Genomic DNA, 144,179 nt, shown 5'->3' with positions numbered 1-144,179 from the left:
GGCTGCCTGCTGTTTGTTGGGGGTTCAGAGACACAGACAAAAGGAAACATTATGCAGTATTAGCAGCGGAGCGGAGATGAAGAGAAAAACATAACAAAGCTTTCTTACCAACTCTCCCCTCCCTGCCCGCCGCCTCCCCGAATGCACAAAAATAAATACGATTCAAAAACCGAACTAAAAATACAAGCGTGAAGTTTATTTTTTCGCGGGGGCATCTTTGATGTTTTCGTCTCATCTTTCTTTGGCTGCCGGAGCGTTTGGCAAAATTCACTCCGTTACAAAGCGACCGTGTTAAAAAATAATAATGCGTGCAATGCCTCACACGCAATCCTCTCCGAGGTCGAATGTCAAATTAGGGGTGAAATTATGCGTTGATTCATGGATTAATATGGATTCTTCAGCTCGTGGGCTTGGGCAATGATCCGCGCGTGTCAAAATCAATGTTTTTCTCACTGTGTGTAAGGGTGCTTGTAACGTGGTCCCATGTATGCGTGTACGTTCATGGGACATCCTTTGCCAGTACCAAAATATGAGAATAGGTTTAATATTCTTAGGTTTTTTTTTTCGGTAAAGTCACGTAGGTAAAAATTTTAATTAATAAAAGTAAAATAAAATAAAAATCACGACGTTTCGGAGGCAACACAAGCTTCCGTCTTGTGTTGTGTTGCCTCCGAAACGTCGTGATTTTTATTTTATTTTTTATTTTACATTTATTAATTTTTTTTTAATTTTTTTTACCTACGTGACTTTACCGACAAAACCCCTAAGAATATGAATCCTTGCAGTCACGAAAGCTTCAAATCTAGAGAGAATAGGTTTTCCCGAAAAAAGGGGAAAACCTACGTTAAACTTCTTTTGCACCCTACGTAGCCCACCATGCTAATCGGAGGTGCGCCTAGATCTCGCCACATTGATTACAACGTCCCCAATTCAGCCCTGCGGCATAATAACACTTCCAGTGATAATCGACTGATGTGGCCATTGCAAGCCTCTCATCGTACACGCAGCGGTGACGTCACAGCACACGCTCTCTTTGTGCAGTGACGTCACAGCACACGCTCTCTTTGTGCAGTGACGTCGAGCACACGCTCTCTGTGTGTGCAGACGCTCTCACACACGCTCTCTGTGTGTGCAGTGACGTCACAGCACACGCTCTCTGTGTGTGCAGTGACGTCACAGCACACGCTCTCTGTGTGTGCAGTGACGTCACCGCACACGCTCTCTTTGTGCAGTGACGTCACAGAACACGCTCTCTTTGTGCAGTGACGTCACAGCACACGCTCTCTTTGTGCAGTGACGTCGAGCACACGCTCTCTGTGTGTGCAGACGCTCTCACACACGCTCTCTGTGTGTGCAGTACGTCACAGCACACGTTCTCTTTGTGCAGTGACGTCACAGCACACGCTCTCTGTGTCTGCAGTGACGTCACAGCACACGCGTTCTGTGTGTGCAGTCACGTCACTTTATGATGGCTGTGGGGGGGTGCCCCTGCTGCAACGTTGATCTCAACCCCAATCTAAATTCTCACAATCAAGTAAAACATTGTTTGGTAGTATATTCCTTGTTGTTAGATTACCTTTCATATACGTTGCACTCCCATCGTGTTTTTTTTTTGCATTGTTTTATCGTTGGGACGTTTTATCGCGACCCTACTGAAGCATCCGTGGGGGGAAACAAGAGCTTTACAGCTCATCGGATTCCACCAGAATATAAATAAATATTCTGATTGTCAACATCGGTGGCAAATGGGAGGAGGTGGGGGGGGGATGGTGGCAGCCATTCCTCGAAGACGTTGCGGCGCTAGCGATAGGCGACAGCAGATGGCATCGTGACTTCTCGTTGGCGTTTAACATTTATTGGGAGTCTGTTGTGTCATTGATGTTATCGTGCTCACGTCTGGGTTAGTGTGTGTACCCCCCACCCCACCCACCCCACCCACCCCACCCACCACTAAACAAGGTCACGCTGCAGGGATGCCCTCAATCACGATCATTCATTGATTCGTAAAGGAGGAAGAATCACGGCACTCCTAATATGTGGCTGTCGTTCTCTATATGTGCAGGTAGTCCTCTACTTACGACGGAGATGCGTTACCACGACCCCATCGTAAGATCGAAATATCGTTAAGTCGGACCGTCGTAACTCGGGGACGACCTGTATACACACACACACGGTCGTTTTGTAGCGATAGACTTTACTGTGTAAAAAGAAAAAAGTGTAATTAGATGCACATGCCGTTTATAGGATCATCTGCTACGGCGAATATTGTTGTTGCCTTAAACCGGAGCGTTCGTTATTCTAGTACAGGGGTCGGCAACCAAAATAACAAGAAGAGCCATTTCTTTCCAATTCGGTACAAAATTCAGTATTTCAAGAGCCGCAATGCATCTGAGTACATACTGTACATACGTACATATCGTCAAGAAGCAGCCCGTAAAGAGCCGCATGCGGCTCCGGAGCCGCAGGTTGCCGACCCCTGGTCTAGTCCATCGGCAGGTCACTTGTAGAAAAACGTGCATTGAGATTTAGAGAATGTTTCTGCTATTAATGTCCAAATGATAAGCCAATTTGTTGAGCTATCATTTGTGGCCAGGTCGCTTCTGAACAAACAGGACCCTGCGGGGTGGGCTGGTAGGAACGAATAACCAAAGAATATAAACATAATGTATTATTACACTTGTTAAGCCAGGAAAGCCCCACTGAGTCAAAAGGTTTTTGTAGGGTCCTGCCAAGTGTTTGCAGGGGGGCTCTAGTAGGTATATTAATTAGCGCTGCTTTCACTGCACTTCTTTTTGTATGAATCTCCACTGTTACATCAGAGAAAAAGAGAGAGAAAGCAAAAACATATCTCATTAAAATGTATCCTAACATGCTTTGTTCCGTTTGGTATTGATACATTTGAAGGAAATGCGGCATCACGATTTATTTGCGTAAAGCGCCTATTTATTTATTTCAATGGAATCATTTGAATTTTAATGAATTCTAAGAACACAAACGATGAGAGGTCCTGCTTCATTTCGCACGACGACGTTGTTTTTTTCTTCTTTCCGGCAGAATCTTTTATCGGATAAACACGGTGCGAGTTTTGGGAAGAAAACAAAAAAACGCACATCGCCTCTGTGTGTGGTTTATCATCAGAATGTCGGCGGACGTACAATACACGTGATCAGGATTGCTGCTCATCGCTGTCAAATTATTCAGTTGGGATCACATCGAGCAACCATCGCCTCCTACTGGTGGACTAATTCTAAACAACGCTACGTTTCATTTGACCAGACGAGGCCCACTGAGCCTATGCAGAAGCGACCTGGCCACAAATGATCGCTCAACGATAGTGGCTCATCACGTGTAAATGTACAGCAGCCAAATACTCTGAAAACATACTCTTAGTTCTTTCGGTAAAGTCACGTAGGTAAAAAATGAAATAAAATTTTATAAAAATAAAACAATGAAAATCACGACGTTTCGGAGGCAACACAAGTCTCCGTCATCAGGTGGGACCGTCACAGCCAAATTTGCTGCATCGCAGCAGCTAATTTGGCTGATGACGGAGACTTGTGTTGTCTCCGAAACGTCGTGATTTTCATCGTTTTATTTTTATTAATTTTTATTTCATTTTTTGCCTACGTGACTTTACCGAAAGAACTAAGAGTATGAATCCTTGCAGTCACGAAAGCTTCAAATCTAGAACTCTGAAAACAGCGTGTTGATTCTACTAAATGTGGAGGGAAAATCCCGGGAGGAAAATTCACACGACCACGGAAAGTACACGCAAACCCCAAATATACCGGCAGGCGTCAGGGTCGGGATCGAACCCAGGACCTCCTGCATACCAGGCGAGGTAGTTAACATCCGTAATTAATGCTCGCTTGCAGGCCAGGTGCTGAGAGTCACCTTGTGCCACACAGAGACAGCTGCCACTGGGGGGCTTTAAAATGTGTCGAGATGAAATGAGATGTAGGTTTTCTCATCGCGTGTAAAGCTCTCTGTCAAACACAAGTCATTATTTCCATTATCAAGTCTTTACTGAAGATTGCTTAGGACTTTTTAAATGCCTGTTAGATCTTCTTGGTTCTTTCGGTAAAGTCACGTAGAATGGAAATAATAAAATAATAAAATAAAACATAATACAATAATTCTCACGACGTTTCGGCCACAACGCAAGCAGTCGTCCTCAGATGAAGACCAGGTCTGTCGGGGAGACAGCGTTTATTTTATTATTTTATTATTTCCATTCTACGTGACTTTACCGAAAGAACCAAGAAGATAAATCCCTGCAGTCACGAAAGCTTTAAATCGAAATTCAACTGCCTGTTAGATATTACATTTAGCAACAAAACCTGATCATGGATTTTTGCAAGCCATTTCCAAGATGCATTGCCCACCATCATCATTGTCATCATCGGCCATGCTCTATCAACTGCTGAATAAAGTAATCCTCAGGTCGTCGCGATCCCTCAACAATCTAGCTTCTGCGCAAGAGCTGACCTCATCGCTCCATCTCCATGATGGTCGTCCCCTCGGGCATATTGCGTCCTTTGACTGCCACTCCATCGCACTTATTGTATTGACCCCGGAGGAATGGAGGGGCCGAGTCGAATCTTTCGCTTGCAGGCCGCACGCTCGACTCTTACCAACACCTGGCGGGATAGTAATGTCTCCATGTGTAGAGTGTGAGATACGTAATTCGCGGCATCATACTTCACCACGTTGACCCGGGTTGGTGCAGGACCGGTTTAGATGTCAATCGCCACTGACGTTGACCGTGGCCGGGTATCGAACTCAGACCGCCGTGGTTTGCAGCAAAGCAAATGCGCCATGATATTTAAAAAAATGTTGACACTTCTTTGGGATGTGAAATTGTGAGGATGAAGGAGCTGGAGGCCACGTGACGACATGCGGAGGCCGTTGGCCAAGGCATCCGGCGCCGTCGCTGCGCGCGGCAAAAGACAAAGACAAAGATCCCCCGTTTAGCCTGTAACAGACTGTAGGGGCAAGTGCTGTTAGCGAGCACCCATGCAGGCCGGCACGGCACACGATGGGGGTGTGCTGTGGCTAACACCACGCCCGACCGCCTTTGTCTCCCCAGTGGCGATGTTTACACGCCGCACCAGGTACTCATTTGAGGCTGAGCCGATCTAGGGGAGACCCAGGACCTGTTCGGATAATCTTCACTGGTGTTGGCCATGAGCAGGAATTGAACTCGAGCCGTTGGGTCCGTAGCGCAGCGACGCTACACTACCGCACCTTTAGTCACACACGCACGAGAAACAACCTCCCACTCCCAGTGCGTCTCGCCTTCGGTCTCTCTCCCCAATTAAAGTTTCGGGGAAAAAAACCCCCAGGAAATTGCGCGTTAATTCGGCGCAAATGAAAGTTCATAATGGGCTTGAAGATTGATTTACGTGGGCAGAGGCAATGAGAGAGTCGCTTGGGGTTAAAGTCGTCGACATCTGCTCCGCTGTTACAACACCCCGAGCAGCTCCCGTCTCGCATTGTGATTTTGTTTAAACGAGGATTGAGCATAGTAATTAGTACGAGGATTGGTCCTGACGCCGATCTTATTAAAATATACCTGGGCCCCAATCTCACAAGCGCAACGTTTTGTATTTATTTACTTATTTTCAAAGGATACTTACAGATTTGTCAAGAGCCATGTAATAGTTTCCCCGACATTTCTTGTCTAGTTTACATGGGGGACGTGGTTGTAATGACATTGGTTAGCATGCCCGTCACTGTTAGATTCTCTGAGACTTACATATTTCATTTATAAGCAGAGACTTCGCAGCATAGTAGTAAACATTACGTTAACAATATGAGTGTGTGTGTGTGTTTAAACAATTTCATTATTTTATGAAGATCCTGATATAACGAACTTAAAAAGGATTGGTAGCGTCGTCACATTCATTGGTTTTCATTGTCACGCGTATTTTTTTAAGTCAGCGCACAAATTATTTGTCATATGAATTCTCAAAGGAGGTTTTTAGCGTCACATTTATCGAATTTACATCACTCATAAGGTGGGCTTGGGTTCATCACTAAAATAAAAATCAGTATGGGCAAGGATGATTCCAGAATATGTCGTAATTATGTCCTCTATTTAAAGAGGAAAGCCTCGATACAGTAGCATCCTGTATTGGTAATGTTTGTGCCAATTACATTTCAGAGTGTTTGGCAAAAAAATACTTCATGCCATGGTTGGAATGGACCACCATGAATTTTGCAGGTAGAGCGGTGAAGAGTTAAACTGCTGCACACTGGCCCAACTTAAATAATATGATGGCTCTTCTTGGTTTTTTCGGTAAAGTCACGTAGAATCGAAATAATAAAATAATAAAAAATAAAACATAATAAAATAAAGACAGCGTCTTTCCGACAGACCTGTTCTTCACCTGAGGACGGCTGCGTGCGTTGTGGCCGAAACGTCGTGAGAATTATTTTATTATGTTTTATTTTTTATTATTTTATTATGTTTTATTTGTATTACTTTATTATTTTCATTCTACGTGACTTTACCGAAAGAACCAAGAAGATGAATCCCTGCAGTCACGAAAGCCTTAAATCGAAATATGATGGCTGTTCAGAGTTGAGATTTAGGTTTTGCCCAGAGTGTGTGGAAGACCCAGCTCTGGACCAGCTGCTTGGGTACATTTCAAGTTGCGTGGTGTTCAAGTCGAATCCTATTTTAAAAAGTGCACGGCTGCCTCGGTTTGACAACAACAAGAAACAGGCACACAACGTGTACATTGGTCAGATTTTATTTTAAGTTTCACATGTTTTTAGTACTGTCGTAGGAAATAGTATTTGCTATGCTATCAAGGCAAAGTCTGTTTTGCAATGGTCAACTGACAAATTCACAGCGCGAACAGAGGACACTAATAGCTAATTTGCTTATCCGCTAAAATAAGATGTTTCGAATTATAATGCAAAGGTTTCAACACTTCAGGTGAAGGTTATTGTTAGGGGTTAATGTTAGGGTTAGAGTTGGTGTTGAGGTTAGGTTATAATTGGGTAAATGTATAGTTAGGGTTAAAGGTAGTTTAAAAAGTACTGAGAAAGCCCAACCCTGCATACAATCAGATAATCAAACGTATTTCATATTATAAACTAGCAGGGAATTAAAATGATGCAGAGGGTATGATACACAGGTGTAGATCATTTAGGCAGAAAGACCTTCATTGAAGTCAGGTTAAGGCGTAGTGCTGATTAATCCTGTCACTCAAAACATTCATTCTGCTTTCTCTTCTCATTTAATTATTTACTTTGGTTTAATTATCGATTGTGCAATGTTGTCATCTGGAGAAAAAAAAACAGTGCAATGCCTGACACTGAAGTCGTGGAGCCAACACAAATCAAGAGATCGTGAAGAAGGGCACAATTGGACGACTCCTGTGAATGACATCGTAGTGATGTGGTCAATTTCTACATCGTCAGATGACCGCATCATTCTCGGATGAGGGTACCCGTCTCAGTTTAGAGATCGCTACACCACGTCGTAACCTGGGCTCGAACCAGTGGCCTGTGAACCTGGGGGGAGAGGGGGGGGCAAGAGACAAGAGGGCAGAATCTTTGGTCCAACCCTAAAATCCCATGGCCAGCAAAGACAGAGACAACGATTCCCCGTATAGCCTTTTTTACAGACACTTTGGGAAAGTGCTGTTAGCGAGCACCTATGAAGGGCCCCGGGGGGGGGGGGGGGGTGGGTGGCCAGCACCACGCCCGGCCGCCTTTGTCTCTCTAAATCACGATGTTTACACACCGACCTCGGGGAGGCTTTGGACCGGTCAAGACAATCGTCACTGGGCGTTGACCGCGAACGGTCACTCGGCTCGCCGGCTTCGCCGCGCAGTGCGCTCACCGCACCCCGCGGCACATCGCCACCCGCGTACGAGAGCCCGTTCAGCGAGAGAGTGTGCGCAGGCGACGATGCTTTTGTCCTCCAGCGGTTGCCTTACCCCCCCCACCACCACCACCACGATTTACCACGACGTGGGAGGGAGCGTGCCCGCACCACCGTCCCAACGCATTGGCCCGCGTCACGGGAACACCGTTCATCTGTTCCTCCGCCGCGCTCGCTGCCGAGAGGTTTGCGAATTAGGGCCATCTCGACCGTAAGTGCCTCTGGGCCTGATTTAAAATTCCTCGCTAATTGATAACCTTGCTTCCCCTGGGGTCTCACCCCCCCCTTCTCCACCCACCCACCTCCATTTCGAGCTGGGTTCATTTGTCGTTAGCAATGTTGTTATCTTTGTGTTTGTGGCTCAGTCGACCTCGCAGTGTGTTTCATAACCAGCCAGTTTAGCCCCACCGCGAGTGTGTACTTCTAACCCCAGCATGCGTACACCGCGTGCACAGCAATAACCGCCATTCTACTCTGAGTGGCCAGGTAGGTGCACTTTGAGACCAGGTTGTTATGGGTTACCTCACTTTGACGTTGTAAAGCATCATCATCATGGTTTATGATTTATACTGCACACCTCCCTCCCCAAACCATGCAGTGCATCACATATACACGCACATACAACATACATGACAGCCCAGAGAGAGGGAAAGAGAGAACAAGGGATGTCAGAGCTGCATGTGTGGGAATAAATAAACATGGATGTCAAGAGAGCTTCCTGCACTGGACGGTGACATTGAAATCCACGCGGCTTCCTCAGAGAAGTGACCCTGGGGTCATCGGCGCAGCGTTCTCGCTACACGTTGCCTCTTGAGTTAAACTCTCTCGATGAGACCGTCCGTGCGCGTCGCAAAAAACATGCAGAAAGTGGAGTTTGTTACTCCACGAGCCGGAGTCGTGAGCCGTGGCTAAGTGTACACGATCGGTGGCGTTGGAAGCTATTTCTGTGCATTACGCTTTCATCTGAGGCCCAACAATTCAATCCAATTTCAAGTAGCAGGGCCCCCTCATCGTAAATTGGTTGAAGTCAGAACCTGTTCCGTTTCACCACAAGGGCCGCGCTTCAGACTGCCGAACTGAAGGTGATGCTTTTAATTCCTTTCTCTTTGGACATTTGCCACGGCAGGTTGCAGGTGCTGATTTAAAACTTTTTAAACAAAGGCAGCATTTTGTTACGGAAATTGCCCAGCGGCTGCCTAACTCTTTTGAGGGCTTTTACTAGCCCTGGAGGGCATCACTCTGCATGAAGCATTAGGCCGGTCGTACGTTGTGACCAATGCAGAGACGCGGCTAAGTAACTCACACGGGTGCAGCCACTGTTCGTGAGCCTGCCCATGCAATTGAGGGCGGCTGATGTGTGAAGCGTATAACAGTAGTTTTTAAGCAAACTGTGTATTTATACTGCGGTAAACTTTGAAAATGTGTTTTTTTTTACTGCAATCGGCGAGGTGGCTCAGCGGTAGAGCAAGTGGGTTCGCCAGTTGAAGTTTTCGTGCTCAAATGCTGGTGGAGGGGGGGGGGATAACTCGGCCCCATTATCCCTCCAGCGTCGATAAAATGTGTCCCAATCTGTCGGCGGAGGTCAACGGCGATTTCCCCGTGGGAGCATCGCCCCCGCCAATTAGGACCGCGGAATTTCCCCCAGCTTGGCTCAGAGGGCATAAACGAGAGATGCGCACCGATGCCTCAATGCTCATCCAGGCAGAATATCAGCGTGACTTGTTTGAATGGTCGTCATCCTCCGCGTTATTCTCCAAACTTTCAGATGTGAAGAGAGAGCCCTCGTGTATCCATAAAGCACGAAGATATTGAAAATACTAAGTGGTGACAGAGTAAAGACATCAATGCTGGGCCAACATTGGTACTTGGCTTGAACAGTTGGACCAACGTTAGCCCAACGTTCCACGTTGGCTGGGAACATCTGACGGCTTCCTGTGTAAAGCGCAAAGGCGTCTGGGTATTTCGAATACGGTGGTAAATGGCGCGTCATGTGCTGCGGGGTAGCAGTGTTGCGTAGTGAAGTTTCTGGTGAAGGCAAAAAAATATGAAAACAGCTGACATCCATAGGAAGGGGGGGGGGGGGCTCTGTAGTTGGGTGGTGTGTGTCTCTCATGCCGTGGTGCAAAAAAGTTCAATGATGGACTTGAGTTGGTAATAAACGTGGAACGTTGGCATGTGTACTGCGAACATAAAACTCGATGTCCTGAAATAGCTGTGGACATGTCCTAGAGAATCCTGTCCATCTGGCTTTTTTGGAATAACACAATACCATTGGTTGCAAACGCGTATGAATGGCAGGCATGGCCTGAAACGTCACGTATTGTATATATATTTGTTTTATTTTGAGGCCACAGTGTTGTTGATGAGTGTGTTGATTTTTAATTTTATTTTTTGTACTGGTAGGAACCTCCTGGTTACACCAGCCCACATGTGATTATTGTGTCCGTCCGTCGTGCATCCAAAAATGGAAGGGTGGGGCTGGGTGGAGAGGAGAGGGTGGGGAGGGGCTGGGTGGGGAGGGGCTGGGTGGGGAGGGGAGTGTGGGGAGGGGTTGGGTGGGGAGGGTGGGGCTGGGTGGGGGCTGGGAGGGTGGGGCTGGGTGGGGAGGGGCTGGTCACCCCGTGGTGCCCTTATAAAACTCAACGTTTAACCTACTCACGCCGGCTTGTGCCCACCCTTACAGTCGGGCATATTTGCGGAATACACCACGTCGCCGATGGCCCTGGCCATTGACCGAGCAACCCAACGTTCCTACCAGCTCCCTCCGCAGAAATGTGTTGCTTATGCACCACTGCCAACGCAGCAGCATCACCAACATAATTTGTAAGTTTGCAAGTTTAATCCCCATTCAGAGTGACCTTCGCCCCATTATCATTCTTCCATGGGTAGATAATATCGGTACCATCTGGTGGTGAGTAGTCAGAACTGAGTGCAGTGTCACAGATAGACTGGCCTCGGCCATAGGAATGTGGAATTCTCCATTATTGGCTCAGAACCTACTGGCATAATCACCGTCAAGTTTATCTGCTTTACTTTTATATTCTTGGTTCTTTCGGTAAAGTCACGAGGACTTTACCGAAAGAACCAAGAATATGAATCCCTGCAGTCACGAAAGCTTTAAATCGAGAAATTCGCTTTACTTTTGTCAACAACTCCGTGTCACGCCACAGCGTCTGTACATTGTGCGCCAAGGGTAGATGCTCGATCCAGGGGTTGTTCCTTCAGTCACGTCGCACCTCGTTTACATTTCACGGCTCTTCCCTCTCCGATGGTTTAACGCGATTAGACTGGACTCACTGTTTGGGCAATCTGAATGTAAATTATTTTCATCATCGTATGCATGTTGAACTTCTTTCACACTGTGCGTAGCCAGCCATGCTAATCGGAGGTGCGGGGAGAGGACAACAAACTAAACACAAAAAGCAGTTCTAAAGAAATTAGTTTTCAATCTGCATTTTAAAGTGCATAGCTCCAGTGGCTTTCTAATATTGAAAGGAAGAGCGTTCCAGACAGCTGCAGAAGCGCTTTTGAAAGCACGTGACCCTCTCTTGCCTTAATTTGTATAAGGTTAATGTACAGCCCTGAAATTTCTTGTCAGTGCCACTGCTGGAAATCTTGCCTAGATGAAGCTCTAGAAAGCCCCATCGAGAGGGCATTTTGGCCGACTCTTAGATGCTGACCAGACGTCTTTGAAGGGTTGTGAGTACCCACACTTTACCCCACCACAACACGATCTGCCAATTGACTGACTGTGGTGTACAAATTGATACTGCTGGCTGGGCAGAGGTGGGGGGGGGGATTTGAGAAACATTTTACAATTGCCGTTGTCCAATGCCAAACGGATTTCTCCTCGAATTTAACGATGAGCTTCTATTCCGTTTCCGTTGTATTTCTAGTATTATTCTGGGGATTTTTTTTTGAGACCAAGTTCTCCATTTGAAAAGGACACGCGTGTCTCAAAGAGCCCTGCACCCGGCTGTATGGAACAACAAAAAATCATCATGCCAGGCTGGTTAAGCGCAAACGGGCGCTCTGTGTCTTGCCGTGCACTCCGTGGTAGCGTCAAAGCATTGGTCGCGTGTACAGGGATTGGGTAAAGTGGCAGTCAGGACCGGTGGCGAGATGCTCTTTGATAGCGGAGGTCAGAGCCAACAGTGATTGTCCAGTCGAGGGACATCTCGAAGGGGGCTCGGGACGCGTGCACCAGAGAGCGAGCGCAGGCATCGCAGCCGCCCAAGATTCAGGAGGAGTAGCGTCGCCCCTTGGTTTAGAGTTGAGTGAATAATGCGTTGTAAGTAAGCACGACGTAAATAAATGACGGTAAAGAAAAACAATCTCAACGCACACAACCCCCTTGCCAGGCTACCCCATCTCTTAAAAAAACAAAGTCAACAAAAGTAATCCGAGTGCTGTTGTGAGAGTAATGGGTTTTAAGGGGCCACCTCCGACGACGGATTGCGACGGGGCATTTGCAGGCGCTTAATAAAAAAAAACTGTTCAACACCAGCGGTTAGTGGCAGCATTCTGCAGGTGGAGATATCTCCCCTCCATGCGCTGCCCATCCGCCACTGCCCGCGGTCGTGAGTGGCAGTTTGGGGGCTCGGCAAACGTACGGCGCGGGTCTACCGCGCACGGTGCTTGTGCCAGGCTGGGTGCACCTTGAGGCGACGTGAATGTGTCGAGGCTCGCCGCTGGCATAATGTCACGGGACATGCCCAGGTGCACTGACTTGAGATGAGCGAAAGAATCACCACGTGTACTCACCAGCGTGCCAACTCGCTGCTATTTTAGCGGATTTTGGTGGAGGGCTCACTGCCTCCAACTGCCCAGGAGCATCCTTCAAGAGCCTCCACCTCCGCAGAAGATGTTCTCGATGACACCGCTGGTACCAATCATCTCCACATCCTGCTGTAACGCATAAGCCCAGCTCTTTTCCAGCCCTTGCCACTCACACGAAGATCCCCCGCATAGCCTTAACAGATTGTTGGGGCAAGTGTTGTGAGCGAGCACCTATCAAAGTCGGCACGGCACACGGGGGGTGGGTGGGTGGCCAGCACCACGCCCGGCCGCCTTTGTCTCCCCAGTGGCGATGTGTACACACCGCACCAGTTACTCATTTGAGGCTGAGTCGACCTAGGGGAGGCCCAGGACCGGCTCACCCCACTCACTGACTCACACATCAGTCGATCTTTTCTCTAACCCATGCCGTGCCCGCTTAGCCCCCCATCTCTCTATATTGCCGCACAAGAAGATGGTATAAAGCTCCATGGATACACGGCCACTTTCATCTCTGAGTTTAGGGCACTCCGATAGAGAGAGAGAGATAAAAAAAAGCGAGCACTGTATTGTTGAGAGTGGGTCTTTAGTGGACTGGCAGGCCATGACTTCAGTCCAATGCAATTATCCCCCAGGCCAGATCAAAACGCGCAAAGCGAACTTGCCGTGCCCGGGTCGCGCACGCGAATGGAGGAGGAGACGGATAATTAGTTGGGCGCCGATGCCTCTCCGACTGCACGTGGTTAATGATTGCCACCTGTCTGTTGGTGTAAAGATTCTGTGATGGGTCCGCGATTCAGTTTTCTCGCCTTTCGTCAACACTGCGGTCAACGTGGATACACGCCCGAGCCGTTTCTCTCAAACGTTTGCCACGCTCAACAGCGTCGTATGCGAAGTTAATGCGTGTGAAGATAAAAAAAAAACACACACTTAAATGTCCATTTAGGAACATGTAAAGATCAGCTCATATACCTATATTTAGAAACACGCCACTAAAATCGTAATAATATTAAACTAAAAACAAGATAAATTATTGGACGTAACTCCTTCTTCCCATAATTGTGTCTCCATATATACAAAAAATAATAATATGATTTATGGATCCCATCACCCACACAGCCTTCTCGAAGTGCACAAGGAGCATAAACCATCATCACGCGAACTACCGGTCATCCTCGCAGCGGCTTTTGGCTGAACCGTCGAACAAAGACGGTCACTGCATCGCGCGCTTTCAGATGCGCTTCTGCGGCCGTCTGGAACGCTCTTCTTTCCTATATTAGGAAGCCACTGGAGCTATGCACCTTTAAATCTAAATAGAAAACTAATTCTCTTTAGAACTGCTTTTTGTGTTTAGTTTGCTGTCCTTCCCCCACACCTCTGATTAGCATCACTGCTTCATTGCTATCACTGTTTCATTGCTTTCATGGCTTTATTTTGGTGATTTTCGAAAGTTTTTTGGTTTGGCCATGTTTGTTTGTTGTAGTACGGAGTTAGACTGATGGCCTTAATCTAAGTTGTCTTGTGGTTGTTGTTGTTGTTGTTTGACTTGCATCCCACTGGGATTTTTGCACACAGCGTTGGTGTACGGTGATTTTTCTGCAATATTTTGCTGTCTTTTCTAATATTTTCTGTTTGCACATAGTCACAGAGTCACTTTAAGATGTTTTCTTGTTCATGTTTTTGTTTTTTGTTTGTTGCGGTTGCACCCGATTCAAGAGCCGAATGGCTCACAGGGCTATACCTAATAAATGAACTTGAACTTGAGCATGGCTGGCTACATGCGGTGCGAAAGAATTTCAACATACAGTATATACATATAGACAACAGGGCAGTCCTATTGAAACCCCATTGTAAACAGGACTGTCTTGTTACATTGTTTGCGGCTCTGCTGCTGCTGCTGCTGATTAACTCTCCGATGTGTTTTCAGGCTGTAGCCCGTGTCGCTAGGCATGACGTCCGACGTTTCGCTCCGCGTTTTTTTAATCCACTTCGGAAACCGAATTTAACTCCTCACTTCCGCGTAATACACAACTGCTGTGCAATCGAGGGACAGAGCGAGCAACACGATTCAGTTCCCGAAGAAGCTGCAAGCACGTGGAGCTAACCCGAGGGACATCATGCCGAGCAACGCGCAGTGCGACCCGCGAACGCATCAGAGACTTACGCAACATCGCAACTGCAACACAAATGCAAGTAGCCCGTGGACTCGAAAAGCAGCAGTGTTTGGTGTATCGTCTGATATTATCGATCTATTTCTTCATTAAAGTGGAATTTTAAAACAGGCAATGTTATCATCATGACCGTTCGTATGCTCCACTTTAGCTGTTACTGCTTTTCATCATCATGGCGCTGCTCACCCCGAGCTCTCAATGTCCTGATAGTCAGTTGTCTTTGTGCTGTTCGCCTTTTGGCGTCCTCTGGTCTAACGCCGTTTGAGACGAGGCTCTAAAGAAAGCTGTCTCTGGTGTGGACCGATCAGTTTCAATGCTCGTCCTGTCAGAGCATGTTTTGTTTTGTTTGCATGTTCACCACAAGTACATGTGGTTTATGCAGACACGATTCCTTGCAAAGGTTTCAGTTTGGTGTTTTATTGCCAGAAAAGGGAAAACATATTAGCATGCTTTTCTTCGGTTTCATGATTACTACTGCCATGAATACTGCTGCGCTCATTACTTCATGGCCCGTTATCAATATCGTACAATCGCGACATAACTGCATTTTTCTAATAATTACGTAATTTAAGCAGCAATAGAAATATCCATTTAAGTATTGATGCTGATGTTTCCCTATGATGTGGGCTTTGAAGCCCTTCATAACTTAGTGGAGGTTGACTGCAGTGATGGAGTACCATTGGGATGCGCGTGTGAAAACAAATAATACAGTCATTAGAACTGGGGGAGAGGTAGAGTGATTTTTGTGCATTAATCTTCCGAAGCCTCCACCAGATTCATATTAATTTTGCATGAAATTGATGCTAATGAATTATGGCCCCTGACCTTTGCGTCTTGCGCTGACCCAATTAGCACAGGTTTGAATAATTGAACTTATAATTGTAATTCCAGTTGTTCGCCAAAAGATTGATTCGAACGCGGCGCTCTGTCGTATCGATGTTCTTGATCACTCTCCATTCCTCTCTCGTTGATGCACTTTATCTTGATGTTACCCTCATCACAAAAAGCCACCCGAGTTCACGTGGTTAATGGTGCCATGCCCCGTGCCACGTGGTCCTCCAGGGACCCACACCCGACTCTGCGTTTAGCAATCCTGGGACACTTGAGGGAGGAGGCAGACAGGCAGATCGCAAACATCCGTGGCAACCTGCGGAAGGTGTGATCTACACCAGCCGAGCGTATGTCTCTGGGAACTTTTACAGTCCTCCTGGGTAAATACAAGAACAACCATCTCAAGTGATGGGTGACTAATAGTATGGCAAGGAGTGGCATTGATTGGTGGAAAAAAAATACGAGCGCCGTAGCATCGACCAAATTACTCATTCTCACCTCTAACACGAGTGCGTGGCTGTTAAGCGTTACGCAATGCGTGTTGGATGATGGCGATGTCCAATATCGGCAGGCACATTGGAGAAACACGGGAACACAACACTCGTGGTGTTGAAATTTAAATACGGAACTGTGCCTTTAGTGAGGCGAGTATATTTTCTGTGACCATATGTGTGTGTGTGCGTCTCAGTCGTTGTGTTTCTACGTGTGGGTCAATGTCTGTGTGTAAGTCCATGTGTGTGTGTGTTGTCTTTTTCGCCCGAGCAACGCCGGGTACTTACCGCTAGTTATTCTATAAGAGTTCACAATCATTTAGCGACGCGAGTATTTTGAGGGCGGTGGCGGTGAGTTGTGCACGTGGTGAGCATTTTATTTGGGTGAAGGTCTTCATCCAGCAGTGGAGCTTGTCGCGTGTGAGGTATTTTGTGGGTTAATTGTCTTACGTGAGGTGAGTAGTGTGGCGAGATGTGGGTTCGTGCTATCAGACGTTTCGTGTCACAACTCTGTGGCAGGTGAGATTTTGTACGGGGATGTACGCACTCGCGTGAGGTGAGTATATTGTTCGGAACGTATTTTGAAAGAAAAAAAAAAAATCTCCCAATCTTTGTGTTTCACGAAACAGGAATCTGTCACGATTGTACTTAATAACTTTGCAATGTTTTTTTTTTATGTATGTCAGGACCTATTTTAATTTTAAATGAGACACCATGGGGTTTTTCCAACTTTCTTTGGACGTTTGCAAAAAAACTAGGCTTTTTATATAATCGTGCACGCAGATGCCTGTGGAAGTGTAAAACTGGCTCACCTTTAGACCAACATCTCACAATGCTCAGTTCACGGAAGAGGAAAAGCCCAACAGCAGAAACAGAGAACATTGCAGCTGAAGCATTTGGCTCAAAACAGAATTACGTGTGGCCTCTTAACCCTGCCCTGGGCAGGGTATTTCATTTAAACAGATGCCCTTACTGGAAAATGACTGATTTGCTGCCAATTGATCTGGATTCCGAAAAAAAAAACGGAATAACAACACTGCATTTGAGGAGTGGCAAAATAGGAGGAGAAAGAGATGTAGGGCTGCCAGAGACAAACTTTACCGCCGCCGTATGCCATGAAGCATTGCGCATTAACCCCACGCGGTCAATATCTGGCTTGGGAAGAGTAAAAAATGTACTGGTTCCTCAGCCGATCCACAGGTGATGTAACGATCAGCACACCACACCCATAACAATAATTTGTTCACCCAAGAGGGCCCTGAATGGGATGTTTGGATAGTGGTCTGTGGCGTATTTGTGTGCTCAGAGAAACCACACGCTTAAGAGGGAAGAGCGTTCAAACTCCACATAAACATACACCAGCAGTGACCTACTTGATGTACTGTCTCTTCCTGACATCTCGCTGTGCTTACACCCGTGGGTCCCTTGGACATATCTCAGTGGAAATCCACCAAAGGTGCCACATTTTCCACAGAATAACCCGGACACATTTCTAAGTCATACTGGATCTATCAAGCCTATTCAGTATACAGTACTTTAATAAAGTTCAACAAAATACGGGTACCAGATTCCAATACAAATCAATTCCTGCCGGGTAAACATGGTTGCCAATTCTTGCACTATCCAGGTAAATGCTGGTGTGTGCCACCATGCCCAGCCGGCACATTACCATGTACTATACAGATAATGTCAAGGACAGACCACATGTAAGGTTGCCAATTCTTTTGGTGTTCCCAGGATCCCCCTCTTTTTGAGGTAGCTGCAATCATGGGAAATCTGTAAGTCTTCCTGGGACATTAAACGTCCTGGATGGTCAGTTGCTCATAGTTATTCCCTTGGTCTTCCCGTGACATATCCGTGTTTTCCTGTCCCTCGGAGAGGTGGCACAACCATAAGTCAGGATCAAACCCATAAATCTTTGTGCCACGACGCGGAAAAACCTCAAGGGGGTGCGCACCGTCAGCGCTGCCGAAGGTGCGCACGAGGAATGCCTTCGACGTAAATTGCCGGCTGTGAAATTCAGTGAAGGGCTCTGCGCGTGCTCAGCATACAGTGTCAATTAAACGTATTTATGAGCGGTCGCCGCGTCTCCGCGTGCCGCGTGCCACGTGCGTGCCTCATTGCACGTGGCACGCACATTGCACGTGGCACGCACATTGCACGCTGCCCGGACGCGTGCCACGTGCGTGAGCCACAAGTGTCGCGAAAGGGCTTTTAAATATGACACCCATTACACGGCACGCCGGTGGGTGATTTAAGATCACAACCCCAATTTGCTCGTCGTAGGGTCAGTTGTAACGGCGCACTGCAGACATCGCGCGGTTATGGGATGAGACTTATGAGGGCGAGGCTCAATAAGGCGCTCGCCGCACCATCTCCGATTGCTTTCCTCGTGAGAGCCGGAGATGGTGAGTGAGAGCGATTGGAGGTTGCATGAAGCTCCAGGGAAGCACACATTAATGAGGGCGGGCAGGCGGGCGGGTGGCCGAGCGTGCAACAAGGCCTGTGCACTTTCATTACTGTGAAATTTTGGGTTGTCGTTTTGCCGAGCCATTGACATTAACAAAAAAAGAGATTCCTACGAGACCTCATTTTCATCTTGCGAGGGCCGCTGTGTGTGTGCTTGAGCCTCAGGCCCAGTCCTGTGGCTTAATCCAGTCTCTAACTTCCCGCCCACCACTCCTCGCCTAACCTTTAACACATTCACACTCATGAACGTCATGTTCCCATTTTACATACGCATTAAATGTCTCGTTTGCGCTTTTGCTCAAATGTATGTGCAACTGTTTTCACAGCATTACAGGGTTACTACATTCAGAGGTGGTAAATGTAGTGGCATTTACATTGTTTATTTTTTTTATTTACCAGTTATAGCCCACTGAGTTATGAGCTCTGTCTCAGAGGTTACCTGGCCACACATGATAGCTCATTGAAGTGACTGATACCATCACAAGTGGTGAATTCGCAGTAGCCAAATAATCTTAACGCGTGTTTCTGAATGCGTAGGGTAAAACCGGAGAAAAATCCAGGCTTTTGCCGCGGCTTCATCCTCCATTGCGGGGTACCCCCGCGGGCGCAAGGGTTAAGCGGTCCACGTCTCTGCGCTAAATGCCAGCGAGCCGCATGTGTAATGGAGGAATCATTAGCACCGCCGTGCGTCTCGTGACCCTTGGCTCGCTCCGCTTCTGAGCGCGGCTTCCGCGTGGCACCGCCACGGTTCTTGTTTCTCAGCGGCCACCGCCAGCGCCGTGAGATACGCCGGCGCATCCCTTTGAAATGGGTGCCAGCGAAAGGGCCTTCCAAGATGGGGCTTCGCTACGGCGAGGCCCTTTATGTGGTAGGAGACTGAGAACGCCTTGATCAGCCGGTGTGGGCTTCAGGATGTATTTTTTTACGGGTTTTTGAGATTGCCACGTAATGTCGCTTAACGCTGAAATCCACTGATCGCCGACCGCGTCTCTGCCTGCAACGACGATAATGTTGACAACTGCGGTGATTATGATGGCATTACCACAGTCATAATCACCGCTGTCTTCACCGTCATCATTATTATTGTTGTAAGCAGAGCCACCGATTGTCGATCAGAGCCACCGGTTGTCGATCAGTGGCTCTGTTTGTAATCATTATGACTGATGGTGATAAATACTGCGGTGCTAATGATGACAATGACAATGGTATATTTTTTTTATAGTTAAGCCCATTGTACTTGCATGTGTATCTATAAGCTGATATCTCTGCATGCAGCTGGATGGCACAGAGATTGGCACATTGGTTAGTGCACCGCATGATGAAAGCAGCAATCTGAGTTTTAATCCCTAAAGTATTGCCATTTATCCATCTCCCTCCAATGCACACATACGCATTGTTATTGGACGCTCTATCCGCACGGATGGCACAACAGTAGCGTGTACAGCTTGCCATTGTAAGGACTTTGAAATTCAAATCCCAGTTGAGGCCCACTGAGCTATATAGCTCTTTTTCAGAAGCGACCTGACCTCAAATGATAACTCAGCGAAGCAGCCACATGCTCTGAACGCGTGTTTCTAAATGCGGAGGGGAAAATCGGAGGATCTGGAGAAAAATATACAGCGGGCGTCAGGGTCGGGTTCGTACCCACGACCTCCTGTATACCAGGCGAGGTCGTTAACATCTCGCCACCGTGGCGCCCTACTTGGGTTGATAACATGAGTACCAATTTTCAGGGAAGTCAAAGGTGATTGTCCAATGAAAAGACTTGCCCCCACCATAACAATGTAGAATTTCCATCACTGGATCAGGGCCGTAAAGGGGAATATGAATGACACCCCATGCTTATTTGAGCGAGAAGCCACTCTGGCTTCAATTGGACCTGCAAATGGATAGCAATAAAGTAGCAGGCATTGCTCTCACTGCGGCGACAATGTGAGATAAGATCTTTATTAATATATGTATATAGTTCTTCTCCATTAAGGCTTTTATTTTGAAGCGCAATACGGTAGTAGCAGTAGTAATAATGTGTGCGCAATTCATAATTGAAACCCAAATAAGGCCATTTAATCGAAAATATTAGTAAGAGGCATTTCAGGACAATGACACCATGGCCAACTTCCTTGAATTCTCAAAAAAAAAGCCCAGTTGTGTCACAATAGGTCAGAACATCATTTCTACCATCTTAGAGGTGACTCCTCATGCTGTGCTGGAGCCACGCTTTCCCAGCCGGCGTTGTGAGAAATAATTGGGATATCAGACAACTGTTTTTCCTGACACGGCACAGAATAAATGTTATCATACGTGTGTTTGTGTGCCTATATGTGTGCAGCGGTAGCTACGGGGAGTGGTGGGGCAGTGGCTAGAGCACTGTGGTCGGAACCCAGCGACCCGAGTTCATTTCACTTTCTCGACCAATTGCAGTGGGGCATATTTGAACCAGACCTAGGCATCCCCGAAATTGACTCTGCTTTCAATGAGTACCTGATGCAGTAAATAAACATCAGTACTGGGAAGACAAAGGTGGTCGGGCATGGTGCTGGCTCTCCACTTCCTCGTGTATGTATGTTTATACTCTTTGGTTCTTTCGGTAAAGTCACGTAGGTAGAAAAATAATAGATCACGACGTTTCGATCGCAACACAAGCAATCGTCATCAGAGTATGGATTCCTGCAGTCACGAAAGCTTCAAATCAAGTATGTATGTTTGTTTGAACTGCTTTCGTAATTGGAGGTGTGGGGGAAGGACAAGAAACTAAACACAAAAATCTGTTCTTAAGAAATTATTTTCAATCTAGATTTAAAAGTGCATAACTCCAGTGGCTTCCGAATATCGGAAGGAAGAGCGTTCCAGACGGCTGCCGGAGCGTGGAATGTGCCATGTCGGCCTTCTATAGGTGCTTGCTAACAGCACTTTCCCCAACAGTCTACCGAAGGCTATATGGGTGATCTTTGTCTTTGTGCGTGTGTTGATGTTGATGATCAGCCTCGACTGATTTACTTGAACCTTGACCTCACCCCTGACCTGGGTCCACGAGGAAACTCAAGTCATAGTGACCGGTGCTTCCATTGAAAATAAATTACATTAACAGCACAATTTTCCCAGCATGTGTCATGTGTTGCTGCCCTGGTGACCTTTTGTTTGTGGATATTAAAGCCATGCAAAGGTGACATATTTTTTGAGCCGCCACCTAGCAATTCATTCACGCAATGGTTAAATTATTCATTGAGATTATGGGTTGTGATATCAGAGATAATTTTTCGTCCCGTTTCTAAGAGCTCATTTGTATCACAACAGAAATCCAATGGTCAACATTGATGGGGCGGCGGGAGGGAGGGCAGGGGGGCGGTCGTTCCGCGGATCCTGAAATCTGCAGCATACCAGAGGAAAAATATGAATCCGTGGAAAATGCACGGGCACACGACGAGTGGCTAGATTTATCCGCAATACATTTGCAGATGATGAGGTTACGATATTTTCTTGAACCCGAAGGCAGCAACATTTTCGTATTCGCGATGTATTTATACAGCCAATACCAGCGGATTACTTCTTAGCCCCACTTGATTCGCACGGTTATCACATCATTGTTATTGGTCAGGTAACAAAAACATTTTGAACGATTAACGTCATGCCACCACAGGTGCAACTGACAAGGGAGTTTTTTTTCTCTCTCTCATGAGGGTTTCATGGACTAATAATGAGCTTTTCGATGTAAAGCTTTCGTGACTGCAGGGATTCATCTTCTTGGTTCTTTCGGTAAAGTCACGTAGAAGGGAAATAATAAAATAATAAAAATAAAACATAATATTGTATTTTATTATGTTTTTATTTTATTATTTTATTATTTCCCTTCTACGTGACTTTACCGAAATATTGTATTTTATGATGTTTTTATTTTATTATTTTATTACTTCCCTTCTACGTGACTTTACCGAAAGAACCAAGAAGATATTAATGAGCTTTTTAGGGTGTTAAAACACACACTTCTGCCAAACGCATGTAAACGCAGAGACGTAGAGTAGTAGAGTTGATGGCTGATGATCATTTCACGTGGAGAATGACACCGTGAATTGCAAGGGACGCTCCATGGAAGGTTTCCATAGATCTTGCCAGGGGATTTAGTTGGGTTCCCCGTGTGGGGCTGCCGTGACACTACAATACAATGTACAAAGGTCCACGATAATCGTATCGTTCGTTTTGCAAAATATCGTTATATCGTTGATATTTTTCGTTAACGAATATTTGCTCACTGAATGTTAACGAAGAACATTAGCACGGATAAAAATAATAATGTAAATGTACACTAAACCATATTTGTGGGGGCTACATTCCCAGAGAACGACGTGAATATTAAATCCCAGAAAATTAATTCTGTACTTAAAAGCTTATAAGGAAAATACGGTTACGGTGCATTAACATACATTACGTTTAAACATAAACAAATGAGCTGTATTCATATATTAATTAATACATATATTCTATCGTTTTAATTTGTTACTTAACTTACCATTAATAATGACGATCATCAACATATTTGAAGTGCAAATATCAATTAATAAATTAGCATATAAATTTATATTAAACATTACGTAATTCAAAACAATTGTAACGGAAAGCATTTACGCACTTTCAGATGCGCTTCTGCGGCCGTCTTGAACGCTCTTCCGTTCGATATTAGGAAGCCACTGGAGCTGTGCACTTTAAAATCATCTAAATTGACTAAATAATTTACTTAGAACCGCTTTTTTGTGCACGTATACCGTACGTACGTAAAGAGTACAGCGGACTGAGAGGAAGGGCGGAGTGGTGTGGGAAACTTTGGCGCTCTCTCCATCCACACCGATCCCATGCCTCACGACTTCTTGTCGGATAGTCGCGAGCGCGGAAACAATACGATGAACAGGGTCACATACAAGACCGCTTGCCTCTGCCACCATGCCTTCACATCCGCCTGCCCGCCGTACCTTTCTTCATTATTGACAACTTGCAGCGCAGCACACGGCAGATGCCTGCGCAGCGCGACTCACGACCTCCTCTTGATACCAAGATCCAGGATGGTCACCGTGTCTATGCGCCGCTTCTCGGTGGCAGCCCCAACAGTCTGGAACGATATCCCTCTGCACATTCGCAGCATCACCTCAATCGCCTCCTTCAAGAGAAACTTGAAAAACTCACCTCCACAATCACGTGCTTTCGAGCGACTCTGAGCTTGGCTCCGCGCCTCTGAGTTGCGGCCACTACGTCTGCAAATTTGCGCGCGTTACAAATTGAACTATTATTATTATTATTAACATGATTTAAAATAGCGCTGCGGCACAATAAATCGGTCGCGAATAATCAAATCCGTGATTGCAAGCCCCGCGAATATTAAAGGTTCACTGTGGCAGATATGGTGTCTGTGGCATTTCTGCATTGCGAGGCTATCACTAATGAAGGCACTGTGGTTCTCAAACATTGTCTGCAGTATTTCAGAGCATTGGGCGATGTTGCTACATGTCAAAATTGAGCGATGTGATGACGATTATGTCTTGGCAAATTTGAACCATGACGCTGGCACATAATGGCTGACCTGTTTAAAAAAATCTGTCAGGGATCTTAACATCCACTGTGAAGCAGACTGTGCATATTGTCTGGTTAATACCCCTACAGTTATAACCAGGGTGCCCTGCCGGGTCGAACCGCAAATTTCTGCAAAAAATTGGCAAACACAATACATCTGGGCCAATAAATAGCAATGATAGCTATTAAACTTGCGAGCTTTCGTGCATCGTAACTTAAAGTAAGCCTAAACTAATCGTTTCATGTTTTAAGATCTTGTATACCTGACACCATGTGCGTTATCGTCGTTACAGATTCTAAAGTTACACTGATTAGCAGACTTAAGGCAGGCTTACATTGAGCGAACCTCAGTTTAAAAAAAAACGTGTACAGTACTCTCACTGGAACTACAGCAAAGCACATAAACAATACGATAAACATTAAATTCAATTACAAAACTATGCAAAACTGTTGTGATTATCGTCAGATGGTGACAAATTTGACATGGTATCTTCTTTAACGGGGAACACTGCCTTGACGTGGCAAATACGATTGTGAGCCTTGTATCGTGAGCAATGGTTATCTGGGAAAGCCTCTGACTTTGAGTTGTCTCTGTGTGTGTGTGTCACTGTGTGTGTGTGTGTCACTGTGTGTGTGTGCGCGGTGGTATAGCGGTTAGCACGCTGCGCTATGAACCCGGCGATCCGGGTTCGATTCCCGCTCACGGCCAACACCAGTGACGATTATCTGAACCGGTTCTGGGCCTCCCCTAGGTCGACTCAGTCTGAAATGAGTACCTGATGCGGTGAGTAAACATCGCCACTGGGGAGACAAAGACGGTCGGGCGTGGTGCTGGCCACACCCACCCCCTCGTGTACCGTTCCGGCCTTCGTAGGTGCTCGCTAACAGCACTTGCCCCCACAGTCTGTTAAGGCTACACGGGGGATCTTTGTCTTTGTCTAGCCATCCCTAGTGACAATGGCACCTGGCTCCCATCTCCCGTCGCAGGGTAGCACGACATCTCCAGATGGCACCGGTGAAGTCCACCTTCGAGGGATGGGCCTTCCTCAGAGAGGGGCCTCTTCCCAGGGGCCGCAAGGCAAACGCTACTCATATCCTCTCCCTCCTCCTCCTCTCGCTGCTGAGGATATGTCCCACATTACGTTTGACTTTACATGAAATACATTTTTTTGGATGTAAAAATGGACGGATCTTCGTCGTTGGACGAAGACCCCCTTTTCGTGCTTTTTCGACTGTGGTTAGCTGTTTGACCATACTTCACCACGCTGGTTGAGCTGGGCTTGGTGAAGGTTGGGGGGGGGCGGGGCGGGGCGGGGGGGGGCTCTGGATTGTATCAGATATCGCTCGTCACCGATATCAGACGCGGCCAGTAATTAAACTCAAGGAGCTGGGTTCATAGCACAGTGTGCAAACCATTATTTTTTTTGTCCAGATGACTTTACTTCAATATCATACGTTCCTCCAATAATATGTCATAGAACTTGGCATATGATTATATATGCAAAAACGATGGCAATAATCTAAATGCAACCCAGCTTATATGTAAGTTCCTAGCTTGAAGTGTCTAATTCTTCACCTGAGGACGGCTGCTTGCGTTGTGGCCGAAACGTCGTGAGAATTGTTTCATTTTATTATGTTTTATTTTTATTATTTTATTACTTCCCTTCTACGTGACTTTACCGAAAAAACCAAGAAGATCTAAATGCATTGTTTTCATGTTAATATAATCTCCCGCGGCTATGCTCCCCACCTCCGCCAAAAAGCATTGACCGGTCGGGTGAAATGTTGTCAAAAACCCCCACGACCCACGCTGCACAGAGAAGGAGGCCCTCATCCAGCAATGGATTGACAAAAAAAAAGGTCCGTACATGTGCAGTGATAGCGGGCACTGAAGGGTAAAATGTTTTCCGTTATACCACTTGCACTTAATTTACAATTCCATTAACTCGCACGTGCCACGGCGAACATTTCGTGAGCGCGTGACGGAGGGCATCGGACGACTGCCTCGCAGACTCGCCGCATGGCTGCGGCGAACGCACCGCCGACTTGAAGAGTATTCTTAGGTTTTTTCGGTAAAGTCACGTAGGTAAAAAATTAAAATTAAAATTAATAAAAGTAAAATAAAAATAAAATAAAAATAAAAATCACGACGTTTCGGAGGCAACACAAGCTTCCGTCTTCAGGTGGAACCGTCACAGCACGACAGCTGATTTTTATTTTTATTTTATTTTTATTTTACTTTCATTAATTTTAATTTTTTACCTACGTGACTTTACCGAAGAAACCTAAGAATATGAATCCTTGCATTCACGAAAGCTTCAAATCTTGACTTGAAGAGTGTGCAAGCTCCCATCCTCATCCCCCTTACCTTGTCAACAGTGCACGGTTAGCTGCATTGGCTTCCGTTTGCCGAACGAATACATAATGAGATCGCACTCGTTTACACGCAGAGCGTTTGCCACAAGTGAACCGCAATACCTCGCTGATCTCGTCAAAGAGCATAAAACATTCTAGATTTGAAGTTTTCGTGACTGCAAGGATTCATATTCTTAGGTTTTTTCGGTAAAGTCACGTAGGTAAAAAATTAAAATTAATAAAAGTAACACAAGCTTCCGTCTTCAGGTGGAACCGTCACAGCCCGACAGCTGTATCAAGTAAAGGAGAGATTACAGGAGATACCACTCCATAAAACATCATCACGCGAACTCCGGTCATCCTCGTCGAACAAAGATGGCCACTGCGTCGCGCGCTTTCAAATGCGCTTCTGCGGCCGTCTGGAACGCTCTTCCTTCTGATATTAGGAAGCCACTGGAGCTGTGCACTTTTAAATCATCATCTAGATTGAAAAGTCACGTAGTTAGAAATAAAATAGAATAAAACAAATCACGACGTTTCGATCGCTCCTTTACCTGATGACGACCGCTTGTGTTGCGATCGAAAGTCGTGATTTGTTTTATTTTGTTGTATTTCTAACTACGTGACTTTCCCGAAAGAACCAAAGAGTACAAAAAAGCAGTTCTAAAGAAGTGAGTCACGAAAGCTTCAAATCAAGATTGCTTTTTTGTGTTTAGTTTGTTGTCCTTCCCCCGCACCTCCAATTAGCATGGTTGGCTATGTACGGTGCGAAAGAAGTTCAACATCCATATTTTTTTTGCTTTACCAATCATCAGGTACGTACAATGCGTAACGGCCTAATCTGTATTTGATTAGGCCGTTACACGGTGCCGCAGTGGAAGCGTTGGGCGACCTGCAATCGGAACGCTGAGAATCAAAATCGTGATAAAGTGAGTAACGCTTTGTGTGGAAGTGGAGATTAGGTTGTCCTATCAAAAGACTCGCCCAACGGAATAGGAATGTGGAATTTCCACCACTGGCTGAGGGTCGTTAACAGGAGATGAGAGTCGCCCCATGCTCAATAGAGCATGAAACCGCTTTTGAATTGTATTTGATATATTTGATTGTTAAAAATAGAAACCTCTACTTTTTCTTGATGGGGGCGGCTATATGAGAAATTGAGTTTGGGAAATGCTGCCCAGCAACACCATTCAGGCTTGCGCGTCATTATCATGAGGAATGTAATGGGCACAGATTGCATTTCTGGATACGCTTTGGCAGAAGGCTCCACTGGCAGAGTAATGACAGAGGCCGGTGGCTCCAAGAGAAATTAGCAACAAAAAAATGATCGGGCACCACTTGTATTCCTTTAGTCGAGAGAAACTGCAGTCAAGACATTAATATCGAGGCTAATTTTAAACTACAGGTGGCATTTCCGTTCCCTTGGGTGAACTGGCACCCAACTTTATTTTTCACAATGCCACGGGGCTCTGTGGGTGAACGTTTTTAATCAATCGCATTGTCGACTCAACTTGATTAAGAATTTTTCAAATGTAATTACGTTTTTAGCCCCACTACAATCAGCGTGCCCTCGCCTGCTAATGAACTTGTTGGTTCTCGTTGGTGACACGGTGTCATGCTGCAACGTCCCCGTGGAGAAACATTACCGACGGATTTTTTTCTTGTTGTAATACAAATGAAATGAAAGCAATGGCCGGAAGAATAAAACACATTAACAGTTAACTTTCCCACAGCATTAGCAATTTGTCAGTCTCGACAAACTGCACTTGTTTTATCGCACTTTGCTTGGTATTATTTCATTTCCGTCAGATAATAATGTTTCTTTTTGTGTAAATTCTCATGCACATTCCTCTTCTCCTCCGTCTTTGATTAGGTTTCTCTGCACCCTTGCTCGTCTATATATTTTTACATTAACTCTACACTTTGCACGGGCATAATATGACTTTGAAACTCCTCCTACGCATTTCTCATAAATATGCTAAATTCCTCTTGATATGCAAATTCTTTTGTCAAGACGCTCTTCTTCCACCCCTCCAACCCAGCTTAAATATACGCTCCAAGCTTGGTGGTGTTTCATTCTTCACCTTAGGACGGCTGCTTGCGTTGCGGCCGAAACGTCGTGAAAATTATTTTATTATGTTTTATTTTTATTATTTTATAACTTCCCTTCTACGTGACTTTACCGAAAGAACCAAGAAGATTTACACTTCCCATTCCCGGTACATTGTTGTCACATTTGTCACGTGTGATATGCATGCCTGCAATCCAGCTCTGTGGAGGCAAGGGATTGGTGGATCGAAACAAATGTGAGACTACGTCCACGTAAAGGTGTCATTCCCTAGCCTGCCGCCAGGAGAAGGTTGGACAGGAAAGTGCGGACCTCACCTGTTCCATCTGCATGGGATAGAATGTTGCTCCATCCCACATGTGGATTGTATATGCCCCCCCCCCCTCCCCTCTAAACATGGTCACGCTACAGTATTGCTTCCATAACCTCCTCTGTTCATGGAGAATCCCTGCTGTAGGATCACATCTATATGCCAATTAAACTAAGCATCGTATCGCAACTGCATGGCGATTTGTGGTTCGCTTGTAAACCATGCGCGCGCAAGATGCAAATCGCTTCGCCTTCTGTTCCCCGCTGCTACAAATTGCAAGCCGACTTGACCTCACCTCCTGGTGAACTGGAGTCGGCCTGGGTTCATGTGCAAGGTCACCCGGGTTTATCGCGGCTCAGACGCGAGTGGATTTATTCCTCCGAGGAGAGGGGACGCTGCCGTGACAGCACGGAGCGTGAGGACCGACGGCATCGCTGTGCGGAAAGCTTCAGCGTCTGTTTGTTGGCGCAGGAAACAAACGTGATTTAATGAACTGATGTTTCAGTGAAGGATGATTAGACCGCCCCCCCCACCGTGATGTATGCCCCCCCCCCAGTCCCCAGCAGCTCGACATCCACTAACCGTGGCATCGGTCAGGATGGCAAAGGAGTGGAGGCTGCTACAAAGAGCTGACAACACACCAGTGGGCCTCAAGAAGACAGCGTTTAATCATTGCGAGCAACCTGCTATGGCATGTGGGTCCGAAACAGCACAAAAGGCTGAAATGTACTCAAGGAAGCGCCTTTCACCCGGAGGCGCCGTACAAAACAAACACGCACACACACATGCAAGCTCACACCAATAAAATCCAAGCCCAAAACTAAGGATTCAAGGAATAGAAAAGGCCCTTAGAAATGAGTGCGTCTTAAGGCGCGATTCGAATAAACGAGGGGGGATGTCAGCATAGCGAACGTCACGGTGGCTATGAGATGTTAACTACCTCCCCTGGTATACAGGAGGTCGTGGGTTCGATTCCGACCCTGGCGCCTGCTGCTGTATATTTGGACTTTGCGTGTTTCTCTGTCTCCGTGGTCGCGTGGATTTTTCAACAGGTCCTCCTGTTTTTAATAGACATTTAGCAACATGCGGTTGGAGTATCTGTCGGCTTTAAATCCCACGTGATAAGCCACTTCGTTGAGCTATCATTTGTGGCCAAGTCGCTTCTAAACGTAGTTTAGTTTTAAGTGAATTCCACAGCCTTGGGGCTACATGGTCAAAGGAGGTTCTGCATATATGAGCGGGGCAGTATTGTCGGTGAGGAGAAGAAACGTTGACTCTGCTGGAAACCAAACAATGGAGAGATGCTAGCATGGGAGAAATGTGTTCAGCCAAAGAGGCGTGCGCGTACGAATTCTGGCAGCCGCATTCTGCACGTGTTACAAGCGAATTATCAGTTTAAGGGGGATGCCAGCAAAGGCTGAATTACAAAAAAAAGTCAATAGCAGAGAAAACGAACGCATGAGCCAGCTTCTCAGTGTCCGACAGTGAAAGTATGGGGCGCAGCCTGGCTACATTTCTATGCTAAAGTCACGATGAGAGGCACAAAGAGGAACACGTTGATTAGAGAACACACGTAGGTCAATGACATCATTCAAACTGTGAAAAAAAAATGTAAGTGAGCTTTGGCAGGACACGTCATGGCCAGAATGGATGATGGCCGATGGTTAAGAAATGATCGCGTCAGCCGAGGAATGGACCGTGTCTGAGAGGGTGTCCTCCGAAGAGATGGAGCAATGTAATCAGCTCATGTGGAGGTGCTGGGTGAATTAATGCATTGCAGGATCTTGAAAGACTTGGGGGGTGGGTGGGGCGGAATTTCATCCTGCTCACGTGACCGTCCGCTTATAAGTTTTTTTTCTTTTTACGCTGGATATCGTCACTCCACACCCAGCCAGATGCACCAGGTGCTGGCCAAATATGAAACGTACTGCGCATTCAAATGATCGCTTTTCCATTGACCCGGGCCAGATATTTCCACTTTGCCATCCGTTTGCCTTTATGGATGGCCCTTTTACTCAGGGCTGATATCCGTGGTGCTGTGAGGGAGGAACACTTAATCACCACTCGCGAATGTTTCAAACAGCCCTCCACGGGTCAGGCTTCAACACGGGGCCTAAATAGGCACCCAGAGAGGGACTTTAATGTCGGACGTTAGCTCAGTCACCGAGGCAGCCGCTCAATCAGCTGCGAGGCTGCTGAACAAACAACTAAAGAATGAATTTAATAGGTTCAATACGTATGCACGTTGAGGTTCTTTTTCGCATCGTACGTAGCCAACCGCACGAATCAACTGGGATGGGTTTGTCCTTGTCGGATATCGGAAGCTAAGTCTGAATGGAGCCTGGATGGTGGGTGCCACCGGGGCATAACAGGTGTTATAGGCTGTGTGGGGCTGCGTTTTAAACAGCAGAGGGCAAGTTGCGGCAACATCATTTGTTGTACTGTACCCCTGTGTTCCCCGCTTTCAACAACCTGCGCGGGCAATCGTGGAGAATTATTTTATTATGTTTTATTTTATTATTTTATTATTTCCATTCTACGTGACTTTACCGAAAGAACCAAGAAGATGAATCGTGGAGAAGTATGGTCAGTGAACCCTCACGACCCTAAACGTGTGGGGGTTCTTTGACCTCCAGGCACAATGCGATGGGGGCCTTTGTAGAGAAGTGGATTGGTCAACGTTGTTGTACACTCGTGTCCACCGATGACATAATCTTCAAAAGAAAAGTTTGACCCTGCAACAATTTTGCTCACAATGTCACTCAAAGTAAAAAAAAGAACACCACACACACACACACATAGTGTGATACCCAAGCTGACTTTCAGCATTTGACACGACGGTTTTCTGATGCTTGACGATGCCTGTGATTCCGTTTGGCAATCAAACCAAGCAGTAAACGGTCGCAAGGAATCCAAGGGAGCCACCGAATTCATGAAATGAAAAAAAAAATCAAGGTTGAAGGAAAATTTCAGCTCTGATTGAAATCCTACTAAACACATGCAAGCTATTTTGCATCAAATGTGAACTCGAAAAGATGAGTGATTTCTCCCACGATTCTTAATTGATTTGTTTTCGTAAAATGTCGTGTCGTAAACCCTCCTCCACCCAGCACAGCAAATTAATAATGTTGTCACGTGAACAAATATGCCAATTTATTACTGCCAGATTTCTGGCGATTGCCTGATGATGCTAGTCGTAACTACCAGTGAAATTTCTCGTACCCAATTGTTAACTGTTATACGTTGATCTACAACACAGCGGCGTGCTGGGGCAGAAATTGGAACCTGTTGTTCAAGTGACAACGTTAGGGGCCGTCCATAAATGACGTCACGCACCTAGAGGGGGGGGGGTCAGACATTTGTGACAATGTGTGACGAGGGGGGGGGGGGTTGAGAAATGTGAGGTCACATCAAAATGCGCAACTTTAAATAAATATAGAATTGTTATAACAACACTAATTGTTATAACAATACTCCTACAACATCAGAGTGCAGCGCCACATTAAATAAGCACTACAATGACAAAAAAATTTAAGCGATTTGAAGCATGTTTTATTTTCAAAATGTAAATATGGTTTGGGGGGGGGGGGCAGAGCTTTGTGACGTCATATTTGAGGGGAGTCTGACTTTTTGTGACGCCGTGTGACGAGGGGGGGGGGGGAGTCAAAAATCGTCCAAAATCGCGCGACGTCATTTATGGACGCCCCCTTATAGGCTGTCTTGGGTATAGAGGAAAGTTTATCACGCGACATTTTACTCACGCAATCTGACCCGTACATAAATTCGGAGTCAATATCGCTCGCGAAAGCTTACATGTTCAATTTCTCCCATCCCTATCGTATGCATCGCCCTTCTCTAACTCCAATCCATGTGTTCTCTTGGCAACGTCTCCGTCTCACCCGTGTTTCCACTTCCCGCTTTTCACTGCACGTCTCCGATTTCAAACATTCTCTACATTTATCTGCATGTATGTGCGTTGAATTTCTATCTGTTGAACTCTTTCGCACCGCACGTAGACAAAGCGCCGATCGCACCACATCTCTACCTCTCGCTTGTAGCTCTTCTGTCATCTCGCTATGAGTTTATACATCGTAATGGAAGCCCTCTCCCCGAATTTGTATTATTATTATTTCTGCTTAGGGACTCCAATTGGCCAGCACCACCGCTTTTCACACGATCAATAAGTGACGAATACGTTGGGGTAGGGGGTAGGGGGTGGGGTCAGAGGCTTGCTGGCTTGGAAGTCGATGCACTGGCTACAGTCTCAAGCAATCAAGTCCTCTTCCATTCTCTCTCTCTCTCTCTCACATGCACACAGAGACATGATAAAGGACCGAGACACCCCCCCCCCTATATAAACATCGAGACTACCTGGAGAAAATGCTGTTAGCGAGCATCTATAAAGCAATAGTGGTCCGGACAGGATGCTGGTGGAGCCAGGGCCTTTGGCTCCCCCAGTGCTGATGTTAATGCAGCGCAAACAGGACTTACATTTTTAAGGCTGTGTTGACCGGGACACTAATGTTACCTAAGGCCAGGAATCAAACTCGAGTTGACAGAACCATTGCACAATGCGCTAACCGCTACGCCATCGCTCTGGTCTCTCGGTGTCACGCTTTCCTCTCTCTCTCTCTCGCACACACACGCACACGCGCGTACAAAGACAGAAATCCACAATTTTTTTCAAGCAACTGTTGGGGCGAGTGCGGTTGGCGAGATCACAATAAGGCTGGCATGTATACATATATACACACGCAAGGCCACCTTTGTTTTTCTTAGAACTACATTTTGACCAATCCGCTGAATCCGGTTCCCATTTGAGGTCCAAGTTAATTCAACGGAAACGCAGATCATGTTCCGATATCGGCCAAGTGCAGTTTCATGGTTATGACCCAAAATTATTGGCGCTTCTAGCACCTGCTGGGACTGTGGAAGACAAAAGGTTAGTGCCCTGTAGTCCAATTAGAGCCACCGCTTGCTATATCACCCATCACCTTCACCGTACACCCGTGATGAGAGATGAAAAGGAATAAATTAAGGACAAAAGGAACACGTACGTACACACACTGCGTTTAATGTATATACGTTCAGCAAAACAAGATCGCTGGAGATGGCCAACGCGTGGTTCATTATCCGCTGCCCGAGCCAAACGTAACGCCGAAATAATGAGCACAATCACATATTTAGCGGATTACGGCGCTCGATTTGCAAACACAATTTTTTTTTTAATTGGAGATGGTGGTCGCTATTGCTTTCATTCTCGAACGATGGCTCCGCTTCGCCGTTTCAATCACTGCGGGGGTGTGTGGGGGGGGGGGAGAAACGGCTGCGTCGTTTCGTTTATTTCGCCAAAGCTGTCGCTCCTCGCACTCCACGACGCGTTCAGCACCGATCCCACTGCTTTCCATTTGACTGCCAAGAGATTGTTAATGGGCCAGGAACCTGTCCATTATCCGCCTGTAAATATGCCAGGCTTCATTGCGAGAATTTTTTTGTAAATTGGCCCCCGCTCTTTAATGTCGCTCTTGGCAGTCAATCAAGGCCACACCGGAGCACTGAATTACATTTCACGGCATCGGAGCGCAAAACATGCCAATGCAATCATTGGATGCAACATTTGTTTTTTTTGTCCAATGGTACAGGTAGGTGCATGTAATTCATGCAGAATTGAAATGAACAAGTCGTCGTGTATAGCCCGCGTATATATGCATCCTTAATCTAAGGATCTAAGTTGTCTTGTGGTTGTTGTTGTTTGACTTGCATCCCACTGGGATTTTTGCACACAGCGTTGGTGTACGGTGCTTTTTCTGCAATATTTTGCTGTCTTTTCTTGGATTTTCTGTTTGCACTCAGTCACATAGTCACTTTAAGATGTTTTCTTGTTCATGTTTTTGTTTTTTTGTTAGTTGCGGTTGCACCCGATTCAAGAGCCTAATGGCTCACAGGGCTAAACCTAATAAATGAAACTTGAAACTTGTATGTAGTATTAACCCCTTCGGAATGAGCCTCATCTCGTTGAATCTCAGAAGTTAAGCAGGTTGGGGCCTGGTCTGCATTTAGACGGGAGACTGTCGACGAATACTTGCTGCTGTAGGTTTGGGCTGCGAAGAGACGAAGGAGATGGCAGTGCAGAAATGTATTTGTATTTAATCTGTGCGGAGATTCATCTTCTTGGTTCTTTCGATAAAGTCACGTAGAAGGGAAAGGAGAGATCCGAGTGTTATCCCCTTGTATCCATCGGTTTTTTCCGGAGATTTTTTTAAAATTCCCACGTGCCACACTCAAGGAATGCAATTTAGCCAAACATTAAAGTGCAGAAACCTCCATAAAAATAGCTTTGAGACTCATTAAAGGTCTCCAAGATGATAACGGACATCAAGATTATTATTATGATTTCACGAGTTGCTGTCATTATATTATTCAGCACACTGTAGTCACAGACTTGTTGGTCATGATGCACACCACTATAAGCAAGTCATATCTGAACCTGTTGAGTTCATCTAGGTTGACTCAGTCTTAAATGGGAGACTGGCATGGTGGTTTAGTAAGCGTAAGCAGTGGAGAGACATCGAACATGACCGCAACGTGGTTTTGGTCATTCCATCCCTTTTGCATGTGTGCCGGCACTCGCAACAATCACTTGCATCAGAACAGGGGATATTTTTCTCGCAATTTTTTTCCTCTCCCATGGAAACACACACGCACACACACGCTCTCGTACAAAACCGCCCGGACACATTAACGACAACGACGCAGAGTGACGAAGCGACCCATGACCGCTCGTCGAGTCGACCCCACCAGCACCTTGTCTTGCCGTGTTGATGCGCATCGCCCCCCCCCCCTCACCACCACCACCATCACCACCACATCTATTTTGCCATGGCAACGCCTGCAACCCTCCGAGAAGGCCGGCGATTCGGGGGGGGCCAAACGCCTCCCCATCCCACGTGGATCTCAATAATGTCCCTGGCCACCGATTAATGTCACGTGGGTCCCGTTGGAAGTCACGTGCTTGCATCATTAGACTTCTTCGAGTCTGATGATGACGATGCTCGCAAAGCCGATTTTGCCGTAAATAATAATAGTTGCGGCTTATATAGGGCCTTGAATAAAATCGCGAGATCTCGGGGCGCTTTACATCAATACACTATCAACCATTTATTTTATTTTATTCTACCAGCTAAGGCCCGCTGAGTTGTGCAGCTCTCTTTCGGAAGCGTCCTGGTCACAAATGATAGCCCAACGAGTTGGCGGGTCACGTGGGAATCTGTGGCAGCCAGAGAGTTGCTGTGTTGCTGTATTGTTGCTGTATAGTTGCTGTATAGTTGCTGTATTGTTGATCTTCTTGGTTCTTTCGGTAAAGTAACGTAGAAGGGAAATAATAAAATAATAAAAATAATAAAATACAATTCTCACGACGTTTCGGCCACAACGCAAGCAGCCGTCCTCAGGTGAAGAACAGGTCTGTCGGAAAGACAGCGTCTGAATGGGCACCACCAAGCTTGGCAGCGAATTTTTAAGCTGGGTTCGGGGAGGAAGGGCGCATTGACAAAGGAATTTGCATATCAACAGAGGAATTTAGCATATTTATGGCAAATGCAGATATCGGATTAGTCACTACTTGTGGAATGCGTAGGTGGAGGGGGGGGCTCAAAGTAATATTATGCCCGTGCATTATGTAGGATTAGCAGCAACAAAGGGAGGAGGTAGGGTTAGCTGTAATAAAGGGAAGGAATTTTAATAGTAAGGAGCTGCAGCTCCTTACTGTATTGTTGCTGTATTGTTGTTGTTGTATTGTTGTTGTTGCTGTATTGTTGTTGCTGTATTGTTGTTGTTGTATTGTTGTTGTTGCTGTATTGTTGCTGTATTGTTGTTGTTGTATTGTTGTTGTTGCTGTATTGTTGCTGTATTGTTGTTGTTGCTGTATTGTTGTTGCTGTATTGTTGTTGTTGTATTGTTGTTGTTGCTGTATTGTTGCTGTATTGTTGTTGTTGTATTGTTGTTGTTGCTGTATTGTTGTTGTATTGTTGTTGTTGCTGTATTGTTGTTGCTGTTGCTGTATTGTTGCTGTATAGTTGCTGTAGTTGCTGTATTGTTGCTGTATAGTTGCTGTATTGTTGCTGTATAGTTGCTGTTGCTGTATTGTTGCTGTATAGTTGCTGTATTGTTGCTGTATTGTTGCTGTTGCTGTATTGTTGCTGTATAGTTGCTGTATTGTTGCTGTATTGTTGCTGTTGCTGTATTGTTGCTGTATAGTTGCTGTATTGTTGCTGTATTGTTGCTGTTGCTGTATTGTTGCTGTATAGTTGCTGTATTGTTGCTGTATTGTTGCTGTATAGTTGCTGTATTGTTTCTGTAGTTGCTGTATTGTTGCTGTATTGTTGCTGTATTGTTGCTGTATAGTTGCTGTATAGTTGCTGTATTGTTGTTGCTGTTGCTGTTTTGTTGCTGTATAGTTGTTGTTGCTGTATTGTTTCTGTAGTTGCTGTATTGTTGCTGTATTGTTGCTGTATAGTTGCTGTATAGTTGCTGTATTGTTGTTGCTGTTGCTGTTTTGTTGCTGTATAGTTGTTGTTGCTGTATTGTTTCTGTAGTTGCTGTATTGTTGCTGTATTGTTGCTGTATAGTTGCTGTATTGTTGCTGTATTGTTGTTGCTGTTGCTGTATTGTTGCTGTATAGTTGTTGTTGCTGTATTGTTTCTGTAGTTGCTGTAGTTGCTGTATAGTTGCTGTATTGTTGCTGTATTGTTGTTGCTGTTGCTGTATTGTTGCTGTATAGTTGTTGTTGCTGTATTGTTTCTGTAGTTGCTGTAGTTGCTGTATTGTTGCTGTATTGTAGTTGTTTCTGTATTGTTGATGCTGTATTGTTGTTGTTGCTGTATTGTTGTTGTTGCTGTATTGTTGTAGTGTTGCTGTTGCTGCTGTATTGTTGCTGTATTGTTGTTGTTGCTGCTGTATTGTTGTTGTTGTTGCTGTATTGTTGTTGTTGTTGCTGTATTGTTGTTGTTGTTGCTGTATTGTTGTTGTTGCTGTTGCTGCTGTATTGTTGTTGTTGCTGCTGTATTGTTGTTGTTGCTGTTGCTGCTGTATTGTTGTTGTTGTTGCTGTATTGTTGTTGTTGCTGTATTGTTGTTGTTGCTGTTGCTGCTGTATTGTTGTTGTTGCTATATTGTTGTTGTTGTTGCTGCTGTATTGTTGTTGTTGCTGCTGTATTGTTGTTGTTGCTGCTGTATTGTTGTTGTTGCTGCTGTATTGTTGTTGTTGCTGCTGTATTGTTGTTGTTGCTGCTGTATTGTTGTTGTGTTGCTGTTGCTGCTGTATTGTTGCTGTATTGTTGCTGTTGTTGCTCTCTTGTCAATGTTGCCGCTGGTGTTTCCGTGGCGCGTGTCAGGACGGCAGGCGAGCAAGGCCGCAGTAAAAGTTATCGAATGAAACAATCTAAAACCATTTGTTAAAATAAACAATAAAGAACAAATGAATAAAAAATATGTTTAACTCCAGATATATAAAAATAAACTCTTGTACTCAACAAAAGGAAATACAAAAAAAACGTTAAACGCGAGTGAAGTCACACAAAAAAACACCTCGTGAAAGACTCGACACGGAAGATCCCTGGCTTCAATCTCCTACAAAGCTTTTGTATGTAACACGGTGAACTTCTTTCGCACCGTACGTAGCCAACCGTGCTAATTCGAGGAGGACAACGAAGCGAACACAAACAGCAGTTCCAAATCAAAGTGTGTTCAACCAAGATTCGATCTGGAATGGCCGCAAGCCTAACCCACGTCCTGACAAGCCATGGCGACAGATGCGGAGACTTGGTGTCGACATGGAAACGATTTAAATCTCTCCGGCGGTGTGCGACTGTGGCCACCAAGAACCAGAGGTCGCAAACGGGTTTTGATTCCTTACCCGTACCCGTACCCGGCCGCACCAGGGTCGCAAACGGGTACCCGTACCCGGCCGTACCCGTACCCTACCCCCGTACCCAGCCGGGTACGGGTATCGGGTACCTGATTGCGACCTCTGGGATGAAGCCATGTTGCAGGCGCGGGTGGGTTGATTCTAGGAACTTGAATTGTGAGAAGAGACAAGACGTTGGGAATTGAGTGACAAACGGTTACTCACCAGTGACTCACGGCCTACCCGTACCCGGCCGCACCAGGGTCGCAAACGGGTACCCGTCAGAGGTCGCAACCGGGTACCCGATACCCGTACCCTACCCGATACCCGGCTACCCGTACCCGGCCAGGTACGGGTACGGGTACCCGTTTGCGACCCTGGTGCGGCCGGGTACGGGTAGGCCGTGAGTCACTGGTGAGTAACTGTTTGTCACTCATTTCGGGTAGGGTACGGGTACAGGTAGGGAATCAAAACCCGTTTGCGACCTCTGGTACCCGTACCCGGCTGGGTACGGGTAGCCGGGTATCGGGTAGGGTACGGGTATCGGGTACCCGGTTGCGACCTCTGCCAAGAACGTAACCGTGGAACACATAACGACTGAATGTATCCGGTTGACAAATACGAAGGGGGCATTATCACAGCACCTCCGATTAGCAGCACGGTTGGCTACGCACAGGGTGTGAAAGAAGTTCAACATACACCACCCTCCTCCTGATTACGATTTAATCTTGCTAAGCCACCTCAACGTAAAATTATAGTTGTTACTTTTCATCAGCGTTTCTCAAACTTTTGTTTTGGCCTGCGGGCCACTCAGCCGATGCAAGCATTTCCACGGACCACCTAGCCCTTCCACGCCTGGTGTCAAAACGCATTCACTTCTCTCTCTAAATACCACGATTACAAAATTATTTATGATTTTTTTTTCTTCTAACGCTGCTATAACGTTTTTTTAGGGAGGTGGCATTTAGCTCTTAGGGTTATGGTAGTTTAATCAGGGTAGTTTACCTGACTTCATTTTAAAATGTAACATAAGTAAAATATAAATTCACGGAGGAAACCAAAAGGTATAAACAACATTGATCATTGATAATTGTTTTTTTACCCTTTTATCTGGCAACAAAACTGACTTTTTTTTTACAAGGAGTCATGTTTGCATAGACCACAATACCTGCAGTCGTAATGCAAACAAAAAACATAACTCTGATAATGTTTGCACTGTCCTTGAAGTTGCTTGGTCCACACTAGGCTCTAAGAAAAGCTGTCTCGGGTGTGGACCAATCAACTTCAAGGACAGTGCATACATTATCAGAGTTATGTTTTTTGTTTGCATTATGACTGCAGGTTTTGTGGTCTATGCAAACATGACTCCTTGTAAAAAGGTGTCAGTTTTGTTGCCAGATAAAAGGGTAAAAAAAACAATTATAATTTTTTTTTCTTCTGGCAAATGAGGTTCCAATGGTGTAAACATTGATCTTTGTTGTCGGGATCAACCCACATTTGCATCACAGCCTCAGCGGACCCCCTGGAGGACCGTCAGGGCCCACCCCCAATGGTCCGGGGAACCGCGCTCTGAGAACCACTGCTCCTCGTCAACATCAGTATCCGTACAAAGAAAAGACGAAGGCTGCTCAATAAGTTATCACCGCTGAGAAAACAATCCGCGTCGCTCGCACACCACGATAGAAACAGCCGTGTGCACAATCAAATTGTAAAACTTGACATTTATTAAACAACGCTGGAATACAGGAACCAAGCAAGGTACAGGCAACAACAGCGATTATCGTGCAGAGAAAATATTTCTTAGACGAACGGTGTCACGCTCGCTAATTGCCTTGATTTACATACATTTTGACAAAATAATTAGTTTTGCGAAATTATTTCACACGCGGTACGTTCTGTGTACATAATTATCAAATTAATCTGCATATCTTTCATTTTCCCACAGCACATTTTAACGCGAGCGTGTCGTTTGTTTTCCCAGGCCACATCTTCGCACGATGGAGGATCTCGACGTTCGTCTGTGTGACTGATTAAACATGCGACCCAGTGACCTCAATTACTTAATTGCGCGACAATAAGTTTACAAACACAAAGTTTACTCCGCTGCACGAGCCAGAAAGCTGCCCGTCTCGATTTCACTCCTCCGTATTCCCTCCTGGCTCAGCGATGTTCCGCGTGAATGCTAAGGTTCTGTTGACGACACGAAGGTTCTTCACGATGTGTCAAGCACTCTACCGCCGTGTCGCGCATGATATGTGTCATCACTGGCATTGGCGTCGTCCTAAGTGTCATTTCAACTACAGCGCTTGGTCCCTGAGTGGTCCTTAAGAGGACAAGCAGCCCTCCTCCAGCGGTCCCCCGTGGCCAAGGATTGCTCTTCGAGAGACGAAAACTGTGGCAGTAGGGTTTTGGTGTGTGCATCACTTTCACTGACGGAACATTCTTTTGCTATCACCAAATGTGGTGAGTGCACTGTTTTACACGGTGAGCTGAGCTCAATTCCCGGCCACTGCCAACATCATTGGCAATTGGTATCTGAATCAGTGCTTTCTTCCACCCCGCAAGCCTTCACTAATTTACACTGATCAACAATATTAAATATGGACAAACAACTCCATTTTTGGCCATGGTGTTGACAGGCTTTCATCCTTCCGTGAATTGACAAAGGGATGTAAGTTGCTAATATGATAAGTCACGTACGTGAACACAGCAGCGAGCAAGCACCCAGAGTCAACAACAACAACAAAAACAATTGTGATAATTCTAAAGGAAACGAAAATTACTGAACACATCGTTGGACCGGACAGTGCGCATTAACGCAACCGCCTATTTTGATGGCACCAAAATTGCGCACGCGCTCCGGCAAAGGCATCACTTAGTGGAGTCCTCCTGACCGCTCGTTAAATGGGGAGCGGCGAGTGCGCGCACATTAATGAATAACCCCTTGCGCGTTGCCCTCGCGAGGCTTCGTGCCACTCGGCCGCTCCTCCACAATCAAATACGTCACAGAAGATGCAGCAGCAGCACGCGGAGAGCCATGCCGTGTGCTCACGGTCCTCAAAAGAGGCCGGTGCCACAAACACAACATGGGGGGAGGGTGGGGGGCATTTCTGACAGACGCTTCCAACACGGCCAGGGGTATGCAGGGGGGCTTTTTTGCTCTCCCGCTTATTTCAAAGTGGATACAATGTTTTCGTTGTTGTTATCATTACCACCGTGGCCAAGCGGTACCGTTCGCCGTGTCGAATGGTCACGGGCATGCATCATCATGATCATCATCAACATCACCATCATCATCGATACCATTTATTTACTTTCTACATGCTGAATTCATTGTTATCAACCGTGGTCAATCCACTGCTGGATGAAGGCCTCCCCAATCAGCTGCCATCTTTCATGATCCCGGGATATCATAGTCCACCCCAGCACCAGCACACGAGCTTATTTCATCGCGCCTCGATTTCATGTCCTGTCGGACGCGTTTCATTCCTCGGCTTTTCACTCATTGTTGTTGGCTATTTGTCATCATTCCTTCTGGCAACGTATCCCTGCCCACGCCCGCTCGATTTTCTTAACAGCTTGCATTGCGTCATGAGCTTGCGTATGGTCTCTAATCTGAAGTTTAATCTATTAAAATAAATTATAGTGTATTATAGATTCAGACGCTGTCTCCCCGACAGACCTGGTCTTCACCTGAGGATGGCTGCTTGCGTTGTGGCCGAAACGTCGTGAGAATTATTTTATTATGTTTTATTTTTATTATTTTATTATTTCCCTTCTACGTGACTTTTACCGAAAGAACCAAGAAGATGAATCCCTGCAGTCACGAAAGCTTTTAATCGAAAAAAATGATAGTGTGTTTCCACTGTATTTAACATGTTCTTGTTAAGAAATACACACACAGGCTACAAATGTATATTTTTTCAAAAGGGTAAATGGTACAAAGATACGATAGTATGCACGTATCTTCACATGCCAATGCGTAAGCTGGATAGGGTCACCGTCACGAGACTTTAGGCAAGCCGACTTACCCAGTGCCAAAATATAACTGGACCCATACATTTTATACTTCTAATTTGTAATGTTCAATGTGACAAATTCATTGGACTGTACTTGTCTTAGCAGGTTTGTCATTTCCGTAAACTTGAAACCAATACAAAAAAAACATATTTCTATGGTTAATCCTCTACTTTTTTTGGGTAGCCACCATTTTCGTAAAAAAAAACACACAATTCACTGCAGGGGCTATGCGTGTGATAGAATTTGCTTTTTTGTGTCTCCAGGATAATACTGCAAGTCTAAAACCTGGCACCACTATCTACACACCACGGCCTGGCTGAGGGGCATTTTTAATGATTTGTTTTGTGCATTTTCCCCAGTTTATTTTAATTGTGCTGTAGCAATTATGTCACGAGACACAATATCCACTCAGAACTCTCACAGAGGGGGTACATCCTTGTGTGTTGGAGAATGGCTTTGCTGAAGGAGATGCCTCAGAACTGCTTTTGCAATTAATTTGGCTGACTTTCTCACTCACACAGCAACAAATAAATATCCTGTCGCATGCTGGTGTAAAGGAAAACCGACACAAGGTTGTAAGGGGTTCGTCTTGCATTCCTTCCTTCAGTCCACACTCGTGCCCAGCCTTCTCAATCTCTTCGTATATGGGGTGGTGCCTAACCTGGCTAACAAGCGCCATGACCTCGCCAACTTCGCCTGTGCTCAGGCGAAGATGGCAGTGTACAGAACGTGAAAAAAGATGCTGGAATGTGACACTGACGGCTGCTCTGTGCTTCCAGTGTTCAGAGGCCTGCTTAAGGCGCGGCTCCGGCTGGAGCACGCGTACCACACACATGTCGGTGATGTGCAGCGCGTCTTCTTCAAACGCTAGGGAGCCAGAAAAGCCCTCTGTACCAGCGTGGACGCCACCCTCGTGTTCACCTTCTGAAGCGCTCGCTCGTCACCGTGGCGTGCGCGATGACCACCACCACGTGACTTTTCTTTCGTGGTGTGCGCGGTGCTTTTAGCGCCACAGCGCGTGGATTTGGAGCGTTTAATTTCATTTGTTTGCTGGTGACTTTGTGTATTTCATATCGAAATCGCCTCCAGTGCTGTTGCTGCTGGCGGCAATAAAAGTCGTTTAAAAGTCAAAAGTGTCAATCTCGTTCCTGCCAAGATCTCCCTTCTTCCTGCCCGTTTTCTCTCTTCTCTCTCCTCGCTTGCTCCTTCCTACCCCTCCCTCTGTCACCGTCCCACTCCCTTTCCTTTTGGTGGGAATCCTTCCCTTGACATCCCTTACATTAGTATAGCCCACACAAAAAAATAGCGTAGCTTGAGTTTAGACAATTTAAGTCAAAATAATAATTAAATGTGAGTTTTGTCGTCACTGGTGGCTGGACTGAGACTATCAACTAGATACACTTGAGAAGCCGGTTTAAATTTAGATTTAAAGCTTTCGTGACTGCAGGGATTGATATTCTTGGTTCTTTCGGTAAAGTCACGTAGAAGGGAAATAATAAAATAAAAAATACAATTCTCACGACGTTTCGATTGCAACACAAGCAATCATCATCAGGTGTGAAACCCACAGCAAGAATGGGTTGCCACTTGGATTCAAACTCGGGTTCTCAACAGCGTCAGCTCAGTGCTCTGACCACAGGATCACCGCAGCTTTGAGCTCTTTAATTTCACACTCGACAGAAATCCCGGGATGATCACCGTGGAGATTGAGTAACGAGACCGCGCCATGCTCCAGGGCTGACGTGGATTGTGGCATCGCCGGGGCACGGGAGATGTTGACAATTTAGGGAGGCCTTTTCATCCAGAAGTCAAATTCCACTTTTTTGCAGCGGGGAAAGTCACACTCATAGGAAAACCACCGTTGAATCGACCCCAGAGAGATCATGGGCTAAGTCAACCCCCAAACAGAATTTGAATATCTTCGTTGACAGAGGGAGGTGGGCTTTCTTTGCGGCTGGAGTGCTGCCAATGCTTCAGGTGTGAGTGAGAAACATGCTTGCTCTGAGCGTTTCATGCCGTCACGCAAAAATACACCACTCACGCCTAACTATGAGCAAAAGCAACTGCTTATTTAACCGCAGTCGCAGTTGACTCACATTGTTAGGAGCAGAGAACCCCTCCGCCCTGCTCACAGGAGCATGGGCTCCTTGCCAAGGTATACATTATATATTTAAATTGTTAAAATTGCTATTATTTCGAACAAGCTTTGTATGTTCAATCAAACCACTCGTACCTCGGATAATAAATATACGAATTACTCCAGGTGATCTGCATTGATTTATTTATCATTTAAAAGCAAATCTTCATCATTGAATCTCTCTGCAACGGCAAAACAATTTCTCATTTTAAATCGTTGAATCTCGACAAAAACGTTTGCAGAGCCTCTCGCTTATCATGTTAACGGTCTACTTAGCCACCTGATTGACAGTCTCCTGTGACTTTGCTGGAGATGTGCTGGACACATACCCAGCTCATTTGCATACAGTGCCACATTCACAATAATGAATTCACTGAAGTATAAAACTTGGGGGGGGGGGAGTGGATGACTTGCTGAAGTCGATTAATGTTCTATCTCTGATTAGCACGGTCGGCTACACACGGTGCGAAAGAAGTTAAACATATGATAATTGTTTTTTTTACCCTTCTATCTGGCAACAAAACTGACACCTTTTTTTACAAGGAGTAATGTTTACATAGACCACAATACCTGCAGTCATAATGCAAACAAAAAACATAACTCTGATAATGTGCACTGTCCTTGAAGTTGATTGGTCCACACCCGAGACAGCTTTCCTTAGAGCCTAGTCTCACATGGTGTTGGACCAGATGACGCCAAAAGGCGCACAACTCAAAGACAATGCACCATCAGAGTATGAGAGCTCGGGGTAAGCATTTACACCATTGGAACCTCATTTGCCAGTAAAAATATGATAATTGGTTTATCACCCTTCTATCTGGCAACAAAACTGACACCGTTCAACATACATACGTAATCAACGACTTTTTTGTGGTCAATTGCTCAGGCCCATTTAAAATGACCGGCGTCCTGGACATCCTTCTTCCCGAAGGCCGGAAACCCCCACAAGTCACGCCCGTCCTGGCAAGGCTGATGATGTCGATGACAACACCACACCACGCTCATCACCTCCCGTCCAGCGGCACACGTAGGAACAGAGGTGAGACTTGTGTTATCTGATTACTTTATACTCTTAGGTTTTTTCGGTAAAGTCACGTAGGTTAAAATAAATGATAAAAAATAATCGAAATAATAATAGAAATGAAATAATAAATCACGACGTTTCGGAGGCAACACACAAGTCTCCGTCATCAGGTGGGACCGTCACAGCTAAATTTTGATACAGTAAATTTTGATCCAGTAAATTTAGCTGTGACGGTCCCACCTGATGACGGAGACTTGTGTTGCCTCCGAAACGTCGTGATTTATTATTTTATTTCTATTATTATTTCTATTATTTTTATTACTTATTTTTACCTACGTGACTGTACCGAAAAAACCTAAGAGTATGAACCCTTGCAGTCACGAAAGCTTCAAATCTAGAACTGATTACTTTCGTCAAATCGATATTCTGTCGAGTAATCGATGACGTAATGAATCGGATGTCCCAGCTGGACTGAAGTCACATGTAAATCGCTGTGCTCAGGACCACCATAAATAAACGAGAAGAGGATGGGGTCACATGACTGATCGCCGTACAATTTCCTCAGAGCTTATTGTTTATAATACCCCAGCCGCTTTATGCAAAGAACCCAATTGCATATTTTACCTAAAGCACATCGTATAAATAAATGCACTCTGATTGAATTTAAGTAAAGCTTCTTTCAGCCAGTTGATCTGCAAGGAATATAATACGGCATATGCCGTAACACATTTTGGGGACCTTATGTTTTAAATTCTATTCTCAGAGAAAATGAGCTAACCAGTGTGGAGCACTAAGAGCGTGCAGTTATAAGCTGTGGTCACATTTTGATTCAATGTGTTTAATGAGACTCAGGGCCGCAATTCGATACAATCGCCATTTTTGTTGCCTCATTTCCACCGTCTAATTTGTATCAATGCTCATATGTTAACGTCTTTGTACAGTTCTGGTCGCTACATTCGCTTTGATGTAACATTAGCATGCACGTGCGCATGCAATTTTGCACCCATGTAACAAAAACTATGCCGATGTCCGCAGAAAAGAAAGTTTTCAGTCGGCGCATATGACCACATACGGATCAGAAACGTGGAAAAAAACATAAGGAGCAAAAAGTGCGGAAAAAACACGAAGTGCCTACTATAATTCTAGAGACATAAATAGGAACATATGAATTAGAGAACGTGTTCAAATTAGAATAGAAACATCATATTGCCCGTTTTAAAAGTGAGTGGGCTTGGGCAGGACGCGCCGCTATAAGGGATGATGGCCAATGGCCGTGATTGGTGACAAGATGGCAGCCAAATAACGGATCACAGCGAGGGGATGATCACCGTGGAGATTGAGTAACGAGACCGCGCCATGCTCCAGGGCTGACGTGGATTGTGGCATCGCCCGGGCAGGGGAGATGTTGACAATTTAGGGAGGCCTTTTCATCCAGAAGTCAAATTCCACTTTTTTGTAGCGGGGAAAGTCACACCCATAGGAAAATCACCGTTGAATCGACCCCAGCGAGATCATGGGCTAAGTCAACCTCCAAACAGAATTTGAGTTTGCAACCGTTCGATCGAGAGTCGCCTCACTCTGCCACTGAGCCGCTTGGTCAGTCATCCAGCAATGGACAGAACCTGGCATGTGGTGATAACATCGATAACGTTTTCTACAGGACCAGTGTTTGACTTTACACTCATTCTTTATCTCTACGTGTAACCACTAAGGAATTCACGATCTTAATCATCATAATTCTAATAATATTTTCTGCACGGACAAGCGTGATGAAGAATTGTTATACAAATCCCATCACTGAAAGGTGTGGGGAGGTTTTCATCCAGCAGTGGACCGAGAAAAAGCTGTACATTATTCTTAATAATAATTCGAATCACATTACATTAGAACCCCTCTAATCCAAATGAATTGGATTCAGTCTCTACGCTCATAAAATTGTCGATGCAGCCTCCTTCCATTCAACAGAAGAATAATGAATAGAGAATTTGCATTACAATTGCACATACAGTCACTAACTATACCGTATGTATATATATTCCACAGGCTGAATGGACCATAGCTTTGGCTGCATCGGAAGGGGGAGTCTTAAGGATATTCGTGCTAGTAATAGGTTTTTACCCTTTTAACTGGTACAAAATCTGACACCTTTATACAAGCCATCATGTTTGCAATAACCACAACACAAGCAGTAAAAATGCAAAGAAAAAGAAACAACTCTGATGATGATAATGATATGCACTGTCCTTGAAGTTGATTGGTCCACAACCGAGACACCTTTCTTTAGAGCATAGTCTCCACAGGTGTTGGACCAGATGACGCCAAAAGGCGTACAACTCAAAGACAGCGCACTATCAGAGTATTGAGAGCTCGGGGTAAGCATTTACACTATGAGATCTCCTTTACCAGTGGCAAAATATAGTAATAGGTTTTTACCTTAATTAACTGGTACAAAATCTGACACCTTTATACAAGGCATCATGTTTGCAATAACATCAACAGGTTATAGATATTGTAATAGATTTTTACCCTTTTAAAAATCTGACACCTTTATACAAGGCACCATGTTTGCAATAACCTTTTGAGGTTATAAAGGTGTCCGATTTTTAAAAGGGTAAAAACCTATTACTATATTTTGCCACTGGTAAAGGAGATCTCATAGTGATATTCGTGCTCTTTAGAAGTACAAAGCTCGCGATTTGGTTCCGCCCTCCTCAGCGCTGCGACTGCCGGGCAGCAGCCTGGCCACGTGGTCCGTGGCCCAGGGCGCACATCGCGCGGCGTGTTACGGAACCCCAGAAGGGCCCTCTCTCCCTCTCGGACCCATTTGTAACGGGCCGCTCTTGCGATCGCCAATTCCGCATAGCGGGGAACCTTTGTGCGCTTCGGCGGCACTCCGGATGTGGCGCGAGTGCCATTAGCAGACGCGTCGCGTTCATTTAGTTTTTGTTCAAAGCTCTTTATGCTCGTCGCCGGCACGACGGTACCGTGCGTGTGGCTTTTTTATTTTAATCAAAAAAATTATATATTTTTTTTTGTTAAAGGCTCTTCATGCGCGCCCCGGCACGGCAGTAGCATGCGCACGGCTTCTTGTAAAGGTGCCACGTGCGTTTGTCGCGTCGTAGGACCTGAATGGTTGATAACAATCTTCTTGGTTCTTTCGGTAAAGTCACGTAGAATGGAATTAATAAAATAATAAAAATAAAACATAATAAAATAATTCTCAAGACGTTTCGGCCACAACGCAAGCAGCCGTCTTCAGGTGGAGAACAGGTCTGTCGAGAAGACAGAGTCTGAAATGGTTGATAACAAATTGGGGGAGGAGGGAGAGGTGGAGGAGTCCTTGATCCAGCAGTGGATTGATCACGGCTGACGATGATGATGTATACGCGCATGCACACACGAATCAGTACCTTCAAGACTTCTTCCCTAAGCTGACTGAGGCAAAGGTCCAAGCCGGTGTCTTCGTCGGACCACAGATAAAGAAGATCCTGGAGTGCAATGAATTCCCCAAGACGCTCACTAGTAAGGAGAAAGCGGCTTGGGACAGCTTTGTCGCAGTGGTTCGTGGCGTCCTGGGCAATCACAAGGTCGAAAACTATGTGGAGCTGGTTGAGACTCTGGTGAAGAACTACGGCACAATGGGCTGTAGGATGTCCCTCAAAGTCCATATCCTTGATGCTCATCTTGATACATTCAAGGAGAACATGGGAGCGTACTCGGAGGAGCAAGGCGAGCACTTACACCAGGATATACTGGACTTTGAACGCCACTACCAAGGACAGTATCACGAGAATATGATGGGAGACTACATTTGGGGGCTGATTCGTGAAAGTGATTTACAGTATAATCGTAAATCTCAAAAAACTACATCTTTTGCGGTAATTTTTGTATTACTTTAGTATAAATACATGTTAATTTTGATTAATATGTGTTTTTTTTCTGACTTCATGTGAACGAAAAGACACAAATTCGCCAGTTTTCTCATTGAAAATCGGTACATTTCAAAATATCACTGTCCTGGTCACAAAAGAAAAGTTTGTGGGGAATAATAGCCATTTTCTGTCATTTTTAGACATAAGCAATTACGAAATAACACTTACTACCCTGGAACAAAAATTGTGTTACACAGTGTTATCCACGGGAACTGTAGTGTCCACAAATCTCCTGTAACCTGCGGCCCTATTCCTCCAGTTATCCGCAATTATCACCACGGGAAAAGTAGAGTAATGTAACCCCGCGGATAATAGGATCCATAATATTGGTTCTTCATATCACCACGGACGTGAGGGGTCCTCCTGCAGTTGGCTGTCTGGCTTGCAACAGGCAACTTGTAGAAAGATCTGACACCCCGCACATGTCCACGCATGGTGGTCTCTTCAGCCATTGGCGTAAGTGCTGAACAAAATTTATTCAAGTATTTTTAATCCCCCTCTCGATTACAAATATACATGATATCAAGGTTACCAAGGTAGCTCTACGAACAACATAAAATTCCACGGAGAATACCGCAGTATGTTTGACCGAGAATATCGTTTGTGGGAAGCGCGTCTGTCCAACAGGCTGCGTGTACGCTACGCTCAGCTTTCTGCCGTGCTGGGTACTGCCCATGGTGGGATTCTGGCAGCATCCTCGCAGCCGCTTTTGGCGAACCATTGGACAAAAACGGTCACTGCAACGTGCGCTTTCAGATGCGCTTCTGCGGCTGTCTGGAACGGCCTTCCTTATAATATTAGTAAGCCACTGGAGCTGTGCACTTTAAAATGATCTAGATTGAAAACTCACTTTTTTAGAACTTATTTGTGTGCTTTGTTTGTTGTCCCTCCCCCGCACCTCCGATTAGCGCGGTTGGCTACGTACGGTGCCAAAGAAGTTCACCAAGAATATCAACAACAACAATATCATTTGCAACCCCCAAATGGTACCGACCCCGTTTGTCTCGTGGGCTCACAAGGCACATCCACCCGCAATTCTACAGGACTCGACGTTGCACGGCATCGCAGCAGATGCCACGGGGATAGTCCAGCCCCGCTTCAATCAAACTCGGGGAACCAAGGGAGGAGAGAGAGAGAGATCCGGCAAACGCACGCACCGCCGCCGCTAATGCTCCGGTCGGTGTGTGGCGGCTGATAAGGCACGCACCGCCTCAGTGGTTGGGTGGCCTCATCTTCTGGCGGAGTGCGACGGCCCATCTGTGGATGGGCCGATAGCGACGATTGCAGCGTTCGCGTTCGCACGGGCCTCATTTCACACACGCCGGGCAGGCGGGCGGGCGGGGTGGTGGCGGGCGGGGGGTGGTGGAGTTGGGGGGAGAGATGGCCATGCATAAACATTTCTGGGGGAAAAGGGACACGGTTGAGATTTTATTTAATAACCCGTTTGTGGGGTGGTGGGCTCGTGCAACTCGTTGCTTTGGTGGTCTATATATATATGAATAAGTGATGCTGCCGTCCAGTTGCCGAGATTCTCTTTGAAATAATCCAGCGAGGGCGATGAACAGCAGTTGCAGTGGCAGCAGCAGCAGCAGCGGCCTGTTACAAAGAGCCAAGCGGGATGAAAAATTCCCGAGATATGATGGGAAAGTGCTGCCGCAGTTGCGGTGCAAAATAGACATCGTCTCCGATTCTCGAAAATGTTCCTCGCTTTGCGTTTGGCCAGCAGGAACACAATGAACAATGCTTGGGCCACGATTACGTGCTGGTTAAGCAGAGATGCAGTATTTAGTGAACGGCCGGTGCTAGCGGGCGTTTGCAGGTATGAATGAATGAGCCGTACGTAGCCAAACGTGCTAATCGAAAGGGTTCGGGTGGAAGGACAACAAACTAAACACAAAAAAGCCGTTCTAAAGAAATGCGATTTTAATTTAGCATAGTAGTGTAGTGTGCGTAACGTATAGTGTAGTTTGTGTATATGTTGAACTTCTACTGGTAGGAACCTCTTGGTTATACCCGCCCACAGGGGATTATTATGTCCGTCGTGCAGGGAGGGGCTGGGTGGGGAGGGTGGGGAGGGGCTGGGTGGGGAGGGGCTGGTCACCCCGTGGTGCCCTTATAAAACTCAACGTTTAATCTACTCACGCCGGCTTGTGCCCGCCCTCACAGTCGGGTATATTTGCGGAATACACCACGCCGCCGTTGACCCTGGCCATTGACCGAGCAACCCAACGTTCCTACCAGCTCCCTCCGCAGGAATGTGTTAGCGCAGCGGTATGTAGCCAACCGCGCTTATCGATGGTTCGATACGTTGCAAAAAACAATCCCCTACCACAAACAATTAAAAATAAAATGTTACCAGGTAAGACCCACTGAGCTGTGTAGCTCTTTTTCAGAAGTGACCTGGCCACAATTGATAGCTCAACGAAGTGGATCATCATCATCATCGGAGGGAGCCGGGGATTGGGGAGTGAGAGCTTTGGGAGGGGGGCATCAAACACGGGTCTTCATCTCCCATTACAAATCCCTATGGACCAGAGGGTACAAGCAAATTCATATAATATGAACAGCCAAAATATATGCCCGTATTGGCATTATTGTAGGCTAGTACATCAAGCATGTAAGAGTCCGTTACGTTCACAATAGTCCCACTCGGCGCAGAAGAGACGTTGTAGCCGAGGGGTGAGTTACAAAAATAATAATTTATCTGTCGTATGCATGTGCATGTAAATTTCGATTTAAAGCTTTCGTGACTGCAGGGATTCATCTTCTTGGTTCTTTCGGTAAAGTCACGTAGAATGGAAATAATAAAATAATAAAAATAAAACATAATAAAATAATTCTCACGTCACACAATTCTCACTAGAGAATTATTTTATTATGTTTTATTTTTATTATTTTATTATTTCCATTCTACGTGACTTTACCGAAAGAACCAAGAACATTTGCATGTACGTTGAACTTCTTGCGCGCCGTGCGTAGCCAACGGAGGTGCGAGGGAGGTGGGCGGAATTCTATTTGGGGGCCGTCCATAAATGACGTCACGCGATTTTGGACGATTTTTGACCCCCCCCCCTCGTCACACGGCATCACAAAAAGTCAGACCCCCCCTCAAATATGACGTCACAAAGTTCTGCCCCCCCCCCAAAACCATATTTCCATCTTGAAAATAAAACACGCTTCAAATCGCTTTAAACTATTGCCATTGTAGTGCGTGTTTAATGTGGCGCTGCACTCTGATGTTGTAGGAGTGTTGTTATAACGATTAGTGTTGTTATAACAATTCTATATTTATTTAAAGTTGCGTATTTTGATTTGACGTCACATTTCTCAACCCCCCCCCCCCTCGTCACACATCGTTACAAATGTCTGACCCCCCCTCCCCTAGGTGCGTGACGTCATTTATGGACGGCCCCTTGCCGATGCAGTAGGTGCTGCTTTTACTGAAAGCAGCTCCCACCGCGTCCCCAGCCACTGATGCCACCACAACCCGCTCTGCTCGAGCAGAAATGCTCTTTGAATTTAATTGAACAACAGAAAAAAACATCGAGATTATGTTTTGTGCATTGTTTTGGCAAGTGCAGTACACGATGTATCTATGTAACCATTAGCTCAGGGTAAATATAAATCGAATTGGGTCAAGTGTTTTTTTTTACTGCGGCTTTCAATTAAAATGATTCGGCCCCAAATATACGTTTTACGCGTAACTTTTCGCGCGCAGAAGTGTTAATGGATCGCAATTAATTACAATTACTGAAATTTTCATGTCGCGGTGCCTAATTTGAATTAAGAAACAAATCACCCCGCACTCGATGTATGCGCGCTGCCAAAAGTTGTTTACGCCAGTGAAGCTTTTAAACATCAAACATCACTTCCAAGGCTTCAACAAAGTTCACATCAAATGGTGAACAAAAAAAAATGGCAGCAATGTTAGTGGGGAAACTGCCATTAATGATTAATATTTGGACCAACACAAATGAAACATTGTTTGAAAAAAATGTTAAGGGTTTCCATGAACAACCTCAGGCCTAGCCCTGATTTACTAGCACGATACAAGTTGGTCCAAGTCTGCACATTACAAGAAAAGCCAGTACAACAGAGTGATCAATGTCCACTGTTGCCACATGACTGTACTTTTCTGATGAGTCCTAATGAGGATGAAACGGGTCTAAAGTTGATCATTGGTTTTTTACCCTTCTATCTGGCAACAAAACTGACACCTTTTTTACAAGCAGTCATGTTTACATAGACCACAATACCTGCAGTCATAATGCAAACAAAAAAACATAACTCTGATAATGTGCACTGTCCTTGAAGTTGATTGGTCCACACCCGAGACAGCTTTTCTTAGAGCCTAGTCTCACATGGGTTGGACCAGATGACGCCAAAAGGCGCACAACTCAAAGACAATGCATAAGGAAAGCTGTCTCGAGTGTGGACCAATCAACTTCAAGGACAGTGCACATTATCAGAGTTATGTTTTTTGTTTGCATTATGACTGCAGGTATTGTGGTCTATGTAAACATGACTCCTTGTAAAAAAGGTGTCAGTTTTGTTGCTAGATAGAAGGGTAAAAAAACCAATTATCATATTTTTACTGGCAAATGAGGTTCCAAGGGTCTAAAATTGTGTCTTTGTTTCACTGCTGCCTGGTGGGACGGCCACGATTTCTAAACTCGTTGCCGGTGATTCTAAACGACAAAATGGTCGCACGTTCAGTTCTTTTGAACTTTGTGGTCTGGATAAGGCTAAAAGCAAATGCACCGATCTCTGCGTGTTGTTAAATATATTTATGCAGGTGTAGGAATCAATGTGTATTTCATGCTCAGGTCCTCTACCATTAAGCCAGCCACCAAAATGTATCACTAATTCACCTTCCAAAACCGCCAGCTACAATGCAACACACCCTATCAGGATATATGCACCAAAGATCAACTGGCAAAAACGTATTACACGTTTTTGTTCACGTAAGTAATGCGAATCACTGGTTTATTTGAGCAGAGCATGAACATATATAGATAACATAACATGCATATATTTGTACAAGACGTCGAGAACAAAAATACAGAGATCGCTTTGCATTCATTAAAACTAGATGAGATGAAACACAAATGACTTGCGAGGCCACGTGGCGTGCGCGCCAACGTGACAAATTGTCCTGCTCGTTTAAATATCAAAGCTTATTACAGCAACCGCACATCATCTGCCAACGACCCGGTTCAGAATAGTGAAGACGGGAAGGAAAACGAGCCGCGGATTAGCCCCCTATATGTGTGTAGTGAGTTCTCAGGGAGACAGACTTCGTAGTTCAGGCACACTCTTTTATTTAACCAAAAGGCGGTAACAACACTTGAAGGGGTAACGGCCCCTTCACCCGTGCTCAATGGGAAACACCCCTAGCACTATTCCCTGACTGTCCTATTCCCAGTCCTCCGCTATGAGTGCTAACGGAGGCTATCTGATCCGGCCCTGGTCAAGCACGGATCCCGGCACCCAGCTAACCCGGCCTTGCTCTTACAAGAGCAGCGGTCCTGGAGCTCTTGGGGCCGCGCCACTGGCTTGCCCTGCTCGGCCCTGACAAGGACAGCGAGCCAGGGGAGTCCCAGGGCCTATTCTGCCGGTCTTCAGTCTTCACTGGTAAGCTTCTAACACACTGGCCCCGAGCCCTCTGGCTCCCCGCCTTTTATAGGAATCCTCTCCAAAGGGTGGGGCTATGGGGGATCACAGCGCCCCCATGGCCCCCCAGTGGTTAACCGATGCGGACGTGGATGTAGACACCCGTGTGTGGGTGCAGACACCCTTGTGTTTCTGTCCGCCTTTCTCCCCGTAACAACCCCTACATATGTATAGTAGCACGTTACTCTACGTGTGTAGTGACTGTACGTGCATAGTTACTGCATCCCGAGGTGACAAGTAAAAGCGACGGGTCAAAACATTTTCTTGTTATCTAGAAATAAACTCCACGGTATCTGGCTGTGAAGACGTAACTCCCTCCCCTCCACTCCGGTGCGGAACATGTGGGCCAAATATTTAGACGGAATTTTTTTGTTTGTTGCTGAAATGGTTAAAAATAAAAACCTCATTTTTTTCCCCACCGCTTGATGCTATGGAACGAAAACCCCACATCAAATAATCGTCCCAGCTGCGTTCAAAGCTGGGTCATCATAAAGGAAAGACATGGAGCTCTTTCTCACCAACATTTGTACAGATGGGGAATTCATGCGAGAAGTGAGTTTTTTTTTTATCAGTTTCTATAAAATAATGTCCGTTTACTTACTTTGTGTCTCCCCATCTGTGGCACTGGCCACGCACGCACTCTCGCCTTGAAAATCCACCCGCTCGGCTTACGGAAATCAGGTATCGTGAACCGGAGAGACCTCAGACTAAGAGAGACAGGGATCGCTGGGGGGATGTACGGTGGGATTGGTTTTGCAATTTCCTGAAATATAAGCGGGGCAAAGTTGCGTCATGCCGCTGTGCCGTCCGCACGTAAGTGAATCACAACTGGAGCTTTTGCATGCTGGGTGTAGGTGACCGCGCGCTGTGCCATTGCCAGTGTAGAGCATCAATGTGAAGTAGGGTGTTACAGCTTCTCTAAACCACCCCCATATCATCAGGCCTTTCTAAAACAATCTCCGTGCGGATTCTTGTAGCTGCACTGCCTGAAAGTGCACAACGGATGTAAAGAGGGTGGCCTTGTAAACAACCTGTCATGAGAAGCAAATTCCCCGATGATGCTGGATGCAATTACCAGCGAAACGTCGTACTACTCAAATTGTAAATGTTGTGGTTTCACGCTTCAACACACCGGTGGGCTAAAGCAGTGAACTATTTGTCTTTTGTCAACGTGACACTTTTTAAATCCTTTATATTAAGTTCGCTTGCTTGCTTAGGACCGTGCAAATCTTTCGGTCGTTTTTTAACCCACTTCCCGTGACCCAATCGAGCTGACATTTTGCACACAGACTCGTTGTGCGTGACAATAAATTTTCGTGAAAATTTTTTTCCAAAATTTTACACTGTTTAGGGATTTTTTAAAAAATATTTATTTACCAATTGGTTAATGCTGGCACACAATCATCTGACCCATAGGTGGCAGCCATCTCAAGCCAGAGGACGAGAGGACTCTAACCGCCCCGATGCCACGCATATAAAGGATTTATAGTGAAAAACTTAGTTTTTACGGGTTAATTTTTTTACTGATTGGCCGTGTCGGGTGGTGGAGGGTTACGACACATTTATAAATAACGCGATCTAAACCCAAAAACGTTGATTATGAATAATATTGGTCGCGAAAGCCTACGTGTTAAACTGAAGATTATTTAGACTTCCTGGATTTTTATTCGAACATCTTGGATCATGTCCAGGACGATGTTTAACGTAGTTTCAAACGAAACTCCCCATCTGATTGCTGAAAAATCTAGTTTCTGAGAATTGTTCTTCAACTCACCGGTGAGCCGAAACAATAATGGGCCATTGTTAAACGAGTGCACACGTGACAATGTAATTGTTTGACTGTGTCGGGTGGTGTCGGGTCTCGACAACACAAATTTGGCTCGATGATTACGTAGCCTAACCCAAAAACAAATTCTGAGTTTCATATTGGCTGCACAAACCTGTTTGCTCATATTGTTAGCAGAATGACAAATGCAATATATTGTGTAACATTCTTTGCAATGCTTTCTCTTTTTTAAAACTAGGTGGCAACCCACTGGTATGGTGATCTATTTTGCATACAAGACCGAGAAAACCGGGTCATGTGGGAACACGAATTCTCATGCAGTTAATTTGGGGGGTGGTGGGGGGGTCATTGAAAACATTCGGAACTTTGGGCCGCATCACGAATACAGACATGGGCTCCTTTTGCATATCATCACACAGGCTCTTTGTCGTCCACGTCACAGTTACGATGCGTGCAGAAGGCAGATGCGGTGGCGGTCAAAGCCTCAAGCCATCATACTCTTAGTTCTTTCGGTAAAGTCACGGAGGTAAAAAATGAAATTAATAAAAATAAAACAATAAAAATCACGACGTTTCGGAGGCAACACAAGTCTCCGTCATCAGGTGGGACCGTCACAGCCAGATTTGCTGCATCAAGTGAGGCAAGGATTCAAGATGTAATCCCTTAAATGCAAGTTGAGGGGGGAGGAGAGTGGGGGGGGAGCTCATCAGAATGTGGTAGCCAATGAATGGAACGTACCGGGAGGGAGGGGGCGGGGCTCAAGCCCTTGCCGACTGGAGCGAGGCACGAGGCGAATAAAACCGTCCACAGGGCATGGGCAGCTATTCGCGATTGGTGAGTTTTAGGGTTTTACCGGCGTGTTGTTCGGCACGATGTCCGACGTTCCGTTGCACGCGCTGGGAAAAAAAATTTTCAGTTCCTCAAAAGAAGCGTTTGGCATGTGGGACGAAACGTTGGGCATCAATGTGAACGACCCAACAAACGCATTTGCAGATACTGTTGAGATGTGGTCGCGTTAAGATACTATATACATCTAAATCGTATTGTATCACAAATCTTATTGCATGCAACGTGATTGCAAGTGACAGCCTCAGCTGCCAATGCGTTTATCTGTGAAAATGTTTTGTGATGAAAGAACTCACATTCTGTAAATTATACATGCCAAAGAATTGTTTCTTTAAACGTTTTAGTGCATGAAGAGATAAAAAAAAATTGCATTTTAACATAACATGGGTCAATTCTCTTTTACATTTCTGATTCAAAAGCATTATTTTGTCAACAAAAGCATCATGTGCTGTTGTGGAGTGTTATAAATAATACAAATCAACAATGTTTTTGCGCTGAACAGAGCCTTGCAAAGTAGAGGGAGTGCTCTTGCTAATAACAGTCGACGACTCAGCAGCATTTGTTTAGCAAAGCCTGACTCGGCTCATGAGACCCAATAAGGTCGAGACCGGTCCAGAGTCTCGATGCTATGAAACAAAAACGCCCCTGCATGACATCAATCTGGAAGACGAATCTGCCAATCAGATTTTAAACAAATATTAAATTTTTGCATGTGGAGAGACAAACACAGTTTTCCTCATGTAGCCATTGTAAGTGCTCACGCGAACCCATTGCACACGACACGTACCAATCAGAAATACGTACACTATTACACGCGTGATTAGATGCTTAAGAAAGGATGTTATTTAAATGATTCGATGCATCGTTTAGCCCCTGTTACTTACCGCTACCACACGGTGGTGAAGAAAAATCATGCCAGGTGGCTCAGCCGTAAAGCGAGTGGCTCGCAATCGAAAAAATGTGCAAGTTTAAAAATGCCAGATGTGGGTTCACTCTGAGGATCAATAAAATTAGTACCAATTCGTGGGGAGGGTCATGTGGTTGTCCTTCGGAAAGAGACTCGCCCCTGCCATAGGAATGGGGAATCTCCACCACTGGAGATGAGCACCGCCTCAATGTTCGTTTGATTAAAAAATATATATATAATTGTTTTTTTATAAAAATTTGGCTGTGACGGTCCCACCCGAAGACGGAGACTTGTGTTGCCTCCGAAACGTCGTGATTTAATTGAGTTATTTTCATTTAATATTTTATTATTTTTTTACCTACGTGACTTTACCGAAAAAACCTAAGAGTATGAATCCTTGCAGTCACGGAAGCTTCAAATCTAGAACTATATATTTTTGCCTTTCGACTAAGAAAAAAAGCAGGTGCACAGAATGGTAGGAACAGGAGTGAGCGGGATGGAGGACCCCCATCCTGCAAGTGGCTTGATAATGGCTAAAGACAATTACTCTCACAGGAAGGGTAATCTTTACAACTCTGGATCATTGAAATTAAAACACCGTTGGAGTGACTGCCACACTATGACGTGGCCCATTGCCCAAAACAATCACCTGCCGTGTAGCTTGTGTTCTGAAACGATATTCGCGATGATGATGATGATAGCAGGTGTTTTTTTTTGGTATCTTGGCCAATTTTCGTCACATTGTAAAAGCGTGTGTTGCAACAAGCGAATGGAATGCCGCAAAGGTTAACGCACTCTGGCTGTACAAAGGGAATCCAACAAAAATTGGAATCGAATTTTTGCCAAAAATGGGGACCAGTCCCAATCATTATTTTCATCACCAGCCATGAGCAATCAACTGCTGGATGAAAGCTTCTCGAAGTCAACCTCTTATCTTACGATTCCGCGACGTTAGAGCTGGTCTAGCGCCTGCGTATGCGCCGCTTAACTCATCATTCAGCACTCCATCTCCATGGTGGACATTCTAACAGGCGCGGTCCGAGAGAACTGGCATTGTGGATATTCAGAGAATTGATGACAAAATTACATACATCATGTAAAAAATATAACAATATGAAAAATACTGACTTTTCAAAGCTAAAAAGTGTTTCATTATTAATGAAATCACCAACAAAAAACTCATTATTCTTTTAGTTGTTAACAGTGTAGTTTGGAAGTATATTTTTTACTTGGTGTGCTTTTGCCCAACTGTACAAACCGGCAGTCATCGCCCTCGGTGATTTGATTTCCCCGGAAACCTGATCAGAGCCGTTCTTTAATAACACTCGATCAAAAACATTGCATTGGCTCGATATCAGTGTGAATCAGTCAGTGAAAGGATCCGATTCCCTACGTGATTCTTATTCAGAACAAAACGCTTCTCAACACGCTTGCTACTGCTGCTGCCGGATCGTATGAGTTTGGCTCACAGTGAGGTTGCACCAGCAATGGATTGAGGCGTCATGAATAACTTTCACACCTTACACTTTTGCACCTACGCTCGTTCAATCGTCAAATTCAAAGTGATAATAAAGTATAGCTCCATTGTCAATCTGTTGCTGGATGAAAGCTTCCTCGTGCCATGTCAGTCATTCACATATAGTAGTTTCACCATACTTCCCCACACTAGTGAGGTGACGGTTGGTGAAGCTTAGGCCTAGGACTGGTTCAGATATCACTCACCACTGATATGAGCTGAAGTTGGAAATCGAACTCAGAATTCCAGTTTCATTATAGCAGAATGCCTCAACCACTGCGCCACCGTTCGCCCCAATATTAGACATTTCCAGCCGTGGCATTCACTTGTGATATGGCAGTTGCACGTTCTCCGCTCGTTTTAGAGGTGTGCGGTTGCAGCCCATCGGCCACCCTGATTAATACTGAGAGTGTATTAACCATAAATATGCTGTCGTCTCATCTTCTTGGTTCTTTTGGTAAAGTCACGTAGAAGGGAAGTAATAAAATATTAAAATAAAACAATACAATTATTCTCACCACGTTTTGGCCACAACGCAAGCAGCCGTCCTGAGTTGTGGCCGAAACGTCGTGAGAATTATTTTATTATATTTTATTTTAATATTTTATTACTTCCCTTCTACGTGACTTTACCGAAAGAACCAAGAAGATGAATCCCTGCAGTCACGAAAGCTTTAAATCGAAAAATGCTGTCGTCTGTTTCACAGCGAGACGTTAAAGCTCCCGTGATGCTGTTCTAAAAGTGTAGGCAAGAGTTATTTGCACACACACACACCAAGGAAAAACTACTCGGAGTGTACTTGACCTGATTAAAACCAAACACAGCAACATCCCCTCCTAACCGGCAAACTACACAGCGCCTTCTTCATATCCTTGCCCTATACGACTGCCGCGAAGACCAAAATGCCACTCAATTATAATCATAATTATTCTTCTTGGTTCTTTCGGTAAAGTCACGTAGAAGGGAAGTAATAAAATAATAAAAATAAAACATAATAAAATAATTCTCACGACGTTTCGGCCACAACGCAAGCAGCCGTCCTCAGGTGAAGAACAGGTCTGTCGGAAAGACAGCGTCTGAATTCGCAAGCAGCCGTCCTTAGGTGAAGAACAGGTCTGTCGGAAAGACAGCGTCTGAATTCAGACGCTGTCTTTCCGACAGACCTGTTCTGAGGACGGTTGCTTGCGTTGTGGCCGAAACGTCGTGAGAATTATTGTATTATGTTTTATTTTTATTATTTTATTATTTCCCTTCTACGTGACTTTACCGAAAGAACCAAGGAGATGAATCCCTGCAGTCACGAAAGCTTTCAATCGAAATCATAATTATTATTACGCATCGGAATGAAAGTGGCGAGCGAATTCAGGGCGGATTCGCCATGGCTTCTTTGCGAGGCGTGCCGCTGTAATTACACGACGAAACGTTATATTTACGTCTTGGAAATGAATAAAAGGGTTGGCACAGTCTCAGTAATTACCTGCCTCTGAGTGTGCCTCATAAATCCCACGGCTGAGCAGACATTTCACTTGTTTGCATACAATTAGGGTAGTGATATATAAAGATGGATTACGAGGGCCAATACGTGGAGAAAACTATAATATATATGCAAAGACAAACATCCTCCGTATATCCATTTAGACTGTTGGGAAAGTGCCGTTAACATACCCAGCTGCCTTTCTCTACCCCAGTAATAAAGTTTGCACATTGCAGGAGCTACTCAGTCACGGTTGAGGCAAGCAAGAGGAGGCCCGGGACGGGTTCTGATTTCACTCCCCAATGATGTTAGCTGTGGCCAGGAATGGCTAAACACCGTCCCACGACTCCTCATCATACATGTATATACACACACACACAGGGGCCCAGGGGCTGGGCTACATAGAGGGGGAAATTGAACATTGGGGCCTCAATTTAATTCCTTGCATCAATGACCATGCCAACCATGCTACACCACTGATCTTTAAATTACAATGGATACAGACCTCCCCATACCATGTCGGTCATGAGTTTGTTTTACAATACTCTTAGTTCTTTCGGTAAAGTCACGTAGGTAAAAAATGAAATTTAAATTAATTAAAAATAAAAAAAAATAATAAACGTGATTTCTTGGATTTTTTATTTATTTTTTATTAATTTTAATTTCATTTTTTACCTACGTGACTTTACCGAAAGAACTAAGAGTATGAATCCTTGCAGTCACGAAAGCTTCACATCTAGAATTGTTTTACCATACTTCACCACGCTGGTCAGTGCTGGTTGGTTACGTGGTGAAGGATAGGACCGGTTCCGCTATCACTAACCAATGATGTTGGTTGTGGCGAGAAATCGAATTCAAGCCGCGGGGTTCGTAGTGCAGTGCGCTAACCACTGCACCACTGATCAAGCCTGAGTTCCCAACAGCAATAAATACATACGGCGAATTGCCCCATATTGAATGTAGTTTTTTTCTTCTTCGAAATGGGAAACGGGATGTTCTCCTTCAGGATCCTTTCACTTGCACTCCATCCCGGCTGGGAATCACAAAGTGAGTGGGGACGGCACGGCGAGTTGAATATTTCATGCGCAGCACTGCACCGCACAATTACAGACAGGTGCTCTCCCAGGGCGCTGTGCACAGCAGGTCAAAGGAATTAATTATAAACAATAATAGGGAAATGTCACTCGGCAAAAAACGAACGCTCCGTCATAAACACGGCCTGGTGGTCAAAATGAAATAATAATCAAATTGTACATTTTAGAACGGGTCAGCGTGCTCACAAAGCAAAATGCATTTTTCAAATATTCTCTCAACACCGCTTCATCAGGTCCCTATTTAGTAATTTAATGTTTTTCCAAGAAAGAAAAAAAAACCCATATCAAAGAAATTCATTTCGCTGCCATGATTGTTGTATGCAACATTTAGGCTCAGAGTTTCTAACTGTGTTTTTGGTTTTGGGCTTTGCCACATTGGTGTAAAGTGGGCCCAAACTGTGTAAATACTGGACGATGCAAATGAATTTGGATTCAGACTCAGACTTGATTTCAGCCGTTAAGGCCCATGGAGCTAAACGGCTGTTTTATATAGTGTCTAAATAGTGATATTGATTATAGAATATAGATACAACTGAATCTCAAGATGCTGTCTAAAGGCAGTGCGACAATATGCGTTGTGCAGATGGTAACATATGGAACGTTTATGTTCTAAAGAAGAGACAGACATGGGCAGAACAGAAGACCATGAAGGTCTTGAGCCTGGACTCGAACAATGATAGGGAGTCGAGTGCACGGATGGCTGGAGGGAGGGCATTCCATATTACAGGTGCAGCAGAAGAGAAGAAGCAACCTCCCACCAAGTGGAGGGAGGTTAAGTGGGGGCGGGTGGCTCTCAAGTCAGAGAAGCCGGCACTGCTGAAATGCTGGGTTCGACGCCCGTGATATAAGCTGAGATCTCAAGTGCAGTGAGATGATTGGTTTCAGCCTGGTCACGAATGACTGCACAAAAACGGTCACTTTAAATTTCATTCTGCCTTCGTATGGGTAAACCCCAGCTTTGAGAATGAACCATGTAAGTGATTCGATAAACGTGAATCTGTAGAACGGTGGGTGCAAAAGTGCTGCCCCCCCCCCCCCTGATTCGTGGGCCAGAGGTCACGTGAGGGCATCTCAGACAAGGCTCTCGTCTGAGATGTTCTCGAAGACGAAGAGCTGCACTGCCCTGCGAGATGTTTCACGGGCACTTAGTTTCATGACGTGATGCCCATAGCGCGATAGGGGTGGAACTGGGTAGGGAACAAACGTACGAGGACCCACTTTTCTGGCTTTATCTGGCACCTGGTGCGCTGTGTAATTACCATAAAGCATGCACGAAAACATAATTACAAGAGAACGGCTGAAGCGAGGTTTTTAGGTGAACTGTCTGCTCCGGAGAAAAAAAAACTGCACATGAGCACATGATTTATTTACGAACATGCCCCATTTGTTTTTATTTTATCTACAGTATGTTTGGGTCGGCAAGGTGACTTTGAAAAAAAACGTACGCGGCAGACAACGCTCATGTATATCAAGAGACGGAATTCCCAAGCCACTGGCTTAGCTCTTTACTCTGCAACACGAGGACAACCGGTTTCGAAGTCCCGAAGGTATGCAACTCAATACATGCACACGCGCGCAGTCCATTTTTAAATCCTTTATATTAAGTTCGTTTGCTTGCTTGGGACCGTGCAAATCTTTCGGTTCCCATAGTGTAGATGCTTTCCCCGAGCTCTCATACTCTGATGGTGCATTGTCTTTGAGTTGTGCGCCTTTTGGCGTCATCTGGTCCAACCCATGTGAGACTAGGCTCTAAGGAAAGCTGTCTCGGGTGTGGACCAATCAACTTCAAGGACAGTGCACATTATCAGAGTTATGTTCTTTTGTTTGTATTATGACTGCAGGTATTGCGGTCTATGCAAACATGACTCCTTGTAAAAAAGGTGTCAGTTTTGTTGCCAGATAGAAGGGTAAAAAACCAATTATCATATTTTTACTGGCAAATGAGGTTCCCATAGAATCTTTCGGTCGTTTTTTAACCCACTTCCCGTGATCCAATCGAGCTGACATTTTGCACACAGACTCGTTGTGCGTGACAATGAATTTTCGTGAAAATGTTTTTCCAAAAGTTTACACTGTTTAGGGGGGAAAATTTAAATATTTATTTACCAATTGGTTAATGCTGGCACACAATCATCTGACCCATAGGTGGCAGCCATCTCAAGCCAGAGGACGAGAGGACTCTAGCCGCCCCGATGCCACGCATATAAAGGATTTATAGTGAAAAACTTTGTTTTTACGGGTTAATTTTTTTACTATTCCACTGCTGGATGAGCACCCCCCTCCACCCCTCCAACCCACGCCTTGCGGGCTGTGAGAATATACAGGGATTCATCTTCTTGGTTATTTCGGTAAAGTCACGTAGAATGGAAATAATAAAATAATAACATATAAATAATAAAATAATTCTCGCGACGTTTCGGCCACAACGCAAGCAGCCTTCCTCAGGTGGAGAACAGGTCTGTCGAGAAGACAGCGTCTGAATGACACACCCCAGAGAGAGATGCGTTACGACGACCCCATCGTAAGTCAAAAATATCTTAAGTCGAAGATGGCCTAGCCTATCCAGGAGTCTTAATGAATGGTGATAATTTAGCAAAACAGAGCAATTTACAGTAGCGTACTGTATAAACTATATACTGTATGTATTTATTAATTACAATACTGTATTGCACAGTAAAATGTAAAGTGAAAAAAAAAACAAGGTAAATTCTTAGCCTACCTATATGAACTGCAATTAAATAGAAAGTTTTTTTCAGGAAACAATCCTATCTGCTATAAAAAAAAAAGTTTAACATGCATTTTGTCGTATCGCCATCGTAAGATTGAAATATCTTAAGTCGGACCACCGTAACTCGGGGACTATCGTAACTCGGGGACTATTTGTATTTCGACCTAACCTCACCATGCTCGTCAGTGCAGGTTGGTGAAGGCTAGAGGAGTGCGGAACAGCGGATTTCGCTGCACTGCCCCCTGCAGCCCACAACGGCGATCACGCCCGTCTTTTGCTCATAGCGGTCGCCGATCCAAGCGCTATCCTGGCCCTCCTGTTGTTTGCTCTTTCAGTTTTCCCCTGCACCGGTTGGTTGCGTACGGTGCGAAAGAAGTTCAACGCACGAGCACGCTTGGGCTTCCGAAATCTGGGGAGATCTTTCGCAACCGCGGGTGATTTGGCGAGCTCAGCATTCCTTTTTTACAAAGGGCACCATTGCACGCAGCTCGTCATCTCCACACTCCATCGCGGGTCAGGATACACGGTGTGAAGTGAGTGGCCTTCCGCTCTCTGAAAATGGGAGAAACGCACTCAGTTTGCCACCACCCCCCCCCCGGCTCGGCCAAGCAGACAGATAATTATAGGTGCAGCATCCAATGTAACATAGGGCGGGGGTAGGGGTGGGAAGATCGAGCGAAGGGTTTGTGAGCCGAGATCATGACCTTATCAAATTCGACACGCTCCCGTCACCCAGTGACCTATGTTCATCCTCGGTCACGCTTTACCATCGTAAGCCATGTTCATTCCACTGCTAAATGAAGGTCGCTCACTGCTGCTGCTGTTGCTGCTGCTTTCACCGCTGTTCTTTTTCGTGAGCAGCTACAGTCAACCTCACACCCACACATGCCCTCCTGCTTTATTCCGTATTCTCTTCGTTTGCTTGCCATCCTGTCACTGTTTTGTCAGTTCTTATCACTTGCAGAGACATGTCCTGCCCTAGATATTATTTTTAAATAAATATAGTTTCTTGCTCTTTGTATTCAATTCTTGTTTGCTATACACCAGCATGCATTTGTGCAATTATTTATGCAGTGTGTGTTAACTCTTGAGAGAACGCACTGGCTTTTGGACTCCTTGCTAATGTGTCCCACTGCCCCTAATCTAAGGTAATATTAATGCCATTTATTTAGTCAGAAAAGCCTAGCTGAGACTGTAAACTCCTCTTTGAGAACAGTCCTGCAGTGGGATGTTTGGACAATTCTATTCATGAGTGTTTTTGCATGCGGGAACAAATCAAAAGATGATCTAAACAAAACCCAGGTGTGTGAGGTGACCTAGCATCCACTATGCGCACATATATTGAAGATTTCAATGCTCTACTGGTATCTGCTATTAGCCAGATGTATTCCCAGGCAGTTTCCCAGTCAGGTACTAAACCAGGCTCAAACCTGCCTAGCTTCTAATATCCAACAATATCAGGTGCAGTTCTACGTGCTGTGTATATTTATTGGGTTTCCATTAGGGCACGTTCAATTAAAATCCATATGGAATTTCAGCACCATTTGAAAAATAATCGTGTTAAACTGTTGCCCTGGGATAAACAATGCTCATAAAAAATTATTGCATTGGCATGTATAGCACTAAACCAGGCTCAAACCATCATAAGTATCCGCTAGAGACATGTACGCAGTGTCCCGTGCTCATCGTGGCAGCCAAAGGGCCTTGATGTACGTGCACGAGATGGGGGATCTGAACAGAGCGTACACAGCGAGGGAGATGTAAAGCCACACGAATCGAAAAATCTATCCCGCCTGGGATTGATCTCCGGAGAGAAATGGCAGGTTTATTTATACAACTGTCTATGCTACTTGCAATGTGGGTATGCACCTCCTCCTAAACCAACCAAAAATTGTAGGATGATTAGTCGTAACGGTATTGCCGGTAATTTACTCAGGACAACCTTACCAAGTCTCCTGACTCGTTTTTCGGGAGGGCCCTGCATGTGGATGTGGGAGGAAACTAGAATCTGGAGAAAACCCATTGCTTCAGGGAAAGAATCAGACTCATCTCTGCCATCTCATGGCCACCTCGCAGCCTCAAGCCTATAACACCTGGCAACCCTTTTGTGGTCACCCATACACATTTCTCAACCAAGTTTAACGCTGCTTTGCATTGATATCTGTCGAGATCAGGTGCATACTGGGTGATTCGGTGCCGTGGTGCCGACATGTTACTACCTCGCCTGGTTTTCAGGAGGTCATGGGTTTGGTCCTGACCCTGGTACCTGTATATTTGGAGTTTTCATGTTCTCCTCGTGGTCGCATGGATTTCTTTTTTCCAGGTCCTTCGGGTTTTCCCTCCACATTTAGAAACACGTGTTTAGATGATGTGGCTGCTTTAAATTTCCACGCAATAAGCCACTTCGTTGAGCTATCATTTGTGGCCAGGTCGCTCTTGAAAAGGAGCTTTATATAACTCAGCGGGCCTTACCTGGTAAAATAAAAGTTTAGTTTAGTTTAGATTCGGTGGTAAACTCCTTCTTTAAACCAGCTGTTGGTGATGCGCATGTCACATTCACACCGCATTTTTTGGGGGGGACAGAAAATAACCACGAAAAAAAAAGGACAAACAAACAGGAAATGAAATGAATCCGCTGCTCATTTAAGAGCCGCTTACATTTTGCCGAGGCTGTGACTCTTGCCAATCTCACGGGGAGTGACACAAGGCTGGGAGGGAAGTGAGTTTCTCGCAACCCTGGGCAAACGATCAACAGACATCAGTCGCTCACGTGAATGCGAAATTCACCCGCGCGCGCGACGAAACCACAAACGCGTAAGACGAAGACAGAAAGCATTTCCTATTGCAGGCGAATCGCTTCATAGTTATTGTAAACAAATTTTTTTTTATTTTACCAGCCAAGGCCCACACTGAGCTCTTTTTAAATCCTTTATATTAAGTTCGCTTGCTTGCTTGCTTGCGTGCTTGCGTGCTTGCGTGCTTGCTTGCTTGCTTACGACCGTGCAAATCTTTCGGTCGTTTTTTTAACCTACTTCCCGTGATCCAATCGAGCTGACATTTTCCACACAGACTCGTTGTGCGTGAAAATTAATTTTCGTGAAATAATATTTCCAAAATTTTATACTGTTTAGGGAAATGTTTTTAAATATTTAATTACCAATTGCTTAATGCTGGCAGACAATCATCTGACCCATAGGTGGCAGCCATCTCAAGCCAGAGAACGAGAGGACTCTAGCCGCCACGCATATAAAGGATTTATAGTGAAAACTTTGTTTTTACGGGTTAATTTTTTCAGAAGCGAAATGGCTATCACAAATGAGAGCTCATCGAAGTGGATTACCACGTGGACATTTATAGCAGCCAATTACTCTACAAGTACGTTGGTTCTAAGGGAGAACATTCGAACTTTAAATATACAGGCGTCAGGATCGGCATCGAACCCGCAACCTGTACCAGGCGAGGTAGTTAACATTTCGCCACCGCGGTTAAACGATTTACTTTTGTGATGTCTCGTATGGCCTGCCAAGGTTGGAAATGCTTTAGGTAATAAGTGCAAAAGTAATTAGCTTATGGAGGTTATTAATTACCTCATTGCATTATTAGTTACGGCTATGCACGTTTAAAAATTTGATGAAGCTAGCTTCATGCGTTTTTTTCTATCTAATTTACTTTCTTTTGTCACCAAACGTGATATTTGCTACGCAAATTAAAATGTAATTAGTCAGACAGGGAGACAAATAGCAGATTGTAGACCTTGGGATTAATTTAAATCACACAACGTGCAGAGTTTACCATTTCAAAACTTACCTCAGACTAGGCGGGTGAGCCATGAACAACTGCAATGAAGTTTATTCATTGAAAGCAGTCACCCGGTGTGTCACAAGCACACACAAACTACTCAATGCTCTATGATCCCGCAGTGGAATTGTCAAGTTTCAAGTTTTCAAGTTTCATTTATTAGGTAGAGCCCTGTGAGCCATTCGACTCTTCAATCGGGTGCAACCGCAACAAACAAAAAACAAAAACATGAACAAGAAAACATCTTAATGTGACTAAGTGCAAACAGAAAATCCAAGAAAAGACAGAAAAATATTGCAGAAAAAGCACCGTACACCAACACTGTGTGCAAAAATCCCAGTGGGATGCAAGTCAAACAACAACAACAACAACCACAAGACAACTTAGAATAAGGCCATCAGTCTAACTCCATACTACAAGAAACAAACATGGCCAAACCAAAAAACTTTTCGAAAATCACCAAATAAAGCCATAAAACCAATGAAACAGTGATCATAGAAACTGTGACCGAATTTTCACAATTAACGACATAAACAACATGTACCACCAAACCCTGTAGCTATAGCTGGCTGCATGAGTCACTCCACAACAGCAGGAGCATCAGTCGGAGTATCAACATTTTTCAATGCACCTTTAAGATCAGCACACTAAATCAAAACACAGATCATACTTTGCAGCGATCACCCGGAGCGAAACATTGTATGTTAGGCCACTGAATTGCAGTGGCAGCTAGGCACCGTTACTAATTGCTTATTCACCAACGTGAGACATCTTGATGGCCCCGTGTATGTTGTCAGCATAACAAATAATTTGTTTTGTGCATCGATGTTACATCAGCACGCCTTTTTAGGTATCAGATTGCGGACTTAATGTTATGACTAAATACAAGCGCATGGAAGCCTTGGTCAGGTGCCATTAGTGTGGGGTTTACTGTCCCCACCCATGTCCCGCGTTCGGTTCTACGCCACATCAGCTCACTGCTTCGGTCTGTCTTGATGGACGGACGGCGTTTGGTTCGGAAGGTTACATTGAGGTGTGTGTGCCATTTGTACAGCTCGTACGCGAATTCTAGGGCATACGTTTTATTTCATGGGATATTTGCACAGGGTTGGTGTACGGTGATTTTTCTGCAATATTTTGCTGTCTTTTCTTGGATTTTCTGTTTGCACATAGTCACTTTAAGATGTTTTCTTGTTCATGTTTTTGTTTTTTTGTTTGTTGCGGTTGCACCCGATTCAAGAGCCGAATGGCTTACAGGGCTATACCTAATAAATAAACTTTGAACTTTGAACTTAAATCGCCAGTTGCTGAGCACGGCCCCCCAAAAACTGCCGAGTAGGCCAGCAACAAATAGCACCGTTCAAGTTGAAATAGATACGAGTGGACATGCATCTCGAATCGAGCAAGATTGTAGGAACTTGCAGAAAGAGTCGACGGAATTCCAAAGCGGGAAGGAACGGTGCGAGGGAAGAATGAAATAGAACAAAAATTGTTGCGGCCTGCAGTGTGGTGGGCGAAAACAGGATGGATGAGACGAAACAGTCAGTCACGTGGACCGAGTCCTCAAAATCGATGAAGGAATCAATGAGAATCAATGTCTAAATCAAAGCGATACACGTGTGTGTGTATACAAATGTGTGTGTTTGTTGTTGGGGGAGTGGGGGAGCGGTGGTGCAGTGGTTTGCGTATTGTACTCTAACCTCGGTGACCTGAGTTCAATTCATGACAATGGGACTAGAACTAGAATTATTTCTCAACCGGTGATTTTTACACAGTGGATAAAGGGTAAGATTGAACGTGTAAATGAAACCTGTTTGGAGAGTACCGTTGTATCAACTGCGCTTCACCACCATCTCTTTGTCCATGTAAGACCCCTTTGTCTCACTTTAACCATCATCTTCTTGGAGAAAGCTTGTTGGCCAACATATCTAGGGTCTTCTTTCCTTCTCAGTGGAAGAGAAAAGAAATGCCATCCCATTTAAAATGTACTTAACCCGATACTGTATTTATATATTTTTTACGGACATATACTGTGTCTGTAAAAGTCATGATGAAAGCTACCTCTCAGTGGAGAGGACAGAGCCTGAATAGTGCCCTCACCCAGATGAAAGACATGAATTGCCTTTAAAGTAAAACCTGTTGGAGGGCCCTTTACAAACTGTGACCAGGAAAATGAAAAAAAAACAAAGCTCAAAGTGGCCTGTATGGCCATTATTATTCGTCACCAATGATTGCGTAAACTGTCAACGCACAACCGGACTCTGGCAAGAGACAAAATAAAAAAACAAATGGGAGCATAATCACACTCCTGTGAAGTCCTTTAGTTTTAAACAAAACAATCGTAGAACGTATCTCTCGAATATGGTTGTTTGGTATAATGTCTGACTATGATTGCTGGACTTGTATTCTTCTTGCAGGAGTCCTGAAGAATCTTGCCAGGACGTGCAAATATGCAGCACAACCGCAAAAAAGTGCACGGCAGTAAAGACAACGGCCGAATGTGCGTCAATGCACAAAGTGGCACGAGCAGTGGCAGTCACGAGCTCCAACACCTGACGTTCAAAGCCCACGGTGACATTGCTGCTGTATTTGCATGGTGTGGCTTTTCACGCTTCACTCTGAAAGCCACAACATTATTTTTTTTATTTTATTTTTTTAAATGGCGATATCTTTTACGACTCATCCATTGTCTGGACGAGTGGTATAAGTTGTACCTTCAACCCCTCCAAAACTGCTGTCACACTTTCATCTCTGACTCACTCGTCACCACGACAGTTCGGTCACCTGTTTTTTTTTCCGGCAGCTGTTGCACAAATTGGAGCATTGCTCCGCGAGAGAGAGAGAGAGGCGACGGCAACGGGAGGAATTACAAGCTCGTTCGGTTTGTTTTTTGCTCTGGATTTATTATTTTAATGATTGTTTTATTTTCCTTTCTTCGACGGCTCATGTTTCCCAATGCATCCACGCAGTTCGTGTAACTTGAAAACAGGCAATGCCGCTCGCAATCACTTTAGACGCCTCTATATAAATGCCCCAGTTCCTTACTTAAACATCTTTTTGATGAATAATTTTTTATGAAGGGTTTCCCACCAGGAAGGATTTTTCTGAATTTTCTGTGAAAAAAAAAAATCTGCTCCACGTGTTGTTCACTGGCACACAGTGGAATGAACTACTCCGCGATATTTCCGAACGGATTATCTTTCTCTATACACGACGGCAGGTGCCACACTTGGAATAAATTGTTGGAGGGGAACAAAAATAAGAAAAACATGCATGAGTGAAACTGCCTGAGACAAATGCCTGCCTAGTAGCACGTACACTACACATGCACATAATGCTGTCCCACGTCTGAGTGAATTCACACCGCATAATAGTGAATTTTGGGTAGAAATAGGTTAGCTGCAGAAATGCAAAAATATTGAGATTTTGCAGCAAAATCGCACAAACCGAACCTGCACAAAGAGAGGGTTCGGAGCGGGGTTGGGGGGCATAACTCCCGCAAGTGAAAGTGGCGGGGCATGGTGAAGAGAGGTGGATTGGGCTCACTGCTTCACCTAGAGACTTTTTTAAATGATGGGGGGAGGGGGGGGCTAGAAAGTTTTTAGCTATTTTTCTCCAACTTTGCCATACAATACTAAAAACGCAAGAGGCATTGTGTAATTTATTAAGATGGATTAATATTTAAACATTTTATAGTGGTACTGGTGTCACCGTTGGCCAATGCTTCCTTCAAGGGCAATTTTGTGAGCCCCATACAACAATCAATTTCTCTCTTTATAAAATAATGCAACTTTGGCTGAAAGTTTGGCACTGCTGCCGAAAAATGGCAGATTTCGCAAGAGAATGTGGATTTAACGTTTCCAAATGATATATTTCACAACTACACCGTTGTCCTTTGAGCAAACGATCAATTATTGTCGCTTCATTTTCGTATTAAAGAGACAAGGAGAACCTTAAAGATTTAGATTTCACGTGATAACCCAAAGAGGCAAAATGGGAAATAAAATGCAATTCCAAGATAAAACCGGAAATGCGTTTGCATGATTGTGGGTAAAATAGTTGAACAATGTTCTTTTTTTTTCAAAGGTTCTGAAAATCTGTAAGGTAATGTTCACTTAAATAACGTTTTAAATTACAAATGATGCTTCTGGCAAGTAAATTGTGATATCTTCGTTCCTAGGTAATGGCTTGCCATCATTCGTTTTTGTCCAAATTGTGTTTGTCGTAATAAAAGTTAATGGAAGTAATTATGTTGTTAAAACAGCCAGAGTTGAAGTACTCAGAGCTAATTGGATTAATGCTGCTGAAGCAGGGGACTCGCATTGTTCCATTTTTCCACTGCTGTGATAATTACACTCGCCCGGCTGGAAACGTTCCCTTTACCTGCCACGTAATATTACGAAGCAATTTCACGGCATCATCTGTTAAAAAAAACAAATACAGATGTGAGAATGACGATTATTATTATTATTATTGGAGCGATAACGCATGCTTCCATTGTTGTCATAACTGTGACACAAATCATAATTTTAACTTTGCAGAATAAAACACAGAAACGGTCACCTCATCGCGCGCTTTCAGGTGTGCTTCTGCGGCCGTCTGCAACGCTCTTCCATCCGATATTAGGAAGCCACTGAAACGATGAACTTTTGAATATGAATTGAAAACTCATTTCTTTAGAACTGCTTTTTGTGCCGAGTTTGTTGTCCTTCTCTCGCACCTCCGATAAGCACAGTTGGCTACGTACGGTGCGAAAGAAGTTCAACAAACATACAATGTTACGTACAGCAATTTATGGATTGAAGATATGTCTGAATTTGCGATCCTGATAATTAATTTATTCATTCATTTATTTGCACTTCATGTTTTTTTTTATTCGCTGCATTTTTTATGAACACCTGCATCTGCTGGCCACATGGCCAGAGCTAATTCATCAGACCATCGAAAACTCTGCCAATAAATTTAGAGTGACAAGTCATTCAGCTGTTTTGCTCGCCTGTTAAATTGTGAAAATTAATAGACAGGATGAATGCGACATCATGGGACCTCCTTTGCCAGTACCAATATATGAAAATAGATTTTTCCCTTTTTTCTGGCAACAAAACAGGTGCTAAGATGTTAAAACACCAAACTGAAACCTTTAACATCTTAACACCTGTTGTGTTGCCAGAAAAAAATGGGAAAACCTATTCTCATATTTGGTACTGGCAAAGGAGGTCCCATGATGTAGATGCTCACCCCGAGCTCTCATTACTCTGATAATGCTTGTCTTAGTGCTGTACGCCTTTTTCGTCCTCTGGTCTAACACCGTTTTGAGACTAGGCTCAAAAGAAAGCTGTCTCTGGTGTGGACCAATCAATGCATATATTATCACAGTACGTTTTTTGTTTGCATTCTGTCCACAAGTATTGTGGTTAATGCAGACATGATTCCTTGTAAAAGGTTTCAGTTTGGTGTTTTAACATCTTAACACCTTTTTTGTTGCCAGAAAAAAGGGGAAAACCTATTCTCAGGATGAATGCGACCTTTTTTTATGTCGACAACGTCCATTGACAGGCAAGGATATTATTAAAAACATTCAGGGTTTAATGGTAATATCTTCCCACTCATGTGAACAATATCCATAATTTTCCTCCGCACCTCCGATTAGCCCGATTCGCTCCGTACGGCGCAAAAAAAGTTCCACCTACATACATCAGTATGTTTTCCAGTTGTGGATATGTACATGTGTATATTGAAGGGATAGACAGCTGTTCAATAGGAATAAATGAATTAAGGGGGGTATGTTGCTAATAAGTATTCTTTGGGTCTTTCGGTAAAGTCACGTAGATAGGTTCAAATTAATAACAATTATAAATATAAAATAAACAAAAAAACTACGACGTTTCGATCACAACACAAGCGATCGTCATCAGGAGGAAAGAGGCGTTTTGTACTTATCTACGTGACTTGTTTATTATTTGATTAATTTGAACCTATCTACGTGACTTTACCGAAAGACCCAAAAAAATATGAATTCCTGTAGTCACGAAAGCCTTAAGTCAATGCTAAAAGTAGTTGTCTGAATTTATAACATCATCACTCTCTTCGTGAAATATATATTTTTAATCTGCAAATTGAGCAACTGAATCTGTTTCCTTTGTCACACTCTTCCACTCTTTGGACCTCAGTGGAAAGTTCATCATTCAAGATGCTTCAGCTTGACGGAAGGATTTGGTGTAAATCCGAGCTGGGATTTTTGATCATCAAAGCGATTGATGACTCTACCCGTTATCGGTTCGATTATTCGCCTCAATGGACAACGCGAATATAGATGGAAGAGCGTTTCACCTCTGTTCTCGTGTGTGCTCCTGGATGGTAGGTGATGGGTGGGGCTTTGTGACGTCATTGGCATCAGCTGCATTTCCCTGGGCGTGGCATGTAAGGGGGTTGCCTGCCTTCGGGAGGCCGGATGTGGGTGTGGCCGCCATTTCTAAAGGGCCCGGGTAATCGACATGTTTTTTTAGCAAATGAATCGACTAATCGTCACAGCTCTCGTCTAAAGTATGGTTTTTTTCCCTCACACCCTGTCCGTAAAACATGGCTGCTTAAGACAGATTAGCATAAACATTGGAAGATATATTTTTTAATACATGCATACCTCGGGCAATTGCTCAAGGTGGGATTGGGATCAAAATGGTCAAATATATGAAAAGCTTTTCAATCAGTGCACACTGCCGCCTACGATCTACGTTTGAAAAATTCATTAAGGTTTTTGTGTTAAATCGCGTAAGTATAAATGTGTCGTAACCCTCCACCACCCGACAAAGCCAATTAGTAAGGGATTTGTCACGTATACAAAACGCCAATTAGTTACTAATTCAGCCCACCGGTGTGTTGGAGAGCAAATCCACAACATTTAAATGGGCTTGGGTAGCACACACTGCTAGATGAAACGAAAGCCAAATATGTTGTATTTTAGCAGGTGCAGCCAAGTACTCTCAACGCATGTTTCTAAATGTGGAGAGGAAAAACCGGAGGATCCGGAGAAAAATCCACGCGACCACGGGAAGAACGACAAGCAAACACCAAATATACAGCAGGCTTCAGGGTCGGGATCGAAGCCACGATTTTCTCTATACCGGGCGAGGTAGTTAACATCTCAACACCGTGGCGCCCTGGCAGATGACTCTAACCAAAGCTGAGAATGCACCCATGAGGACAACCTCACTGTGGAAATGCAGCGATCGGTTCATGCGCAAGAGCTACATTGATTGTGGCATCGCAGGAACCTTGAGAGTTGGAGACCCAACGTGGACACCTTCATCATTATCATTGTGTGCGGTTTGTTTCTTACGTGTACAAACTCATGCCCTACATATTACACTACACTTTATGCCATTTTTATATTTGTATCAGTATGGGGGTGTGGTTTGAATGATCATTTTTGCGACCTGTCCATCATTTCTTCTGCATATACACGTACCCCACTGACGAATCCGCGTTCCTTCCACCGGAGGCGTTTGCCAGACGCCTCCTGCCGCATTCTTTTGCCGTCAACTGGCTAAAAACCGAGATACTCGTGATTGCAATTCTGATCAATGCTGCCCTGCCTTTGACCCAGGCCAACCTCACACAAGAAGCGGTGTATCTCAATGGGTTGTTCTTCAAGCGTGGCTCTAGATAAAGGGCTCGATTGATCTGTTAAGAATTTGGGGGGGGGGGGGGCGGGGAGAGGGGGGGCGGTAGCTAAGTGCCTTTCTACTGGACATCTGTGAAAAAGAGCTTCATAGCTCATCGGATTTCTCCAGGATAAATAAATATTGTGATTGTGGTGGCTGACAACCGCACCCCAACTGCTCCCAACATTGCGCTGCTAAACAACGCAGTTGCCCAAATTGGTGTCGGGCGCACGCCTGTGGACCAGCAGTGGATAGATCACGCAGACGTCATCATTATCATCATCGTGCATGAGTCTTGCTAGCCTGCAGGACTACCGTATGGCCAGACAATGACGGTACAGCAAGTAGGTTGTTCAACTAACCCCCCAAACCCTCCTTCCCTCCTCTGCTGTATTTGTGTGCTATGGCTTCCTTCCACGTGAAATAAACTTCAAGATGAAATGAGCCCAACATCCCATTGCAAGATCCTCCTGAATCAGAAGTCACGAGACTCAGCGATATTTACGTGGGCAAATAATAAAAGGTTACTTTTGCTATTGACACCAAAGGCTTTGTACATGGCTGACCAGATTGTTCATTTGTCCTGCAAGCAGCAGCACGGTGCTGTTGACCGCCCGGGCATTGAGACGGATGGATGCATCGTAGTGTCTGAGTGTTGGTGAATCAATAACTAATGACAATAAAAAAGATAAAGGCGTAGCTATACAATTGCTTTGTCTGCTCACATCATTACTGGTAGAAAGGGCCTCCACTACAGAGCCCTTCTAGATGGTGTTTTGGCCTAGAATCGCACGCTGGTAACATTTAAACTGTTCAACATCTTCTTGGTTCTTTCGGTAAAGTCACGTAGAAGGGACGTAATAAAATATTAAAAATAAACATAATAAAATAATTCTCAATAATATTACTTCCCTTCTACGTGACTTTACCGAAAGAACCAAGAAGATGAATCCCTGCAGTCACGAAAGCTTTAAATCGAAAATGTTCAACATGTTTAGTTTTTTTACCAGGTAAAGCCCACTTAGCTATACAGCTCTCTTTCAGAAGCAACCTGGCCACAAATGATAGCCCAGTGAAGTGGCTTATAACGTGGAGATTTATAGGAGCCAAATATTCTAAACGCTTGTTTCTAAATGTGAAGGGGAAAACCCGAAGGACCCGGAGAATAATCCACGCGACCACGAGGAGAGAGACCTGCAAACCACAAAAATACAGGCGCCAGGCTCGAGAATCGAACCCACGAACCTCTGTGGCATCCCAACTTATCCAAAATATGGGAGTACCAACACTTGAACTCGGCCGCACGTGGACCTGTACGATCGACTAACTGTGGTGCATCCATTTATACTGCTGGCGGGACAGAGGCATGGGACATAGGTGCCCCGTGTAGCAGGGACGTGCGGTCAGGGGAGGCAGGGGGAGGCAGAGCCTCACCTGTCATACTCCAATGAAAATAGCTGTTACGAAAAAAAAAGATTAATCAAATAAAATAAATATTAAGATTTTTCCACTGATCTCTGTTATAAATGTCATTTCTGTGCGATTCCAATCATTGTTATAGTCAAAATCGCCAAATTTGCGGAGCTCCGCTGCAAATACAGGAAGAGACGAGAGGTGAGGCAGCGACGAGCTCAGCCTCCCCTTCGATTGCACAACCCCTCAGTAACTGGATGGAGCGCGGGCAATAAGCGCGTGCCTGTTACTATCTCAGTATGTGACCAATGGAATGTTTGTAGACCCCTTCATTTCATGTCCTCGCCTTCCATACTCCAGGTAACTTATTTCACGTATGTGTATAAAGGTATTTAGGCTCTATTTAAAGCTTTCGTGACTGCAGGGATTCATCTTCTTGGTTCTTTCGGTAAAGTCACGTAGAAGGGAAGTAATAAAATAATAAAAATAAAACATAATAAAACAATTCTCACGACGTTTCGGCCACAACGCATGGCGAGGACGGCTGCTTGCGTTGTGGCCGAAACGTCGTGAGAATTGTTTTATTATGTTTTATTTTTATTATTTTATTACTTCCCTTCTACGTGACTTTACCGAAAGAACCAAGAAGAAGTATTTAGGCTCGCTGGTCTCGTCATGAAACAGCACCAGGGGAGGCAGCTATCACATCTGCCTCACCGAGGGGGGCGTGTCTAACACGCCCCTCTCAGTGAGGACACGCCCCCTCAGTGAGAACACGCCCCCCTCAGTGAGGACACGCCCCTCAGTGAGGACACGCCCCCTCAGCGAGGACACGCCCCCCTCCGTGCGTGAATCTGGCTCTGACACTAGCCAGTGCCTCCCCAGCCATTGAGCCGTGTAGCCTGTAACAGATCGTTGGGGCAAGTGGCGTTAGCGAGTAGCAGCACCTATCTAGTCCTGGCACGGCACACACGACGGGGTGGGTGGGCAGCACCACGCCCGGCCGCCTTTGTCTCGCCTTCTGTGTCAACTAGCACGCCCGGGATATGGAGCGGCCAACCTCTGGATTGCAAGTCAAGTTTCAAGTTTATCAAGTTTCATTTATTAGGTATAGCCCTGTGAGCCATTCGGCTCTTGAATCGGGTGCAACCTCTGTGTTGCTGGCCCATTGCAACAATGACAGAATCCGTAATGGCAATACGTTCAGACAAGAATGGACGGCAAGTGCTCGGAATTTTCAGCGCAAATGTTCGTTAAACGTGAATGAGAAACCACCGTTGTCACCGCTTGCAACAATGTGGTTTGCATGTATGTACGTACGTTGAACTTCTTTCACACCGTACGTAGCCAACCGTGCTGCGGGGCTGAGATGTTCGTACCACTTCGGTAAATAATCCATTCACCTCTGGCAATTCCATTTGCAGGATAATTCGTGGATTGAGGTATTTATTTGTTTTTATGCCACGAAATGTTGCGCCTGTAACTTCCTTGTCCCGCGCAAGCCCTGCAGTAACTGACTGCGCGATAAGCGAATACCTATTTCATGCAACGCCACCTGTTCAAGCTCGTAATTAACGGGCAATTCCGAAGCATCTGCGGCACATTTTTTTTAAATTTAACATTCATTTAGAATTCACCGTTAACCACAGCAAGCATTACAGCTGCCCACCGCCTCATCGGTTAAACCCAAGCGTTCTTATCCTGTTGTCCTCACGTTCCGATAAAGAGAATATCTCAACTTCATTCTCCACCAACGATTGAGATGTGGAATGGGGTATGGTGGCGCCATGATTAGCCCATGACACCACGAAGCTGGCGAGACGGAGTTTAATTCCCGTTCATGGTTAACGTCTGTGGCGAGTCACAATCTCAATTGGTCCCCATCCCCTTTGGGGCCGTCCATAAATGACGTCACGCACCTAGTCGGGGGGGGGGGTAGACATTTGTGACGATGTGTGACGAGGGGGGGGGGTTGAGAAATGTGACGTCACATCAAAATGCGCAACTTTAAATAAATACAGACAACACGTTCTACTTAATTAAATATACTTTTTAATAAATGTTTTCTTCTACAACATTAGAGTGCAGCGGCACATTAAATACGCACTACAATGACAATAGTTTAAAGCGATTATTTTAACTTTATACGCGACTTTACTGAAAGAACCAAATAATAATTCCTGCAGTCACGAAAGCTCCAAATTAAGTTTGAGCATGTTTAATTTTTTTTTCGGGGGGGGGGGGGGGCAGAGCTTTGTGACGCCATATCATATTTGAGGGGGGTCTGACTTTTTGTGACGCCGTGTGACGATGGGGGGGGGGGGGTCAAAAGTCGTCCAAAATCGCGTGACGTAATTTATGGACGGCCCCTTTGCTGACCAGCCTGGCAAGTGTACGGTCAAACAACAACACCGTTTCATCATGGGACCTCCTTTGTCAGTACCAAAATATACTAATAGGGTTTTTCCCCTTTTTTCTGGCAACAAAACTGACACCTTTTTGCAAGGAATCATGCTTACATTAACCACAATACTTGCAGTCAAATGCAAACAACACCGTTGACAAACATGGCACGTGGATGGACACAGAAGCTGCGAATCATCATTATTAATAACAATACTAACCTCCAATTAGCACGGTTGGCTACGTGCGGTGCGAAAGGAGTTCAGCATGCGCGCATACGTAAATCCTCTATTTGTTGGCTTCGGAGTTCACACACGTGTCTGGCGCACTCCACGCTAACGAGCAGATCGTCGTCTTGCAGTTGTTTGCGGAGCATCCTTGATTGGCGGCCAGTCTGCTGGCAAGTCGACTACCTGCAGGTGGCTGTGACTGCCACCCCCCCCCCCCCCGTTTTAATTTGTTCATTTATTCATGCACAGCCTGCAACTGTGCCACGATTATGGCAATTACTGACATTGCCAATGGTCTTGCGTCTTGCACTCACAGAGCAGAGAGCGTGTAGGAATTCTGGAGCACACGACCTCGCGCGCGCGTTAAACAACCGCGGCGAATGTGCTCGTGGTTTTAACAGTCGGCGTACGATGGAAAATGGAATGCAATCGGCGTAGCCGGTGAGTGTGAAGGCGGTGCGGCTGCATCGGGGTCTATGTGTCTAAGGGGCCCAAGCACCATCAAGAGAGGTTGGGGGGGGGTGGGTGGAAATTTGACAGAGGGCTCCGTTTAATTTCTAGAACGAGGGCCCATGACATCCGCAATACGCCAATGTCTAATACATATAGATAAATGGGTATTTGTTATTGAGTGACTATTATGTATTCCAAGGATGCGCTATTAGCTCGAGAAAGTTACCAATCAAAACTAATAGAGTTGATTAAGTTTAAGACTACCGTATAAAATTACAATGTTTTAATCTGGTCTTAAAAATTTGTGGTTAATTGTTTTTCTCATACAACAGTCAGATTAATCCTAACCTAAAACTATAATAAAAATATTTCAGGAAACACCAAAAAATAGATAGAATTATAATTATCAGTGAACCAAATAATTAGTCATGTGAAAGTGCGATACTAAAGCCGAAAAGTTAATGAAGCCCAAAACCGTTTACGAAGATGTAATATTGCCATGCAGTAATAGTGATCACACCTCACTGCTCGAGACCAAACCCACTGATATCCTGGGTTCCAATTCAAGTTTAAAGCGGGTAATCAAGTACAATTATGTTATGGTCACAGGCTTGATACGAAAGACTACACACAAACACAGACAATCACAAAGACATGATTTTTAGCTGGATTCAGTCCATCTCAGCTCTGCAGCATAATATATGGCTAAACGTATGTTGGCCAACTGATGCACTCGAAGGATCAGGTCTGTAAGCGTTTTTCATAAGTAGTTCCACGGTGCCAGTTTCTGGGATCGGTCCCTGGCCATCTGCTGGCTGCAGGATTACCTGAAGGATGTTTCTTCAACTGGAATAGCACAGAATTGGAACCTCATTTGCCAGTAAAAAATATGATAATTGTTTTTTTACCCTTCTATCTGGCAACAAGGTTCCAATGGTGTAAATGCTTAACCCGAGCTATCATACTCTGATGGTGCATTGTCTTTGAGTTGTGCGCCTTTTGGCGTCATCTGGTCCAACCAATGTGAGACTAGGCTCTAAGGAAAGCTGTCTCGGGTGTGGACCAATTAACCTCAAGGACAGTGCACATTATCAGAGTTATGTTTTTTGTTTGCATTATGACTGCAGGTATTGTGGTCTATGCAAACATGACTCCTTGTAAAAAGGTGTCAGTTTTGTTGCCAGATAGAAGGGTAAAAAAACAATTATCATATGGAATAGCACAATCAAGATATAACTAGCGATCAAAACTTTCCAACAATAGTCCAACATTAGCTCCATTACTGTAAAGGATGTAACGGTACAAAGCCATGGTGGAGCCATGAGAGATAGAGACGACTTGGGGAGGCCTTCATCCAGCAGTGGATTGATCATGCCTTGCAGATGATGATGAATTGATGACAAACTGCAGGTACACATATTTGAAGTCACAATTGTGAGTACAAACATTACTAGTGGTGTTGAATCGATAGCTTGCTGAAAGAAGAGTTTAAAATGTTGACATGACACATGCAGCACGTTTGTTCAATGCGATGTATTAAAAGAGATTACATAAAATGTAAAACATGATATAACATCTTCCGGAGGTACCAATTTCTTTACAATAATCGAGGGTGATGCCTTCAGATTATCATTGTGTTGTTTACCTCCAACACATATGCAAATGTAAGTTAATTGGGCTTATGCATTATCTGGCTTTGAGGCTGAGTAGTTGTGCAGGAGTTTATTTTGTATCGACGAATGGCTTCACTCGGGCGCTTTAAATGAGAACGCAGAGAACATCTTGAGAAAGCTCTCACATCACGCACCCCTACCACACTCTTATCAATGTGTCCCATTACGGAGCCTGAGTGTGGCTTGCAGTGCCTAAGGCAGTTCTGCTGTACTGGAATCTCACATTAAGAAGCCTTGGCCGTGGGGTTTAAAAAAACGGAAAATTCCGCACGAGTTTTTAAATAATGGCTTTGTGCATTTTTGTAATCAATATTTGAAATATGCACAATATATATTTTTCTGACATTTCATGTAGTTTCTTTTTTTAAATTATACATTTATGAAAACCTCGGTGGTCTCAGCCCAGTCACCAATGACTGCACAAAAAAACCCCATCACATTACATTTGGTTCTGCACTTACTTTATGCTAAATTCCATCCCCGATAATTAAATATCGGTTTGACCGTCATGCAATGAAGACTGCACTCGTGTGCAGAACGAGCTGGGAAAGAGGTTTCCTCCGTGTGGAGCCAGATGCCACCTGAAGGGTTTCTCAGAGGTAGCTCTGTGAAATATGCTTCTGTGGATCATTCTCTAGCACGGAGGGACACACGGCTTTCTGAAAGATCCGAATGGAACTCCGTCTCGTAGCATAGCACCAATAGCAAACATTTGAAGCAAAATTGTGAAAAATTACACAAAATCAAGCGTACAAAAAAATGTACGTAAGAATCGCAGGCCACACTACTCGTTCGGATTTCACATTTGCGCTTTGCTGTACAGCTTTTCGGCATGTCTTCCAGTCGTACCGCGTGTTGTTCGGCATGATGTCCGACGTTTTAGCCCCACGTGCCGGGAGGTTCTCCAGGAACTCCGTTAAACTGGAGAACAACGCACGGTCACGGAACGACCTTAAAACACATCGGAGAATTACGACAGCGCGGTGGAGGAGTTTTCATCAGCAGGAGAGCTACTTGTGGACAGTGGCAGGTTCCCAATGGGGGCCCAGCAGTTTTATGGTTTGGCCGGAGTCGCAGAGAAACAACAACAACAACAAGACCCGTGCGCCTTCACGGCACGGGCAATATAAAACAAAGAAATAAATAATACATCAATAAATCAATGATATTTACAGACAATAATGAATGTCTAAGCGAGCGTGGCTGTGAAATGCAAGCACACGAACTCGCGAGTGGACACGCGGCTGTGTACACATATCGAGTGCTATTTGAATGCATTATGGTGTTCGTTCATTCATTATTTGTTGACCTCAGATGCTTTTGGTTGGGATTTTTTGAGCGGTTGAGCTTTCAACTGCTGCCAAATCTTTTCACTAATTATATACATTCATTTAGGGACCGCAATATACACGTGCACAGTATTGTACACTGCGGTGTATGGCCAATTATGCAGTGAACTAAACTATGAACAGTTTTATTTTATTTTACCAGGTAGCGCCAGGTAACAGAATAGCAGTGCAGGACACCGAATCAGAATATGTATTTATCCTGGAGGAATCCGATGAGCTATGAAGCTCTTTTTCACAGATGTCCAGTAGGGGACACGTGGTAAGAACGTTACAACAAACAGTACAACAACAACATGATAGTAGTGAAAAGTGCAAGAAAGGTAAACATATCACCCAAACACATACACTTACATCTAAACCATCCCCATCCTACCAGGCAAAGCCCACACACACAAACGTAATAATGGCAACTTCTTACATCAGCATCGCTTGGACATTCGTTTTAGAAGTGTCCTTTACACGGCGAGTTGGCACAACACACAAGGGCCAACTGAATCGTATCTTAATACAACTGCAGCTTTATTGGAATCTCGTTTCCGCAGCATTCCGTCGTGTGAGCGAACGCGTTATACAACCCATTTGGCACTGACACTTCTACAGCTCACATTCGTATTAAATGTACCACCATCATCGTCGTTCGATCAGCCATTGTGTATTCACTGCCGGTTGAACGCCTCCCCACGCAGCTGCCGCCGTCTCTCTCATCCATCTCACCTCTGCACGTCAACCGATCTCATCATCGCTCCATCTCCGCGGCGATGGGGAGCCCTCTTTCACTAAAACCCTCATCTGTATCTCGTACAGACCTTAGACACCGTCGCTCTGCTTGAGTAGGGGCGGGGGAAATCATTGTCGGCAAATGCACAATAAACAAGTATAACCCGTAAAAACTAAGTTTTTCACTATAAATCTTTTATATGCGTGGCGGCTAGAGTCCTCTCGTCCTCTGGCTTGAGATGGCTGCCACCTATGGGTCAGATGATTGCATGGCACCATTAAGCAATTGGTAATTAAATATAATATTTTTGTCCTAAACAGTGTAACATTTTGGAAACATTTTTTCACGAACATTAATTGTCACGCACAACGAGTCTGTGTGGAAAATGTCAGCTCGATTGGATCACGGGAAGTGGGTTAAAAAACGACCGAAAGATTTGCACGGTCGTAAGCGCGCAAGCAAGCAAGCAAGTGAACTTAATATAAAGGATTTTTAAAAAACAACGTGAAGGCTTACACGCAGACGCGCGCACACACACACTTACAATTGTGCCCATGCTAATGCAGTTGTGGCTGTACGAGGGGCCATTGGCTGTGCGGTTTAAGCTGTAACAACAGAAGCCTTTGAAGTGCCAAGGTTGTCAACCCCGAACACACTAATGGCACCCCCAGGCCGATGAGTATTTTCAACGGGTACCTGTGCGCTTTCAGGGTGCCTGGGTCATGCTATATTGATCAAACGCTTGCACGGCAACGGTGAAGCTGGATGTGCCACACTGTACACGAGAGCTGGAATGTTAAATTGGGGAAGTGAAATAATGGAACTGTAATGATTTTTTTTTAAATAAGCAAGGAAGAGCATGTTATTATTTTGGGCCCTGTAACTTGTAAAGGACTCAATCTCGCCTAAGCCGGCTTTCTGAGCTAAAAAAAAAACCTCCCTTTTAATTTTGGCAGATTGGATCATCGCTGCAGATTCTGAGTGCTGGCATAATTTCATTGCCATATACGGTATTGCAATAAAAAGGGGATAATAGCACACCGGTGTAATGAATGGTCAGCATATGCTCAGCATATCAGACATGCAATGTATGTTGAACTTCTTTCGCCCCGTACGTAGCCAACCCTGCTAATCGGAGGTGCGGTGTATGTATGTTGAATTTCTTTCGCCCCGTACGTAGCCAACCCTGCTAATCGGAGGTGCGGTGTATGTATGTTGAACTTCTTTCGCCCCGTACGTAGCCAACCCTGCTAATCGGAGGTGCGGTGTATGTATGTTGAATTTCTTTCGCACCGTACGTAGCCAACCCTGCTAATCGGAGGTGCGGGGAAATTCAGCGGTCGCCGGCTGTCCATTCGATCTCCCCGTGCGGCAGTTTGAAAGGTCGCCAGGTTCGTAGCGCGGCGCGTGCTAACCGCTACACTACACATTCTCCGTCACACCCACACACACGTGCACCACCACCACCACCATCGTCATCGTCGTCGCAAATCCGTGAAGGCGCAGACGGATCCTGTCGCCTTTCCAAGTCGGCTGTACTAATCGCCTAAACATCGGCGTTGTGCGTGTGAGAGGCGCGTGAGAGGCGACACGAACTACAATGAAATAACGCGGCGAGGAAGTGGTGGGGGGGGAGATGACTCTGGGCAGAATTTGGGGTGTTGGGGGTGGGGCTTTAGGACCCCATTGGAAGGGCTTCCATTGACTGACCTTGGCAGCAGTGGGTGAGATGTCGAAACGCGGGTTAGCATGACCGCCCCCCCCCCCGTTCTATTCGTCAATAGTTTCATTGTTGCCTACGCGGAACTTTAGCAAAATCGAGCTCGAGATAGCCCGACCCGAGAGGACATTTGGCCTACTCTTTCATGCCGGCCAGATGTCTTGGAAGAGATGGGAGCACCTTCACTTTTATACCACTGCACGTGACCTGATTGTTGCAAGTGTAGCGACCACAATGAGGGAGGCACGGTGGCGAAATGTTAACTACCTCGCCTGGTATGCAGGAGGTCGTGGGTTCGATCTCGACCCTTGACGCCTGTTGTATATTTGGAGTCTGCATGTTCTCCCCGTGGTTGCGTTGATTTTTCTCTGGTCCTCCGTTTTTTTTTCTTTCCAGAATAAGAAACATGCGTTTCGAATATATTTGGCTGCTATAAATGTCCACTTGATATGCCATTTCGTTGAGCTATCATTTGTGGCCAGATCGCTTCTGAAAAAAAGCTATGTAGTTCAGTGGACTTTACCTGGTAAATAAAATAGTTTTGTTTAATAGTTTATATTGCTCGCAATTAGCAGAACAAAGACCGATCATGTATCCTACATTGCAGGCTACAATGTAGGTTACACTCGATGTCTTTGTTTTGTTAAAACAATACAGTTTTTTTTGGGTTAGAACGCGTAAATTTAAATGTGTCGCTAAACCCGCCACCCCCCGACACAGCCAACTAGTAAGGTTTGTCACGTAAACAAAACGTGCCAATTCGTTACTAGTACAGCACACCGGTGTGTTGGAGAGCAACCCCACAACATTTACATTCTGAGTACGACGTTTCGCCAGAAAGAACAACCAGCATCATCAGGCGACAGCCAGATATGTGGAGAAATCCTCATGTTTCGTTCATTAAATAGAATGATAGATGTGATATCATTACTTGTGAGCCCTTCTTGTGCGAAGGCCAAAACAAATGTTATTGCAACACAGAGAGACACGTTTGAAGCAATTCAAGCATGTCTCTCTCTCTCTCTTTGTGTTGTAAGAAATGGCTATACAGGGCTACAAAGTGACAAACGGTGACGCAGAGAGACACACGGAGATGCAAATAGACGAAAGTACCAAGCGACAAAATAAAAGACGCACAAATGTAAAGTGACACGCGGAGACAGACAAATTGAGATGTAAGTAAAACAAAAATTGAGATGCAAAGATACAAACGGAGACATCACGGCGGAGATGAAAAGAGACACTGGCTACGGGTAAAAATGGAATTTTTTTTTTTACGAAGCGGCCGATATCGCTAATTAGATCAAATTAATATTCTCGTATGCCATGGTAAAAAAAAAACAATTTTAAGTGGATAACTGTAGCTTTCTCTACAACATAATAATTAAAGTAGGGATTAAAGTATGTCTGACATTATTGCAACTGCTAAATGACATGCGTGTGCAATATTCAATGTACAATATTTGATCAACACTGTGCAATATTTATTGCTCTGTTTTATTATTTGATCACGTACGAATTATTGCGAGTGCGAAAGTACAGCACGTACAACGCAATCACGATACGCAATAAATCAAATAAATCAACATTGCACAGTATTTATCAAATTATCTTTAATCCCTAATTTAATGATTGTTGTATCCTGTAGATTACGTAACAGTTCGCCCTCTTAAAATTAAAATTTACCGTGGAATTAGAAAAAACATATTGGCTATTCGTAAAAGTGTTGAACTATATGTATGTAAATGTGCAGCCCTGCCATTGCTTGCAATGCGCCATTACTGGCAGGAGGGCCTCAATACTGTAGACACAACTCGAGTGTAAGAGGTCCTTCTGATGTTATTTGGTCAACTCTTACGCACTGGCCAAACGTCTTGGAAGAGGTGGAAGTAATAACCCACGTTACATCTGACCACATGCGACCTGTCGACCGACTTAACTGCGGTGCGTTCGCCAATGTTGCTGCGTGGTCAGAGGAGAGAGGATTTAAAAGATAGTTGCTTCTTTTTAAATCCTTTATATTAAGTTCGCTTGCTTGCTTAGGACCGTGCAAATCTTTCGGTCGTTTTTAACCCACTTCCCATGATCCAATCGAGCTGACATTTTGCACACAGACTCGTTGTGCGTGACAATGCATTTTTGTGAAAAAAAAATTCCAAAATGTTACACTGTTTAGGGAATTTTTTTTTTATATTTCATTACCAATTGTTTAATGCTGCCAGACAATCATCTGACCCATAGGTGGCAGCCATCTCAAGCCAGAGGACGAGAGGACTCTAGCCGCCCCGATGCCACGCATATAAAGGATTTATAGTGAAAAACTTTGTTTTTACGGGTTTACTTGTTCACAACTGCCCTCCAAGAGATGGCATCGAACCGGTGACCTCCGGGTGGCGAGTGTGACACACCAACCAGTTTGCGAGTGTGACACACCAACCAGTTTGCGAGTGTGACACACCAACCAGTTTGCGAGTGTGACACACCAACCAGTTTGCGAGTGTGACACACCAACCAGTTTGCGAGTGTGACACACCAACCAGTTTGCGAGTGTGACACACCAACCAGTTTGCGAGTGTGACACAACCAGTTTGCGAGTGTGACACACCAAGCAGTTTGCGAGTGTGACACACCAACCAGTTTGCGAGTGTGACACACCAACCAGTTTGCGAGTGTGACACACCAACCAGTTTGCGAGTGTGACACACCAACCGGTTTGCGAGTGTGACACACCAACCAGTTTGCGAGTGTGACACATCAACCGGTTTGCGAGTGTGACACACCAACCAGTTTGCGAGTGTGACACACCAACCAGTTTGCGAGTGTGACACACCAACCAGTTTGCGAGTGTGACACACCAACCAGTTTGCGAGTGTGACACACCAACCAGTTTGCGAGTGTGACACACCAACCAGTTTGCGAGTGTGACACACCAACCAGTTTGCGAGTGTGACACACCAACCAGTTTGCGAGTGTGACACACCAACCAGTTTGCGAGTGTGACACACCAACCAGTTTGCGAGTGTGACACACCAACCAGTTTGCGAGTGTGACACACCAACCAGTTTGCGAGTGTGACACACCAACCAGTTTGTGAGTGTGACACACCAACCAGTTTGCGAGTGTGACACACCAACCAGTTTGTGAGTGTGACGCACCAACCAGTTTGTGAGTGTGACACACCAACCAGTTTGCGAGTGTGACACACCAACCAGTTTGCGAGTGTGACACACCAACCAGTTTGCGAGTGTGACACACCAACCAGTTTGCGAGTGTGACACACCAACCAGTTTGCGAGTGTGACACACCAACCAGTTTGCGAGTGTGACACACCAACCAGTTTGCGAGTGTGACACACCAACCAGTTTGCGAGTGTGACACACCAACCAGTGTGCGAGTGTGACACACCAACCAGTTTACGAGTGTGACACACCAACCAGTTTGCGAGTGTGACACACCAACCAGTTTGCGAGTGTGACACACCAACCAGTTTACGAGTGTGACACACCAACCAGTTTGCGAGTGTGACACACCAACCAGTTTGCGAGTGTGACACACCAACCAGTTTGCGAGTGTGACACACCAACCAGTTTGCGAGTGTGACACACCAACCAGTTTACGAGTGTGACACACCAACCAGTTTGCGAGTGTGACACACCAACCAGTTTGCGAGTGTGACACACCAACCAGTTTGCGAGTGTGACACACCAACCGGTTTGCGAGTGTGACACACCAACCAGTTTGCGAGTGTGACACACCAACCGGTTTGCGAGTGTGACACACCAACCAGTTTGCGAGTGTGACACATCAACCAGTTTGCGAGTGTGACACACCAACCAGTTTGTGAGTGTGACACACCAACCAGTTTGCGAGTGTGACACACCAACCAGTTTACGAGTGTGACACACCAACCAGTTTGCGAGTGTGACACACCAACCAGTTTGCGAGTGTGACACACCAACCAGTTTGCGAGTGTGACACACCAACCGGTTTGCGAGTGTGACACACCAACCAGTTTGCGAGTGTGACACACCAACCGGTTTGCGAGTGTGACACACCAACCAGTTTGCGAGTGTGACACATCAACCGGTTTGCGAGTGTGACACACCAACCAGTTTGCGAGTGTGACACACCAACCAGTTTGCGAGTGTGACACACCAACCAGTTTGCGAGTGTGACACACCAACCAGTGTGCGAGTGTGACACACCAACCAGTTTGCGAGTGTGACACACCAACCAGTTTGCGAGTGTGACACACCAACCAGTTTGCGAGTGTGACACACCAACCAGTTTGCGAGTGTGACACACCAACCAGTGTGCGAGTGTGACACACCAACCAGTTTGCGAGTGTGACACACCAACCAGTTTACGAGTGTGACACATCAACCGGTTTGCGAGTGTGACACACCAACCAGTTTGCGAGTGTGACACACCAACCAGTTTGTGAGTGTGACACACCAACCAGTTTGCGAGTGTGACACACCAACCAGTTTACGAGTGTGACACATCAACCGGTTTGCGAGTGTGACACACCAACCAGTTTGCGAGTGTGACACACCAACCAGTTTGTGAGTGTGACACACCAACCAGTTTGCGAGTGTGACACACCAACCAGTTTGCGAGTGTGACACACCAACCAGTTTACGAGTGTGACACACCAACCAGTTTGCGAGTGTGACACACCAACCGGTTTGCGAGTGTGACACACCAACCGGTTTGCGAGTGTGACACACCAACCAGTTTGCGAGTGTGACACACCAACCAGTTTGCGAGTGTGACACACCAACCAGTTTACGAGTGTGACACACCAACCAGTTTGCGAGTGTGACACACCAACCAGTTTGCGAGTGTGACACACCAACCACGGGTGGCATTCTCTTTCTGCAATACAGAAATGAAATTACTTGAATGCTCATAATCCGCCGCAATGATCCAATCTGCTGGAGTAAAACGGTGTGGGGGTTTGCCCAAAAAATCAGCTTATGCCTGAACGCAAAAACGATTATAGGCATCGTCGACTCGAGCAATGCATTAGCAGCTTCCCAGTGCCCGAGAGCCATCACCACTCGCACTGGCTGCTGCATAACTTGTTGTGAAGGATGTGGTGGATACGAAGAGGTGAGCATCTATCGTCTTCTCTCCACCAGCTCTCCACAACACCCTTTCCCCCTCCCCCCCCCGCCGACTGTTAGGGGGCACGTGATGTGGCTCACGCACGGCACATGACAAGCTTACATTTGTCTCCACACACCACTGATGTTGACACACAGCGCGCCAGGCCCCGACACCGATCGCCACTGACGTTGGGTGCGATGAGGAGCGAGGGGCTGGCGTCAACAGGGCCACGGTGCTGTGGGAAATACCACCGCTGTCTGCCCCCCCCACCCCCCCACACACCAGTTTAACCAGAACGTGATCGGTTGTGACGTTAGCGGTGAATATTCTGTCGACAGCATCTGCCGGCGTGGCTAAAACAATTCATTCTAGATTTGAAGCTTTCGTGACTGCAATGATTCATATTCTTAAGTTTTGTCGGTAAAGTCACGTAGGTAAAACATCAAAATTAATAAAAAATAAAATAAAATAAAAAATCACGACGTTTCGGAGGCAACCCAAGTCTCCGTCATCAGGTGGGACGGAGACTTGGGTTGCCTCCGAAACGTCGTGATTTTTTATTTTATTTTATTTTTATTAATTTTGATGTTTTACCTACGTGACTTTACCGAAAAAACCTAAGAATATAAAACAATTCAGTTTTCGAGTCGTGTATGAACGTCGGCTGACGGGCCACGAAAGGGGCGATAGAGAGAGAGCCTCTTACATTCATTCCGTACATTCTCTCGAGCTTACGTTCTAATGACTCGGGTGCGTGGAACATCTCCGAAGCTTGTGATTCTTCCGCCCCCCCTTCCCCCCCAAAAACATAAAAAACATACACAAGTTAAGCCCCGACCCATTATCATCTGACAGGCTGATGGATCAGGTTTGCTCTAAGATTTACACATTATCCGTTCTTTTTCGATTGAAGCTTTCGTGGCTGCAGGGATTCATCTTCTTGGTTCTTTCGGTAAAGTCACGTAGAATGGAAATAATAAAATAATAATAATAATAAAACATAATAAAATAATTCTCACGACGTTTCGGCCACAACGCAAGCAGCCGTCCTCAGGTGGAGAACAGCTTAAATAGACGCTCCAAGCCTGGGGTGTGTCATTCAGACTCTGTCTTCTCGACAGACCTGTTCTCCACCTGAGGACGGCTGCTTGCGTTGTGGCCGAAACGTCGTGAGAAATATTTTATTATGTTTTATTTTTATTATTTTATTATTTCCATTCTACGTGACTTTACCGAAAGAACCAAGAAGATGATCCGTTCTGTTTAATGTGACGCAATAATTCATCAACCGCGCGCCCTTTAAACACTATAATTGTTCACTATTACAGACTGCTATTAATGACTCGTAAGTTTATATCCCTACAAAGAGGAATACAAAGCCAAGACAAGTTAATATGTGATTTGTTTTATAACTTGTGTGCTATCGCCGTGTGCGTGCGAGTTGCAGAATAAAATGATAAGCGGGCTTATAGGGGATTAATGAGGTTTTAGCATCTCTCCCTACACACATATATGTAAAAAAAAAACTCTGAGATTATCATCTCTATGCTGAGTTAGGCCTGCATAACCAAATTGGTGGTGCGCACCTAAGTGATTTGTCCTGCAGCGTAGTTCTGTCGTCATCGTTGTACTGGAGTAGCAATTCCCCTTGATGAGGGAATGATTCAGTCAGCCATGGCGAGCGCATGTCCATTTTTTTTGGGTTTGATCCACGGGTATAATGGAGCATATAATTGCAGGCGTACGAGACGGACTGCAGAAGGCAGCATAGCAAGAGGGCTTATCGCCACTGTGTGTGTGGATTTCGAATGTCCAGCCACTCATGTGCAGGGGTATGAGTCAATGGAATCATCTTTCTGCACACCAAACATTCGGAAATAAATTGTCCGAACAACCCCAAGCAGGACTGTCCTGGACCGTTTTGATACCCGATTGAAGCTTTCCCAGATAACATAAAAATACGTCTAACTCTAATCACATCTCAAATAACTGTAGGAGTTGGAGGACATGAAGGAATGAGATAATTTTAAGAGATTTGTGGGGGAGGGGGGGGGTACTGAAATGTGCAGCAAGGCTATCAGGGAGAGAACGAATGAAGACAAGACAGTAACGCCAAGAATTAAATATGGATGTTAAGCTTCTTTCGCCCCGTACGTAGCCAACCGTGCTAATCGGAGTTGCGGGGGAAGGACAACAAACTAAACACAAAAAAGCAGTTATAAAGAAATGAGCTTTCAATCTAGACTTAACAGTGCTTAGCTCCAGTGGCTTTCTAACGTCGGAGAGAAGAGCGTTCCAGACGGCCGCAGAAGTGCTAGCCAAAATCCGCTGCTGTGAGGATGACTGGAGTTCACGTGATGGTTTACACTGCTTGACGGGAGCTGCAAGGTATTGTGGTGCATTTGTGGCGCATTTGTGGCACGCACTTTGTGTGTGATAAGTGCGACCTTATAATGAAGAAATCGATGCACGGAGAGAGACACAGAGAGTGTGAGTCATGGGCACAAGACAAAGACCTTGACTCTGGACTTGAACATGTGTCAGGCCTCGGTGGTGCGGAAAACCACGCAGAGTTCGACGCAAAGCAGCGCAGGAGGAGTGACCTCTCATTGAGCAAATTCATAAAAAAAGGTTTGTTGGGTTAGATCGTGTCAAAATGTGTCGGTTAAACTCGCCACCACCCGACACAGCCAATTAGTAAGGTTTGTCACGTAAACGAAACATGCCAATTCGTTACTAATTCAGCACACCGGTGTGTTGGAGAGTAAACCCACAACATTGCCAATTCGAGTACGACGTTTCCCCGGTAATTACAACCAGCACTATCAGGCGACGGCCAGAGTTTCGTAGAAATCCTCGTCCTGTTTTCTGTATTAAATATTTAAATATTACATTGAGCAAATGTTGGTTTTGGCCTTGGGGTTGCTTCAGTGAGAAAGCACACGTGAAGGGGACCACCCCCATGGAGGATATTGGTGATCACGTGGACATTGACTCGATGGTTGACACGGGTTTGAACTGGGAGCCTACAGTGTGTTACAATGAGTTATGAGGCTTCAGGTGACAAAGTCTGGCAGCAGAAATCATTTAAAAAAGATTGTGGAGGCCGAGCAGCAACGTGCAGCAAATCCTCGCCCGGGGTTTGTCACTTTCGAATTTCCAAAAGAGCCTGGAGCTTCGAAAGCCCCCACATGCTTAGTCGTTTGTAACAGGGCAGAGTTAGAGTAGCGGTCTATCTAAACACCCCTCCGCAACGGATCGACGCCGTGAAATAAGGTGGCCTTGGTGGCTCAGAGGTCAGAGCCCTGGGCCGCCTAGGGTTCGAATCCAGGCAGCTGCCTGTGGTAAAAATCAGGTGCTCATGTGTAAGTGAGTTGACGTATGTACGAATGTTGAACTTGTTTCGTACCGTACGTAGCCAGTCACCAATAACCGCACATGAAACACATTAATTTTCACTTTGCACATAATTTGGCTAAATTCCAGCTCTAAAAATGAAACATCGGTTTGACATACGAGAGAGTCATGAACATACGTTGCATATATACATGACTCTTGTGTGTGAACAGGGAGTAGGCAAGCGGCTGCTATCTAACGGGCGAGAGCCAGAGGTGACTTGAAGGCATCTCAGAGGTAGATCTGTGATGTCCAGTTTCCGTGGACCATTCTCAGACTCGAAAAGGGTTGGACTGCTTTGTAAGATTGATATATATATTGTGTTTAGTTTGTTGTCCTTCCCCGCACCTCCGATTAGCACGGTTGGCCACGTACGGTGTGAAAGAAGTTCAACATACGTTGCATATATACATGACCCCGACGCCGATAGCACAATCCGTATAGATTTGGGAGAAATTCACAATAAGAACTGAATGTCAGCGATGAAAGGACTCAAGGACTAGTCCGGAGCCCAAGCCAAGTCCACAAGGTGGAAATTGTTTCTCAACATCGCCCCCGCGGCGTGATACGCGGCGCACAGAGCAATAATATGAACTCAAAGTGCCATCATGCGAGAACTTAAAGCTGCAGGCGTAATTATTGCAACGATTTATTAACGACCTCGATAGGCACGTGGGCACGTGCGCACACACCGCAGTCACGTGCTCGTTGCGGCAGCCGAAGGGGCATTGATCTTCATCCATGAAATGAAGAGGAACTGGATGGAGCGTACACAGCGAGACGTGAAGCCAGCTGGATTTGAAACTTCCTCCGAACTGGGTTTGATCCCTGTGAAGTCTAATTGTGTAAATGTGTATGATGCCTGCATGCAGGCGTGAGCCTCTGTTAAGGCAACTCAGTCATACGTCACAATACAGTAATATTATTATTGTTTACCTGGGAAAGCTTCACTTTAGGCATAAGACTTTTCAGCAGGACCCTGCATTGGGATGTAACAGGAAAATAATAGTGCCCAGCGAAAATTCACGACTCAACTCTGCTTATCCTCTTAGACATGACGTCTGGCTGGTGCATTTTGGGTGATTTGGTCATAGCAAAAAATGATCATGGTTTCGTATTATTCACTCATACGCTATGCCAATAGCAAGAGGCAATCTTCAACAGTACTAGTCCAATCATTCCATGTAAGGGGTGACATCACAAAGCATTTTCATTGGGTCTCAACTGTCTTAGACGTGAAATGTGATTAAAAACATAACCTTAGTTATACGCGTAGTGTAATGCCTCTAACATCAAGCTAAACACGACGAAAGTATAAGCAAGAAATATTTTAGTGAATTAACAGTATGATCTCTCTAACCAAGAAGGTGGATAGGACGTGGAAGTACAGCGATGAATTCTTGAATCGATCTGTGTGGAGATTTGAGTGTGGTGGGGGTTTTCTAGGTGCTTCGATTTCCTCTCCCATGATAAAAAAAAACAACAACTGCTTTGTAGGATTGTGCCAAACATCCCAGTGTCGCTGGATCCTCCAGGAAAAATGAGTCTCAAGGCTCACCGAGGCTTCAATTGACACATTAAAGGGCGTTGTGCGGAACCTGAACAAAAATCTCTGTACGCGAGGGCATCCTTCGCTTTGTCTGAGCAATTCGCGCGGAAAAGTTGGGCTCACACCAAACCCCGAGCTCACACAGATCGCCCGCCTGCCCTACACACGCGCACGCACGTGGAAAAAACAAGAGCGGTATTCGTGCTGGAAGCGGTCGTTCTCTCTCTCTCTTCGAGTGTGAGCGAGCACTGTGCAGCTCGTTACAAGTTGAAGTTATTATTACATAACTGTTGTTGTTGTTATTGTTATTATACATTTTGGTGACCAGTAAGTGGACTGAGACCATAAAACTCACTACGTTTTGGAACCCGGTTGAACCACAAGCAGCTTGCCTGGATTTTAACCCAGGATCGCAACCATGCCGGCTAGAGTCTCTGACCCCTGAGTCCTGGTGCCACGAGTCTCAACAAATGCGTCGTTACCGCTGCCATAGAGAGGAGAACGCACAGGGAGGTGGCGTTTTGGGAAATGGTCCTTCCTTGTCGCGTGCAGCGCCTTCCCCGCCGACTCATTGAATTCGTTTAATTTATTTAACAGCACTCGTGCCAAGTTTCCCGATGTGACCCCCCCGGATGAACCGTGAGCCAAATTCAGCGGCGAGGTGCCCCTTTGGCAGCGTGGACTTGCGGGGGCGAACGTGGAAAAGTACCGTTCTGAATCATGCTCTTGCGCGCTTGTGTGGAGAGCGCATTGCATCGGGAGGAAAGGACGACGGACAGACAGATTGAGAGAGAGAGGAACGAGGGCGGTGGAGGTGGGGGGGAGGAGATAAGGAGGGAGATGGAGGGAGATAAATGGAGGAGAGAGAGAGAGAGTTGTTAAATAAACGAAAAAACGAGCGCACGCGCATGCGCGCTGGAAATTTAATGATAATCCCATGGACTTTCTCTCGAATCTGAGCATTCAGGCAATCAGTCCAGGGAGGAATGCTTTAGGAAGCCTGCTTTTAAAAGTATATTAATTTATATACAGTAAAAAAAAGTTTAACTCTTTGACAAATCAGGAGACCCACGTACACATTAAATACCTCGAGGCAAAGGCGCTTGAAGCTTGATTTTCCATTTTAGTTTTAATTCAATCAGTCAAGCAATGAGCAAGCCCGAGTTGAAGGTCCTGCAGCAGGCTGAGATCACCGCATCTCAGTTCATCACCATCTGGAGCCACTATGACCACGACGGTAACGCGTGCGTGTGTGGACATAGCGACACGCGCACACTCGGCAGCGTGTCCACTCATCACTCCCCGTGTACACTCATCATCACTCCCCATGTCCACTCATCACTCCCCGTGTACACTCATCATCACTCCCCATGTCCACTCATCACTCCCCGTGTACACTCATCATCACTCCCCATGTCCACTCATCAGTCCCCGTGTACACTCATCATCACTCCCCATGTCCACTCATCACTCTCCGTGTGCACTCATCACTCCCCGTGTCCACTCATCACCACTCCCCGTGTCCACTCATCACTCCCCGTGTCCACACATCACCACTCCCCGTGTCCACACATCACCACTCCCCATGTCCACTCATCACTCCCCGTGTCCACTCATCACCACTCCCCGTGTCCACTCATCACTCCCCGTGTGCACTCATCACTCCCCGTGTCCACTCATCACCACTCCCCATGTCCACTCATCACTCCCCGTGTCCACACATCACTCCCCGTGTCCACACATCACCACTCTCCGTGTCCACTCATCACTCCCCGTGTCCACACATCACCACTCCCCGTGTCCACACATCACCACTCTCCGTGTCCACTCATCACTCCCCGTGTCCACTCATCACCACTCCCCGTGTCCACTCACCACTCTGCGTGTCCACTCATCACTCCTCGTGTCCACACATCATCACTCCTCGTGTCCACTCATCACTCCCCGTGTCCACTCATCACCACTCCCCGTGTCCACACATCATCATTCCCCGTGTCCACTCCCCGTGTCCACTCATCACCACTCCCCGTATCCACACATCACTCCCTGTGTCCACTCATCACTCCCCGTGTCCACTCATCACTCCCCGTGTCCACTCATCATCACTCCCCGTGTCCATTCATCACTCCCCGTGTCCACTCATCACTCCCCGTGTCCACTCATCATCACTCCCCGTGTCCATTCATCACTCCCCGTGTCCATTCATCACTCCCCGTGTCCACTCATCATCACTCTCCGTGTCCACTCATCATCACTCCCCGTGTCCACTCATCATCACTCCCCGTGTCCACTCATCACTCCCCGTGTCCACTCATCACTCCCCGTGTCCACACATCATCACTCCCCGTGTCCACTCATCACTCCCCACACACCGACACCTGGGTTCTTAACTGTGCACCTCGTGTTGACCTCGGTGTCTGGATCCCATCGCGCGTCGTCCCCCACACTTGACCCGGTGTCCACACACCACTCACGCGTGCACACACCGGGCGCGCCGTGTTCACAACAACACACGTGTTGTTGTTGTTGCACGCCTTGTTCATATCACTCCTCGTGTCTGGACTTGACCCCCGTGTCGAGACGACTCCGGGGTGTCAACAACAACAACCACATTGCTCTCGGTGTCCGTTACACTGCCGTGTTCACACCGCACGCACCGCACGCACCGCACGCACCGCACCGCACGCACCGCACGCACCGCACGCACGCACCGCACGCACGCACCGCACGCACGGCACGCACGCACCGCACGCACCGCACGCACGGCACGCACGCACCGTACGCACCGCACGCACGCACCGCACGCACGGCACGCACGCACCGCACGCACCGCACGCACGCACGCACCGCACGCACGCACCGCACGCACCGCACGCACGCACCGCACGCACGCACCGCACGCACGCACCGCACGCACCGCACGCACCGCACGCACGCACCATGCATCAGCACTTCGCATCGTGTCTACGCGGAGTCCCGTGTCCACGGGACAACGTTGCAACAATGTTTCCCGCATTGTAGTTGTTGTTGTCGAGACCTGGCCTCGTGTCTACAGCACTCTTTCGTGTTCACATCAAAGACAAAGGTCCCCTGTGTAGCCTTAAAAGACTGTCGGGGCAAGTGCACCTCTGAAGGCCGGCACGGCACACGAAGGGGTAGGTGGCCAACACCACGCCCGGCCGCCTTTGTCTCCCCAGTGCCGATATTTGCGCATCGCCCCAGGTATTAATTTGAGGCTGAGTCGACCTAGGGGATGCCCAGGACCGGTTAAGATAATCGTCACTGTTGGTGTTGGCCGTGATGCGGGAATCGAACCCGGGTCGCCGGATTTCGTAGCGCAGCGTAGCGCTAACCGCTGCACCACCGCTCCCCTCTATCACACACAAAGACAAAGATCCCCCGTATAGCCTTAAGTGCTGTTAGCGAGCACCTATGAAGGCCAGAACGGTACACGAGGGGGTGGGTAGCCAGCACCACGCCCGACCGCCTTTGTCTCCCCAGTGCACTACCGCTCCCCGCTCTACCACACGCACACACACTGCAACACACAACTTCAGCGCCTGATGGCGACTTTAGCGACACGTGTTTACGATTGGTAATTGCTCTCTTCCATGCGATCGCCATGTGTGTCCAATGGCAATGTCGCTTCGGCCACCTTACTCCACCCGACGCAGCCGAACAAATAAAAATGTGTGTTCGCGAACAAACAAATCCCCTCCAACTGCGGATTTGCTCTTGAGCGGAGCACGGCGAGCAACCCGCAACACATTCAGCCATTCGCCGCTGACGCTTCTCTGATGGTTGCTGTATTTAAACCACCACTGTAACCAGCATCCGGATTTCCGCAGCGGATGCGATCAATACAACAACAAAAACTAAACTGGCGGGGTTTGTATAACGTGCAGTTATTTTTTCGGCCGTGTCCGGGTGGAGGAGGGTGTACGACACACACATACACCACGCGATCTGCACGTAACAAAATCAATAATGAATGACACTTCACGCCATGCTCATGCATCATGCACCGTGCCTACACAGCGCACATTGTGCCCACAGAAGAATGACATTGCCCATAGACTGACATTGCCCAAAGACTAACATTGCCCATAGACTAACATTGTCCATAGACTAACATTGCCCATAGACTAACATTGCACGTAGACTAACATTGCCCATAGACTAACATTGCCCATAGACTAACATTACCCATAGACTGACATTGCACATAGACTAACATTACCCATAGACTAACATTGCCCATAGACTAACATTGCACATAGACTAACATTTCCCATAGACTAACATTGCCCATAGACTAACATTGCACATAGACTAACATTACCCATAGACTAACATTACCCATAGACCAACATTGCCCATAGACTAACATTGCACATAGACTAACATTGCCCATAGACTATCATTGCCCATAGACTAACACTGCACATAGACTAACATTACCCATAGACTAACATTGCACATAGACTAGCATTACCCATAGACTAACATTGCCCATAGACTAACATTGCACATAGACTAACATTACCCATAGACTAACATTGCCCATAGACTAACATTGCACATAGACTAACATTACCCATAGACTAACATGGCACATAGACTAACATTGCCCATAGACTAACATTGCACATAGACTAACATTGCCCATAGACTAACATTGTCCATAGACTAACATTGCCCATAGACTAACATTGCACGTAGACTAACATTGCCCATAGACTAACATTGCCCATAGACTAACATTACCCATAGACTGACATTGCACATAGACTAACATTACCCATAGACTAACATTGCCCATAGACTAACATTGCACATAGACTAACATTTCCCATAGACTAACATTGCCCATAGACTAACATTGCACATAGACTAACATTACCCATAGACTAACATTGCCCATAGACTAACATTGCCCATAGACTAACATTGCACATAGACTAACATTGCCCATAGACTATCATTGCCCATAGACTAACACTGCACATAGACTAACATTACCCATAGACTAACATTGCACATAGACTAACATTACCCATAGACTAACATTGCCCATAGACTAACATTGCACATAGACTAACATTACCCATAGACTAACATTGCCCATAGACTAACATTGCACATAGACTAACATTACCCATAGACTAACATGGCACATAGACTAACATTGCCCATAGACTAACATTGCACATAGACTAACATTACCCATAGACTAACATTACCCATAGACTAACATTGCACATAGACTAACATTACCCATAGACTAACATTGCCCATAGACTAACATTACCCATAGACTAACATTGCACATAGACTAACATTACCCATAGACTAACATTGCCCATAGACTAACATTACCCATAGACTAACATTACCCATAGACCAACATTGCCCATAGACTAACATTACCCATAGACTAACATTGCACATAGACTAGCATTACCCATAGACTAACATTGCCCATAGACTAACATTGCCCATAGACTAACATTGCACATAGACTAACATTACCCATAGACTAACATTGCCCATAGACTAACATTGCCCATAGACTAACATTGCACATAGACTAACATTACCCATAGACTAACATTGCCCATAGACTAACATTGCCCATAGACTAACATTGCACATAGACTAACATTACCCATAGACTAACATTGCCCATAGACAAACATTGCCCATAGACTAACATTATCCATAGACTAACATTGCACATAGACTAACATTGCCCATAGACTAACATTGCCCATAGACTAACATTGCACATAGACTAACATTACCTATAGACTAACATTGCCCATAGACTAACATTACCCATAGACTAACATTACCCATAGACTAACATTGCCCATAGACTAACATTGCCCATAGACTAACATTGCACATAGACTAACATTACCCATAGACCAACATTGCCCATAGACTAACATTACCCATAGACTAACATTACCCATAGACTAACATTACCCATAGACTAACATTGCACATAAACTAACATTACCCATAGACTAACATTGCCCATAGACTAACATTGCACATAGACTAACATTACCCATAGACTAACATTGCCCATAGACTAACATTGCACATAGACTAACATTGCCCATAGACTAACATTGCCCATAGACTAACATTACCCATAGACTAACATTACCCATAGACTAACATTGCCCATAGACTAACATTGCCCATAGACTAACATTGCCCATAGACTAACATTGCACATAGACTAACATTACCCATAGACCAACATTGCCCATAGACTAACATTACCCATAGACTAACATTACCCATAGACTAACATTACCCATAGACTAACATTGCACATAGACTAACATTACCCATAGACTAACATTGCCCATAGACTAACATTGCACATAGACTAACATTACCCATAGACTAACATTGCCCATAGACTAACATTGCACATAGACTAACATTGCCCATAGACTAACATTGCCCAGAGACTAACATTGCACATAGACTAACATTACCCATAGACTAACATTGCACATAGACTAACATTGCCCAGAGACTAACATTGCCCATAGACTAACATTACCCATAGACTAACATTGCACATAGACTAACATTACCCATAGACTAACATTGCACATAGACTAACATTACCCATAGACTAACATTGCCCATAGACTAACATTGCCCAGAGACTAACATTGCACATAGACTAACATTACCCATAGACTAACATTGCACATAGACTAACATTGCCCAGAGACTAACATTGCCCATAGACTAACATTACCCATAGACTAACATTGCACATAGACTAACATTACCCATAGACTAACATTGCACATAGACTAACATTACCCATAGACTAACATTGCCCATAGACTAACATTACCCATAGACTAACATTGCACATATACTAACATTACCCATAGACTAACATTGCCCATAGACTAACATTGCCCAGAGACTAACATTGCCCATAGACTAACATTACCCATAGACTAACATTGCACATAGACTAACATTACCCATAGACTAACATTGCACATAGACTAACATCACCCATAGACTAACATTGCACATAGACTAACATTACCCACAGACTAACATTGCCCATAGACTAACATTGCCCAGAGACTAACATTGCCCATAGACTAACATTACCCATAGACTAACATTGCACATAGACTAACATTACCCATAGACTAACATTGCACATAGACTAACATTACCCACAGACTAACATTGCCCATAGACTAACATTGCCCAGAGACTAACATTGCCCATAGACTAACATTGCACATAGACTAACATTGCCCATAGACTAACATTGCCCATAGACTAACATTGCCCATAGACTAACATTGCCCAGAGACTAACATTGCCCATAGACTAACATTGCACATAGACTAACATTGCCCATAGACTAACATTGCCCATAGACTAACATTGCACATAGACTAACATTGCCCAGAGACTAACATTGCACATAGACTAACATTACCCATAGACTAACATTGCCCATAGACTAACATTGCCCATAGACTAACATTGCCCATAGACTAACATTGCCCATAGACTAACATTGCACATAGACTAACATTGCCCATAGACTAACATTGCCCAGAGACTAACATTACCCATAGACGTGTTGTTACCCTTCCCCCGCATCTCCGATCAGCACGGTTGGCTACGTACGGTGCGAAAGAAGTTCAACATGCATGCATACACAGGTCACACATTGTGCCCACGCCTTACTCCTCGTGTCCACCACGCACTCTGTCCACCACGCACTCTGTCCACCACGCACTCTATCCACCACGCACTCTGTCCACCACGCACTCTGTCCACCACGCACTCCATCCACCACGCACGCACCGCTGCTGTCCACGTGGACGACACGGCTTCGTGCTCCAGTAGCTCGTCAGCATCTGCAACGACAAAGATCCCCCGTATAGCCTCTGACAGACCGTTGGGGCAAGTGCTGTTAGCGAGCACCGGTGAAGGCCGGCACGGCGCGCGAAGGGAGTGGGTGGCCAGCACCACACCCGGCCGCCTTTGTCTCCCGAACGTCAATATCGACGCATCCGCACCACACGCGCACATTCAATACACTGATCGTTCGTGCGGTACGTATGTTGAACTTCTTCCTCGCCGTACTTCGCCGACCGCGCTAATCGGAGGAGCGGGTGGACCCAGGGGGGGAAAGCCCAGGACGGGGTTCAAATGTTCGCCGCTGTTTTGTGATCGTGAGCCGGGGAATCGAACTCGGAGGCGGCGGGCTCACCGCTGCGCCAGCGCTCGCCACAACACCGTGGAGGCAGGCCGAGAGGGCTGGTGAATCACACAAATGATGAGACGCTCCATTCCCGTGGGGGACGAGGTGACCGTACCCTGGCTCTTCCAGAAGGAGGCACAACAAATGTGGACGAATCTCCGTCTTATTCCATCTGTATGGCACAGAGCCCCTTCGCACGCGTGGGCTAAATCTGGCCGTTCCGGTTTCCTCCCGCGTGTATTCCAAGCACTCGTTAATTGGCCTAAAACATCTTGATATAGCGAGGACCGCAGAGCCCGGGCAATTGTTGGCGCAGGCTCGCTGTGGTTGTACCCGCCTCCGAGGGTTACACATTGTACAGCGCTGTGAGATGCAATGTGTATGAATGACGCTATATAAAACTAAACATTGTTATTATTATTATTATTGTAATTCGTGTTCATTACTTTCGAGAGAGAGAGAGAGTTCGTGAGTTGCAGCGACTCGAACGCGGCGTCTCATTACGCCGTTCCAATTTCAGTCAAAATCCTTCACTCGTTATCTCATTATTTCCCGAAGCATCCGCGTGTCTGTGCTGTGCTCATAGGGGCAGCGGTGCAGCAGTGGTTAGCGCACTGCGCTACGAACCCAGCGATTCCCGCTCACGAACAATAAAGTTTGGTGAATATTAGAACCGGTCCTGGGCTTCTCGTAGGTCGACTCAGCCTCAAATGAGTACCTGGTGCGGTGCGTAAATATGTCGCCACTGGGGAGACAGAGACAACCACACTACTCCTTTCATGTACTGTGGTGGCCTTAATAGGTGCTCGCTAACAACACGTTTCCTCAACAGTCTGTTAAAGGCTGTATGTATGTTGCACGAGTGTATATGTGTGTGCGTGTGCTGTGTTAATACATATATTCGCATGCATGTATGTATGTCTGTGTGCTGGAGCGGTTGTGTGGTGGTTCGCGCCCTGCGCTACGAACCTGGCGACCCGAGTTCGATTCCCGCCCACGGCCATACATCAGTGACGAGTATCTGAACCGATCCTGAAACCTCCCATAGGTGGACTCAGCTTCAAATGAGTACCTGGTGCGGTGTGTAAACATCGCCACTCGGGAGACAAAGGCGGTCGCGCGTGGTCTTGGCCACCTCACCCCCTCGTGTGCCGTTCTGGCCTTCATAGGTGCTCGCTTACAGCACTTGCCCCAAAAGTCTGTTCAGGCTATACGGGGGATCTTTGTCTTGATGGTCTTGTTCTCACGATACATCAAAGTGAACCTAGCCTGGCACAGGCGCCGTGGGGGGACGTCACCGACACTTCGTGGCGAGTGGCGGTTGTTTTTATTTTCACGTGCAAGAGTCTGTGCGTGTGCGTGTGTGCGTGTCGTTGTGTTCACATACTCGTGCGCGTGTGTGAGAGCTGTGTTGATTTGCGCGTGTAAGCCTTTGAAGCACCCGAGTTTTGAATCGGTGGCTAATTTCACGACAAAATGTTTAAACGTTGCAATCACTTCCCACGGCTTATCGTTTTGCATGGCTGTACAGCAAGCGCACTCGTTAAAAACCCCGTTATTGCTCGTGCTTCTTCGACAAAGCACAACCACGACAACGGGTGCGTTATTAAATATAAACCCATCAATTATTAAGTGAACCCATCCTGTTCGTGTGTCCACTAAGTCGGTGGCGGCGCGCTTAAGCCGCGGATGGCGAGGATTTGACCAAGCAGGTGTCCTCTAGAGCTGTGGGTCACCTGATGTAGCTGTTACACAGGCGCACGTCTAACTGCCGCCAGCCCTTTGTAAACTCACTGCTGGGTGAAAGGGGTGGGTTTGGGCTTTTTGGAGATGGAGCGCTCAGGACCGGTTCAGATATCACTCACCACTGTCGTTAGCCGGTCCTGGGGATTGAACTCGAGTCGCTGGGTTCATAGTGGAGAGTTCGCAAGAAGAAAAACAACACCGTGACACCGCTCCGCCCGTATTGACGTGAATCAACAAATGCCGCGTCAAGTGGCAATTTGCAATGTCACTAATTTTCCAGGAGGGACGCAGATGAAAATGCTACCGTGTAAGGTGTTAACGGTGGTGCTGAAGCTTCTTCAGCAACGGAATGCCCCCCCCCCCCCCCCCTTACTCGTCCGGGAACCGAATTGAGTTCCGGAGAAAATAAATCGCGCCGCGCATGTAGCGAAACGTCGGACATCATGCCGAACAACACGCAGTTCAAATCCAAAAACGCATCAGATGGTTGTATACGAAAATACTTCTTTAATAGACAAGACTAAAATTACTGACTTGGCAAGGGAGATAATTTTGCAGGTGTAGCTCATCAGTTCGTAATCACGTGCAGCAAAAGGTAATTTTCACAAAATGCAATTCGCGCCTTGACATTTGTACCCCATCGCTTCCGATTGCGAATTATAAAAGTGAGCACTGTACCAATTTGTGGAGACTTTTAACAGCGGTCGTCCGGCGAGACCGGATCGCCCCGCCATAGGAATGTCGAATTTCCACCACCGTCTCATGGGCTGTAGCCGGGAAATGAGAACCGACTCAATGCTCATTTGATGCAGGAAAACATCACTCTGACTTGTTTCAATTCACTTAAATGCTTCGTAAAAGAAACTGGAGTAGCAGGATTAACAAGACAAAGTACATTACCGAACCCATTTGTCGTACCGCCATCTGATGGCGACCTCAAAACCCAGCTGGAGTTTGCCAGTTTCACAAAGCTGCGCGCATGATTCACCAACCCTCGCCTCCAACAAAGTTCAAAGTTCATTTAAAATGTATAGCCCTGTGAGCCATTCGGCTCTTGAATCGGGTGCAACCGCAACAAACAAAAAACAAAAACATGAACAAGAAAACATAATTAAAGTGACGATGTGCACACAGAAAATCCAGAACAGCTCCGTGTCACCGGAGTGCGAGGGCCAACGTCAAGCTGCGATGCTTTTCGAGTCTTTAACGTCCCCATTACAGCGGCGCAGTGAGTGCCGTGTGGTAGTGCTCACCGTCTGATTTCCACCGTCTGTGAAAACCAGTTCCCATTCCATTTCGCTGACTCGTTGCAGCGATAAAACTGAATTAGTTCGTTCATAAAATACCGTGGCCAGGAGATGGCAGCGCTGAGGGTCACCCCCTCATGCCCAACGGATATTCTCCTGTTCCCTGCGCCCACGTGAATCCCCGACTCTCAGCGATTTAGGCCACGCGTTGTGGGACCCTCCAGAAAGCGAATTCACTTCCCGTTGAGCGTGACGCTGAAGTCATCAAAAAGCGATTGAAGCGTCCGCACATGTTAATCAGAACCGACTAATATTTTCGCAACCGGCACACCGCATCCAGTATACCCTCTCGCTGTAGCTGTGGCTACTCAATCGCGTGCCTACTCACGTCTACAAGCGAGTTAGAATAAAGCCTCGCTGTGGCTCTTCTGTGTGAGTAATTAGCGCTATTATTTTGTTGTTGTTACAATGCCCACTCACGACTTTCATCTCACCGACTTCCCTCCCTCTCTCGTGGCACTCCACGCGCTCGGGCAGGATGTCAACTGCCCTCACGACTTACAGCCCCCTTTTTTGCCAACTCCACCGCTGGATGAAGACCTCCCGACGCCGTACCCTGATCGTGACCACGTTTCAAGTTGGTGAAGTGGGGAACCCAGCAAAACGGCCAGTTCAGATATCGCTCGCCACTGACGGCCAGAAACAACGTGCTCAGCAGGCGATTATATTCCACCATTCCACTGCTCTAATTTCCATTCGCCAGCTGTGAAGAATAGGGCGCGCCCATATCTGCTGAGCGCATGCCGTCTAATGTATCGCAATTAGCCATTGGTCAATCCACCGTTGTATGAAGGTCTTCTCACAGCCACCGCCACTCACACTTATCCTGCGATGTTAATCATCCACCTATAGCAACTGCACACAAACTCATTTAATCGCTCCTTCTCTTCGTGTTTGTGCTACGTGTTCGAAGCATTTGCCCGTGAGCTACACTATCACGTGCAAACGGCGTGAACACATTAGATGCCCGGCTTAAATTCCAACTTATTATTCATCGAGTCGACGGTAGACTTCAGTGAACACGCGACAGGCAGTCACAGCCATTGGGAGATGTATACTTGATGTGGTGTTCCGGGTGGTAAAATATATTCCGTGTTGCCAACACAGACATGCCCGGCTGATGTTGAGCCCCAATTGCATATGCACATCACAGGTGGCTTCACTCGCTTTCCGTCGGCTTTAGCGTCACACTCCACGAAATGCGAATTATGTACTTGCTTCACTGTTGATTGGGATCGTATATGCACACACACACGTGTGTGTGTGTTTAGCACGGGACTCAAAGCCACGTAGACCTTCACCGTGACCCTACCCCATGAAGGAAAGCCATGAACCTTGCAGCCGACATTGTTGGGAGCCCAAATTAGAACAATTCTGTTTGATCGTTCTCGTTATAAAGTGGGGTCAAAAATATGGCAAATTCTAAAATTACCCGCACGGTATTCAATGGACATTATACATAGCAGCAGTCATGATCCCCTGCCGGCAGACAGATAGCCGTTTGCAGGTCAAGGTGCTGAGTCACCTTGTGTCGCACAGGGACAGCTGTCACACGCGGTGCCCCTCTTCAATGCATTGAGATGAGATGTTTGAAATGTTGAGGTGTTGAGATGAGATGTTGAGATGTTGAGATGAGGTATTGAGATGTTGAGATGAGATGTTGAGATGTTTGAAATGTTGAGATGTTGAGATGAGATGGTGAGATGTTGAGATGAGGTATTGAGATGTTGAAATGAGATGTTGAGATGTTTGAAATGTTGAGATGTTGAGATGAGATGTTGAGATGTTGAGATGAGGTATTGAGATGTTGAGATGAGATGCTGAGATGAGATTCTGAGATGTTGAGATGTTGAGATGAGATGTTGAGATGAGGTGTTGAGATGTTGAGATGAGATGTTGAGATGCTGAGATGAGATGCTGAGATGAGATTTTGAGATGTTGAGATGCTGAGATGAAAATGTTGAGATGTTGAGATGAGATGCTGAGATGAGATTCTGAGATGTTGAGATGTTACGATGAGGTGTTGAGATGTTGAAATGAGATGTTGAGATGAGATGTTGAGATGTTGAGATGAGATGAGATGTTGAGATGCTGAGATGAGATGTTGAGATGAGATGTTGACATGTTGAGATGAGATGTTGAGATGTTGAGATGAGATGTTGAACTGTTGAGATGAAATGTTGAGACGTTGAGCTGGTAAGATGCTGAGCGCTTTGAGACAGCCTGGCGTATGGGAAGGCGCTCTTATCGAAAAACAAATCGTTAAGTATATCGGCTCGACGGTATTTGTACCAAGTGTCAGCTCTCTAGCCCGTCTGCGACATCATTAGAATGTACAGGAGCTAGTCGTGGCGATTAAGGAACGGAACGCATCCGAGAGGGCGTCCCGCGTGGGGATAAAGCAATGAATTTGGCGTCCGTGCAGCAGACATTTAAGTGGATTAAATGACATCGCAGGATCGGCAGAGATGGCTACGGCTTACGGCGGGGCTTCGTCCAGCAGTGGATTGATCAGGGCGGATGATGATGATGGCAGCAGTTAGATGCCATCTTCTCATCATGATCATCAGCACGAACCATGGAGCAAGTTAGCCCGTAGGTGTCCACTGCACATTTCGTCATTTGTTTCAACTTTGTGCCAATACGTTCAAGTCGTGGCCACATATTTCTGCCACCAATCCCTTTTGTCGTCGTCGTCGTCGTCAAGCCATCCTCTGTTCGTTCTTCCTCTCTTTCGGGTTCCTTCCACTTTTTTTTCGAACAACCACACTTTTTATTCTTCCACGTTGTTGTCCATTAAAACATGCGTGTCCAAATAGTCCCTTCTCATCGCTGCCTGCATCGTGTCGTCTTCTTCTTCTTCGTGCAACATCTTCTCCTTAAAAAAATACAGAAACCCACTCTAACGGATGTCGCAGCCACCTCTAGTGGCGAGTCGGCTTACCGCTCTGACATTTTCCACGGGTTCGATTCCCATCCACCTCTCTCTCTCTCTGCACTCACACAAGTGCGCCGTCTGCTGTGTGAATGGGACGTTAACCAGCACGCGGTGCTGTTTGTTAAGAACGACCACAGCCTGCTGCTGTGTGCCGGTGGCATTTAGGACAAACATGACACTGGTTTCACAATGTGGCCAGCCGAGCAAGTGGCCCAGCGGTTTGCTCACTCGTCTTCAATGTATGAATGAACTCGGCTGTCCGAGTTTGAATACTGGCCACGGATGACATCGGCTGCGAGTGAAGTCGAAGCCATTCTTGGCTGGCCGCTCCGTGACTATGGGGGGGGGGGGTGCTTAATCGAGCAGTTGATAAAAAGTGCAGTTACTAAATTAAATTATTTAACACGGTGGACGTAGATATATGTACACACTAGTAGCATGCACATCCTTTGGACGTGACAGTCCGTCCCTCCCTCCATCCAGCCAGCAAAACTTCTTTTTTAAATAGTATAGTGTTAGATAATGCACAGTCCTGTGTAAATCCACTGCTGGATGAAGGGCCACCCATGCCGGGTCGGCTATTTGAGTTGTTTGACCATACTTCACCACGCTGGTCAATGTTAGTTGACGAGGAAAGTTTCGCAGTTGGCGCGTCGTCTCCCAATATCACTTGCCACTGATGATAGCCGTGACCGGGATTCGAACTCAGGTGGCTGGTTTCAGAGCGCGTTGCGCCAACCGCTGCACCACTACTCAACCCAAACATGAGTGTTCCAAAATCGAATGAAAAAAACCCCCCATCAGTCAATCCCTCTGCTTAAAAAAAAAACACAGTGGACTCCGACCAACCTTGTTTAAGGACAACAGTTCATTCACACGCTTTTTAGGTATTAATTTAACCCATTGATGCACTTGATCACAACAGTTTACTCACGCGCGCAAATCGACTCGAAAAAGAGGCGCGGCGCGAACGGCGTTGCCTGCGGCCGTCTGGTACGATGCCATTTGGACGTGGTCATCATCAGCGTCGTCACCGGCCACGCTCAATCCACCGCTGGACGAACGCATCACCTCTGAAACCGTCGCCATCTCTCACGGCACCGCAATGTTGCGTGAGCACGCACCACCAGCTGTGGACCTCACGGAGACGCGCCCGCGAGATCCTCTCTCCCCGGAATGCTGCCCCCATGCTGCCCTCGTGTGTGTATGCATGTCGGAACTTCTTTCGCACCGTACGTAGCCAACCGCGCTCATCGGAGGTGCGGGCGTGCGAGGAGCCAAGTGTGGCACTCGCGTTGTTTCAAAAAGCAAAAAACGTCTCGCATCGAGACCCCGGGGACAGCTGCGTACGATTCACCCTCGCGAGATCATCTCGTGGCACTCACCAACCAACGCAACGCTACCCCCCCCGCCACTCACCAGGGCTTCCACTCACCAACGAACACCATACAAGCGCCAACGCCTCAACTCACTCACCAGCGCATCCACTCACCAACGCACCTACCCGCTCACCAATGCTTCTACCAACAACGCAGCCACCCATTCACTCACCGACGCCCCATCCAACCCACTCACTCACTCACCAACGCATTCACTCACTCACAAACGCGTCCACTCACCAACTCATGTACTCACTCACCAATGCACTCATTGACAGACGCATCCACTCACAAACTCTTACACTCACTCGCCAACGCATCCACTCACTCACCAATGCATCCAATCACCAACTCATCCACTCATTCGCCCAAGCGCTCACCCACGAACACATCCACTCGCAAACCATTACACCCACTCACTAACGCACCCACTCAAAAATCCACCAACCCACCCACTCACTCATCCAACCATCATCATCATCATCACCACCACCACCACCATCATATACCACCACCAATCAACCAACCACCACCTCTCAGTTCGTCTTGGGGTTTTTTTTTTGTTGCAGGCGCTCACACGCTTCCTCGCTCGTGAATAATTAAATCGGTTTCGAATTTCGCCTTTGCAGGAAAACTCGCTTACCTGTCGGAAAAAAATAAATAAAATAATTACAAACTAAGTCTCCCCTTTGATCCCGCCACTGGGTATAAATGCGGCAGCAACGGGGATCCAACCAGAACGAGTGGAGCGCAGGGCGAGAGACGCACGCGCGTGTTGGAACGCGAGTAGAGACGTGTTGTATATAGATAAATAAACGACCGCATAGCCTCGCAAGTAAATGAAATCAAATTTAAAAAAAGACCCCAACCGCTATTCGCCTCCTGCCCTGGCCGCTAGTTCAAATATTGCGCGTAAACGCGGTCGCGCAGCCCACAGTGCAGAGAGCTCGCAACAGGTGACTGCTGCTCGCGTCTGACTCCGTTCGTGTCCCCCCCCCCACCACCACCACCTTCTCTCCGTGCGCTCAGTCACAGGAGGAGCTCAGACAGCCTCCTCGTCTTGTTCCGCGTCTCTGTTCGCGGCGTGCGAGTCCTTTACGCCTCTCCCCGTAGCAGTCGTGAACGACGGCAAGAGCGCACGTTTTTAGCGCTTTTATACAATTTTAAACCTTCCTAGGCTCCGTGCGCTCCCCAGAACTCGTTCGTCTTCGTGCAGAGACGCAGAGACTCAGAGACGCAGAGAGATACCGGCAGCAGAAAGAGAGAGAGATAATAACAGAGAGGCAAGAAACAGAGATCTACAACACACCGGGGCCGTCGAGAAGACATCGACCAGCCTTCCCTCTCGATCACACTCTCACGCTCTCTCACGCCGAACCCCCGAAAGAAAAGCAGCGATGAGTGACGCAGCGGCGAGGGTGGCGATCCTGCAGCAGCCGCGCATCTCCGCCGACGATCTGATGAAGATCTGGGAATTTTACGACAACGATGGTAAAAAGGGGGAATTCTTCATCGAAGCGACGATGCTTCTCTGTTTGTTGTTGTTGTTGTTGCTGCGAAAACGCGCAAGCGACGCGCTTTGTGTCTCGCTCAGCGCGCGCGCGCGCGGGTGTCGCGCGCGTTGCAATGTGCGCGCGCGTCCCCTTTTTTTAGACGACGCGTGCACTTTGTAACAACAACGCGATGCGTAAGCAATGCCAGAATCTGACATAAGTGCATTGGCGTTGAGACTTAACTTAAGGCTGTCGTTTTTTTGGTTTGTGCACGGTGCATCGATGTGCATGCTCGTTGTTTGCATTGGTCGCAGGCGGTGCGGTTAATTGCACGGAGACTGTTTTGCGCGCGCGTGTGTGTGTGTGTGTGTATGCACGTGTGTCTTGCACACACGGGTATTTCTGAGGGCAGAGAGTTGCTCGCTCTGTGGTTTGACCACGCAAAACGCCGGCTGTTGTTTTCGCTGCTGCTGCTGCTGCTGCTGCTGCTCGTGCGACAGGGAACGGGTACATCGAGGGTAAGGAGCTGGAGGACTTCTTTCGAGAGCTGGAGCAAGCGAGGCGTGGAGCCGGAGAGGCGAGTGCTTGTGCAATCACCGCCGTTACACCGTGTCCCATCACCATCAGCATCAGCATCGCCATTATTGTATCGTAAGATTCACTTTGAATTGCAACAGCGTTTTAATTTTTGATATATATAGCACCACTTGGCACTTTCTGGACAACGTGCGAGGCGATCCCTGTCAGCATAACGAGTTACGCATTCATTCGGACGGACTTGAATCGCGCAGAGATGAATCCGAAACGATAAACACGAACCTCAGGTGCAAAACGGGCGAGGCGCAGTCGACACGGCAACCGCGAGAACGCGCGGATGGGTGACTTGCACTGCGTTGTGCTGCTACATTCTCTCTCTCTCTCTCATCTCGCACTCATTCATTCCCTTATGCACCCACTCACATTGGCTCTTCATTCATCGACTCATTCATTCGTGCGTCCGTCCGTTCTCGAGTCTTTCCATGGCGCACACATGTGTACGCGCTTGTTCGGCATCAAGCTCAGCGTTGGCTGTCGCCGTCTTGCCAGCAATTTCTCCCTGATTTCATAGCTGGTACCTGTTGCCGTGGGTTACGACTGTGTCCATATGCATACACACACACAGCGCTGCATTACACAGGATGTGCGTGCACGTATTTACATAGCTGCTACGTATGGCTACGTACACAAACACGCTGGATTGTTTTTTTTTATTAATTGCAACGTGCAAAATTTATTGCAAATTAAATAATAACTACAGCATATTGCCATTGTGTTGAATCGTAGGAACCTGGGTGCTCGTCATTGCACGTGTGAGCAATGCACGCAATGCATGCGGGTGCGTTCCACGCGTTACTAGCCGTGTGCGTGCAACGAACGAAGGCACATTGCCCGAAACGTTCACTATTATGTTGTTGCCCTTACTTTTTTAAAGCCACAGTGTTATTGACGAACGTGTTGAGTTGTTTTAATGTCATTTGAGGCTGTTGCACTACTCCCATCGCAGTGTCACTCAATAATGCATTAGCCAGGAGTTTGCAACCAAAAATCATCTGCTCGGTGCCATTTACATTGTGTACACGATCATCGCCATCACTACCATCGCCATCAGCTGTGTTATATAATGATGATGATGACAGCGGCGCTCTGCAGAGGCACGGGGGTGGCAACGTAGTCCGTTCATCGAGGGAATTGAGGGTGGTGATTCAGTGTTTACAGCCGAGAGGGGGGGGGGGGGAATTAAACATTATTATATTATTATTGCTGCGTTCGCCACCGCGATTGTGTCGAGCGGATTGCACGTGCCGTTACGTCAACGCCGTTGAAGAACAATGGATCGGTGTCTTTGTCACGTGTCAAACAATCGGCTGCCTCGCCTTTGGAAGGCGCGTGTTGCGATGGCATCGCGCGGGGTCTCGGGAGCGTTTCAGCTGCTCAGCACGAATCGAGACGAGAGATAAAACGACAAACACATTCGACAGGAGAGAGAGAGAGGGGGAGAGGTCAGGCAGAGACGGATGCGTGTAGGGCACTCGACACGCTGAGTAATGTCCATCGCGTGTGACCTCAATCTAGATAAAATGTTAATTTATAAAAAAAAAAACGTCAACCATAGGTATGTGGGGGGAGGGTGAGGTGTTGTTTGACCATACTTCACCACGCTGGTCAGTGCGGGTTGGTAAACAAGGGCGTGGATAGGTTGAGAGATATCGCTCGCCGCTGATGTTCGCCGTGGGCGAGAATAGAACTCGGGTCGCTCGGTTCGTAGCGCAGTGCCCCCTAATCGCTGCGTCACTCCGTCACGCCGCTGCTCCATTGTTGATTTCTACTGCGCGACAAAGCGATTGCAATGCACGTTCGTTAAATGTATTTAAATGCACTCGGGTGAGTGGAACCGTCGACCCCGGGGAGTGTTTTGCTTTCTAAATGTGTTACGAGACACGCAATTGCGTTGGTGGAGCAGTGATAACAGTGATTAGCGCGCCGGGCAATTGATTCCGTCCAGACGAGTTCGATTCCCGGGCCACGGATAACATCAGTGGCGAGTGCTATCAGAAACATTCCTCCCCAACACCCTCCTCCTCTTCAATCCGCACCGCTCAGATTGGTGAAGTATGGTCATGGGGAGGCATTCATCCAATGGTGATTGAGAATGGCTGAAACGTTTGCATGTTCATTAGCCTCCTAACTGCGTTTGGAAATTATTGGAAATCACGAGCCACGGGCGTGGTGCCGTGACAAGCATTGCCTCTGGGTGGCGTGGCCACGCAGAGAGTGTTCCCTGCCAGAGGGCCAAGCTGTTGCTGCTGCTTATATCCGTGTGCGAATACCATGCACCACCCCGTGTCAATCAACAACACTCGGCACAGCAGTGGCAATACCATTGCGCCCTTACATCTCACGGTTTTTGCCCACGGATAGTTTTCCCCAACCTATCATAATAATGGTCATTATCTATAGCAAACGAAAAAAAATGGGAAAACAATAACGGAAAACTTGACCAGCCTACGAATGACTATTTAGACACGTGTGTACTCTGACTAATGACGAGCTGGTTATTCCGTATTCAGGTCGGTTTTGTAGCTAGATTGGTTTATTGCTTGCGTTGGGATCACGGGGTCGGTTAGATTTATAGCAGGAGCCAAGGTTATACCGACCCTGTATTGTGTGTTGATTGCAATTTTCAATATCATTTTGTGGTGACATTTGAATCCCATTCCGTGCGTGTGCATCATCATTATTGTCATCATGATCGTCGTCGTCGTCATCATCATGGTCATTATGGACATCATCATGGTTGTCATCATCATCGTGGTTTATCATCATCATGGTCATCATCATCATGGTCATCATCGTCGTCGTCATCATCATCATGGACATCATCATGGTTGTCATCATCATCATGGTTTATCATTATCATGGTCATCATCATCATAATAATCATCATAATAGTCGTCATCATCATCATAGTCGTCATCGTCATCATGGTCGTCATCATCATGGTCATCATCATCATCATGGTTATCATCATCATCATAGTCGTCATCGTCATCATGGTTGTCATCGGCCAGACTCGATGGAGGCCTCCTCAAGCCTCCAATATCCCGTCGATCCGACGACGCAACACCATATAAGTGACAAAAAAACGCAACAGGCTCGTCAATAAAAGGAAAACGAATTATTATACAGTATATTAGAAACCTAGAATTGCCCTTATGCATTGAACATGAAGTAGGGCCATTACCCAAAACGTCGCGTAGTGTTGTTCTGTTCGAGTATTTGTGCTTGTGCATCACTTCCAAGTGCAGCGGTATTGCAAAATAATTCGTACACTATATCTGTATATAGATTGTGACCCAAATCAGTTATTGAGCTACGTTGCTTCGTTAGAACGTCACACGCGAGGTATAGCTCAGCTCGTGTGTGTGTGTAATATTATCTTAGCGTTTTCTTGCCCCAGATCCAGAACAGTCATTTTACAAAATGGATTTCTCGATAGACAGCTCTTATTTATAACTTGGTGACGAAACCACTGAGACCAGTAGCCTGTTTTTCTTTTTTTAAAGGTTAAAATATTAATACACTTCACAGAAAATCCCAAACACCAAGTGTGGAAGAAGTAAACACGGAAACCTTAATACAAAAAAAAATAAACACCCCAGATAAATATCAACTGCCCCTTTCCGTGCATGTCAAGTAGGCAAGGGCACAGGCCGCTCATGCTGGAGGGCAGAACATTGACAGGCCGAATAAATATCAAGGTTAATAGGAAAGGTCACGTGAGCTGTCAATACACCTGCCCTATATCGCAAATGCACAGGATGCGAAAATCCATTCGATTTTGTTTCAAATATATAACAAAAAATCTAATCCCCCCCTCCCTCCTCTCTCTCTGCAGCGTACGCCGTTGCCCCTGGCCACGATAGTAACACCAACAATGATGAGAATAACGCAAAACCGCCCTCTGCTTAGCGCGTCACACCGACCGTCCATTGAGCACTCCTCCTCTCACCCTCCTAGGTCAGCGGTGTCTCTCTAGCGGGGTGTCAGCAGAGGAGATGCACGCAGCATCGGTGACTCGGTGGTGGTGGTGGTAGTGGTCCTCGTTAAAAGTGCCGTGAAGAATTCAATCTGAAAAGGGGGGTTACGTAACCCCAATCGGATAGCGAGATTACGGCATATATCTTTTTTTTACGGTTTAAAAAGGCAGGTTTCGCAACTGGCCCATCAGTTGCGTAACCAAATTTGTTTCTGGAGATTGCTTGAAAGAGGAATCTGTCTCCCATGTAAAAGCAACCGGTGGGGATAACGGTTAGCAACTGCTCCCATCGACGTTCACACGCAAGCGATTCGGTGGCGTGAAGCCAAAGCATTGCGAAACTGCTCGCTCAGGTGTCCTGGATCCAGCGCGAATGGGATATTGTACACACATGCTCCTCTGTTTCCCCTGAGCCTTCCACCAATGTCTCTTATAATTCAGACACGTGGCTCAATGACTGATTTGGGTTCATACATTATTTTCTCAGAAACATTTTCTGAACTTTTAAGCAAATTAACGTGACCACCTAAGTAGGTCTTAGATGTTTTTTTGGACACGGAATTTTTTATAAACATATCAATTCGGAATAACTCCGTACTCCTATAATGTAGTGCTCTTTCTCAATCCACTCGTAACTGAATGCCTCCTAGCACCGTGCTAATCGTGGGGGGATCATTGACCATACTTCACCACGCTGGTTAGTGCGGATTTGTGAAGGGTGGGCGGGCGGGCATCCGTGACCGATTCAGTCGCAATATCACTCACCACTTGTATTATCCGGCGGCTGGGAATCACAAATTAATTCACCACGGCTCAAATTGTTCACAGCTCAAGTTGCCCATGCTATGCTGGCAGCCTTGTGCATTTTTGTTCGCTGTAAGGGAGTGGCAATGATGGACGTGGTGAGTATTGTTTGGTATTCGTAAAGTACTCGTATGTATGTCACTGCCAACGCGATCTTTTATGTATTAATTGCGATAATCCGCTGCTGGTACCCAGCGTGATGTACAGCGTCTTTCCAGCCGAAGGTGGCATTTGAGCACACGTTTTGTGATTTCACAAGCAGATATCTAGCGCCCTCTTCTGTGCCAAGTCACGGAATGGCCTTCAGCCAACTGTGGATGGCTTTCATCCCCGTGGTGTGTTGACGTTCATACTACCGCTGATGTAACGATGCTTCGCTCCACGCCGGTGGCGAAAAGATGTTAACTATCTTCTTGGTTCTTTCGGTAAAGTCGCGTAGAATGGAAATAATAAAATTATAAAAATATTAATATTATGTTTTCTTTTTTTTCTTTTATTATTTCCATAAAGACATGATGTTTTATTTTTATTATGTTATTATTTCCATTCTACGTGACTTTACAGAAAGAATCAAGAAGATGAATCCCTGCAGTAACGAAAGCTTTAAATCGAGATGTTAACTATTTTGCCTGGTATGCAAGAGGTTCGTGAGCTCGATCCCGACCCTGACGCCCGTTGCATATTTGGAGTTTGCATGTCTCTCTCTCCCCGGGGTCGCGTGGATTTTTCTCAGGGTCCCTTTTCTCAGTTTGTTTTCCCCTCCACGTTTAGAATCAACATCACGCGTTTAGAGGATTTGGCTGCTGTAAATTTCCACACGATAAGCCACTTCGTTGGATGTATTTGTATGTATGCTGAATTTCTTCGCATCGTACCTAGCCAACTGTGCTAATCGGAGGTGCCGGGGAAGGACACCAAACAACAAACTAAACACAAATAAAGAAATTAGTTTTCAATCTTGATTTAAAAGTCCGTAGCTCCAGCGGCTTCCTAAAATATCATTTGTAGCCAAGTCGCTTCTGAAAAAGAGCTCAATATAGCTCAGTGAGCCTTACCTGGTAAAATAGAGACAAAGTTCAGTTTAGTTTCTCCAGGAATTGAATTCCGTTGCTGAAAAAGCCCCCAGCACGTGCAGCGAAACGTCGGACATCATTGTCCAACAACACCCACAAACACATTGGAGAGAGTTCCGGCTAGCTAAAAAACACACAGGAGTTGCATGGGGGTAGGGCACATCTCCAGTTTCACTCGTCTGTGGCAGGAACACGTGGATCAGAGAGCAGACGCAGCAGGGCAAAGACAGAATTCAAATCGTTAATAGCTGCTACTCAATAACAACACTTGCCTCAACAGTCTGTCACAGGCTATACGGGGTGGTGGGGCAGGATCTTTGTCCCAGATTGATTACAATCGCAGGGAATGTGAGGGTTGGCAGGAGCTTGGGCAAGCCCTTCACCCAGCATTGGATTAATCGTAGCCGATGACGGCAGGGACCATTGCTAATGTAAGACATTTGTAGTGGTTAATTCAAGGGCACTCTGATGAGTGAGGCTGGAGATGCAAGGTTAAGAATGAAAGGCGACTAAAGGCACTGGGGGCGTGGCTCGCAATCTTAAATGGGCGGAGTCAAATCCCTGGCAGGCGTTGACTCCTCCCATCATTCATTCCCCTGCAGGCGATTACATTAGTAGCACTTTGTGGGAGACTAACAGTGTGGTTGTATCACGAATTCAGTCATCACTGCCATAGGCACGTGGCATTTCTGCCAATGGTTGTAAACAGGAGTTGACGAGCAACATACAGGAAATATACAGGAAATCTATGTGACTTAAAAAAAAACCTCATACCAGATCATCTATATTTCCAAAGCAGCTTTTTGCAACAACTACTATTCACGGAGTAGTTGGGGTGTCACGGTGGCGAGATGTTATCTGCCTCGCCTGGTATCCAGGAGATCGTGGGTTTGCTCCCGACCCTGACACCTGTATATTTGGAGTTTGCATGTTCTTCCCGTGGTCGCATGGATTTTCGCCAGGTCCTCCTGTTGTTTCCCTCCACACTTAAAAACATGCGCTTTGAACATTTGGCTGCTATAAATTTCCACGTGATAAGCCACTTCGTTGAGTTATCATTTGTGGCCAGGTCGGTTTTACCTGGTGAAATAAAAAATATATAGATTAGTTGAATAATATTTTTTTCAAATGTGGACATTATCGAGGTGCAATGGTGAGTACATTGCCGGTTCGACCGTAAACTTTCTTCATTTGCCCCACCTCTGTCCACCCAGCAGTATAAATTATTGGTACATCGGCGGGTCACGTGGGGTGGAATAACGTTTCTGGTACTCTTACCTCGTCCAAGACATCATGATAAACCACTCCGTTGAGCTATCATTTGTGGCTAGGTCGCTTCTGAAAAATAAGCTACTAGTAAGTGGGCTTTACCTGGTTAAAAAATATAGTTTAGTTTTATTTGTATATATTTTTTTGTAATTTACCTTCCTTTCCTCTATACTTTTCATTCCTATCGTGTTTTTGCAACTGGACACCTGTGGAAAAGAGCTTATCGGATTCCTCCAGCGTAAACAAAGATTCTGATTTTGAGAATCTGACCAACGTGGAATAATCGGCCAAATACCCTCTTAGAGTTAGGGGGCTCTCGAAATCTAACCTCGCGTGGTATGCCCTTCCACCAGCAGTGTCCTGAGCAAGCAATTGCGGGGCTGCACCTTTGCCCCTTACTATTACATGCACGCGCAATCAATTTTACCTCCGTACATTTAACAGGGTACGCGTGCACGTTTCAATTCGCCGTGCTCACGTGTCAAGCCCTCGGGTTGAGTTGATCTTTTGCGTGGGATTTTTGTTGTTGTTGTTGTTGCCCATATAAAAAAAGGGGGGGGGAGGCAGCCGCATCACGCGCGGTGTCTTCAAGGAACCTTGAACCATGCGGATGGTGAAGAGAAAAACAAATATCTCCCCCAGACACTTGGGAGGCTGCGTGAAGACGAGGTCATCACATGCCACGCGCCGTGGCCACCGAGCGCCCAAAATAATAAGCCTGAGCCACGGTTGCCTGCACACGTTGAGTGCTGTACAGGTCTGCTGGGATTTGCCTTTGCCTAGAGGCTGTAGCAAGCCAATAGGCACGCGTGTATATATATACAGGGTGATCCGCTTATAGATGCCCTACTAAAAAAATATAATAGAAATGATAGAGTTAAAAACAAGATTGTATTTCAAAGCATCAACCTGCATGCCACCAATCTCAAGCCAAGAGGCACGCGCGTATACAGCGTGATCCACTTATGTAGGTCAAGATGCAGCCCTGCAATTGCTTGGCTTGCGTCACTGCTGGCGGAAGGGCCTCCACTGAAGCGAACTCTGTAGAGGGCATTTGGTCTGCTGTTTCACAGGTTAGCTAGCGACCTGCCGAGCGACCTGTGCCGTAGCGTTTATACTGCTGGGTGAACAGAGGTGGGGGGGGGGGGGATTTGAGAAGGTCACCCACTGGTTACCCCACTGAAACAACGTGGAGAAATGAAACAGCCATTACATGTCTTCCACCTATCTCAATATTGTTAAGGTTGGTGTTTAGTTTGTTGTCCTTGCACCGCACCTATGATAAGCACGGTTGACTACGTACGATGCGGAATAACTTCAGCATACATAGATTATTACAGCAGTTTGTTAACTGCTGGGAGGTATTTTTAACCATACTTCACCACGCTGGCAAGTGCAAGTTTTTTTTGCAGGGGTGGAGGGCATACCAGGACTGGTTCTGATATCACTCGCACGAATGTTCGCTGTGGCAGCCAATCGAACCCAAGCCGCTGGGTTCATAGTGCAGTGCACTAACCAATGCGCCACCACATCACCCCAATCTCATTACACTTATTAAATCAATGCACCGATTACATCAATGCTCCTCTGTAAGATACAGAGCCGTCACTTTTACTATAGTCAATCACCTGCTGAGAAGAAACTGAGTCATTAGAAATAAGTGGGTATATGTAATAATAATAATAGGTCGCTCTGTATAAAGCCTAAGTGTCGTATTGTGTGAGTGCTACCAGCTCTTCTAAGATAACTAGCCCGGCGTGGAAGAGTAGGCCAAATACCATGTAGAGGCACTCTTCCTCTCGCGGAAGTCCTTCCACCAGCAGTGGCTTGAACGATTGCAGTGATGCACCTTTAGCACAATAGAGGGTTTTTTGTGGGTTAGATCGCATAAGTATATAAATGTGTCGTGAAACCCGCCACCACCCTACACAGCCATGCAGTTAGTAAGTTTTGTCACGTAAACTGAACATGCCCATGTATTACGAGTAGAGCACAGCGGTGTGTTGGGGAGCAAAAGCCACAACATTCACAATATGCACCTGTAGATTCACTGGATTGTGGAGATGCAGGGAACGCGTTGAGACGTGAGAGCGCCCTGGCGATATCGCGATGCAGGATGCCGAGTGCGTACGTTCGCTGTGTGCATAGACGTCCGTTAAAAAAAAAGGCATCTTCGAAAGCTGATGTATAATTGAACGCACACTAAGGGACGTGTTTGTGCAGCGGAAGCCGCGAGCGATTGCAACAACAATGCAAGGTGACAATCGTCGCCCCACAAACAGCGCTCTGTACGTCCCATGCTGCTGCTGTTGCTTAACTAACGATAGGGCCTCGTGGGGACGGGGGCGGGGGTGGGGTGGAAATCAGATAATCACGCAATGGGCAAGTGATTGGGAATTTCAAATGTAGCGCGATCAGTGCCGGCCCGAGCCTCTTGGGGGCCCTAAGCAGAATTTGATTTGGGGGCCCCCCTCCCACCACGCAGACTCATCTGTGCTAGAAGATTATTGACACAAATGTCACACTATAATGTTATAGCGAATATTATAAACGAATACAGTGAGGTTATGTATTAATAAAAAATAAAAACAACACTTAAAATACTTCACTCTTTTATTAAAACTTCTGAATACAAACGGTCACAAAAAACATATTAAATAAATTATTTGCAAATGTGCATTAAATGTGCAATCTTTTAAATAAAACCAAAATAGACAAACATTAATCTAATCAAAAATAGAATGTTACAAAAAAAAAGATACTTAAATAATGAAAGCAAACATAAGAACAGCAAGGGTTCAACAATGTCAACTGTACAACAATGACCTCAAAATCGTTCCTTCCTAGCTTTTCTGGAGGCAAAGTCACTAATGACATCATTGTATGGTATTGCTTGGCCAACTTTGTTATTAATACTAATGACTGCAAGTCCACTTAGTCTTTCCTGGGCCATTGAATTGTCAATGAGCCGTGACATCCGTGAGCCGTGACAAAGCAGCAGTTGTCGACAGAATTTTCTTGTCTTGAATCATTTATTCATTCATTCATTAATTCATTTATATCACTTGTTTAAGTTATTTAATTGTAAAAAAAAAACGATTCGGGGGCCCCCTGGTGGCCAGGGGGCCCCAAGCAGCCGCTTAGTTCGCTTATGCCTCGGGCCGGCCCTGAGCGCGATAAATAATTGCTCTCATTTCCTATGAAGGTGCGTGCAATTCTTCGCCGTGCATGTCACGATTACAAGGGAGATGGGTAATGATTCTAATTAAGGTTGAAGGTTAACAGCAAATAGGCCTCCGCGTTTAATGAATTAATAACACTGAATTTACAAAGCCTGAAGGCCTATGCCCATGCTGTGTCAGTCATGCGTGCTGTTAGACCGTAAATGCATAGGTAGTGGATGTTAATCAAATTAGAAGTGTATTGCTGGGAATGTAGCAGGTTGAACAGATTCAGGAATTTTTAGTGAAACTAAATATGTAAAAATAAATTCCTTGTAACTCAAAGCCATACATAACAATATTTTAACAGCAATGTAAACAAAAATTATGAAGCATCGTCGTTCATGCAAATTGCATCTCACAATCGCCTGAGGAACCACCGACAAGTTGGAAGGCAGCGAAGCGGTGAGCCCGCGGGCTCAACATTTATCCAAGGTCTGCCATCCTCTACGCATATGTATATGTTTTAAGTCAGTTAATGAGTGTTTATACATCTTGGTAGAAACCAGAGCATCTGGAGAAACACCCACGTGTGCGAGGGGGCAACACTATCACACACAGGCATGTAGGCATGCCAGCGTGAAACCACACAAGCTCTTTATAAAGAGTCAAAATACAGCCACAATAGTGCTGAGGAGACCCACCCAGTGGCCTGGCGATTGAGTGCGGAGATGGTTCATCTGCACCGGGGCACACGCGCCAGAGGTGCCGAGGCGCTGGGCTACAAAGCGCGGAGATATTGGACCGCGTGCCCCGTTTCAACCAATGCGGCAGAGCCCATGCCGGCCAGGGCAAGCCAGTGGACCCATCTGAAATATGCATTGTCCATACTCATTTTGTATGAGCGGCAACCTTCGATCTTACCTCTCCGGTAGTGGTCTGCAGGCCACTGGCGGTCCCTGGTGGCCTTCAGTGCGGCCCCGGACGTGCGGCCCTCGACAATACACACAGAGTGAAAACAGCCCCCCCACCACCCCCATCATCAACCTGCTGTCAAACCCCAATGGTTTTAAATGTGTGGCGGCCCTCACACTGATAATGTGTTATCGGCGAAAGTGGCCCACCTCTGAACATTTGTGAAGAACACGGTATTGATAGACGTTTGGCAATGCTTCCTATAAAAAGTTCACAAATAGCCCAGCCACACAGCCCAAGGGCACACGCAAACGCACGCACACATGCACACACGCACTGGCTTTGTGAATGAAGTGTCTCTCATGTTGTCCACTTACCTTGCATAGGATTCCGAATCCTTCAGGGAGAGCATGAAAGAATTCATGGAGAAATTTGACCAAAACTCTGACGGTCGGATCGAGTTGGCGGAGGTGAGTTTTACGTGTGATTTGCTTCCACCTGTGCACTTTAATTTAGTGACCTTTACAGATGAGGCCCATTAGCGAAGAAAACACGAGTATGTAGCAGTTAGCGTTATTGTTTATTTGCTTACTTTTTTTAGATAATATAATTCTGCCGTGCATAATTCCTGGCATGAGCATTCCGAGGCGGCCTTGCTTATGCAATATTATTTTTATTGATTAATATTATGTCCAGCATGCTGCAAGGTGAAAGGACCTCATTCTCCAAATTCCTCGTATTCTGTGGTTCACATTTTGACAACAACAACAACAACATCACTTATGTGTGTGCGCACAAATATAAACACGGATGTGGAATGCTAATATGGCACAGAATACAATTAACTATGAATTAAAGAAAACTAATCTCAAATTTTAATACAAGTCCAAGAAAGCCACAGCATCCATATCACTCGCCATCGATGTTAGTCGTGGCGGGGAATCAAACTCGGATCGCCAGGTTCATAGCGCAGCGCGATAACCATGACAACCCACATCTTTATTACGCAATTGTATGATTTTGTGTTTTTAATAGAACACGTCAAGAAGGAATTTAACAAAGATTCCAATGCATCACCCACCTTAACAACACCTTGAGACTGAGCGACGCAATTCTGGAGAAGAAATAAAAAAATATCCATGATTATATCGTGGTTTATTTAGGCCATAAACTCATAAAGAGCTGAATGTTAAAAGTGGACTTGTATTGAAATCATCAGTGGACATTTAATGGATGGCAGATGTTTGCCAGCAAAATCCAGTTGTCCTTTTCTCTCTGCTCCCAGTTGGGGGGCTGCTGTTGTGTGATCGTTGTGCACTTTGCTTGTTTGTGGTTCAAAGCGTTTCAGATCACGCTCAGAAGCAATGCTTCTCACGCACTAAAGCTTTGTCGCCTAATTGCGCGTTTCATCCAGGAGCTCTCTCCAGGCACACTCACTTTTATTGAAAGGCAGCCGCTTCATTATTCATATCGGCACTGTAACCATAACATTTCTCAAATGCGTGTGCAAATTAATTAACCGCCCTCGTACGAAGAGGCTAAAAAAGTGAAGGCTAAAAAAGAGATCGCACTTAAATTCATAAATGCATTATATAACCGACAACATTTAACTCGATACCACATACAGCGCGTTTGTAAATTGATTCGTGAACGAGCCAAAGGATTTCACTGTTATTATAAAAATCTTATTGGAAACAACGGACAAATTTCTTCCATATTGGATGCAAATTATTTCAAATAAACGGAGTTACAATAATGCCCCATGGATTGGATATGCATCTTCACGAATGTTTTCAGCTTAGTACTAAGGGCAAATTGTGGAAGAGTAGATGAATACCCTCCAGAGCTCCCCTTAGTTGGAGGCACTTCCAACCAACAGTGGTCTGAGCGGGCAATTGCAGGGCCTGCACCTATACCCTCTTGCTTCACTCAACGCTGTAGAGATGCAAACATCGTGAACGAATAAGTCCACGAATGAGTCGCGTGCCTGATGAACTCTGGATCCACAGCTCGCGCAGATTCTGCCGACCGAGGAGAACTTCCTGCTGTTTTTCCGGCAGCACGTCAAGTCCAGCGCAGAGTTCATGGAGGTGAGGAAGACACTCGCTCTGCCACGGCACACGTACAGAGGGTACATGCAGGCATGCACAGAGTGCACCTGGTTCATCCTTTAAAATGCAATCAAATTTGTTTCAATGGAGCAGGGAATACTTCATCGGCATGTAATCAGCACGTTGTTATAAAGATTAAATATCTCTGGTTTTATTCTTTGGTTCTTTCGGTAAAGTCACGTATAAAGGTAAAATAATAAATTAAATAATAGCATACGACGTTTCGATTGCAACACAAGCAATCATCATCAGGTATAAATGAAATAGCAACAAAAAATCTAACCAGAAAACTATGATATCTGTCTGCTTATATGTCTGTCTAAAGTTTTCTGGTTAGATTTTTTGTTGCTATTTCATTTATACCTGATGATGATTGCTTGTGTTGCAATCGAAACGTCGTATGCTATTATTTAATTTATTATTTTATCTGTATACGTGACTTTACCGAAAGAACCAAAGAATAATTCCTGCAGTCACGAAAGCTTCAAAATTAAGATCTCTGGTTTTGATCTTCCACGAAGCTCCTGTTCCACCCTAAACCGCATCCGTACAAACCATGGCACTTGTATAGAAACCTGATGCACAAATAGAAAATTAAAAACTATCCAGTGTGCGACTGTGGTCATCCAAAACAGATCACACAACAAATAACGACGCAATGGCCCGATCCACAAATACGAAGGAGAAAATCACAACAATACATCTCCACTACTTCTGACTCGGTTGTCTCTCTTGACCACCTGGATGTGAAATCGTAGTTGTTGCTCTGCGTCTACATCAGCAGCCGTGCGAATGATGAAGCAAAGAGATTAAAGTCGATCCATGTGCTCATGTTCTTTATGAATCGTTGGAGTGAAAACCAACCACAATTCATATAAATGATATGCATATGTTACAATTGATAGGGTGCGCTTCTGGGTGCTGCAGAAACAGAGAATGTCGGCCTCAAGGCTGGGCTTATTACGACTCGTATCGGCAGTAGGCTGCAACAACACCGTGCCACTCTCCCCAAGGGATGAGACCTGAGGATGTATTTAAATACAACTCACCAAAAGCGGACGGAACAAACAAGAAACGATGCAAGCGCAACGGGAAAAAAATGTGAAAAAAATATAGAATAAATTCGTGAAGTATACTTTTAGTTTTTTCGGTAAAGTCACGTAGGTAAAAAAAATGAATTTAAAATTAATAAGAAATATGGTTGTGACGGTCCCACCTGATGACGGAGACTTGTGTTGCCTCCGAAACGTCGTGCTTTTTATTATTTTATTTTTATTAATTTTAATTTCATTTTTTTTACCTACGTGACTTTACCGAAAAAACTAAGAGTATGAATCCTTGCAGTCAGGAAAGCTTCAAATCTAAAATTCGTGAAGCCCAATAGTGAAAATTCATTGCATTTTCCGGGAAGAAGTTCAATGATTACACAGCCAGCACATACAATACAGAGCCATTCTTATGGTTGGAGAGGGAAAAATGGACGTCAAATATTATTTAGCATTTCAATAGAATTTTCATTAAGCAGTCGTAATCATTCTCATTATGGGCATGATGGTGGAAATTAAAGGGAAATCAAAATAATCTAAGATGCTTCCCTCATTCTGCAATCTGCTGTGATGACTGCCTTTGCCGTTACACTGAGCTGAAAGCCGTGAGTGGCTGCCAAAGATGTATTTTTTTTGCGCACATTGGCATACATTTTGTCAACCCTTTAGGAAATAGTGAAACGTACACTAACTCCATTTTCGCAATTTTCAAACAGCAAATCTACAGACGCATATGGTGCGGTGCATTTTACCTGCTTTGCGAATGAATAAATGAACGGGTGCATAATTTACACGAATTTATGCGGCAAACAGGCTGCTTTCGAGACATGAATAATCATGAATAATCATGGAGAAATGAGGACTCGGGGATGAGTGTCCAACTGACTGTCCTATCGCAGATTGTCCCCCAGAGTCACGCACAACCTGTGGCTTCCAAACCCAAAGTTGCGTTTGCCGGTGAATTGTCGCCGAACTCCCTTCGCGCCCAGATGTCATTCGGTTATCACAATGTCCCGTTGCTCGCACCTCATTGCATCAACATGATGATAACCCGTTGACCCCGCCCATACTGGACATTTGTGAAAAAAAGCTTCGTAGCTCATCGGATTCCCCCAGTCTAAATCAAGATTCTGATTCTATCGGAGATCTCACTATGTACCATGTCCCTCCTCAAATATGTCTGTCGGCCATCATGGCTTTCCATTCAGATCTGTCCATGATATTACTCGACAACTTCGCAATTGTTAAAATTGCTTATTTAACTTAATTTGCTGTATTCCCCAATGCGTCTTGTAGCTTTATAATTTTCCCAGTCAAAGCATTATTCTCAGTCTCTTGTTCCCTCGTTTCATGTCCAAAGAAATCTGACTTTGAGGTGCATGGCATTAGACACTGCTGGCCGTTTGAGGCGGACCACGCATCGCAACCACATTTCATGAAAACGCGGAGAGGCTTCTGTGACCACCCAACATCTTGCTTACCCTGTGCGTGGAGACATTTGGGCACGAGTGCACAACTGAGAGGCGTGCATTTCAGTTGACACACGAAACGCTTTGTTACATTTTTGCACTAACCCTGCGAGAATGAATATAATTGCAAAGTGCATTCGCCATACCTCAAGGTTTCTATTGGATAATTTGCATGCTTTTGCTCCTACTGTGAAATGTCTCCTTCATGAAAACAACAACAACAACAACTGCACAATCCAATTACATGTCTGCACCTCTCCCATGACTCAGTTCCGCAGCTTTAAACAACGCTTGTCGGTAGCTATTATTTATTTGAATTACTGCTGCACATCAACAAAATGTCAAAAGAGAAAGAAAAAAATATTTAAATTAAATCCCTCTCTCCTCTGACCTTACACTGCAAAACGATCTCCCCAGGTATGGACCTTGATTTAAAAAAAACTGGCTGGTATGCCACTGCACCAACCGAGTAAACAGTTCACGGTATGCCTTTGAACGACACAACTCCCGATTAAGCGAGCTGACTTTAGGGATGGCACCCCCCCCCAGAACGCTGCCGCCCTACGGCGACACTAAAACTAAGGGGAGGGAGGGGGGGGCACACCACGTGGGTCACTTGGCTCATTTCATGCCGAGCTCCAGATTGGAGAGAGAAAAGAATACTCGAGCATTGGCATCGCTGAGCAAGGATTTAGGCACGGAGGGGCATGCACGTGGAAGCCCCAGCTGCAGTGAGTGTTTGGCAAGTGATGGACGCGTCGCATTTGAAGGAGTCGCCCTGACGAACGGCTGTGGCTTTACACCCACAGATTTGGAGGCGGTACGATTCGGACCGCAGTGGCTTCATCGAGGCTAACGAGCTGAAGGTACGATGGCTTCGACGCGCGTAGACAGCTCATACATGCACGCGCCCAACGGTGCGTTTAAGACGTGGGGTGGTGATGAGGTGGCCAGGTTTGTTCAGAGGTCAGAGCGATGATTGAGATGGTGCAACACTGAGATCCTGGGTTAGAATCCAAGCGGCCGCCTGTGATTGAACGGGTTTCCCAGGTGATGATGGTTTTTGCCTGGTTGATGGTCTTAGCCCCGGTCACCCATGACTTCACAACACACACAAAAAAAGCCCCATCACATTTAATTTGCTTGTGCACTTAACGTTGGTGAAATTATACCTTGGAAAATTCAAATGATCAGTTTCAATGTCCTGTGATGAACATTAATGTGGCAGAGTGCATGGGAATGTGCTGCCCCTCTCCTGCGTGGATCACCTTCTATCGGCTGTTATTCAACACGAAGGTTTGCACTGCTCTGCAAGAGACCTGAACGGGTCTCTCGCATGACATGACACCGATAATACAATCGGGACAAAAGTGTGCGAAACATTTCGATTTAAAGCTTTCGTGACTGCAGGGATTCATCTTCTTGGTTCTTTCGGTAAAGTCACGTAGAAGGGAAATAATAAAATAATAAAAATAAAACATAATAAAATTATTCTCACGACGTTTCGGAGGCAACACAAGCTTCCGTCTTCAGGTGGATAGCTGTATCAAGTAATGATACAGATATCGTGCTGTGACGGTTCCACCTGAAGACGGACGCTTGTGCTGCCTCCGAAACGTCGTGAGAATTATTTTATTATGTTTTATTTGTATTATGTTATTATTTCCCTTCTACGTGACTTTACCGAAAGAACAAGAAGATGTGTGAAACATTACAAAAAAATGTAAAAAAAACAAAAATAAGTGGTGGAGTGAATTCAAATGTCCAGTGTTTTTCTTGGAAACGTGCTCCCAATTATAATTTAGTTTTTATTTTATTTCTGCATTTCTTGCCTGCAGTCCCCTAATGATTCTAGTGCGGTGATTTTCCAACCCAGAGTTAACGCCTCAACCTTGACAAGCAGGCGGCTTGCGAGCGCACCACACCATGAGGTCTCACAGTCGCAGGCTTTGTTCTGATACTCACTATGATAGAGAAGGAGGGGTGGGGTAATTATACCCGTATGACCCACTGAGAAAAGGTAGAGTTAAAATTGGGCGAGCCACATTTCACCATGCTCGGCAGAGCAACGGGTTCCTCTTGGCGAAGCCGGGCCAAGTGGTGAGACGCTAAGGGTTGAGCTGAGGGGATATTGCACTCGGAACACAGCAAGCGATAATGATGCCTTCACTGAGTGGTGCAGCCTCACCTGGAGGAACACGCGTTGGTGGAGTTGGCCCAGACTGAATTGAATCTCGCAAATCTAATGAGCTGTCTGCTTCGCAAGCAGATGCATTTCCTCGTGTGCGTGTCGCGCGCTTAAGGATGTATCGCACGCTTTCAGATGCGCTTCTACGGTCGTCTGGAACGCTCTTCCTTCCGATATTAGGAAGCCACTGGAGCTATGTACTTTTAAATAATCTAGATTGAAAACTCATTTCTTTACAACTGCTTTTTGTATTTAGTTTGGTGTCCCTTCTCCCGCATCTCCGATTAGCACGGTGGGCTATGTACGGAGCGAAAGAAGTTCAACATTCATACATGCATGTAAAATTTATCCTATATAGAGTTTTATATATATATGATACACTCAGCGTCATAAGCCAGAGTCAATCCACTCCTAGATGAAGGCTTCCCCATGCCGCTACTACCTCTCACGATCCTGTAATGTAATCATCTACATGCACACGGGGGAGATATCATATCTCTCCATCTCCGCGGCGTACGTGCTCATGAACCGGTAAGGGTTAAAGTCCCTTGTGTTGTGACAATTACACTATTATTAGAGTGTCGTTATGTAGTAAATTACGTAACAGCGGTGGAATTACCATTAACTATTTAACGGCACCGGAGATTTAAACAGCCGAGCAAACACGTGTGTGGTTAAAGGAGGACCGCGATCGACTGCTTATTCTGAGCACGAGTAATAAAAGCATGTCAATGATTGCGGATTATTTTAATGCACCGTCCCAAATATTACCTAATTTAAAGGTTAATAACAAAACATTAAACAATTATGTCTGTTGCTTGAAACGTATTGATTTCGTAATTTAATCTTGCATGCCATGAATTGTTTAACACGTCGCAATAAAAATATGATGCGTTTTTTTTTATTAATAACGTATCGACTTGTCGTGCATGGAACATTGACTCCCTTCTAATTCAGTCCACTGCAATTAACTTAAACACATTCCATATTGTCTGAAGAAAATGGCCTGAGCTAATCAAGATATATTGTATTTCAATTTTATTTCAAATAAGTATGGCTCTTAAAGTGTAAAATAATCTCACTCGTTGCGAGATTTCGGTATGCTCCCCCCACTCCCTGCTCCTCCTACTCCGTCCCCCCCCCCCACTTCCTGTTCCTCCCCCCACTCTCTGCACCCCCACTCCCTGTTCCCCCACTCCCTGTTCTCCCCCCCCATTCCCTGTCCCCCCCCCACTCCCTGTTCCCCCTCTCTGCTCCCCCACTCCCTGCCCCCCCCCACTCCCTGCTCCCCCACTCTCTGTCCCCCCCCCACTCCCTGTTCCCCCTCTCTGTTCCCCCACTCCCGGTTCCCCCACTCCCTGTTCCCCCTCTCTGCTCCCCCACTCCCTGTTCCCCCCCCCCCACTCCCTGTTCCCCCTCTCTGTTCCCCCACTCCCTGCCCCCCCCCCACTCCCTGCTCCCCCACTCCCTGTCCCCCCCCCCACTCCCTGTTCCCCCCTCTCTGTTCCCCCACTCCCTGCTCCCCCCACTCCCTGTTCCCCCCACCCCCTATTTCCCCCTCTGCTCCTCTCCCTGCTCCCCCACTCCCTACTCCCCCCACTCCCTGTTCCCCATCTCTGCTTCCCCCCTCTGCTCCCCCCACTCCCTGTTCCCCCCACCCCCTATTTCCCCCTCTGCTCCTCTCCCTGCTCCCCCACTCCCTACTCCCCCCACTCCCTGTTCCCCATCTCTGCTTCCCCCCTCTGCTCCCCCCACTCCCTGTTCCCCCCACCCCCTATTTCCCCCTCTGCTCCTCTCCCTGCTCCCCCACTCCCTACTCCCCCCACTCCCTGTTCCCCATCTCTGCTTCCCCCCTCTGCTCCCCCCACTCCCTGTTCCCCCCACCCCCTATTTCCCCCTCTGCTCCTCTCCCTGCTCCCCCACTCCCTACTCCCCCCACTCCCTGTTCCCCATCTCTGCTTCCCCCCTCTGCTCCCCCCACTCCCTGTTCCCCCCACCCCCTATTTCCCCCTCTGCTCCTCTCCCTGCTCCCCCACTCCCTACTCCCCCCACTCCCTGTTCCCCATCTCTGCTTCCCCCCTCTGCTCCCCCCACTCCCTGTTCCCCCCACCCCCTATTTCCCCCTCTGCTCCTCTCCCTGCTCCCCCACTCCCTACTCCCCCCACTCCCTGTTCCCCATCTCTGCTTCCCCCCTCTGCTCCCCCCACTCCCTGTTCCCCCCACCCCCTATTTCCCCCTCTGCTCCTCTCCCTGCTCCCCCACTCCCTACTCCCCCCACTCCCTGTTCCCCATCTCTGCTTCCCCCCTCTGCTCCCCCCACTCCCTGTTCCCCCCACCCCCTATTTCCCCCTCTGCTCCTCTCCCTGCTCCCCCACTCCCTACTCCTCCCACTCCCTGCTCCCCATCTCTGCTTCCCCCCTCTGCTCCCCCCACTCCCTGCTCCCCCACTCCCTGCTCCCCCTCTCTGCTCCCCCCACTCCCTGCTTCCCCCCTCTGCTCCCCCCACTCCCTGCTCCCCCCACTCCCTGCTCCCCCTCTCTGCTCCCCCCACCCCCTGCTTCCCCCTTCTGCTCCTCTCCCTGCTCCCCCCCACCCCATTGCTCCCCCCACTCCCCGCACACAAGCCGTGTGGTTCCATTGTGTCGGGGTTTGCGCTGGCGCTGTATAACTCTCCGACGTGTTCTCGACTTCTATCGACCGTTGTTGGGCACCATGTCCGACGCTTCAATTTCCTGCAGCGCAAAACGTTGGACATCGTTCCGAAGAACACGCAGAGCGACCCGAACACACACACACACGAGGGGGAAAATGCAAACAGATTCCTTGCTCAAACGAGCATTAGCGACTGTTCACAGTCCTGAGCAAGTGGTGGAAATTTCACATTCCTATACCAGGGCCATGTCTATCCGTAGGGCGACAAAAGTGGTACTTCTTGTATCGACCCCAGAATGTGATGTGCTGGGGTGCCACGGTGGCGAAGTGTTCACTCCCTCGCTTCGTATGCAGGAGGTCGTGGGTTTGATCCCGACCTTGGCGTTTTGTATATTTTGTGTAAGTTTGTATGTATATCTCTCTCCTCCGGGTTTTCCCTCCAAACTTAGAATCAACATGCGTTTAGAGTATTTGGGCTGCTTTAAATACCCACTGCGATAAGCCACTTCGTTGAGCTATCATTTGTTGCCAGGTCGCTTCTGAAAAAACCCCCATAAAACTCAGTGGGTCTTACCTGGTAAAATAAAAAAAAAATAGTTAGTGAATAGTTAATAGTCAACCGCCAACCAGGATTTGAACGAGCCACTCGTTCTCCCGCCCTGCCAACTGGCCGGCTACATCACCAGTTGCCTCGTGTTGCTCTGTCTTCTTTTACAGGATTTCTTGAAAGATCTGCTGAAGAAGGCCAACAGGGAGTTTGACGAAAAGAAGCTCAACGAGTACACCCAGACGACGGTACGCTCACTCAAAGCCGCTCCTTCGTCCTCCCGCTCCGACTTGGCCAGTGTCCAGAACGATAGCCCATGCAAGACGCTCTCCCGTCGCTTTGCTCCATTCGCACCTCGAGAAAAAAAAATTCGCGCATCACTGAACGCGTGTGGGTGGTTGTGCTTTGGGCAGTGAGCGTGCTCGCTCTCCCATTTCCAGATTCCTGGGATCGGCTGAATCCTGGCCACACTTCAGCACCAGTATTTGGACCTAACACGTCTCCGCCAGGTCGACTCAACCTAACATAAGTGCCCAGTGGCGTCTATCAGCCGTCTGTACATTCCCACTTTCCCCACGCCTCCAATTCGCACGGTTGGCTACGTACTGTGCGAAAGAAGTTCAACGTACATTACAAGAGGCCTCCCCTTATTTCTCTCACTGTTTTCTTCCCTTGGTTGCTCTTGCCCCGAAGTGACCTCCGAACTCTGTGATGTCGCCTCGCTGCTGCCATCTCTTCCGCTGTCTGCCTCTGTTTTTTTTCGTCTTCTCTCGGGTCTCAACTCCGGAGATAATTGCGTCTCTTGTCTCTCCGTCCGTTCTTCTCATGCTGGGTTCTGCCCAGAATCCACACCATTCACTTCTCCATAACAAGGGCATGAGCGGTTGGGAGAGAAATGACGGTGTCACTTTTGTTGGCCCAACACGACATTCCCTCCAGTCGGCGAGAATCTCGAGCCACGAGAACTACACATGAAAGCACGCCGATTATGATTCGCCCAACGTATCGCTTGTGATCTCTACCGGCAAGCCCGGTAGCGTGACCCTGTTCAGCGGGGGATCGGGCTTCCTAGAAACTCAGTTTGGGGAAATGTCACAGTCAACGTTAAACAAACTGTGAACAAAAGTTAAACGCCAAACATAGTTACGATATGATCTGTTATTTTTTTTGTGTCTGTGTTGCATTCTGCTCGAGTTTCTCATCTGCTATGTGTTTGGCTGAAAGGCTCTACCAACATTACAAAATGTATTGAATTGACGATAGGGAGTTAGAACGAGGGGGGGGGGCTCTGAGCCTTTATCAGGAGGTAATCTCCCTCCACACTACAATGCTGTGCGCCAGCGTCATTCGGTGATCTCTCATAGCCGTTTCAACGATCCCAAGGAATTATCCAGGAACAAGGGCGTGACATTTTCCCCATGTGTGCGCATTGATGTTGTTCTGTTGCTGGCAACGAGCTTGAACAAAGCTCTCCACAGCGCCGGTGCTTGCAATAATTGTAATCACACGTGCGCTCACATGCAGCTCAAGATGTTTGACTCCAACCGGGATGGAAAGCTGGAGCTGTCCGAGATGGCCAGGTATTATCTCACTTCACTCCCATCGTGCTCATCCGGCGGTGGCTGCGTAGCTCAGGGGACACTGAGCCGGAAACTACTGAAATTCGTGGGCTCGAATCGGGATTTCGGCTCGCTCCCGCGACTAAATTGGGTTCTCAACTGTATCGAGATGATGGTCTCAACCTGTTTACCAATGACTCCGCAACAAACATTTCACGTAAAAACATTTAGTTGTGAACAGTGCTTCCATGCGGATGAATAGAGCTCTGCAAAAATTCCGCGCAACAAACTTGAAAATGGTCACTTGAAGTTAATTTCCAAGTAGTTCTATGATATCTCCCTCTGTAGGCCACTCTTGATGCATTGGGGTTGCATCGCTGTGATACGTGATATCTCATGACACCAAAAGTACTATTCGGTTAAATTTGGGATAAAAAAGGTATTTAATCTTAAGCACTGCCACATGAACAATAAGTCAGTTCGAAGGCACTCTAGTACCATTGCCGTTACAAAAAATGGGAAAAAGGAACATGCATATCGTGAAATGCATATTTCACTTGGCGACACGCACAATAAACATACACGAACAACAACGTGACTTGAATTTCCTTCTTCGTTATCATTGCAGACTTCTGCCGGTGCAGGAGAACTTCCTGCTAAAGTTCCAGGTGAGTGCAACATCTGAACCTTTGTTGACAGTGATTTCTGAACTAATTGGCTGTGGGCCTACGACCACATGAATCTGGAACGTGACCGATCTCGTCAAATCTCAGGATTAAAACTGAAACAATACATAGATGATGGCCATGACAGATTCCATTCAGCAGTGGACAGAAGATGGCTGGTTATGACAATTTATAAAAAGGACCAGTGTTTGACTTTATACTCCACTGAACATGTAACAAACTTATGAACCCGTTCATAATCTAAACAACAATAATAATGATTACCTTTGTTTATCGAGAAAAGCTTGAGTCTCGAAAGGCTCAAGATGATGCTGCTTTGGGATGTTTGGCAAATTCCATTAATGGCCCGTGGGAGGAAAGCGGCGTAGCTGGAGAAAACTTAAGAGAATAACACTCAAAACTCTGCACAGATGGATTCACAGCCCAGTGAGTTCTGGATTCACACAAATGTTAGTGCGATGGACCAACGCATCGCCTCCAAAGTGCTGCATTACATTTATGTCCCGCTGCACCCGGCTAAACACGGCGTGGCAATTTTTTTTTTATTGTTATATATTCGTTAAATCGATATCTGTAAATAAACGTGGAAATCAAATTTTCTAATTCCGAATTGTATTGAGTTTCTGCCGGTCGTCATCAATGCAACGTCGCAGCTCGTTTTTTTTTTTAACGAAGCATTTTGAAACGACATGAAATGTATTGCAGGGCGTAACAATGACAGCAAAAGAATTCAACGACATCTTTACGTTTTACGACAAGGTGAGTCCCCGTGTGTGTCACAGTTGCCCGGTCATGCTGGGAAAGGCTGGGTCATATGCAGACGTTCAGCCGTTGCCATGCCACCTCACAATTTGACTGCAATTCCAATATCCTTCCCCTTTATAATGCAAATTTAAAACATTGGGGGTCTTTTCATATGGGGATCATTAAAACTGAGCGGCGCAAATTGCACAATACGCCTGTGCTCTGAATTAATATATATATGCTCCTTTATTGAATGCAGTGATTGCAGTTTTGTCACCATATAGCAGCCACATTTATGTCGATCTCCGCATTTGTTTACGAGCACAACCACGCACCAGCACTTCGGTTCAGTGGTCAGGTGTTGCAGATTACCAACGCGACCATTGCAACACGTATATACATGTACTGTAATGCAATGAAAATATTGTGTGTGTGTGATTGCGTGCAAGGCGACATATTTCCCATAAGGCCAGCAGGCAAGACAGCTACCACTGCAGCATAGCAACGTGACTGCAGTCAGCCCCAAACCCCTTCGTATTGTACCGGGGAGCAAAGAAAGACGACGACGACGACGACGATGATGATCACTTTTATTCACAAGTGCATTTTTTTCTTCAAGATATTTCCCCCAACGCTGCTATGCTGGCTGGCTGGCTAGCAGGAGGGAATTGTCGCCGTGAGACACTGCCACTATAGAGTACTAGATACCACCTATTCCATAATAATTCCAATATGATTGTATCTGCCTATATTCCCATAATCCCATAAGCAGGTTTATAAAAAATGAGACGCAGCATCACGAAGGACAAAATAAGGCGAGATGGATGTGGAGTGCCAAAATAATTTCCGGCCGCTGTGTTCCGGCTGAAATTAAGCACAGAGCATACTTGCATAATACCCCGATTATGCATCACGTCCACTGCGGCGGACTGCTATGATTTATACGACTGCTGTGAGAATAAATGCAAAATTTTCCACACATATTTGGGGACAGTGGAGGGTTAACTATTTTGTATTTTTTCCCATTAATGCATAAGGGGGATGCGTTCGCGTAGTGTGCAGCAATTACAACCTCATTACGTGCACCATAGATTTTGTAATAAACAGAACAATTTACTTGCGTGTAAGTCGTTAACACGTATGTGCAGCAATTACACGGAGTGTTTACGGTGGCACTGGGGGTCATCGCTGGGTGGGGGGGGATGCTCCGATATCCCAATTAAGCCCTGCGCATGTGAAAGTAAACAATTGGAATTTAAAAAACCCCGCCTGCATCCCGATGAAACGTCACGCCGACGGCCGGACATTGAGTTCAGTTTCATTTATTATGTATAACCCTCTGAGCCATGCGGCTCTTGACTCGGGTGCGACCGCAACAAAACAAAAACATGAACGAGAAACATCTTAAAGTGGCTACACGCAACAGAACAATTCTGGGAAAAAAACTGCAAAGTCTTCCAAAAAAAACCCCGCATTTCAACGCTGTGTGCAAAAAATCCCAGTGGGATGCAAGTCAAACAATGACAACCATAAGAGAACGTAGATTAAAGTTATCAGGCCAACTCTGTACTACAACAAACAAACGTGGCTAAACCAAAACGTTTTCAAAAGTCACCAAAATAAAGCTACGAAAACAATGTAGCAGCGATCACAGGAACTGTGATTCAAATTTAACAATAAACGATATCCATAACACGTACGATATCGACAACGCCGACACGATGTGCGATCGTTGCTAATTTGCAGGACAGAAACGGATACATCGATGAGGACGAACTCGAGGCTCTTCTGCGGGACCTTCACGAGAAGAACAGGAAGGTACAAAGATCCCCCGTGTAGCCTTCACAGACTGTTGGGGCAAGTGCTGTTAGCGAGCACCTACGAAGGCCGGCACGGCACACGAGGGGCTGGGTGGCCAACACCACGCCCGGTCGAACTTTGTCTCCCTAGTGGCGATGTTTACACATCTCACCAGGTACTCATTTGAGGCTGAGTCGACCTAGGGGAGGACCAGTGGCAAACTAGAAAGTTGCGGTGCGAACGCAACGGTGACGTTCTTGTTGAGAAACTTTATTTTCTTCAAAATCGTGATTTGTCGCTCAGTGAATGCAATGAGGTCGTGCCGTTGCCGATGAGAGCTGTGATTGCATAGGATGTTTCACGTGGCGTTTCACGCCTTTCTTTGACAATAACTTAATCTAAAATGCAATTCTCTGAAACGGTATTAATTTATCCGCACACTTTTGTACTGGTCTCGAGTAGGTAATGCATTCTGAAGTATCCACTTATATCTCTAATTGCTTTTCCAATTATTCTTTTGGTGTAATAAATGGCAATTTTAAGCAACAAAGTTAATTGGAAACCTTGTTACTGTATACTCAACTGGGCAGCACAGTGCTCAGGATACTTTCCAATGGACCATTTTACAGGGAGTTGATGGTTCAGTAATTGCAAAGTTATACAATTCTTGTGCCTAGTGACCAAAGCGTGCCACCTGCTGGGAAAAAAATTTCAAGATCCTCTGACATAATAATTGGCAAGGGTAATCAATCCTGTTCCGGTTCTATTGCTCAAATGCAAAATGTGAATAAGTATAACCCGTAAAAACAAAGTTTTTCACTATAAATACTTTATATGCGTGGCGGCTAGAGTCCTCTCGTCCTCTGGCTTGAGATGGCTGCCACCTATGGGTCAGATGATTGCATTGCACCATTAAGCAATTGGTAATTAAATATATTTTTGTCCTAAAAAGTGTAAAATTTTGGAATTTTTTTTCACGAACATTAATTGTCACGCACAACGAGTCTGTGTGGAAAATGTCAGCTCGATTGGATCACGGGAAGTGGGTTAAAACACGACCGAAAGATTTGCACGGTCCTAAGCAAGCAAGCGAACTTAATATAAAGGATTTAAAAATCACCTCCAGCTAAATGGACAAAGGGGATAGTGCCTCTGGCAGTTGTTCGTGCACTGCATAATGAACCTATGAACCCGAGGTTGATTCCAGGCCACGGCTAACATCGAAGGCGAGTAATTCTCTCCTACTCTTGGAGGCTCCCTTCACCAACCCGGACTAGTGTGATGAAGTATGGGGCCGTCGTCCATAAATGACGTCACGCACCTAGTGGGGGGGGGGGGGGGTCAGACATTTGTGACGAGGGGGGAGGGTTTGAGAAATGTGACGTCACATCAAAATGCGCAACTTTAAATAAATATAGACAACACGTTCTACTTAATTAGACTTTTTAATGTTTTCTCCTACAACTTCAGAGTGCAGCGCCACATTGAATACGCACTACCAATGACAATAGTTTAAAGCGATTTGAAGCATGTTTTATTTTGGGGGGGGGGCAGAGCTTTGTGACGTCATATTTGAGGGGGGGGTCTGACTTTATGTGACGCCGTGTGACGAGGGGGGGGGGGGGTCGAAAATCGTCCAAAATCGCGTGACGTCATTTATGGACGGCCCTTATGGTCAAATGACCCCTATGACTGACATGGCATGGGAAGGCCTTAATCCAGTAGTGGATTGACAATATGGCTGTACAGTTTGAAATTGTGAAAAAAAAAAACATTTGGGAAACTAGTTGACTAAATCTTACTTGCCAAAAATAATGCAGCTCAACATCCTTGTTACAGTGACATAAGGTGAAGTTCTCAAAAGCGCAGTGTTTGATTGTTAAATGTGTTTTCATTAGGATCTGGACGCCCAGACACTAACAAGCTACAAGCGGAACATAATGGCACTCTCCGACCACGGAAAGCTCTACCGCAATGACCTGGAGATGGTCCTGTGCGTCGAGTCCTTATGAAGCTGCTGCCGTGCGCACTAACACCTGAATCATAACACACAGCAGACCCATAACCAGTCAACACAGCATGGCGCCAGCATGCACACACACACACATTCAGTGAGGCTTGCAGACACGCAATAACGCAATCCGGACATGAATGACATGCATACAACATGCACCCATGTACACCAACACACAAGCACAATACATATACACACACACGCATTCAAATGCATTCATCATATATTAAAGGGGTGCGACAGTTTGAGCCAACACACACTGACAAGCAAGTCAGCCGCTCACCAACAGGCACAAGCACATTGTCACACGCACCATGAGCAGCGATCACTGGCATTCACCACGACACACACACACAGAACATATGGGAGACAACACACACACAGCACTTAAAGGCACACAGGCCAGTCTTCAGCACAAACTCGCGCTCCACAGAGCAGAATCTGCTTAACCTTGCGTACTTGGTCAGATATTCCTAAGGGCACTGCACGGTCACCGTTACAAGGAGTTAAACCAAAGTGATTGCAAACAGGCCTTCAAGTTGCATTATTTTTGTTAAACAACAGACTGGCAAGACATTAAGCAGGTTCTATTGCATTTACAGGCACACAACCAATACATCCATTCACTTCCCATTTGACAATACAAAACAAATCCCCAAAAGGTATCGGTTAATCTTGGCAGGAGTGGGAGTGAACACAGCAACGTACTGGACATTGAGGATTCTGATACTTGATGTTACACCTCCATGGGCCCCACCTGGCCTCAATACAGAAATAGACAATAGCAAACGGTCCTCCGCTTCTAGATGGTGCACTGCCGTGTGAACATCCCGACGCCTCTAGGTACTATCACAGAACTTAAACAAGCAGCACAGGAGTGGGTATTCTTCAGAGAAGCCCATCATTACATGTTTGGGGGGGGGGGGGGTGGTTCATTTTTGTTGGGTGTTGTTGAATTTGACAATACCGTACATTCACAACT

At 45.9% G+C, this 144,179-nt stretch overlaps 1 protein-coding gene across 2 annotated transcripts; it reads left to right on the top strand.

The window, feature by feature from the left end:
* Positions 1-98,420: 98,420 nt before the first annotated feature.
* On the top strand, positions 98,421-143,551 carry LOC144936862 (calretinin-like). 2 transcript variants are annotated; one of them, XM_078864043.1, is made up of 11 exons: positions 98,421-98,679; positions 115,084-115,160; positions 126,768-126,851; positions 128,391-128,471; positions 131,817-131,873; positions 136,565-136,642; positions 137,919-137,974; positions 138,582-138,621; positions 139,345-139,398; positions 141,130-141,201; positions 143,082-143,551. In XM_078864043.1, exons 1-11 carry the CDS (start codon positions 98,592-98,594, stop codon positions 143,193-143,195), a joined length of 801 nt encoding a protein of 266 aa, XP_078720169.1. In that variant the 5' UTR covers positions 98,421-98,591; the 3' UTR covers positions 143,196-143,551. The 2 variants fall into 2 exon arrangements, with proteins under 2 accessions (XP_078720169.1, XP_078720168.1); XM_078864042.1 differs by lacking the exon at positions 98,421-98,679 and adding an exon at positions 113,658-114,581.
* Positions 143,552-144,179: the final 628 nt, after the last annotated feature.

Source organism: Lampetra fluviatilis, chromosome 17, assembly GCF_964198595.1.
Source record: "Lampetra fluviatilis chromosome 17, kcLamFluv1.1, whole genome shotgun sequence".
Taxonomy (NCBI): Eukaryota; Metazoa; Chordata; class Hyperoartia; order Petromyzontiformes; family Petromyzontidae; genus Lampetra; species Lampetra fluviatilis.
This window is presented reverse-complemented; position numbering and strand designations above follow the sequence as displayed.

Excerpts from the sequence above, each read along its gene's own strand:
- LOC144936862 (XM_078864042.1), top strand. The coding sequence starts at position 114,488 with ATGAGTGACGCAGCGGCGAGGGTGGCGATCCTGCAGCAGCCGCGCATC. Across the intron at positions 126,852-128,390 it reads GTCGGATCGAGTTGGCGGAG|CTCGCGCAGATTCTGCCGAC; the intron begins GTGAGTTTTACG and ends CTGGATCCACAG. Across the intron at positions 139,399-141,129 it reads TCTTTACGTTTTACGACAAG|GACAGAAACGGATACATCGA; the intron begins GTGAGTCCCCGT and ends GCTAATTTGCAG.